We start from the raw sequence: 144,179 nt of genomic DNA, 5'->3' as shown, positions 1-144,179 counted from the left end.
CGCGCAGGCGCAGTGCTAATTTTTTCGTTGATCTCGTCCAGATGGCTTACCCGCGTCTGGTGCCACTAAAAAATTTCGTGAATATCGTGGGACGTACCAAGCACCTTGGTGTGTCAAATGAAACTTTATGGTAGTGGGACTATCGTGGGAATACATGTTGTACACTTTAATGGTTATAACAAGAAAAAATCGCAACATAAAAAATTGGTTGTCTGTAAAGTAAGCTTACGGACGATAGTTTAATGTGACGTCATAACAAAACATTGATGAAATGATTGCATACTTTTATGAATAAAATTGAATCATTTTTATTGAATTATCACTATTTTGTATGGATACAAAGAAGGAGTGAAATTAAATCTACAATTTAATTGATAAATTTACTTTTATTTGCTCTCATTAATTCAAATATGTTTATTACTTTAACGAACAGATTATTTTAACTATAACTTTTATACATGTTTGCTATTTAACTTCTTCCAGTCTGTGTTATTCTGTAAAGGATAGGACGATGATAGGAAAAGTAGGAAACGAATGGGAGTGTTTCAAGTTTAATGTTCCTCGAAAAAGTCAAAGCGATGGTTGTTCAAATCGAGTGGAAGAGAGATAGATGCGGCGCAAGCGTACAATGAGCGTAACGGGACAAAGCGTAACGGGACAAAGCGCAACGGGACAAAGCGCAACGGGACAATATGCGTAACGGGACAATGAGTCATCCTATTTCGTGCGTGCAGCCGGCGTTCATCGATTTACGTTGTCACGTCAAAAGTACTTGGCATAATTAAAATAACATCCATCATTTGATTCGTGCAACGGTGCTGATATCTCTAGAATATTTGCCGTAACAATTGTGTCGATGGTTGCCAACCGTCCACTAGAGTGCGTTGAAACCAGTTTCTAGCCTCAGGCAGGGCACCGTTAATTAAAACGGTTGCAGATTTGTTCCTTTACTGGAATACGGTTTGGACACGTTCTGGAATACGGCCCGCGAGTTAGGTTACGGCTGTATACCAACAAGGCAGCGCTTATTCACTACCTTACCCGAATGTCTTGGATGGCCGTCCATATGTGCTACTTCTTCTAGGCTCGCTTAGGAGGTAGGGTAAAAAAAAAGTGAGAAATTTGCTGTTGGACGGAAATCACCCATTTTAATACGAAACAGTTTTTTTTTTTTTAAATGCAGAATTTGGAATTACGTTATACGTAACAAAATACTGTGTTTCGAAAATAATTAGTTAAATATAATTTTGGGATAAATACACGTTCAGTAAATTTAAATGGTATATTAAAGCGTGCAAACAATGTTACTATACCAAGAAAATATTTAATTTTGATTGTCATGGATTTAAAAACAGATAAACATATTTTATATATTTTGACTGCCATTTTTCACATGCATTTCAAAACAGCTTATATTATGAAAATTATTATTTTATTATTTCTCATGCGTACGGGTGGTAATATTTGCATCTGTCGTGCATTCTACACCCACGACATTTTACCCCTACGACCTCTAACACCTCAAGGTGCAGAGAGTTGCAAAACGTACAGCCTATACACATGAAGCCAATCTTTTTGTTCTTATTTTTGACATGTAAACATCATTAAGGCATGGTCTTAAACGCAGTGTTGTTCATTTCATTATCTTGTCATTACTATATCCATTGAGGGTTTTCTGTTTACATATTCAGATATCTCTCTGGAACTCTTTATGGGGTCACAATTTTTTTAAACAGAATTTTTTTAACAGTAATTTTCGAGCTGCAAAAAGTCCGTGATTACGAACACTTGGATGACTTTTTTTTTTTATCGCTGTCAGATAATGTTCATAAAATATTTGAGAAGAATATTTGACAAGGAACCCTAAATGCAAGACAGCTATTTTGACAAACTCACACAGAAAGCTGTCAACTAATAGTAATGACAAGAAAATTAAATAACCAAAATGGCGTGTGAGACACCCTACAGGGCCACACACACACACACACACACACACGCGTTGTGCAGAGCTTCAGAAGAAATCACTCGGTTGGAATACTGCTCAAAGATATCCTAGTGGTGTCTGTTCACGAGAAGCATTCGATGAGTGGTTCTGCTTCCGTACATACTTCGTTATTAAACTGTGTTTTTTGAAGGGTGAAGATACTGAAAACGCGGTTTTTTTCTCTCTCTCAAGAGTAACACCCGGTTAGAGATTCTTGAAAGCACCCCAAAGGGACTTGCATTACACCTTTGACTCCACATCTCCGCTGTGTGCGGTGTCACGGTCACCGCTCGAACCACACAGTTACCGTACGTGCGACGAAAAGAACGCGCCCCAAGGCGACGCCGCGCTAGAAGCACCGGCGGGCGTTGCGCCCAGAGGCGTAACCGCGCTAGAAGCACCGGGGAGCTTCGCACCTCTTGTCCCGCCGGGGTTTGAACCCGGAACGCCCCCGGCCGGGCGCCGCTGGACGGGGCGTCAAAAGGCCGATGAACGGTACCTGGCGATCCACCGACCCTCCCCTAGCTCCCCCCAAGGCCAACAGTAGGGGGGGGGGGGGAGGGGGAGGGAGCACCTTCACACCTACTCAAGCTGACTAGACTGCCGTCTGCCGTCTTCAATTCATCGTTACGTCTACAAAAGATTAATTTGGAAACCAGTTGCCAAGAAATATTCCGTAATGCTTCAACAAGTATATTTTTTATCTGTGTACAACACATGGCTCTTATTTGCACACATGAAATGGATTTTATTTTTCGATATCACGAAAATTCGCACATTATTTTTATATTTAAATTGATGTTTCATTCAACCGTAATTTTTTTTTTTTTTTTTTACCACGGAAAAGATAAGCGAATGTTCAATAATTTGACTTCTTTTTGTTTCATTATGCCTATTATGTGCGCAGTTTAATACTGGGAAGCTATTCAGGAAACCCAACATTACTGCGAACACTTTTTTTTTTAGTCGTATAAATGTACAAATTTGCAAATATCGGTAATTTTACATGGTTATTTCTGTTCCATTTACAAAAAAAAAAATTACAGTGTTTAGTGTGTTTATGCATCTTTCTGCTGAAGTTGTCCCGGTGACAATGTTTGTAAACAGCTTCACTTGTTTGTCAGTTGTTCGTATCGTTGTCAAGGGGGTAATGTCCTAAATTATTTTCCTTCTAATTTTTTTTTTTTGTGTTTTAGCACATTATTTTTAATAAATTCATAATATAGCCATATTTTATTGTTTATAAAAATTTTTAACGAGAAAGAATATATTTAATGGTTTTTATGAAACGTTTATCTTGAAACTCCTTTTGTTTTTATTTTATCATTCTTAAATCAATAAAAATTATGTTTTTACCAAAACTCAACTATACGTTTATAAAAAAACATTAAATAAGTATTTAATCATTTAGAATAGCCTTTAATACACAATTATATGTGATTATATTATGAAATTAAAAAAATATATATGTAATAACACGAAATATTAGAAGAAAAGTAATTTAATATATGTTACCCCCTTAAAGGTTGGTCTCTCAACTCCACGTCGATTTCTTCACTTTCTCATAATTGCTATCATTTAAGAGATGATTCTGAAATTTTTAAGACTATACCTCTCTTGCATTTGTGGTTCTGTCACTGACATTTTCAACAGATATTCTCTAAGTGTAAAATAATGGGTTAAAAAAAATTGCACAAATGTTCGTGATTATTATCATTTGCGGGACTTTTTACACATTACACTCAGTGAATATCTGTTGAAAATATTTATGACATAGTAAAAAAATTAATGGGGGGCATCAGGTTAAAATTTCATAATTAGCTCTTAAATAATAGCAATGACGAAAAAAATAATGAAAAAAATTCAACATGGCGAGTGAGACTAGACTTTAAAGATTATAACTATAAATTTACGAATAACACTGATTTCAAACAACACTAGGATCTTCGTAAAAAAAACAGCTTATGTCAGCTTGTGAACTTCTCATTTGTAGAACAAGGATAGAGTTCTAGCACAAGCCAAAATTTTTTGTATATTTTATTTCTTAATTTTTTTTATTTCTAAATTTGTCTATGATTTTTTGATATCAAAGAAATATGTGTGACGGTTTTCTCCGTGTGCTCCCGATTATTCTTGTCTATATATTTTGATGCTTTTTCTCTGTGTACTCCTGATTATTCCTGTGGTTTTTCCAAGTGCTTCTGGTTGTTTCTGAGAAACCATTCTATGCATGAAGTTTTATTTACTTAATGAGTTATGTCATTTTATTTAGAGTTAAATTTAATTGATTGAATTTCTGCTATTAAATCATCACTTGTAATATTTTTATCAGGTGGATTTCAAACGACAAAACCATTACTCAGTCATATATAATAATAAGCTCTGAGACATCTGAGAACCTATACTAATATTATAAAGCTGAAGAGATTGTTTGTTTGTTTGTTTGAACGCGCTAATCTCAGGAACCACTGGTCCGATTTGAAAAATTATTTTAGTGTTGGATAGTACATTTATCGAGGAAGGCTAGGCTATATTATATTATCAATAACATTAGGGATCCTTACTAAAAGTCCAATTTAGAATCAAATGCGTTGGAGGGGGTTAGATACAACATGCAGTACACGTACGAAGTGTGTGTTGACAATGCCGCAGGCGCTAGAAGTTTATTTCCTATTGCCTATTAACATTGTTGCCATGCACTAGATGCCTTATCATTCTTAATTTTCCCATACAACTAAAAAACACCCGTGTGATATTAACAACGAAGCAATCAGTACCCTCATAAGAGTTCAATTAGTATTTAAATACTTGTTATCACTTTAAATCGCAAACATAAACTATTGTTTTTTTTCCTCTCTCTGTGTTTAATTTGTTCTTTTATTACCTTTTTTTTCAAGTATATATATTTTACAGACTTGAAACTTCACAGTACTGTTCCTTATGTTACGCAGGATGACATTTTCCGAAAATTAGATCCCATGGGTGGTTAAAACCAGGCAACAGTGGGTACTTTGTCTGCATGAGAACAGGATTTTTCATTGTTCATGCCTTCTGCGTCTCCATGGGAACGGGCATGGCGCGGCAGTGGCGTACCCACAAGGAGGGGCATGTATAATGAGCGGCGCAAGAGTGATCTGCCTGTAGACTGCCGTAGCGAAGTACGGGTACATCAGTTGTACGTTGCGTGCACGAGTCGGGAAACCATCGGTGCTATTCAGATTCTCTCCGGTACATTATACAGCATTGTAATAAATTTTCACTGAATTTTTTTTATTTACCATTACTGTAAATTGGAGAAGTGGCTTCATTTTTTTCCATTAGTATAGCCGTGCGAAGCCGGGTCGGGCAGCTAGTCACTAATAAGCAAGACGAACTTCCTTCTCCTTGGTGCTTAGCGAAGCCATCCTTCTGTTGCGATCGTAAGTGAGCATCCTGCATCCCACATAAAATAACTAAATAATATTTACCTGTAAGCATCATGTGGTGTCATCTGTTGACAAGAATCGACACTACTTTAAACAGGTTTTTTTTTGCATGAGATAAATTAACTCTCACCGCTGAATGGTGCTATTGTAGTCAGTTAGACAGGTAGTCTCGTAGCCACGTAGCCTCGTATCCTGTTAGCTTCGTAGTCCTGTAGCCTCGCAGTCTCGTAACCTTGTGTTCTGGAAGCTTCGTAGTCCTATAGCCTCACGATCACGTAACCTTGTAGACTCGCAATCGCATAGTCTCGTAACCACATCGCTCGTAGTCACGTAGTCATGATTACTTGAGCCTCGTAGACTTGTAGCTACGTAACCAAGTAGCCTTGTAATCTTATAACATAATGCAGTTGGAGCAGTTGGAGCAAAAGTGAAATTTCCGTCGAAGACAGATGGGGCAATTGGAGCCGTGTAGACGTGTAGCTTCGTAGTCAAGTACTCATGTATACATGCAGTTCTGTAGTATCGTAGCTTCGTAGTCTCCTAGTCCTGTAGTCAAATAGTGCTAGGCCTAAGACTATTTGAAGTCAAATACTTTTGATGTAATTGATTTTTGGAGCCAATGACTGATATAGCTAATGACTGATGGAGGTATTGTATCCTAACGTAAAATTAACGAACGCGACCTACTGAGTTGAATGTTCGTGAAAATGTGCGTCCTTTTCGTTAAGTGTGCTTCCTGTTTGTTGAATGTGCTTCCGATTATGCTTCCTTTTTGTTGATGGTGCTTCCAAAGTGTGCTGCCTTTTTGTTGATGGTGCTTCCAAAATGTGCTGCCGTTTTGATTGTGCTTCCAAAATGTGCTGCCGTTTTGATTGTGTTTCCAAATGTGCTATTTTTTTGTTGATGGTGCTTCCTTTTTGTTGATGGTGCTTCATAGGCGTGCCTACAGGGGGGGCCAGGTGGGCCATGGCCCCCCCTAATGTTATCACTCAGATCGGCATTTTCTCTAATGCGTTCATTAAATTTCGTATATTCCTGGCACTGTGACACTCAACTGTTTTTCAGTGTTGCAGCGTGCTAATTAACAATATTTTTAAACATTTTATCGTTCTGGAAATACAGCCGCCTTAGTTTATTTAAAACACGAGGTCCCTTAAAACGGCCAAGCAAAAAAAATTTTTAAGAGGTTTGTTAAAGTTCTGTTGTCTGAATTGCTGTGTTTGCATTCACTAAAAAGAAGTTAATTTCAAGGTAGATCTGGACCAAGCTATTGGAAAATTCGAGGGGGAAAAATGTGTAAGTACCCTTTAAACATTGTCTATGAAAAGAAAAACATATTTTCAAGAATTTTAAAATCATACGGATATAAATATTAACTAGTAAACATATCTCGTTGATACTGCACAAAAATGTAAACACGGCAATGAGTGAATGTATTCATTCCAAATTCAGCTTCTGATTTAAAAATTTAGCAGGGCCCCCCCTAATGGAAATGTCTGGGCACGCCTATGTGGTGCTTCCAATATGTGCTGCCTTTTTGGTTGTGCTTCCTTTTTGATGGGATTCTTGGTCCTCTTGTAAGAGTAAAAACATGTTATGTTGGTTTAATTGAATATAATTAGCTGTCGATGAAGAAGGTCGTGAGGTTCAGAAATGACTGGTCTATACGTCTGACATTGATTATGACCCGGTCTCGCGGTCCGAAGACGCTTGGTCTATATGTATGTATGGCTTTGTACATGAACGGTTTAGAGGTTATTCTAAGTAGGCCTATCGAAAAACTAGACTTTCATGTTAGGCTTATCGGCAACGTATTTAATTCGTCGAACATTGTCGTATATTGTCTTGAGTTGTTTTTCGTAGAGTGAATGATTGATAAACTCCGCGAAAGGTAATGGAAACCAAAATATAAAATTTATTTAATATTTAGTTATACTTGTCACTGGTCAAAGAGTCAAACCGAGGACAGGAATCCATCGATTCAATATGTAAATTAATGAGTTATTTTTTCGGTGAATTTTGGAATTTTTCCCGAATTTATTAGTCAATAAATACAAATATCCAAGATATCGGTCATAATGGCTTATAGGATGATGGGAGTAGATGATTTTAAACCTATTTTAGGATTTTGAGCATGATTTATTGAAGTTAATATTTTTTAAATAAAATTAATTTTTTTTGCATCGTCCAGGATTGAACCAAGGACAGGAATCGATCGAATCAATCAGTATATTGATTATAAATTTATTTAATGAATTTTGTAATTTTTCCCGAATTTCTAGCTAAATAATTACAAATTACCAAGATGGCACCCAACTGATAAGATGGCGGGTTTCACAGTAATAATAAATAATTACTGCACTCTAGCGGGTAAAACTTAATCAAGTATGATGGTAGCAGTAGCAACCGGTGATGTTAAATTATGGGTGTTCACACACTCATATACACACATGCGAACACATAGACACTCATAAAGAAAGAAAAAGACGTCCTACCTTACTGCGTTCTTGAAGCCTGTTTTGGTGTCAGATTATCTGTGTTGGTGCGGCACCGTAGCAGTTACTGCTTATCTTGGAGTCGTGAAAGATATACTTCGTTTATTACACAAACTCATGTCTGTATTTGTAGCCCGAATTAACACAACGAAGCTTATTGAGCAGACTAGTTGTTTTTTAAGAGATTTTAAATTGTAATTCAAAATGGTAGATCGCTGATCAAGCCTCACAAAATAATAAAAAATTATGTTTGATGTTCTTGATTTTTTTTTAAATTTGTGGCTGGGCTTAAGCTTATCAAAGTGTTGCGCCTGAAAGCAGACTCTCTGTAAGCACTGTCTAGCTGTGTAGGTACTGATGTTTATCCTACCTAACAATGTAAGTTCAATATTGGCATTTTTGTGAGCAAGAGAGTTTTCATGTTCATTAAATTTCTCGCCCAAATTTACGAGGTCCTTATAACCTGACTTTGTCCACGCACTAACTTCTGCACTAAAAATCAGGCACGGAAAACAAAACAGAGCATTTGATTTTACACAGCCGCATAGCCATTTGTGTTTTGTGTAAATGTTTTTGTTAAATTTACGTCTGAAAATTTGTTTTTGTGACTTTGTTTCCGCAGTTATTTCTAAATGAGGCTGATCAGGACCTAAATTTTTAATAGTTAACATTTCCTCGTACGTAAGTTTTCTGTTCGCTAAAATTGTTTGTACGGAATTCATTATGGCGATTTTTTTTAAATCGTTCGTTTGCTATACGCGCCAAATAACGCAGTCACATTTTCACAGTTCAAGTCTTACAACAAAGGGAAACTTTATTACATACCTCAGAAAAATTTTGTCCTGCGTAAGGCACAGAAAAATATTTTACAAACGCACACGCACACTAATTATTTAAAGATATTTACGCTCGCATTGAACCATACACAACTACTTGTTTCCACTGGAGACGACGTAAAAAACTGAAAACGAAAAGTTTGTTTGGTTAGGGGTGATAGTATTACAGTGGACAATACTGGCATCTACCGGGCTGATTCATAAGTTATGACTTACTTCTCTGATCAGTGCTGCTGTGCGTGCTGAAATTTGGAACTCCATCAATGAGCAACGAAACGCCAGGACAATCACGATCACACCAGAGTCGTGCACTCGTCCAGTGTTAAATGTCCCGTAGGTGGTGACGTAATTCCTTCGTGCGCATGCGCAAAAGGACCGAGGCAGGCATGCACGCAGCGCGTTTCGTGCACAGATCCATTGTGAACACTACAGCGTTGCCATATCGCCGCAATCGAAAAATAAAAAAAGTCGTCCGTGACAGATGCAAACAAAGCGACGAGTATAACTCTGGTAGCTGCCACTGGTAAAGTAGATAAAAAGGAACTTTTAACTCTACAAAATAAATAAATGTTCTGTAGAAAACTGGGTGTGCGCGTGCACCTGTGCTCTTTAATACCGGCCGCTACTGGATGGTAGTGCACTCTATCAAAAAGTACACACAAGATGGAGTCCTCCAGCAGATGAAAACAAGATAGTGGCAATGTCCTCTCGCAGGTAATATATGTTAACTATCGTTCCTGGTAGCGAGTACTGAACCCAAAATGGCGGATCTAAGATAGATGTCAAGGTCATGGTCAAATTTCAAGGTCAATGACAAAGTTCAAGGTCAAGTTCAAATTTATTAGGTCAACGTCGAAGTTCATGGCCGAAGTTCAAGGTCAAGGTCAAATTTCAAGGTCAAAGTCAATGTTCTAGGTCAATGTCAAAGTTCAATGTCAACAGTCGAGGTCAAAGGTATGGTGAACAGAAAATTATACTAACATGGTGCCAGCACACTCTAGCAGACGAAAACAAGATGACGGTCACCAGCGGACGAAGACCAGGTGGTGGACATGACGTCATACCTGTTGACGATATATACCTTGGTATTGGTGGTGAGAGGTCAGTCTAGGTGGTTTCCGTGGAGGAAGGATCTGTTGTTTTTAATTTTTTGCTCTTACCAGTTTCAAATAAGGACGGTAATCGATCTAATCAATCATTATTCTAATAAGTTAATTTTTTTTGATGAATTTTTAACTTTTTTTTTTATTAAAATCGGATAATAAATAAATATTTTCAAGATGGCGTCCGTAACGATAATTGATACAGTAGGTAGTGACATAATTCAAAATGTTCGGGTAAGGTGTAAAACATTTTTACTACTTTTTATTGAGAATTTTTTTTAAATACATTAATAAACTACTGGTTTACTCTCGCCGGAAATAGAACTGAGGACAGAAATCATTTTAATAACTAAACATTTGAAGTAGGTATGTTTTTAAATATTTTTTTGGAATTTTCTCGGAATTTCTTGCATTGAAATTACGGATTTACAAGATGGCGGCCGTAACGAAACATGCAACATTAATAGAATCCAATATGGCGGTCGTAACGTCATACTAGTTGACGATATATACTTTGGCGTAAGTAGTGGGAGATCAGTCTGCCGGCGGCTTCCATGGAGGAAGGATCGGTGCCATTTATATATATTTTTTTTTGCCCTCACAGGGTTATAACTGAGGACTCCAAGCTCCATGTCGTAAAAATATGTTTTTAAAATATTTTATTAAAATTTAATTAATTAATTTTTTTATGAATTTTAATTTTTTTTCCATTAAAATCGGATAATAAATAAAGATTTCCCAGATGGTGGCAGTAAGGGAAATTGCAACGGTGACGTAATAATTTAAAATGGCGGAAACAAAATGGTGGAATGTTAAAGAAAACTAAATGACGTCATCCAAGATGGCGGATCCAATATGGCGGATCCAATATGGCCTCCGGGGTCCAGGTCAAGGTCAAAGGTCAAGGTCACGGCCATCCAAGATGGCCACCGTGACGTCAGAAATATAATATGGCGGACGGCTCCACGCTCCACAGCCTGAAGCCTGTCTCAGTCGGAACCAAAATATAGGCCTACTACAATTATACTTTAGTGATTGATACTAAATACTGGTTCACATAATTTAAACATTTATTTATTGTGAATATAAGTGATAGAAATTGTGTTTATAAAATTTTTCAAATGTATTTATGTAAGTTATGTTCCTGTATGGATAATTTATTTGCATTATAAATTATTACATTATCTATTAATAATAATTAAATCAATAAATTATAATAAGAAATCATGGATGTATTGATTCTAATTACAAGTTAAAGTTTATCACTAATATGATGATGCTAAATTAAATAATTAATTTTATACACGTGTTTATATTAATATCAAATACTGAGTATTTATTTAAATTATTTAATTTGATTTAATTTATACTCTACCAAACGTATTTTTAATGTCACTTCTGTCATTTTATTATTTTATTTCTATTTATTATTGGCATGCCAAATTAGTTAGTTTTTTTTTTATTACGCCAAGTACAACTTGTAAGGCACGTACATAAGTACACGCACCCATTATTATTTTTTTCAGTGCACCGATATTCTCTTGCAGACGGCCCCCAATTACAAGGAAACAATCGCTAGCGATCAGAATATTTTGCGAAAAAATAATGCTCCTAGGCAAACTTGAGTATTTGAATTTAAGCATGTAAAGAACCGAATTGGCGATTTTTCCTTTCAGATATATATTTGTAGATGTTTCGCTGGTCGGGAGTTGAATTAAGTAAGGGTCGCCTAGTGGGGCGTGATGGTAAGTGCGACGTTCGCTGGTGCTTCTAGCGCGGTGTTGCCTCTAAGCTCAAGGAAACTGTGAGCAATGAGCTATAACCATAGCATTATGTGACGGGAAAATGAAGATAAGTGTGAAATGAAAGTTTCTCCCTCGAGTGCAGTGGCGTAGCCAGGATTTGTGTATGGGGGTGTTAAGAAACATGCCCCCCCCCCCCCCCCCCCCGTATTAAAGTGGGGGGTCCGGAGGTTTTCCCCCGGGAAAATTTGGATTTTAAGGTGTAAAATAGTGCTATTTTAGCAGTTTCCGGTAGGTACTTATATTTAAATATTGTAATGGTAAATTTTTTATTAATTTTAATATGAAATTTGTTTGCGTGATGAATAAGAAATTAATTAAAGATTTGGTGCTAGAGGGGGGGGGGGGGGATATGAACCCCTAACCCCCCCCCCCCTGTCTACGCCCCTGCTCGAGTGCTCTCGAGAATCTGTACCGGTTTTTCCATGTCAAAAGATTATTCTGAAAAAACTCGTAGAAACCACGTTCACTCTTCTCAGGGCCGGCTGGTCCATATAGGCGAACTAGGCAACCGCCTAGGGCGCCAAGTAGCTGGGGACGGCGCAGCACGACACACAACAGCTCATATAATATGTTTAACGATTATTGAAACTAGATGAAAATGGATTTTTGTAACAGTTTGGAATGTTTATATTGATATAAGTAATTATTTAAAGTCCACGGTGACCCGATTATGATTTGTAATAAGTAAAAAAGTAAAAAAATAAAAATAAAAAAAACACAAGCCTGCTTACATTTGATTGTTGACAAAATCTTATTCTTACGTGATGTATTTTGAGGCAAGAAATTTTTTTTTGGGGTGTTCGGCTTGGAAGGGGGGGGGGGGGGGGGGCAATTAAGGTTTTTCGCCTAGGGCGCCAATTTACCTTGCACCGGCTCTGACTCTTCTAAAAATTCAGCTCAGAAAACGAAATACGGACACGGAGCTACTCATCCGCCCAGTAAACAGACACCACTTAGCTTGAGCAGTTTTCAAATCGAGTGGTTTTTGAAGTGTAAACTTCTTAGCTCTCGGTATACGGTATTTCATAAGAGTAATTATTTCGTGGAAATGGAACGCAAGTCGATGGACGTAAATGTGTCACGTGTAGTAACATAAACTCGTGTATAGACACATTCGTTTAGAAGTATAGTTTTAGAGCACGAGCGTGTTAACTTTAAGAGACATGGTTCATATATCCTCACTGCAATTATTTTTTTTTACTTTTTTAATAATGTTCAAGCATTTAAATAAGGTTAAGGTTTGTTTGTAGAAAGTATTAACAGACTTATTTCCGTCGTTTAAGCAAAAAAAAAAAAAAAAAAAGAATGCACAAACATATACTTATTGTAATCATTGTGCATTTTAAAATGTTTTAAGATTTATATTTTAGTAATACAATAGAAGTAGAACTTCTAACGTGCTCAGGGAAACTTCAAATCATTAACTGTTGACAAGTGTTATTTGTGTGTGTGTGTGTGTGTGTGTGTTGTCCTGTTTGGCGGGATCCTTGAATTCAAAAGTTTTCCGTTGTCTCTCCGGTGGTCGCGCGTCCTTCGGGAAGCCTTCTTTTCACAAACGAGAGAGCCAAACGTCCGATCATGCATCTTCGGTTGTTTTTTTTTTTTGGGGGGGGGGGGGGGGGGGGGGTTCATCGTTAAAGGTTAGGTTAGCTACATTATAAATACTTTAAAACATTGTGGACGGTTGATTTGGTTAGGATAGCTACATTAAAGATACTGTGAAATCATGTAAACGGTTTCCTAGCCCTGGATAGGTACATATTTAAAAAGTTATTTGCTGAGCAACCATAAAATGATTTTACAGTATTTTTAATGTAGCTATACTTACCTAATATAACCAACCTTCCACAATGTTTTAAAGTATTTATAATGTAGCTAACCTATCCTAATCGACCGCCAAATTTAATGCCACACCGGTTTATACAATGAGATAGAACGGGGGAAAAAATGGGTGCGTGTACTTAGGTACGCGCGTGAGAAGTTATACTTCTTTGGCATCATTAAAAAATATTTTTTAATTGCATGCAAAAATAGTGCGTAGAGTCTCACCGCGCGGAAGAAGTGAAACTTCGTAATGTGGAAATGAAAATAGAAAGGGGTAGAAATTGATTTTTAGTGAAATCATATTGTATCAAATCAAACTAAAAAAATAAAGGAAATAAATTTGTAACGATTCATAGATTGATCTTCAGAGAGAGAGACACCTATTGAATGTCTATAAAACTAACTATTTTATGAGAGCAGATTTTCATGAAATAAATCACGAAATCATTCAACGATAAAAGCTGTTTATTTAACTAAGCGGACGGGTTCGCCCCAAGGAGAAAATTGACGCGGCGAGACCTCGTGGACATAGAGAAATGACACACACTCACTATTTATGTGTCTATGAAACATTATTTTTTTCTGCAATTTAAATTGTAATTTACAAAAAGGGTATTGAAAATTGAAACAAATATGGCGACACTACAAACTGTCAGGATCTTTATTTTTTTTTTCTTACTCTCTACTTAGTTCCTTACAATAGCGCGTTCGAGTGCCACGCATTCACTCTCGCTCTGTCTCTTTCTATTCCCCCTCCCCAGGAGCGTTAAACGTTTAACGCAACCTTGTTGGAAGTCGCATTAGAAGTATTACTTCAAAAAAAGAGAGCATGAACTTCGGGGAACTTCGGGTAACTTCGGATGTGGCTCTCTCGTCTGTGAAATGAAGGCTTCCCGCGTCCTGCTACACTTGGTCCTCGGAGGAGGCTCGACGGCGGTCGGGTCGGACGGTGATGTGGTGACGTGGTGACGTGGTGACGTGGTGACGTGGTGACGTGGTGAACTGGTGACGCAGTGATTTTTTTTTTTTTTTTTCTTTTTTTCCTAACCTAACTAAAACTAAGTGTATTTTGGAGGGGTCCGGGTTAGGGAGGGACCTAGGTGCGTCTCAGGCCGAAGCCTATACGCCTAGTCATGCTGGGATTAGCCATGCAGGGAGAGGGTCGCATGCATCATGTGCTAGGAGGGGATTGGCCAGCCATGGCAGCGATTGGCGCCATGACTAACTCCCCTCACTCTTAAATCTAGACTATAACTAGAGATAGGTTGGGCCCAGGTAAAACCTGCATAGACACAGGGAAAACCCTGGGCACATTCATGCGGGATGCAAATTGGCATGCATTACGTGTAGGAGTTTACAGGAGACAGAGGATGGTCTGGATGAAGTGTTGGACAGAGTAGAAAAGAGTCTACCATGCGGGGGTTGGGAACTTGGACTCGTAGTCCGCTTTGCTTTTTATCCAGGGCTGGATTTAGTGACCAGGGACGCAAGCGCCCCTGGTGGTGAGTGGTTGCACTGACCACTCACTCCGCCGCCAGTCAGCACCTAAAAAACTAAGAAACTAAAACAGAAAAAGATAAATGACTTACAAACTAGGCATTTCGTTACGAAATATGCAAACACCCAACTCAGGGATGGACGTGCAGTGCTTAAGATAAAACTAAAATAAGAACTAAAAATATATATAAATTTTTTTTTAATTTTTTTTTATTTTTTATTTTTTTTTTTAGATTTTTTATTATTATTTTAGAAATATATATTTTTGATGACTATTACTTAGTATCTAGGGCTTATTACTAATTTACAAATCTCTAATATCAACTACTATACTACTAGTTATATATAGAGGAACTGTCGGTGTATAAAGTTACAGGTGAATTAAGTCAAGACCTATTCGCATTCTGGCATGGTTGCAAGCTTGTAATTCAAAATCCCATGTCTTTCAGAAACACAACCGGCACTGGAGGTGAAGCCTGCCAGGCGGGCCATGCCCATCGTACATAGGGAGTCAGCCCTAACACAACAGGCAGTGAACTCCCGGGAGCCGAACCTACACCTGCGTGCTTCGGACCATTTTGAATAAGCAAATTATTCGTTAATGTGAAAAAAAAGGCTTCCCTTTCTCCTCACCCTTTGGGCGGCCACGGTCTCCCGTGACGTGACGTGACGTGCTCGTCTGCAGAATGGTGACAGTTCTCGAAGGTAGTATCTACCCAGTGATTGACCCACGGGCAGGGACGTCGACAAGGGGGGGGGGGGGCAGCAGGGGCGAGTCGCCCCCGTGCTGTTATGCATGGGGGGGGGGGGGGGGGGGCGAGAGTAGCATTTCGCCCCCCTCCTTTTCCCAGAATAAATGTTTGGTCCTAGTAGTATTTTTCTCAACCAGTATTGCATTGGTGATCACATTGATTAGAAAATCAAATTTATGATTGCCAATATACTGTAAAATGATTGCAAATTCCTATATGGTATTTTATTTAAATTGTACTACATCTACTGTCAGAGTAGTATTTAATACATACTACGTCATCAAATTCTTGGAATGGTATATTTAATATTTTGGTTCGGAAACTCATTAAATAGCACAATTTTGCATCTAAAATTCCAAATTTTTCCGGGGGAGGGCCCCCCGCTCTAGGACTGAGGTAAGTGTGATACATCTTTTCGCCCCCCCCCCCCCCCCAACTCATGAAAACGTTCCGACGTCCCTGCCCACGGGGGAGGGGGGATATAGGGGGGTTATATCCCACCTCCCCAGGCACGAAGTCATGAAAAAATTTTTTTTTTTAAAAATATTAGAGAGGACAGTGTAATGAAATTGTACCGAATTTTTATAATAGAAAATTTAAGTAGTGTAAATTTTTTTTGATAATACCAGTTATATTCTTTTTATTATAAATTACGGTATTACTGTATGCTTGTGCATATAATCTCTGTGGAAACTTGTATGTTAATTACTCTTTGTAATTAAATGTGTTAGTTTTAAAACAAGCGCAAGGGGAAAAAATGAAAGTGATTATGAACATTGAGTTTTGGAACTAATGTTGAATGTAGAAGGCTGAAAAAAGACTGTGATTTTGATGTGATAATATATTTATTAATTTAAGTCCTACACCGAATTTAAAGGGATGTTTGCGGAGCAAGATTGAAGAATGTGAATTTGACACTTGTAAAAACATTAATAGGCGATTAGCTAGATGAAGATTCGCTGCTTTAAAAATAATTCTAACGTACCTATACTACTACAGGACTGAATCATCATTCTTCAAGTACATCAGCTTCGGTTAACTGCAATGAAAGACTACATAAATTAATGTTTTGAAGATATTGTATTGACTGGATATTTCTCCAAGTGTATGTATGGTGATGATGTGTTGTTGCTTCAGGTATGTGTGTGTTTAGTTAGTAATAGACTAATACTGCAAAATAGTTAGTTGTATCCAAAATTCTAGATATTTTCATTGATTTCTGTTAAAGTTTGTATAATTCATAATTTAAATTTAACTTTGATTAACTTCGTATATGTCACAACTATTCCTGATAAACTTAGTATTTTCCCTCAGAAGACCCAACAATTTTGTTTAATTAGCCTTAGTGTTATTTTTAATGAACTAGTTTTGTTTACTGAGGCTAATTACTGACGGAAAATTCAATTTTTTTTTAATTTTCAAATTATTTAAGTATCAATCATTAACTAATTTCGGATACAATTAATTAATTAGTTGTAAATTACTTAACATTTAAGTATTCTTCTTGATTTATTTTCCTTTTAATATTGTGTTACTTAATTGGAAGATTTCGGTAAATACCACTAAATTAATTTGGCGCTCATTTCAGTGAAGTGATTATATTGCCTGAACAGTAATTTTAGATCAGTAATATTTTACCTTACCAGGCATTTTGGTTATTGAGACAATTACAGAAAAACATATCATAGGTATTAAAGTGTAGTTTAAATTTCAATTATATATATATATATATATATATATATATATATATAAACTTCAACGGTATGTTATTGGGTGTTTGTTATTTCAGGTGATGCAAGTTGAGCTGTTACAACACCTGCAATTGAAACTGTTCGAGAAGACGCGTCACCTATGGCTATTACTGTAGGCCCGTGTGCCAGTGTGTTTGTGTCAATAGTAACGTATGTTTTTTTTTTAATACACGTTCTTAAACTTTAATGTTTTTAATTTCCATTCTTCTCCCCCACCCAAAAAAAAATTGTATCCACCCCTAGAGAAAGTGTGGCTAATCCATCCCTCCCTCCCTCTTTTTTCCCCCGGCAAACCGTCGAATTGCAAAGCGCAACATGACGTTTGTTTATTTATTTATTTAACTTTTTTTGTTTGGCGCAGTTATGACGTGTACTCCTTCTCTTACGTAATAAGTTATACTTAGGAATCAAACATGAAATTACATTCTAACAAATTACAGCAATCACTGATGAATCATCTACAATTTTAACATCCGAGTTTATTACTTAAATAAACCACATGAAGTATATTTTATTAAATATAAAAAAATATTTAAATATAATTAAATACGAACCGAAACATATTTTAATATTGTTTTAATTTAAAAAATACTAAAAAATGATTTTAATTTTTATTATGATACTGTTATTCTCTCACATTCATTCAGTATCCCCTTGGTTACGTGACTGAAATTACACAGCCAATTTTTTTGTTTTAAGAATTTTTTTTTAAATATCTTGATGGTAGACCGTTGGTGTCTAGCATCCAGGTAGCAGCTGTTCCAGAGGCGAGATGCAGTGGCTGTGAAGGATTCTAGTAGACGATCATGCGAATCTGTTAACAAAATACTGTCGGCATAACAACAGTGCCAGAATGATGCGTCGTCCATCGTTACTTTATTTGAGAACAGCCAAGTTCGAGGAGACAAGTTGCAAACAAACTACACAGGCACCACCTTGGTGTCATCTCCGCTCGAGTCCGGTAAAAAAACGTGGATTTAGTTTTGTTAAAAAAAAAATTGGTTGTCTCTAAAGTCGGTTTACGGACGATAGTTTAACGTGACAACGTCATAACAAAACATTGATGAAATGATTGCATACTTTATGAATAAAATTGAATTATTTTTATTTTAATAATAAAAGAATAAATACTTGAAATTATGCTAGTAATAAGATTTTTAAAATGCAAGAATAATTAACCTTTATTGCCGAAATTGTTGTCGTAATAAGCAATGAAAACCACACTACCTTTTCACTTCACTTTATAAACAGTCGAGTGGAAAAGAGATAGATGCGGCGCAAGAGTACAATGAGCGTAACGGGACACAGCTTAACAGAACAATGAGCGTAACGGGACAGCGTAACGGAACAATGTGCGTAACGGGACACTTTTTCGTGCGTGCAGCCGGCGTTCATCGATTTATTAGACGTTGTCACGTCAAAAAATATTTATGTCACTCTGAAAGAAAAAAAGAAACGCCATACGTGTGTTCTGAAGGTTTTGAAACCGTACGTTTAGGGTTCGGTTTTTTTTTCACACCATTTTGATCATTTTTTATTTTTCTAGACATTACTATTATTTCAGGAATAAATTTTTTTTTTTAAATTGTAACGTGATACCTCCTTTGCTGTTCCGTCAGACACATTATCATCAGACAAAAGAGTCGCGCGAATAATAATAATTACGAACACTGGTGCTACTTTCTGCACCCATTATTTTACACTTGTTGAATATCTGTTGAAAATGGTGAAACAGAGCGTCAAATGCAACATTTTCAGAAATGGCCTTAAAAATATGATCTAGTAAGGGATCGTCCATTAATAACGTGAGGCTCGAAAGGGGGGGGGGGGGGGTTCGGAAAAATCACGAAATATCACAAGGGGGGAGGAGGGGTGTAGAGAGATATCACGTGTATTTATTTTTTCACGCGATTTCTACTAAACCGAAAAGCGACGAGTGACCTTGACTCGCCGTAGTCAGGCAACAATATCCCCGCCCGCCGCAACATGAACCACCCGGCTCGGCTTGCCAGTCGCCAGTAAGACTGTGATTTTGGCGCCGAATATACATGCTGTGCTTAATTTTCCATAATTAAATTAGATTATACCTATATTTAAAGATAAAATTCTGATTTTTTTTTTTAAATATTTTGTACCGAAAAAATACACGTGATTTGTTGGGGGGGGGAGGGGGGGGGTTGTTTGTCTAAAACCTCACCACAAATCACTAGGGGGGAGGGGGGGGGTTAAAAATTTGCTAAAAAAAACATCACGTGATTAATGGACGACCCCTAATGACGAGAGGACGAAGAAATCACAATGATGGCGTGGGACCGCGCCTTAAGTGAAGAAGTGTTTTGGAAGATTGTGCCACATAAGCAATTTTGTAACGTTCTGCCCAGCTGCGGTGACCCCAGATAATGAACTTGTGTGTGAGTGACCACGAGGAAAATTAGTCACGCGAAAACCTTAGTTAGATAATGCAACGCAGGACTCCATCAACTCTTGGTAAATAAAATAAATATTTTAAAAACCGTGAAAAAAATAGATTGGTTATAATAATATTTCATTAAATTTAATACAGAAATTTTTTTTTTTCGAGAAATATTACAAATGTTTGACGGAGCCCTCGGTACAAGTTGTCGCTAACGCGTCACGCTCTATGCGGTAAGAGCATTGAATATATATAACTTATAGAAGTCGCGAGGGGATAGGATTTATTATTCCAATTTTCGGATCCAAAACTGTGGTAGTTGTTAGCTCCGCCGCTAGACAGCTCTTCTTTCCACAAGAGGGTACTCGTAGTTACCAGCTTCCACGCCAGAGCGCTGTAGCGTCGCTTTTTTCAAGGTCATGCGCGTAATTCTCTGTCTCACTCTATCGAGAGGCGGTGCCTTTTGTTGAAATCCGAGCGCTTAGATACGGACGGGCGCAACTGAATTGGAGGAGTACGGCCACCGAAAAAAAAGTGCGGTTAAAAGATGCCAACATCAAAATTTAAGTTTTAATTATAAGAAAACTACAGAAATTTCTTAAACGTAATAACGTAAAAAAAAAAAAAAAAAATACTGACATTCGTAGTTCAGAATTTATAAAATGTTGTGTTAACGGAGTGGCGCATTGAGTAAAATGGCTAAACATAATTTGGAATAATTCTTGACAACGTTGAATGATTTTGGTAGCTATGAAACAACTATGGCTGCGATGACTGTTCAAACGCGTGCACGTAATGTTATTAGTAACTGAAACTAATGGTATGATGTCATACTTTGTGGCTATGCAGTTTATAATTTTTTTAACATAAGATGAAGCATTTTTACATAATGTTTTGGTTGTTTCGTAATTCAAAATAAATAATCTTAAACGTTATAAGGTGAATATTCCCAGTAACGAATGACCACTAAAAAAATCAATTTTGCCAACATAGATCTGAAAAGTTAACGATTTACTATGTTAAGTTGCTTATAAATAACGCACATTTCCCGGATCTCCAAAGAAAATAAGAGTTTTTGTTATAGCATTTAGTTGCCACTCTTTATATTCCTTGTTTTGAGGTTAGATACACAAGTTATGCTCGTAAAAACGATGCGCAAGTATTTTGAATACAAATATATTTTCTTTTAATAACCGAAAGGTTAATATTATTTCCATGAAATATAATACAATTATTTAAACACAGACAACATATAAGAGCTATTTTTTGTTTATTATTCCATCTGGCGTGATAAATATTATATTTTAAAAACAGTTTGTGGATTTTTAATATAAAATAAATATTTATTTATGACATCAATTTAAGTTGTTCAAAAAATTCACTTTGGTATGAATTTAACCAAATTCATGTTATTCAGGGCAGAAAATTAGAAACTACCAAAAAAGATTATCTACATTGCTGTTTTGTGTAAATCTGTGCACGGACTTAGTAGGTGATATATTTATAATTCCTCATTTTAGCAACCCATTTTAACACAAGAGAAAAAGGATTTTATACTAACAATTATTATGTTAAACCATTAATTAGCAGGAAACATGTATGAATAATCTATTTAAATTTGCATTTGAACAGTGAATATTATTTTGCAATAATAAATATATTTTATCATCGTATATTACGGATGAAAAGTTTGTATTTCCATCTAATCAGAATAATTATGACACAGTTAATTAAATTGCTTTACAAGTTTTTATTCACATGAAAATCATTAAAAATTGGTTGGGAAGTTATATAAATATACAAAAACAAATCATTATACATACAATTTTATTATCTTAGTGGATTTAAATTAATGGTGTCCCAGTGACTACTGCGAAGAAAAAAATCTTGCGAAAGGTTTCCTCGTAATTGAAATTCGTCAAAAAAAAATCTCTCATTTTTGGTGACATTTCTGACAAGTGGTACGATGAAATTTCAGACTGGCAAATGAATGTTGTGAAGCAATAAACAAAATATCACATTCGTGAACTATAAATGTATAGTTGTTTTTATTTTATAGTAAAAGTATATCTAATAACCCGTGGCTTTGCTCACGTAATTTCCGGGTATTGCTGATATTCTACCATTTTAAGAAAAGTATGTATTAAATTCCAAAGATTTTTGAAGAATTATACACAAAGAACTGTCAAGTATAGAACATATTTAATAAATAAAAATATTTTTACGATTTATTTTTAGTTGGTTTAGCGCAAGCCTATTTTAACTTTTATTTAAAATTAAGTACCTACCTTATTTTCTATCTCCCGGTTTAGTGACTTTGAGAATATATTTTTCCTTGATGAAATCTTAACTCTTTTCCATCTGACGAAGAAGCCAATTAAAATATAAACTAAGAATCGCGCACTTATTGTATGTTAAGACTGCCATCGTTTTAAATTACTGTAATTTGTTTAGTTATAGTCATGCTTAGGATAATAACATAATATGCTTTATTACGCATACATTTCAGAATTCATGAAACCAATGCATTTTTATTTGAAATGTAGAGCAGTTACCAAATTTCTTATCTCGCATATTGATTTTTTGGTATGGCTAGTATTACTTAAACTAAATTTTTGAATTTTCACTGATGTACTCTTTTCCCTTTTCTATGTGATTTAGAAAATATAGCAATATACGTAAACCAATTAAACCAAAATCATCCTTAATTTTTATTTCCGAAAAAAGTTAAATACAAAAAAATTTAATATGCGTATTTTATTATTGAATTTATATATATCTTGCCACTGACTTAGTGGGTTCCATTTTTTTATTTTTAAAAATAATATCTACCCCTTTTACTACTTAATAGATAACGTTGAATAAGAGAAGGTTGTTTAAGGTATGTTGATTTTCCTTGCCAATATCTAAAAGTAAATTTGTACAAACGCGAAATATAGTTTAAATAAGTATTTTACTTTTAAAATAAAACCATATTTTGAACGGAACACTGACTATTGGCCCAATACAGTTTTAATAGCTAATTTTCACTTCACTCGGGTACAGAATCCCATCATTCAGTGATTTCCGTGGCTAGCTTCTTTTGGGATTTCATCATTCTCAAACGACGGTAAGGGAAGCTCCTCTTCAAGGTCGCCTAACGATACTGATAAGACCTGCCGGGTAATTTGAATCGTTGGTCTTGGATTTTCGAAGGGGGTTTGGGGGGGGGGGGGGGTGGGTGAAGGATGATGTCACGACTGGGCTGGTTAACCTAGTTCTGCCAAATACCACCAGGGGCGTATACGGCCGATACCCAGCGATGAAAGCGATCGCAGCGGCGGAGCTTGGAACTACAACAATTCTTCTGAGAAACCGGACAGAAAATTTAACCTGGGCTCGCGACTTCTATACATTATATATATTCAATGGTAAGAGTCGCCGGTTCGAGTCCCAGAACTCCGGCATGATTCAAATTTACGAACACCGACTAGTTTCAGGAGACAACTGCAACCCACCGTCTTTAGTTTCCGCGCATAAGCCTTGCAACACAGCGCCTTATGTTTGTTTATTATTGATGTGCAAAAATACCTCAGCTCTCGGAACAACGGCGTTTGGTGGGAGGTCAATTTCTCGTACGTGACGGAAGTCTAGGGGAGCGGAAATGTGTAAAAACCACGGTGCTGCCGTCTGTGGTTGATGACGCCAACCAAAGTCGACAAATACAAAGGTAAACTTTACAGTATTAACTTTTTAAATGAATTTTTGGCAATATATAAATAAAAAATTTGCTTTCGGAAATCAAGTCCAAATATAGAATGATTCATAATTTGACGTAGCTGCTGCGGCAGCGAATTCTAGCGGCGGGTGTGGAAACTACGTGTAATTTGCGTACAGACACGTAGTCGAAAAAAAAAATAGTGCGTGGAGTCCCTCCGCGCGGAAGAAGTGAAACTTCGTAATGTGGAAATGAAAATATAAAGGGGGTAGAAATTGATTTTTAGTGAAATCATATTGTATCAAATCAAAATAAAATAAATCATGAAATTATTCAACGATAAAAACTGTTTATTTAGCTAAGCGGACGGGTTCGCCCCAAGGAGAAAATTGACGCGGCGAGACCTCGTGGACATAGAGAAACGACACACACTCGCTCTGTCTCTTTCTATTCCCCCTCCCCAGGAGCGTTAAACGTTTAACGCAACCTTGTTGGAAGTCGCATTAGAAGTTTCACTTCAAAATTACGTATATTTATCACGCCCGGCATTATTTGATTTTTATTTTTTTTATATTTTAATTTCTGGATTAAATTCCGTGTCCGAGTTTCGAACTACAAGTAGTGTATTTGCAGCGTGAGAACACGTTTGATTCGCTCGTTAACCAGGGGGTTTAGATGTTCCTGCGCACGTCTCAGGGCTGCCTCGAACTCAGGGCTGCCAACCGCTCCAGCCTCGCTGTTCCCTGGGGCGCGCGGGGCCGCATCCGGCGCCCGCAGCCTCCGAAGAGACGCGAGGCGGTCACCCCTCTCCCCCCCTTCTCACACTCCTGCTCAACCCCCGCGGGGGGTTTGTAAGGGTGTATGATGAAGGAGGGGGGAGGAGGGAGACCAGAACCGGCTCTCCTCACGAACCGCCCGACCCCCCCTCCCCCCTCCTCATGTCGTGGCGCGCGCACGCAAGCAACTACAGGTGCGGCGCAACCTTCCAGCCCCGCCGTCTTCGTCGGTCGTCTCCGGAGGTCCAGTGACTACAAGAAAAAAAAAATAAATGGTTGTCTGTAAAGTCGGTTTAAGGACGATAGTTTAACGTGACAACGTCATAACAAAACATTTATGAAATGATTGCATACTTTTATGAATAAAATTGAATAATTTTTATTGAATTATCACTATTTTGTATGGATACAAAGAAGGAGTGAAATGAAATCTACACTTTAATTGATAAATTTACTTTTATTTGCACTCATTAATTCAAATATGTTTATTACTTTAACGAAGAGATTATTTTAACTATAACTTTTATACATGTTTGCTATTTAACTTCTTCCAATCTGTGTTATTCTGTTAAGGATAAGACGATGACAGGAAAAGTAGGAAAGTTTAATGTGCCTCGAAAAAGTCAAATCGATGGTGGTTCCAATCGAGTGGAAGAGAGACAGATGCGGCGCAAGCGTAAAATGAGCGTAACGGGACACAGCGTAACGGGACAATGTGCGTAACGGGACACTTTTTCGTTGCGTGCAGCCGGCGTTCATCGATTTATTAGACGTCACGTCAAAAAACTTTAGACCAAGTCTCTTCGTGTCCAATGATTTCAGATTTCAGGCCAAGTGACTTCAAGGAAGACATTTCCCCCCCACCCAACCCTTTTCTGCAAATTATTATTCTTTTTTGCCAAATAACTTTAGTCCAAATGATTTCAGGCTAATTATTCTTATGCAAAATATGTTAAGGTCAAATGGTTTTTGTACCAAGTTAGGCTAGTTAGTTTAATGCCGAATACGGTTATGTCTAATTTTTTTTTTATCAAGTGACTTGAAACAATTTTTTTTTTCGTGAGACAGTTTTACGCCAATTATTTAAGCTATGTGACGCGACACGAAAGTACTTGACCTTTCAACGTACTGAGACATTCATTTAGGGTTTACTCAGGAGAAAAATAGCATGGCAAACAAGCTACTAGGATAACATGAGTTTTTTTATATAAATTAACATTGAAAACTTTGTTTAAAATAAAATCAGAAAATGAGCTCTTTTTGTTTACGTATTGAAAGCACGGGATCAGCAAAAGTAAACATTGACCACGGAATCTTAAAAAAGAAAAAAACTCAAAACCCTTTTGCATCATGTTGTGAGCTGAGATTGCTAGCATGAAGCCTGATTGTCACAGATCCATATCAGAAGCTATCGCGTCAGAGCGAATGGTCTGCGCTCACCGGCGACAAAGGCGAAGATGCACCTGTGGAAGAGCGAAGGTCGACCTTGTGGCCACCTGTCTGGTTCGAAGTCACGCGGAACTCCCCCTTAAGTGACGCCAAGGACACCCGACATGTGCTAAGATACTTTTGCACGTTAAAAAAACATATCCTTTTTGGCTTCGCCTACATGCGCAGGTGGATTTCAAAGTACATATTTAAATCTGTGACTTTCTGGAAACTTCTGGAACACTACGCAAACTTCTAGAACGCCTGGGAAAATTTATTTTCAGAAAAAAAAAAATCCTTTATATTTTCCAATAGTCCAAACATGTGAACAATGTTCGCAGTATTCGAATGTAGAATATTCTCCAACCAGTCAGGTAAGTGGGTTTTGTGCTGTGTCGCTAGTGAGAACTCCCATGAAAATGCTCTTAAGTGCAATAAAGATAACTTTCACCGTATGGTGTTCAAAACCCCAGCTCTTCACTTTAAACAAAAGATCATTGCTACGCAAGGGGGGAAAATATGTACTGAAAAGTTATTCTGTATTTGAATCACTCCGAAAGGACTTATAAAAAAAGTGTTACCTAAGTATTAGTTTAAAACAAGTGAGTCGCAGTGGCTCAATGGGTCAGATAGTTCGCCTACCATCAAGTTGGTAAAAGGTTCGTTTAACCGCGAGGGCCGAACTCAAATTCGGCCGGTGGGTTTTATTGGGGTATTCCCGTTTCATCACAAACACACACAACCCCCCACCCCAAATACACAACTTGAATTCAGTAGCATCGAATTTGCACGGCTGTCTAGAATATCCCATACAGAAAAAATATATTTTTTGTACTTTTACAAAAGCTTTCTTTGGAAGCCAGTGGCCAAGAAATGCTTTTTAATACAAGAATATATATAGAACACACACGCTTACGAAGATTGTTGAAAATTGATTGACGTTTAATACGATCATAACTTTTTTTTAAAACAATGAGAAAGATAATCGAATATTCAACAATTGGTCTTTATTTTTTATTACGCCTATTAATGTGCTCAGTTAAGTACTAGAAAGCTAACCAGGGAACGGTTTACAAATAACCTTAACTTTTGGAGGTGCCGGGACAACACAAATCATAAATGCCCCGGGTAAGGATCCGAAACGATTAATTTTAGTGATACAGTTGGTTTAATATAATAGTACAAATTTACAGATATATGTAATTTTACATGATGATTTCAGTTCTATTTAAAATATATATTTCCGTGCACAGACGATTCCACTTTTCTGACACGTAACTTTATTAACGTTTTGACGTAGATACGTCTTATAACCCCGGATGACAGTTTGAAAAATGGAGCGCAACGAAATCAGACTAGATTTTGAAACGTTAAAAAATATAAATCCCGGCTTAGCATATTCGAATTGCACATACATATAGGTGGGGTAAGGTTTAACGCATGCGCCATTATTAACAGTTTTTTGTATGTTTACGGGTCATTACAAGACATAGGTACATTAGTTCATTTGAACGTTCGATCCCGGGTGACTAATCTACCTAGAGATCAGATTTTGGACACACGCGCTAACCAATTTGAATAATAAAAAAAATTGGTTGTCTGTAAAGTAGGTTTACGGACGATATATTAACGTGACGTCATAACAAAATATTGATGAAATGATTGCATACTTTTATGAATAAAATTGAATAATTTATATTGAATTATCACTATTTTGTATGAATACAAAGAAGGAGTGAAATGAAATCTACAATTTAATTGATAAATTTACTTTTATTTGCACTCATTAATTCAAATATTTTTACTACTTTAACGAACAGATTATTACTTTTATACATGTTTGCTATTTAACTTCTTCCAATCTGTGTTATTCTGTTAAGGATAGGACGATGATAGGAAACGTAGGAAACGAATGGGAGTGTTTCAAGGATGATGTGAAGGAAAATTGCTTACCCAACACCAGGATGCAGTCAAAAATAATATATTTGCGCCACAGACTCTGCAGCAATGCTAGGAGGAACGGGTTAGCAAAGAGCAATGAAAATGTTACATTGAAATGCATGAAAACAGAATTACGCCACGGATTCCGTCGCAATGCTAGGAGGTTCAGGTTAGCAAAGAGCAATATAAAATGAGCGTAACGGGACACATCGAAACGGGACAATGTGCGTAACGGGACACTATTTCGTGCATGCAGCCGGCGTTCATCGATTTATTAGACGTTGTCACGTCAATAAAATTCATTTTGTGCAAAAAATAGTGAAGATGTTTAAGATATAACAACTGTAAGGCGAGATAATGAAGAATAGTGCGAAGAAATTTACAATGTCGAGGCATGTGGCGAATTATACAATTATTGTTATTGGCAAGAAAAGACGATTCTAAGAAAGAAAGAAAAGCTTGCGAGATACCAACAAAGTGGCACTCGCCTAAGTCCAACGGTCCGGACTGCGTGTAGAGTGGGGACACTACTGAGAAGAATCACCGTCAGCGAGTTTGTTTCTTATCGTCACATGGGATTACAATATTTCTTGTAATTATCGTATTTAATAAAAAAAGAATTTTTTTTTGCCTACAGTAATAATGTTACAAGTGGGGAAAACAGGTCCGGGAAGGATAACCCGTTAATATAAACAAATTTTTGTTATTTATCAGCTAACGTTTACACTATTAATTGGATTATAATATTTTAACTGTCTCACCACAAAATAATCACACTTAAATTAAAAAGTCCTTAATTTAGGTATTCTTCAAACTGGGCTTGGCTCAACAGTGGCGCTCTCTGCTACTCGTCTCTTTACCTCGCACTGCTCACTCGTCCGCCGCGCATACAACACCCCGATGCACCAGTCTCCGCGCACGAAACACCGTCTCTCGCCGCCTGCTATCGCTCGCCAAGGGGTCACTCACCACTGCCCCTCACCAGCCTCACCGGGCCTCTGTCACTCACCAACGCCACTAGCCGCAGGCCGGACCCCGTCTTGAGTACCTGCCGATATCTCGCAGCCCTCCGAAGTGCTGAGTCATCAGAATTCCCGACAGGTCACCCGAAGTTCCAAGAACAAAGGTGTCCTAGTTACGCCGCTTCACGCAGACTTGGCTCTGGTGGGAACGTGCCCATCACTCGAGATGACAGGGAGTATGGCGTCGCTCCTAAATGGCTTACTACAGAGAGGCGGGCGCTTACTCCCCTGGAGCCCCCACTGACTGGCTGCCTCGTAACTTATTTATATTGTTATAAATATACACCGATGTTGTAACAGAAAAATAATAATTATATACAAAACCTAACACTAAATTGGATCGTTTGTATATTTTTGAACTTCCCATTTGACGTATTCACTTGTGGTCGTGTCCTGACATAGCCGACTCCAATTTACAGTTTGACAGAGGAATAATTATCCACCCTTTTCTGAATCTAATACTAGTAAACACTTGATTTCCCTAGCCCTTTGTAAAACATAGTTATTCGTATTCGTTTGGCGGGAGTAACTATGACTCTCTTACGGGAGTTATATTTACCAAGTAGTGACCTATCCGTAGTTCCCGCCACTAGTAGCCCGTAAGGGCAAAGCTAACAGCTACCTCTGCTCTTTGAGCCAGTGGGGTTACCAGCCCCAATGGTTCTTTCTTGCTGGTACAAAGAAATGTATGAGCATGTAGTGTTGGATGTGCATCTGCCATTAAACATGAACTCGTCTATTGCGAGGAAACGCTGTGACGCAACTTGCCGCGCACGGTAGAACTCGCAGCTGCATGCTCCAAGTGTTGCTGCGCCGGAACATTCAGGCCTGCCCGGGCACGGAACATTCAGGCCCGCGCGGTCACGGAACATTCAGGCCTGCGCAGGCACGGAACATTCAGGCCTGCGCGGGCACGGAACATTCAGGCCCGCGCGGGCACGGAACATTCAGGCGCCTGCGGGCACGGAACATTCAGGCCTGCCTGGGCACGGAACATTCAGGCCCGCGCGGGCACGAAACATTCAGGCCCCTGCGGGCACGGAACATTCAGGCGCCTGCGGGCACGGAACATTCAGGCCCGCGCGGGCACGAAACATTCAGGCCCCTGCGGGCACGGAACATTCAGGCCTGCGCGGGCACGGAACATTCAGGCCTGCCCGGGCACGGAACATTCAGGCCTGCGCGGGCACGGAACATTCAGGCCTGCGCGGGCACGGAACATTCAGGCCCCTGTGGGCACGGAACATTCAGGCCTGCCCGGGCACGGAACATTCAGGCCTGCCCGGGCACGGAACATTCAGGCCTGCCCGGGCACGGAACATTCAGGCCCGCCCGGGCACGGAACATTCAGGCCCGCGCGGGCACGGAACATTCAGGCCCCTGCGGGCACGGAACATTCAAGCCTGCCCGGGCACGGAACATTCAGGCCTGCCCGGGCACGGAACATTCAGGCCTGCCCGGGCACGGAACATTCAGGCCCGCGCGGGCACGGAACATTCAGGCCTGCCCGGGCACGGAACATTCAGGCCTGCCCGGGCACGGAACATTCAGGCCTGCGCGGGCACGGAACATTCAGGCCTGCCCGGGCACGGAACATTCAGGCCTGCCCGGGCACGGAACATTCAGGCCTGAGCGGGCACGGAACATTCAGGCCTGCCCGGGCACGGAACATTCAGGCCCGCGCGGGCACGGAACATTCAGGCCTGCCCGGGCACGGAACATTCAGGCCTGCGCGGGCACGGAACATTCAGGCCTGCGCGGGCACGGAACATTCAGGCCTGCTCGGGCACGGAACATTCAGGCCTGCCCGGGCACGGAACATTCAGGCCTGCCCGGGCATGGAACATTCAGGCCTGCCTGGACACGGAACATTCAGGCCTGCCCGGGCACGGAACATTCAGGTCTGCGCGGGCACGGAACATTCAGGCCTGCGCGGGCACGGAACATTCAGGCCTGCCCTGGCACGGAACATTCAGGCCTGCGCGGGCACGGAACATTCAGGCCTGCGCGGGCACGGAACATTCAGGCCTGCGCGGTCACGGAACATTCAGGCCTGCCCGGGCACGGAACATTCAGGCCTGCGCGGGCACGGAACATTCAGGCCTGCGCGGGCACGGAACATTCAGGCCCGCGCGGGCACGGAACATTCAGGCCTGCGGAACATTCGGGCTTGCGCGGTCACGGAACATCCAGGCCTGAGCGGGCACGGAACATTCTGGCCTGCGCGGGCACGGAACATTCAGGCCTGCGCGGGCACGGAGCATTCAGGCCTGCGCGGTCACGGAACATTCTTGCCTGCCCGGGCACGGAACATTCAGGCCTGCCCTGGCACGGAACATTCAGGCCTGCGCGGGCACGGAACATTCAGGCCTGCGCGGGCACGGAACATTCAGGCCTGCGCGGTCACGGAACATTCAGGCCTGCCCGGGCACGGAACATTCAGGCCTGCGCGGTCACGGAACATCCAGGCCTGAGCGGGCACGGAACATTCAGGCCTGCGCGGTCACGGAACATCCAGGCCTGCCCGGGCACGGAACATTCAGGCCTGCGCGGTCACGGAACATTCAGGCCTGCCCGGGCACGGAACATTCAGGCCTGCGCGGGCACGGAACATTCAGGCCTGCGCGGGCACGGAACATTCAGGCCCGCGCGGGCACGGAACATTCAGGCCTGCGGAACATTCGGGCTTGCGCGGTCACGGAACATCCAGGCCTGAGCGGGCACGGAACATTCAGGCCTGCGCGGTCACGGAACATTCAGGCCTGCCCGGGCACGGAACATTCAGGCCTGCGCGGGCACGGAACATTCAGGCCTGCGCGGGCACGGAACATTCAGGCCTGCCCGGGCACGGAACATTCAGGCCTGTGCGGGCACGGAACATTCAGGCCTGCGCGGGCACGGAACATTCAGGCCTGCCCGGGCACGGAACATTCAGGCCTGTGCGGGCACGGAACATTCAGGCCTGCGTGGGCACGGAACATTCAGGCCTGCGCGGGCACGGAACATTCAGGCCTGCGCGGGCACGGAGCATGCAGGCCTGCCCAGGCACGGAACATTCAGGCCTGCGCGGGCACGGAACATTCAGGCCTGCGCGGGCACGGAACATGCAGGCCTGCCCAGGCACGGAACATTCAGGCCTGCCCTGGCGCGGAACATTCAGGCCTGCCCGGGCACGGAACATTCAGGCCTGCCCTGGCACGGAACATTCAGGCCTGCCCGGGCACGGAACATTCAGGCCTGCGCGGGCACGGAACATTCAGGCCTGCGTGGGCACGGAACATTCAGGCCTGCCCGGGCACGGAACATTCAGGCCTGCGCGGGCACGGAACATTCAGGCCTGCGCGGGCACGGAACATGCAGGCCTGTCCAGGCACGGAACATTCAGGCCTGCCCTGGCGCGGAACATTCAGGCCTGCCCGGGCACGGAACATTCAGGCCTGCGCGGGCACGGAACATTCAGGCCTGCGCGGGCACGGAACATGCAGGCCTGCGCGGGCACGGAACATTCAGGCCTGCCCGGGCACGGAACATTCAGGCCTGCGCGGGCACGGAACATTCAGGCCTGCCCGGGCACGGAGCATTCAGGCCTGCCCGGGCACGGAACATTCAGGCCTGCGCGGGCACGGAACATTCAGGCCTGCGCGGGCACGGAACATTCAGGCCTGCCCGGGCACGGAACATTCAGGCCTGCGCGGGCACGGAGCATTCAGGCCTGCCCGGGCACGGAACATTCAGGCCTGCGCGGGCACGGAACATTCAGGCCTGCGCGGGCACGGAACATTCAGGCCTGCCCGGGCACGGAACATTCAGGCCTGCGCGGGCACGGAACATTCAGGCCTGCGCGGGCACGGAACATGCAGGCCTGCGCGGGCACGGAACATTCAGGCCTGCCCGGGCACGGAACATTCAGGCCTGCGCGGGCACGGAACATTCAGGCCTGCCCGGGCACGGAACATTCAGGCCTGCCCGGGCACGGAACATTCAGGCCTGCGCGGGCACGGAACATTCAGGCCTGCCCGGGCACGGAACATTCAGGCCTGCGCGGGCACGGAACATTCAGGCCTGCCCGGGCACGGAACATTCAGGCCTGCGCGGGCACGGAACATTCAGGCCTGAGCGGGCACGGAACATTCAGGCCTGCGCGGCACGGAACATTCAGGCCTGCGCGGGCACGGAACATTCAGGCCTGCGCGGGCACGGATCATTCAGGCCTGCACGGGCACGGAACATTCAGGCCTGAGCGGGCACGGAACATTCAGGCCTGCGCGGGCACGGAACATTCAGGCCTGCGCGGGCACGGAACATTCAGGCCCGCGCGGGCACGGAACATTCAGGCCTGCCCGGGCACGGAACATTCAGGCCCGCCCGGGCACGGAACATTCAGGCCTGCCCTGGCACGGAACATTCAGGCCTGCCCGGGCACGGAACATTCAGGCCCGCGCGGGCACGGAACATTCAGGCCTGCCCGGGCACGGAACATTCAGGCCCGCGCGGGCACGGAACATTCAGGCCCGCCCGGGCACGGAACATTCAGGCCTGCCCGGGCACGGAACATTCAGGCCCGCGCGGGCACGGAACATTCAGGCCTGCGCGGGCACGGAACATTCAGGCCCGCCCGGGCACGGAACATTCAGGCCTGAGCGGGCACGGAACATTCAGGCCTGCGCGGGCACGGAACATTCAGGCCCGCGCGGGCACGGAACATTCAGGCCTGCGCGGGCACGGAACATTCAGGCCTGCCCGGGCACGGAACATTCAGGATTGCCCGGGCACGGAACATTCAGGCCTGCCCGGGCACGGAACATTCAGGCCTGCGCGGGCACGGAACATTCAGGCCTGCGCGGGCACGGAACATTCAGGCCTGCCCGGGCACGGAACATTCAGGCCTGCGCGGGCACGGAACATTCAGGCCTGCCCGGGCACGGAACATTCAGGCCTGCCCGGGCACGTAACATTCAGGCCTGCCCGGGCACGGAACATTCAGGCCTGCGCGGGCACGGAACATTCAGGCCTGCCCGGGCACGGAACATTCAGGCCTGCCCGGGCACGGAACATTCAGGCCTGCGCGGGCACGGAACATTCAGGCCTGCCCGGGCACGGAACATTCAGGCCTGCGCGGGCACGGAACATTCAGGCCTGCCCGGGCACGGAACATTCAGGCCTGCGCGGGCACGGAACATTCAGGCCTGCCCGGGCACGGAACATTCAGGCCTGCCCGGGCACGGAACATTCAGGCCTGCCCGGGCACGGAACATTCAGGCCTGCCCTGGCGCGCATGGTGTGTGCAGAGCCTCAGAAGAAACCACGCCATTTGAAAACTGCTCGAGATATCCAAATGGTGTCCGATTACGAAAAGCATTTAAGAATGTGCTGAGCTCGAGTTAGTAGTTCTGTTCCCGCATTTCGTTTTTTAACATAATTTTTTTTAGAAAAGGCTGAAAAACGCGTGTTTTCAGAATAATTTTTAGAAATGAAACACCTGGTTAGATATTCTTGAAAGCACTTAGGGAACTTGTGTTACACCTTTATCTTCATTTCTTTATCATATTAGGTTGTTTACCTCTGAACTATCGTAGTTTCCCTATGCACGACGGGAAGACGGTGCGTCTGTTCAGAGTCCAGCGCTTATAAAGGCGACACCGCGCTAGAAGCACCAGCAAGCGTCGCACCTATCATCTCGCCTCAGATACACCTTTGAAAAGGCTGGCCCTTCAACTCCATTACTTTATTTTTTTCGACATTTGTTTTACTTGGGCTTATTATCTCGTCAGCAGCGAGGTAATTGGAAACAGCACAGGGATGTTGGCGAAGGAAGACACCACTCTAGCATTTCCTTGGAGTGGTTATTTTGGGGGGAAACCGCGGAAAGGCGAAATAAGATACTCTGGACTAGATTCCCCTGACATGCGAGGCAAGTGCCTTATCACTACGCCATCTTGCAATACAACTTCAATTCAACAGTACAATATTATTTTTGACGTGACAACGTCTAATAAATCGATAAACGCCGTCTGCACGCACGAAAAAGTGTCCCGTTGCGCACATTGTCCCGTTACGCTGTGTCCCGTTATGCACATTGTTCCGTTACGCTGTGTCCCGTTACGCTCATTGTACGCTTGCGCCGCATCTATCTCTCTTCCACTCGACTGTTTGTAAAGTGAAGTGAAAAGTTAATGTGGTTTTCATTGCTTATTACAACAACAATTTCGGCAATAAAGGTTAATTATTATTGCATTTTAAAAATCTGATTACTTGTATAATTTAAAGTATTTATTATTTTATTATTAAAATAAAAATGATTCAATTTTATTCATAAAAGTATGCAATCATTTCATCAATGTTTTGTTATGACGTTGTCACGTTAAACTATCGTCCGCAAACCGACTTTACAGACAACCAATTTTTTTTAAGTAATTTTTTTTTATATATAACATCTCAGCTCACGGTAAACAGCATTTGAGTGGAGTAATTTCTTGAATGCGACGGAAGTCGCGCAATGCTGCCATCTGTGTTAGACGGCGCGAACCAAAGTTAACAAACACAAAAAGGAAAAAAAAAAAAACTTTAATAACTGTTTAGTAAATTTTAACACGATGGGCATTAATTTTAATAAAATTACTGGTTCCAAAATCAGGCCCTAAGCCGGAGTTGAAGCTTTTTGTTCAAGTATTTTTTTTTTTGCTTTTATCGGAGCCGTTTCATTATATATCTTGTAAGTTCTGTCTGCAAAGGGAATGATTCGATAGTCAACTTAGCTGCTCCGGCAACGCATTTTAGTGGGGGAAGCCTTCTTTTCACAGACGAGAGAACCAAATGCCCGATCGTGCATCTTCAGTTTTTTTTTTTGTTCATTGTAAATAAATATGGCGGTGTTGATAAAAGGATACTAATGGTCAATTAGGTTAGGTTGCTACATTATAAATATTTTAAAAAATTGTGGACGGTTCATTTGGTTAGGATAGCTACATTAAAGATGCTGTGAAATCATGTAAACGGTTTCCTAGCTCTGGATAGCTACATATTAAAAAGTTATTTGCTAAGCAACCATAAAATAATTTTACAGTATTTTTAATGTAGCTATACTTACCTAATATAAACAACCATCCACAATGTTTAAAAAAAAATTATAATGTATTATAATGTAGCTAACCTATAATATACTTCTTTTGACTAAAAAAAACCAGATAGCGTTTTATCTTCATTTACTGAATAATTCTTTAAATTACTTCTTGCTAATTAAAGAATGACATCTTATAAGTTACAACCGCGCATTTGGATGATAAATTCCCGTGAATTTCCCAACCCCCTCCCCCCCCCCCCCCCCAAAATAAATACACCTGTTGTGGTACGGAAGAAAAAAAACGAGCATGAACTTCGGGGAACTTCGGGTGTGGCTCTCTTCGTCTGTGAAAAGAAGGTTTTCCTTCTAGTGGTAGGCGCGGAATTTACGCGTGATTCACGTCAAGAAATGTAGTTGAAAAGACAATTTGCGTAAAATTTATTTATTTTAAATAACCCTGCGTTTAATTTTGTGTCCGATTTTCGTATTTTAAGTGCGTTTTCAACATGAAAACACGTGAATTTTTCTCTCCACCGAGGTTAGACGTTGTACATCTCTGGCAAGCACTTAAAGACTCGCTCACGGTTTTTTTTTTTAACATCTGGCCCAGGGCGTGTCAAGCGAACTTGACACAATTTGAACCAGATTCACATTTGCTTGAAGTCTACTTTGCGAAATGAATCGTGGTTCCACAAATAATTTAAAACGATATTCAGCTTCGGTAATGGGAAAAATAAAAATAAAAAACATTCTATAGGCCCCTATCGATTGCGTTAGAACCGATTGTTGAAAGGTTAATATAAATCACGTTACCATAGGACATGGTTCAAAACACTTATCCGAGCCAAAAACAAGTGATAAAAAAAATATGCGGCGGAATTTATCGTAGAGCAAAAAAGCACGACACAAAAAGAGATGATCGTGGAAACACGGCGAGAAAGAGGGACACCAACAAAAAAAGAATGCTTTGGTCAAAAAAACAACGTCGACGAGAAATAAAACCCGAGGGACCTGAATGAAACACTAAATACATAAGCAGACACGAAAACGGAACAATAAATATAAATTATGAATGAAGCGCAGACGGGGGGGAAGAAAGGAAAGCGTTTAAAGTGGATAAGAGACGACTCAAAAAAGAAAAGAAAAAAAGAAGAACGAAAACAAACGCCGTGAAGAGGCGTTTAACTGATTGAGTGTGTAAAGAGCGAGCGATGGAGTATTTGGCACAAGGAAACCTCTCTCTTCGTGGACAACTTATGGAGAAACCTACTAGCATTCACAGACCGCGAGTCAGACACCGGAATAATCCACGTTCGTGTGTGTGTGTGTGTATAAATAAATAAATAAATAAATAAATATATATATATATTTGTACTTGTAAATATATATATATTTGTACTTGTAAAAATAAATACGGCACGCACGACACTTAAAAAGTAATAAATATATTTGAATTAATGAATGCAATTAAAAGTAAATTTATTAATTAAATTGTAGATTTCATTTCACTCCTTTGTATCCATACAGAATAGTGATAATACGATAAAAATGAATCAATTTTATTCATAAAAGTATGGAGAGGTAGATTTTATCATACAAATGATAGAAAAATTATAAAAACATTTTCTTCCTCAAAGAATATAATATTTTTAATGCCTAAATGGTTTAGTTGCAAAAACCTATTACGGCTCAGTCTCAGGCCAAATATGATATTTCATTTTCTTCTGGATCAATCATTTCATTAATGTTTTGTTATGACGTCACGTTAAACTATCTTCCGTAAACCGACTTTACAGACAACCAATTTTAATTAGCTTTATGTCATCGTTTGAACTAATACTTTAATGTTTTATGGTTAAAGATATACTTAGAATAAGTAAATTATTTTACCTTATTACAAATACCTACCATTTTTGAGATATTTGATACAATTGCATCTTTATTTGAAATGTAGAGTACTGGTGTAGAACCTATTGCCAGGCATAGGTGCAACTATTAATCAGTTCAAACAGGTTATTTAATGCTTATTGGCGTGCTGTGTTGGTTTATCAAAGACATTGCATACAAGTCAATAGAAAGAATGAATCCTTTAACCTTGTTCATTTAATTCCACAACTTATTTCAGCACAAAATAATTCAGGTGCAAATATTATCACAGGCAGTTCCTAAAAACCTGGTGGAAACATCTAATAATTTGATAAAACGTTAACGAATTACGGTATGCATATTTCACGGAATAAGAGATTACATAAAAACGTTTCTACGTTGATAAGTGGCTACATTGTTAATGCATTATGTTGAGTTAAAGAAGTACGCTATTGATGTTAGCTGTCATCAATAAATTAAAGCAGGACTTAAAATGCTGTATTCAAATGCACACATAACTAAGCAATGACCGTAATACTGAGCCACAACGCTATAAGCCCAACAGAAAATACGTCGCTTACGATTCAATTTCAATTAACAAAGCCTTAAATTCCAACAATTTAACTGAAGACATCGCTAATAAAGCGTACCAAATCACGCATGAAAACATATATTGATATCGCCAAATAATATGAGAGTACACGTTACTCGCAGTTTGAGAGCTCATAGAGACTCGCGGAACTCAGCTACGTCGCTTTTATACTCTACAGTTTTTGTCACGTACATCTAAAAAGGTCAGGTAACGAATAACTAGCCCTAGCAGCCGATCAGGTTCTTAATATAATAACATATAGGTATCCTTTATGAAAACACACAACTATCATCCATACATTATGCCACTGCATTAAAAAAAGGCAAGAGGTTATAATCACGACATAGTAAGACAAATTGCCTGGTGTACCATCTACACACCTCAACAGACTTGTGCGCGGAAACGCCACAAGATAGAACAGTGGTATCCAAATCAATCGTAACACTAGTCAACTAAAAATACAAACGTGAGTCCTTGTAGCATTGTCAAAGATTAAGCCATGACAATTAATGCTTCTGAAGCAAACATCCCTATCAGCGCACGCTTTTAACAAGCTACGTATTACACCCATATCTTAGAGAACAAACTTCGTTAACATCCCAAATCCCGACGTGTTAAAATAACAAGTGAAATCCTAACCACATTCCCTAAAATGGTAAGCAGCCTTAACTAGCATTATGTCCACTTAGCAAATCATCAAAAACGATAAGCAGCTAATTCCAAACTTACTTTAACTTGCAAGTAAATTTCCCAAAGTTGATCTAAACAACGTTGAAACCCGCTACAGTTAAATTAACGCAATAACATGCACTTGTAATGCGCCGCCAAGAAAAGAAGGAACCAGAGTGGTTTAAACCTAAATCTCTGGTCCTAATACATGTTCCTTCGACGAAAGCTACTAGCAGAAAGGCTACACCAGGTAACGGTCCAAAAATGTCACCTTTCCTCCATGTGTGCATGAGTGGAGGGGTAAGGATTCTCTACGGGGTAAGGAGGGGAGGCTGTCAAACCAGGAGAAGGCGAAAAGCACAGTCTCCATAGCGGCGGCCGATTGATTCAAATGTATCTTGATCTCCCCTAACTGCCAGCTCCGTATCAAATTTGTTATCTAACTAAAGAATACAATCAATTATTTTTTATTGTTAGAACCATTTTGACAATTCCCCCCCCCCCCTTCCCTTAAGAAGTATAACGTCAGCACAGGCTGTTCCAAAATAATATTTCCAACTTTGATCGCGTATTAGTAAGAAATGGGGATGGACAGAAAGTTGCAGTTTGGGGCATAATGTTCACACACACACACCTTAAGTTTTAGTAGCCGTCTAACAGAGTTCAATGTGCATGCCATTTTTTTTATCACGCAGGATATCTAAGCGATATTCCAGTTCTGCCCACGTCCTGCCCAGTATGTCCGTGACGTGTTCAAGTGATGCGCCGATGCGAGCTCGTAGTTCCTGCAGCTCTCGCACCTGGGTGATGGTCCAGTGGGGATATGTCCGGACAAGTGGTCTAGTGGGGATATGTCCGGACAAGTGGTCCAGTGGTGATATGTCCGGACATGTGGTCCAGTGGGGATATGTCCGGACATGTGGTCCAGTGGGGATATGTCCGGAGAATTCGGGGGCCAGGCAATGGATCCTCCTCGACCAATCCAGCGACCTGGAGACGTGTCGTCCAAAGCCCTCCTAACGATCACAGCCCAGTGAGGGTCAGGACGTCAGGTTGCAGGTGTTCGACGGGTCGTTACCACAACGCCGAAATACCACAACGCCGAACGTACAATAACGCCGAATACCATAACGCAAATGCCAAACTGACCGCAACGCCGACAGCTAGAAAACTGATGTGTACCACAACGCCGAAATACAGTAACGCCGAAAAATGTTGCTGTGGGGAGGGGGGGGGTACAGGAGCAAAATGAAAAACAACTGAATGAATTTGTGTGCTAACCTTACCTAACCTAACCTTTGTGGCAATCCTGCAATGACATTTTTCGGCGTTAATGTATTTCGGCGTTGTGGTACACAGCAGTTTTCTAGCTGTCGGCGTTGTAGTCAATTTGGCATTCGGCGTTATGGTTTTCGGCGTTATTGTACGTTCGGCGTTGTGGTATTTCGGCGTTGTGGTACGTCCCCGTGTTCGACCCGTGGAAACGCACAAACAGTTCCAACATGTCCAGATAAACAGTCGCGGTGATTGCAGCTTCTGCAGAGAAAAACGGCCCTCACACACGCGGTCATAAAGTAGACCACACCGCACGTTTTACCTTTGGACTGTCGCGCACAATATCCCGGCTTATGCTGGGGTTCTCCGGGCGCCACATCAGCACATTGTGTCGGTTTTTGCCATCCCGGACACGTGAAAGTACGCTTCGTCCGAAAACAATCACTTTTGTCTGGAAGCCTGGGTCCTCGTCGGTGCGATTCGGAATGTAAATTTTCAAAATATTTGTTCTTCGGCCTGTCATAAGGTTTAAGCGCATGCAAAAGCTGCAACTTATGGGCATGAAGCTTTAGCTGCTTGTGTAACACACTGTGCACCTCGGTCGTTGGTAGCTGCAACTGTCGAAACGCTTGACGGATTTTGATTCGGTTGGGGACCGGATGAACGCCTGTCGCACCCGTTCCACGTGTGCTTCACTCGTGCCCGGAGCGTCCAGAACTCTGTCTTTTCGTGACACCTCCGGTTTCCTTGAACCTCGTGTAGCACTGCCGGATGGTCGGACGTGATGTGCGTCTGTAGTGCGTCCGGAAATTTCGCTGGAGCTGGATGGCAGATTTGGTCTCCATCCACCATTCCTAGAGACCGGAAAAATTCGCGGTTTCGATGGCCTTCAGGATAGACAGCACATTCCCCTGTGTACTCGGGCAAATAACGCAAGTTCATTGGCTGCCGACTTGTAAGTCGTCTCAGTTGGTTTTTTCTGTAATTCGATCCTTCTTTTGTTGAGGGTTTATAATTGGTTGAGATGCGTCCAGTTGAACAGTAAGCCAATAGCAAAATCATCTAAGAGGTATATGTATTTGAATTCTAGCCTATCGCCTAACGAATCTGCGAATTTTTCCGGTCTCTAACCATTCCAAACATTAGGCCATCTCCTGTAGTCCTGTGGGGTGGCCATCTTCGTCTATGCTCACCTGCACAGAAAAAAAACACAAATATTTAGTAAAGAAAGATTTTATGTGACTGTTGGTATAGAACAAAACTTTATGTGTGTGTGTGAACATTACGCCGCAAACTTTTGGAACATCCTGTAGAGTTGGTAGGTTTTTGCATGTTTATAAATCATACGGAATAACGCGTATCCGGCTTAATGTTTCTTCATATATGCGACTTTTATAATAATAAAAAAAATTGTCCGCCTTTTCACCTCTTTTGCGCTCGAAGATCGAAAAATTAAAAATGTTTAAACAAAACATACCATTAAATCATAATAATCTACGTTATTCTGACTCCCTCTAATTTGTTTGTATATGTGATTCATTACTATAAAAACTAACATACCCCCGTTTCACTGACTTTGGGGTCGAGTATCGAAAATTGGTAAAAGCACACTACATAATTACCTAGTTGTTTGAGTTATTCCTTCGCTGTTTCTTATAACCAGCTTCATTTGATATGGATATATACATTTTATGATAAAAACGGACACCTTTTTCTCACCGTTAAAAGTAAAAAACTGAAGAAAAAAAATACAATTTGCAATTCTGTATGTTTGTTGTTCATTCTTAATTTCTTACTCTTAGATCTAGTATATTAGTAAATATTCGTCTTTTTCTTTAAACCAAATTAAAAGTTTTACAACCCTTAGGCGCAGAATCTTGCAAAGTAGTAAAATAATAATTTGTAGTTATTATTTAATTTTTTATAAAAATTTTACGTGTTACTTAATTAGTTTTGGAGGTATGAATTTTCAAAATAAATAAAAACTTTTCATCCCCTTAAAAGACGAAGTGCAAAAAATCAAAGAAAAAAATAATTGCAATACGTAAATCTAGATGCAAGTATGGTTTTCTTAGTTTCTTACTTCTAGTTCTTATTGATTCGGAAGTGTTCATTTTTCGTTTTAAATAAATACCTATCCCCTTATGGTTTGAATTTCACAAAATGGCAATGTAGTGATGTTTAGTTTTCGTATGTTTATTATTGGTACCCAGTATATTTTACTATGCTTGATTAGATTCCAAAATATAATCATTTATTTTAAAACAATATTTACCCATTTTCCACGCCTTGGGGGTTGAATTTTTGTAAAACGGTACAATTGTTGTTGGTAGTTTTTGTATGCTTATTAGTTAACACTAATATATCCTATTATGCTTATTTAAATTCGGAGATATAATTATTTATCTTAAAACCTAATCTACTCCTTTTTAACCCCTTGAGGGTTGAATTTCACAAAGTAGTAAAATTTTAGTGGGCAGTATTCGTATGTTCATTATTGGCACCCAGTATATTTCCTTGTGCTTGATTAGTTTCCGAGATATAATTAATTATATGAAAACGTGGATTTACCCCCCTTTTCAGCCACTAAGGGATTTAATTCTGTAATTATATAAAACCTAAATTTTAAGTTAGCCAGAAACCTTTCTAATACAAAAAATAATAATTCATCAAAATCCGTCGAATAGTTTTCGTTTGATGATGTGACAAACCGATAAACAGACAAAAAATAAAAACTATATTTTTGAGTTCACAAATACGTAAATTGTCATTTACAATATGTTTGTTTGTTTTCACCATTTCATCCAATGTACAGACTATTTAAATCGAAAAGTTTTATTAATAGTATAGATTAACTTAATTAAACTTGAATTAAAACAATCACCATTTCTTTCCACAAATTAATCACACTTTCATAAGTCCTCAATTTGTTCTCCCCATTGGAGCTTGGCTCGACAGTGGCTCTATCTGCCGTTCGACTCTTACCTCGCACCTCTGTCCCGACACACACTGCCTCTCACTTCCCGCTCGTCCGCCGCGCACACAACACCGTTCCGGCTGCTTTCGGTTCCCGGTGGTCCGATCTTCGCTCACGGAACCCTGACAGGCCTCCCGCTATCACTCGCCGAGGGGTCTCTCACCCTCCTTCACTTCACTGTCCCTCACCGGTATCGTCACCATCCCCTGTCACTCTCCAATCAAAGGTCAGCGTCGTATCACACACACCTGCGGAAGCTCCGCCCTGAAAAAGTCTCGACGCCACCAGAAGCGTCGCGTCTTCATAATCCCCCGACTCGACGCTCAAAGCTGCGAGAAACAATGGCGTCCTAGTTACGCCAGTTCACGCGACGGTGCTCTCGGGACGCTCGGAATGTGCCAGACGAGACAGAGAGAGAGAGAGACAGAGAGGCGTTTAGGAAGCTTCGGGAAGGCCGCTAATCGGATTTAAGCGTCGGTAGTGGAAGGACGGGAGATACCTGCATCGCGTCCCTCCCGCAGGCTGGCCTGCCTCGTCGCCAGCAGCCTCGTAACAAAACATTCTTACAGCAGAAGTAACTTTCATTTCTTCCGCTTGTGTGTTTACTCTTTTTCACCTGGGGGTGCAAATCAGTTGGATTCGCGGGTGAAGAGGTATTTATTTTCGGGTGACGAGGGGGGGAGGGAGAGTCAACACATAATCTTACCAGTCACCAGGCCATATAGGCCTGTACGCATGCAATAACCGGGAAACTTTACAGTATTAAAAATAAAGATTTCATTGAAAATAGTTCTGACATTATTATTTCATTTATCGTCTCCGTTTCACAGATATGTTTTCCACCATAGATAAGTTTCTATTTTTGAATTCCAAAGGGCCAGGCCTTATTGCTCTACCCCACACGGGATCTATGACCGTATAGTTCACAAACGTGAAGGAGGGGGGAGGAAACTATAATCGGAAGTCAGAAAACAGTGTAGTTTCTACTACGATCAAGTTACCTGTAATTATGAAGAAACCTTCGTTTATCTGAGGCAAATTCTTCGTTAGGAAGTCCGTGGACATACTGTAATTTTTTTGTTGTAAATGGAACAGAAATATTCATGTAAAATTATAGACATTTGTAAATTTGTACATTTACATAGAAACAACTCTATCACTTAAAAAAAATTGTCCTCGCAGTAATAATGTGGATTCAGTTCTTATCTGGGAATTTATGCTTCGTGTCGTCCCAGTACCTCCAATAGTAAAAGTTATGTGTAAACCGTTCCCTGAATATCTCTCCAGTAAGTATTAACTGCGCACATAAAAAAGCACGATACAACAAAATAAAGTCATTTTGTTGAATATTCTATCATCTTTCCAATGGTTTGAAAACATTATGCTTGAATGAAACATCAACTAAAATACAAAATTAAGCGTCAATTTTTGTAAGAATAACTCAGTAATTATCTCGAAAAACGTATTTCATAAATGCAAAAATAACCATCGCCATGTGTTGCACGTAGTTATACAATATATTTCTTGGCAAAACAGTTTCCAAAAGGAATATTTCGTTTTACAAGTAGCCTACAGCTGGTCCAAGAAAATCCACAGAGGTTAGGCCGACTGCCGGGGTAAAGGGGGTGAGTGGGTGCGGTCCTTGTGAGCACAACAGTGGGTGTCCCGGCCGGAGGTGAGCGTACCTATAACTCGAATCCGATTGGTCCACCGGTCCCCCCCTCCCTCTCTCCCTTCCCCCCACCCTTTCCCAAATCACGCCGCGGTGCTCCCTTCGGCAATCAGCCGGCGACCGGCCACTTCTTTCTCTCCCGTCTTCCCCGCCGCCGACAACGTTTCGTCTTCGTCACTGCCCGAGCACACCCGCCGGCGATATATATATATATATATATATATATATATATATATATATATATATATATCCCCCCTTAGCGGCCACACTGAGGCGAGTGCAGGTCCGCCAATTGCGGCGGGCCGCGGAGATAAATTACTGACGCGGCGTTGCCACATCTATAGGCAGGAGAAAAATTAAAAAAAAAAAAAAAACGCGCGTAACTCAGTACCGTTTTATTATATTTATTATAAATTTTATTAAAATTTAAATTAAATGAATTAACATAATTTAGCAAAAATTTTACTCACTTCAAAATAACTGCTCACGATATCGATAAATTATTGATCAATTAATAATGATTAATTAACAATAAATATTACTCAATGTGGAAGTACACCGCAAAGAAAAAAACTGGTTGTATATTACTTTTTCCTTCAAAAAAATTTTTCCGTTCGGAACACGCCAAATCTCTGAACGAAGCATGAAATCCATAACAGGTGGCATTATCTATGCGGGAAACGCAGGGACTGTCTCAATAGCGCTCTCTGCGCTGCTGGTTGAACAAGGAGAAAGGTGAGCGCGCTGGTAGCAAATATAAAATTCAAGACATTCACAATTGACTGTATAAAATACCTTTATCTATTTTCTGGAACAAGCGAATACAACTCTCTTTGTCATATTATTTCGTTCATCTATCTTTTTCGGTTTTTTTTTTTTTTTTTGGCGGGGATATATCATTGCACAAAGAAAACGAAAACGAGCCCAGCAACGTATGTAGCATAGTTCTCTATCTATACTAATATTATAAAGCTGAAGAGTTTGTTTGTTTCTTTGTTTGAACGCGCTAATCTCAAGAACCACTGGTCCGATTTGAAAAATTCTTTCAGTGTTGGATAGTACATTTATCGAGGAAGGCTATAGGCTATATTATATTATCAATAACATTAGGGATCCTGACTAAAAGTCCAATTTGGAATCAAATGCGTTGGAGGCGATTAGATACAACATGCAGTACACGTACGAAGTGTGTGTTGATAATGCCGAAGGCGCTAGAAGTTTATATCCTATTGCCTATTAACATTGTTGCCACGCACTAGATGCCTCATCATTCTTAATTTTCCCACACAAGTAAAAAAACACCCGTGTGATATTAACAACGAAGCAATCAGTACCCTCATAAGAGTTCAATTAGTATTTAAATACTTTTTATCACTTTAAATCGCAAACCTAAACTATTGTCTTGTTTCCTCTCTCTGTGTTTAATTTGTTTTTGTTTTTACTAGAATTATTTTTATTATTTTTAATTAATTTTCATTTTTCGGACCATCAATAATTTTCCTCTCCCGTTACAATTCTGACAAGGACTTATATATATATATATATATATATATATATATATATATATATATATGTGTGTGTGTGTGTGTGTATATATATATATAAAGCGAAATAACACTCAATGACTCACTCATCACGAGATCTCTAAAACTATACACCCGATTGACTTGAAATTTAGCATAGGTACTCATTTTGTGATGTAGACGCTCACTAAGAACGGATTCTGCGGAAATCCGATCCCAAGGGGAGTTTCGGGGGCGTAATATATCAAACTTTCCAGTTTTTGGTAGGAAATCACCATGGCAACGGATGTTGCTTTGTTGATGCTTTATTCGTCTCTATGGCAACGACTATTTCATTGTTAGTGCAGTCCTCATCACCGTTGAAATTTTGTGGGTACTTTAAATATCAAATATTGCCCTTTTTTTTCAAGTGTATATATATATATATTATAGACTTGAAACTTCACAGTAATGTTCCTTATGTTAGGCAGGATGACATTTTCCGAAAATTAGATCCCATGGGTGGTTAAAACCAGGCAACAGTGGGTACTTTGTCTGCATAAGAACAGGATTTTGCATTGTTCGTGCCTTTTGCGTCTCCATGGCAACGGGCATCGCGCGGCAGTGGCGTACCCACAAGGAGGGGCATGTATAATGAGCGGCGCAAGAGTGATCTGCCTGTAGACTGCCGTAGCGAAGTACGGGTACATCAGTTGTACGTTGCGTGCACGAGTCGGGAAACCATCGGTGCTATTCATTTTCTCTCCGGTACATTAAACAGCATTGTAATAAATTTTTCACTGAATTTTTTTTTTATTTACCATTACTGTAAATGGGAGATGTGGCTTAATTTTTTTTCCCATTAGTATAGCCGCGCGAAGCCGGGTCGGGCAGCTAGTTTATATATATATATATATATATATATATATATATATATATATATCTTATATATAAAATTCTCGTGTCACAGTTTTCGTTGCCATACTCCTCTGAAACGGCTTGACCGATTTTGATGAAATTTTTTGTGCTTATCCGGTATCTATGAGAATCGGCCAACATCTATTTTTCATCCCCCTAAATGTTAGGGGTAGTCCACCCCTAATTTTTTTTTATTTCCAGTTTTTGGTAGGAAATCACCATGGCAACGGCTGTTGCTTTGTTGATGCTTCATTCGTCTCTATGGCAACGGCTATTTCATTGTTAGTGCAGTCCTCATCACCGTTGAAATTTTGCAAGTACTTTAAATATCAAAAATTGCCCTTTTTTTTCAAGTATATATATTTTACAGACTTGAAACTTCACAGTAATGTTCCTTATGTTACGCAGGATGACATTTTCCGAAAATTAGATCGCATGGGTGGTTAAAACCAGGCAACAGTGGGTACTTTGTCTGCATGAGAACAGGATTTTTCATTGTTAATGCCTTCTGCATCTCCATGGGAACGGGCATCGCGCGGCAGTGGCGTACCCACAAGGAGGGGCATGTATAATGAGCGGCGCAAGAGTGATCTGCCTGTAGACTGCCGTAGCGAAGTACGGGTACATCAGTTGTACGTTGCGTGCACGAGTCGGGAAACCATCGGTGCTATTCATTTTCTCTCCGGTACATTATACAGCATTGTAATAAATTTTCACTGAATTTTTTTATTTACCATTACTGTAAATGGGAGATGTGGCTTAATTTTTTTCCCATTAGTATAGCCGCGCGAAGCCGGGTCGGGCAGCTAGTATATATATATTTGGCCAGGTACCTATTCTCTGTCCATTTCGAATCATAAACGTTTCACTACAATGTTTCACGAAACCTTTTCATTAAAATTTGGCCTTGAGATTTTATTCTCATCGCGCCCAAAGAAATTTCACTTAAAAAAAAACAACGGTTGAAGCATGGAGGTAAGAAGTTAGGGAGTTGGTTAGTATGTCTAGTCTTTGTCGTGATAATAATCGAGAGACACCTGAAAAATTCGCGGATTCATCTCGCGATAGGCTGGAATCTAAAAAGGTTTGCGTTTTTGCTACTTCAGTGATTGGGCCACAGTTTACCTTATGTTTGTTACGGCCGCCATCTTGAAAATCCGTAATTTTTATGCTACGAAATTGGAGAATATTATCAGAAGTCTCGCCAGAAATAACCAGGAGCACACAAGGAAATCCAACATCCTGTCGATCCGTTGCTACGTCGCTGTGTGAAAGAAGTACAAAGAGACATACACACTTTCGCATTTATAATATTAGTAGTGTTGGATTATAACCTGTCGGAAAATGAATCTGCGAATTTTTTTCGGACTGTAGCAATAAAAAAAAAATACATCTTTCAATTACAAGAAGGGATTGCAGACTATCTCGTCGCCAAAACAGTGTCGTTACGAATGGTGATATACCGTGGCAAAAAAGGGGGAGGAAGCAGAATCAGTGGATCAGTGAGCAGAAATATATATATATTTTTTTCTGTTAAAAATAATACTTTAGAAACTAGTTGCCAAAACATAGTTTGTGATACTACAATAAAGATGTAAATTTGTACAGCACATGACAACTGTTATTTTTGCATATATAAAATACTTTTTTCGAGATAATACTGAATATTTCTTACGAAAATTGGTGCATAATTTTATACTTATTATATTTATATTTATTTTAATATAATAAATATTTTAATATATTATTATATACATATATTTTATTATATTTATTTAAAAATCAAATAGATGTTTCAATAAAAAAAATTAACAACGGAAAACATAATAGATTATTCATTAATGGAATTTATTTGGTTTCATTAAGCTTATTCATGTTCGCAGTTGATACTAGGAAGCTACTCAGGAAACGGTTTACAAATAACTTTTACTATTGGAGGTACTTGGAAAACATAAAACGTAAATGTCCGGGCAAGAATCCGAACCCAGTATTACTGCCAACACTATTTTGTAATGATACCGTTGTTTTCATAAAAATGTACAAATTTCAGTAATTGTACATGAATATTTCTGGTTCATTTTCAAAAAAAAAAAAAGTATGGGGAGTTATTCATGCAATAAGTGGAACAGTTTATATAATATTTAAAAAGTTTAACTTGAACATAGTTTTGCCGTTATTACTACTTTTTATCATCCCTGTTACACAGTTAGTTACCTTTGCGTTCAACATGATTTGCGTCCACAGTGAGAGAATTTTATTTTTAATTCTAAGGGATAGCGGGCGCTAGGCTCATGGTACAACAGACTATCTATTGTTGATATGCACGATAAACTCAGTCAGAAATAAAAGTGAGTATCCCTTATACATATATACACGCTCGGAAATTTCTCAGATTTGTCTGGCCTCAGGGTATAATTAAAAGTCATTGATGTGCTCAACCCGTGTTTGCTTTTCCATTGGGTGATTTATTAAGAGAGAACCATTTTATCTTCGTTAATTGGCACTACCTGATTCGCTTACTTCTCTCCTGGCTAGGCGTCGTTGGCTCACGGTCGTTAGAGGGCGTGTCCAAATAACTGCGGTCCAATCATGAACACAGTGCGAGAGTGTGAAGGTTTGCATTATAACTTGCGACAAAATGAATGTGCGAAATTTAAGTGTGTATTTATATGTATTTTAGTATATATTAATAATGAAAGTTAAAAAAAAAAGATTCCTTTGTAAACAAGACACGAACATGCGTGCTAATTATTTACTGTATTTTGTCTTTTTATTATTATTATTATTATTACCTGCCAAACCGCTTGACCCTCACTTTGAAGACAAATAAATATGGAATGTTATGAAATAATTGAGAAACGAGACCATCATTAATATTCAAGGATTTTTTAAGAAAAACTACTTCGAGAGGAAACCATAAGTTGCAGATGGTCTGGATAGAGCCCATGAACTGTGGGCAGCATCATATGTAAAACTAACTGTTGACAAAAAATATTGATGTCTACGTAAGGTTTTAAGTTAGCTTTTATGTTTGCCTCTTATGTCGTTAGTTTCTGGGACATAATGACGTCTTACCCAGGCAGAAATTGTGTTTTGTCGCCCCTCCCCATCTCCCAAATAAAAGCAACAATTGTACCAGGCATAATTTGTTTTTCATCTGCAGGGGCATGTATTTTTAGCGAAACAAGAGGTGTGAGCTTGTGTGTGCTATGGACGCATCCTTATGTATTCAGATACAGCTATTGGTTTGTAATTTTAAAAGTCCGAAAATGTTTATTTATTATTCTTAATATTGGTTTACGTATTTAAAGGACAGTATACAGTTTATTCAGTATTGAGATACGTTTACTCTCATTTTTGGCCCAGTGGAGCTCTAATCCTTACCACTTTTCCCCTTCTAGTTTCAAGTTCATGCGCTGGCTGACAGTCAGGAGGGAACCGATGAAAATCGCCCCTAAAAACCAGTACCTCCCAAAGCTAATACGGACAGAAATGTCCAAGTGCCCGCCCTTTTGCTTTGTAGCTGCTTTCCTAATCTGTCCAACTCTTCTTCCTGAACCATCCATTTGTTTCCTGCAACCAACCTGCTTGTAATTAATGCATGAAATTAAGCATCCCACATAAGAGTGTCCAGTGATTTCCCTGTGTTTATGCAGGGTTCACCTGGGTCCAACTTATCTAATTTTAGTCTAGAATAGTCAGTGAGTGGAGGAAGTCGTGGCGCCAATCGCAGCCATGACTGGCCAATTCCTCCCCCCCCCCCTAGCACATTATGCAAGTTACCCCTCCTGTGTGGGTGGCATCCTGCATGATTAAGGCGTATAGGCTTCGGCCTGAGACACACTTAGACCCATTCCAAACCCAGACCCCTCCCAAAAAATACATTTAGAATTATTAAGGTTAGGGAAAATAAAAATAAAAATTCAGTATTGACATCTGGCATGATGTGGTTGGTTGCTGCCACAGCGGATGAGTGTTCGAAAGTTCAGAAATGTTTGAAACTTGAACATCAGACAACTTGAATCAAGGGAATTTGGATGTTGGAAAAGGTTGAGTCAGGTGCGCCTTTACTTGGCCTGATTGACAGTTTAAAGTTATAAGTGGCCACTAAGTTAGTGTGTGAGAGACAAGGAATGCTGTCACCTCAATATATTTGAGCGACGATTGTGGCCTTTACTGCTGAAATATGTGAGTTTTTCTGTGGTCCATACTTGCACCATCCAAGGTAGGCCATTTGTAAAAATCGTTGAACTCAGGTGTGGCACAAAAACAATTTACAACACTGAGATTTTGTACAGTAATCGCATATTCAGTGAATAAAAAATGTCATCCACATGTTATAAAAACGTTAGTGTATTTGTTTGATGTGGTTAATTTTGCACAACTAAATAAAACTGCCCTTGAGTATTTCACAACCAAGAATTGTAAGTCCAGTAGACAGAGACATACCTAGGTTTTTTTGTGCAATACCTTTCTGAACTTATTCAGAGTAATAAACCAAAATTTTTAATAACCTTTACATAATTTTTACAAAAATTGTAATTTCAAATTTTTTTGAATTCAGAACATTTTTTAGGGATTGAGGAATGTTAATTATTTTGTGTCCAACAAAGTAGGTAGGCTAGTTAGATATTGTTTATTTCAGCTGTTCAATTTCACAGTAACCAATTAAAATAGTTTTAACAGTTTTAATATTGTCTATGCATTTAAATAAAATTGAATATATTTACGAGTATGAATGAAATACGGTTTTTTATGTGTTTGCAGTGTTATGTTATTGCATATGTTTAACTTTCACTATATCATTAATGCCATTCAGTCTCAATTTATTTTATCAATAAATCTAAATTATAAATATTGTGATGAAACTCGTCGAAGCTCCCTCTGGTCATTCAATCCGTTATTGCCCATTACAGTCCTTTCACACTGTGTGCGACGTGAACGGAATGCAGCGCAGTGCAGTGCATCAAAACGAACAGCCCCCGCCGCGACGAGTCGATAGTCGTCCGCGCGACTATCGATTAGAGTTGTTTGTGTGTCCGCCATTAATAACCCATTGTAAATTAACAACTAACTTATTATAAGACAAGGTTTAATTAACATTAATTGCTTTTAAATAAGTAACAATTGTTTAATGTGCGACGATGTTTCCAAGTTTAGCTTGACTAGTCTACTGCTCTCTACACACTTAATATGCGAAACATGACCACTGGTGGCACGGCGCCTTCTGGGGCCACTACAGTTGAATATCGTTCAGTGTCAGGGCCGGACGCATGCGCGCACTGCAGAGCCACCATCATCATTTCCAATACTATCGTAGCATTTCAACTTTTATAAATCTCTTACAATCAGTTTTGTGGCGAGTCCATGTGGCCCAGCTTAATCCACAAACCGTTTCACTTATTAATTAAACTTCCACTGGAAAATGTTTTGTGTTCTACGTATTTCTTACTTTGTACTTTATGCGCCTGAACACAAGGTGTGGTACAGGCTACTAGTAACACCGATTTAACAACACGACTTTCAATCTTCGCCTCCACAGGGCTGCCTACAGGATAAATGTGTACCAGAACCTTCGGCCGAGTAACTTAACTTGGGACTTTGAAGTAGGCTGTGTGTCACTCACATGGTAGATGGACTACAGGGAAGTTCTGGCCAGGCAACATGTCAGAAATGGTATTTCAGTGGGTGTAATCAGGTGACGTTCAGTTATCTTGTGGCTTATATGTAACATTTTGTCTATACTTGTGTTATACATGAATTTACGTTACATCCAAACTCACGCTTGCGATACCTAACTGTCAGAACTGTAACTGTATTTGTGTAATCAACAACCAGCATCCTTGTAAACTCTTCAATGTCCGCTCGTCATTCTGTGTGGCATACAGAAATGGACAGAGAACCTTCAGCATCGGTGTTCTCTTTACAAATATGGACTGCTTCACATAATATGGTATCATACGTACGCAACGATACATTAAAGCCTGTATTAACCTCTTCCTTCAGATGGGTTATGGTGAGTCGGTACGAGCTCCCAGCTTCCGTACGAGACAGGCTTTGTAAAGAAACAGCACCATGTAATGGACTGTGACTGTGTTAAACACAATTCACATAAATTCCTCTTTTATTCCAATACTAAATAGCAACTTGAGAGGCTTATATTTTGGGGGCTCCTGGCTGTACAATTCGTTCACTGCCTCCAGTCACGTGGCCAGGAATAATACCCGGAGACCTCTCGTGCAAAAGCACATGGTAATTCGCTAATTGGGGCTCTGGGAACAACACATCGACAGCACATCAAAAGAGACAGACATAATAATGACATGTTTGTTAATGCAAGATGACTAACTTATGTAAAAGTAAAGGAATCACCAAGTGATGATAATATTAGTTAAGAAGTTAATAACATAAAAATTCATATTACAGAATACATTAAGTGTCATAATTACAGTTTAAAACACAGTACTGTAATGCATTCATTAACTTCAAAATTGTATTACAATTTAATATTTAAAGGAGCTCAGACAAAAACAAATATTTCATAGTGTGACTTTGACATCGTACCTCCTGTGATCGCTAAGCCCGGTACTCAACCCGCTAACACCCGTCCCCACTGGCATCAGGTACCCTCGCATTGTGCCTGCGTAGGGCCCGTGGACGACAGTAGGGATGGCCCAGTGGATAAAACCCTCCCCCTTCATAAGAATGTGAAAAACTCCTAAAAGGAAAGTGCACTGTTAGGATGTGTGTGGCCTCTTCAGAGCATAATAGTAAATCAACACTCATTATAGTGGATACTGCCTTCAAAACTATTTTATGGAGATTTTAAGTATATATTATTAAGTGAAATAGTCCGAGCAGGTGACGAACAATCTTCGATTTGCCTCTAACAGTCAATAATTATTCATAACATAAATAATCAAATAAATCATAAAACATGTTAAATTAATGTTCAATGCCACTTAATTATAAAAGGTATTCTGTAAGGCTCTTAGTATGTAAGTCTTTGTTAGAATAGTTAAGTTTTGTCTGCATGGAATTCGGCGCGAGAGGATGCTTCCGACCCTCTCACACCCCTTTCCCATCTCCGGCAGTCTGCATCCAGCTGCGGTATGGCGTGCACACAGTTCGTGTCGCGGGAGAACCTTTGGTGGTGCAACTTTGAAGGAGTTTTTCTTTTCTGTGAGTAATTAAGCGGGAGCCTTGATCTACATTAAACATCGTGGCTCCGAACCATTTCACAGTAAGAGATCAACCACCAGGTGACCCTCCCACATGTGGTTTTCTTATGTACAGCACTGGCCGACTTCCGTTCGTGATCTGCGGGTAATTGTGTCTCGAACAATCACTATCATTCTATACAGCTATTGATGTGCAGAACTCATTCCACGGGACGACCAGTTAATGGTATCTCGCGCACTATCCCCGGGACGCGTGGTTAAAGAGACTACCGCAGATTCAGGTCACAAGTGTTTACAGTACATTCACGATTGTGTAAACAGTGTATCCGTTTCTTTACCATTGGTTAAGAGCACTGGGGTAAAAAAAAAATAAAGTGGGAGAAATCTCTAATGACATGTATTTATGACATGGTGTGAGAAAAAATGGCCTGGAGTAGAAACTGGAACTGCACAAAACTGATGTGACTTAACGAACAAGCATGACAAGTGATGTGGACCTGGTGGAGAGTAAATGTGATGTTTGTGTGAATTGCTCGAGCCACAACGTCTACTGGACGGAAAACCAATGTTACTGGCCCTCGTTTACTGGGAAACTCTTCCCAAACAACTGGTATGCAGGCAGTATGTGCGGTAAAAGTTGATGCCAGAAAAGACTACCTGGTGCTGCCAGAGTTCCATGGACTGGCACGTGAGGACCCACGGAAATTTTGCCTTAGTGTGCAGCACGTATGATGCAGCATGACATCACACATTTCCAGCAGATACAGATAAGAAATACTGCTACCGAAAAATTACAATTAGCACAGCAGCAGTCTGTTCCAGAATGGCGATGCATGCAAACTAAATGTGTTTCAGGAGTCTCCAGCAGTGCCAGCAGTGTACACTAGACAATTTAGATTGGCACAAGGACTGCTCCAGACAACCATCACAGCTGGCAGGAAATGTGGGGCAGGGGGCGTAGGACACGAAATTCTGCTCCAGTGTCTCCTTTTCCCCTCACAAAACAGATATGATCCAGGAAGGAGCAGCGATGATGTTATCACCTCATACAACCACCTCAAGCGAATACCAATATGTTTAAATGACCTGCCAACTGCCACCCTTGTTGATACAGGGGGAAGTGCTGGAAGCACTGAACCGCATTGGTCCACTGCCACCCTCTGTCGCACATCGATCCTGAGCAGATGCTCTAAATGTAGATGGATGTGAGCACTTAGGGGTTGGGGTAGTGCTCTACCAAATTACGCCAGTGCGATGTTCGGAAAGGCCAAAAAGATATGTCATGTTAAAAAGCAAAAATGCCTGGTGGTAGTCTGAGCATTAAGGAAATATGATCCACACCTGGAAGGCCAACTCTAGTTATCCAAAACACAAAAAATAGGCCCATGGGAAAAGTGTATAATGAGAATATATTGCTTCTTGACACTCATGGCAAATATCTGCCTCCGCATGGCACCAGTGGTGCATACCAAAGAGGACCATGTTGCCATCACCTGTGGTTTCGAAGCTGAAGCCCGAAGAAGACCTAATGGGGGTTGAGGTGAATTTATGGTTTGTCTGGGGAATGAAGGGGTGGTACCAGGTTAATCTGCACAAAAACCACTGTTGCTGGGTGGTTCGTTGCCCCAGCATGTCTCAATAGGCACTAGGCTGTCTGATGCTACTACATGACTAACTGTTAAAGCAGGTACACACTCCCTAGAGAGCATAAGTCGCTGTTTCCTGCTTAGGCTAGGCAGTGAACTACTAAATAAGGGTAGAAGTTTTGGCAACATTTATTTTAATTGTGCGTAGTGTGGTTTGGTTACTTGGCTCGCGCCAACAAATTACATTACACTTGAGACATTCAACAAACACATTGCACTCTATGTTACATTGCACACAATCTTAACATCAGTCTTGTTCGGGTAAGTTTTTGGTTGGAGGCGGCCAACCCCCAAATATTTGTTAACTCGTAACTCTACCCGGCATCATGCACCATGAATCTATGTTAGTTCAAGAAGTTACTTGTTGTGGCCGGCAGGCGTATACGCGAGACTGAGTAACATAAAATGTTATGCTAGAGTCGGCCAGTCCTGTAAATGGTTGATCGCGTGGTGTGGTCACACTACAGGGTTAAGCTAAAGGCTCTCAGGATAGGCCTGGTTCTACAGAAATGGCCTAGGTATGAGTGGGGAGTTAAAAGAAAGATCTTAGGTAAGACTGGATTGAAGAATCAGTGGATTACAAAAATTCAGGCTTCCCATGGGACAGTGTGTTTTCCCTGGGCCATGGCCTGAAGAAGACTGCTGGAAGTTGGGGTGGCAGGTTTTGAGGTTAAGGGGAAGCATCACCTCATGTTAGACCACGCTAAGAAGGATAAAATTAATTTTGTGTTAAACTTACAGGTTACATGCCTTACAAATCTCTTGAATAAAAACTAAAGTGGAACACACTTTTCTGAGGGCGTAACATGTTGTAGCTGCTCTAAACCTAAATAATAAGTTTGTAGTTATGACTCAAACTGGAAACTGTCAGTTTCTGGTTGCCACTACTCGGTTTGTTGTTAAGGGACTGTCTTAAATTTAATTTGACCTGCTCAAGCTACAGTACTTACTGATTAATTCTTAGAGCTGTAATGGAGTTTAAGGGCTCTCAATACACATGGTGGCTTCATGGGGCACAAACTCAAGTCCTAAGACTCATTTCCTTTATGGGTCTAACTGGACTGAACCTTAATTAATCTTTGAATGCATTAAATTATTTTTTCGCCCTTTGATCCAAACATAAGTAGTTAGCACTTTTCACACTTTATTAGTCAATTAGCTGCCCAACCCGGCTTCGCACGGCTATACTAATGGAAAAAATTAAGCCACATCTCCCATTTACAGTAATGGTAAATAAAAAAAATTCAGTGAAAATTTATTACAATGCTGTATAATGTACCGGAGAGAAAATGAATAGCACCGATGGTTTCCCGACTCGTGCACACAACGTACAACTGATGTACCCGTATTTCGCTACGGCAGTCTACAGGCAGATCACTCTTGCGCCGCTCATTATACATGCCCCTCCTTGTGGGTACTCCACTGCCGCGCGATGCCCGTTGCCATGGAGACGCAGAAGGCACGAACAATGCAAAATCCTGTTCTCATGCAGACAAAGTACCCACTGTTGCCTGGTTTTAACCACCCATGGGATCTAATTTTCGGAAAATGTCATCCTGCATAACATAAGGAACATTACTGTGAAGTTTCAAGTCTGTAAAATATATATACTTGAAAAAAAAAAGGGCAATAAAACAAATTAAACACAGAGAGAGAGGGAAAAAAATAATAGTTTAGGTTTGCGATTTAAAGTGATAAAAAGTATTTAAATACTAATTTAACTCTTATGAGGGTACTGATTGCTTCGTTGTTAATATCACACGGGTGTTTTTTACTTGTATGGGAAAATTAAGAATGATAAGGCATCTAGTGCGTGGCAACAATGTTAATAGGCAATAGGAAATAAACTTCTAGCACCTGCAGCATTGTCAACACACACTTCGTACGTGTACTGCATGTTGTATCTAACCCCCCCCCCCCCAACGCATTTGATTCCAAATTGGACTTTTAGTCAGGATCCCTAATGTTATTGATAATATAAAATAGCCTATAGCCTTCCTCGATAAAGTACTACCCAACACTGAAAGAATTTTTCAAATCGGACCAGTGGTTCCTGAGATTAGCGCGTTCAAACAAACAAACAAACTCTTTAGCTTTATAATATTAGTATATATTGGCGAAGTAGCGCTCTTGACATGTGTAGAATGGGCGAGGAGTGCATCCCACCAGCGGGAATTGGTACTGGCGAGGTGGGGACCGGGCTTTTTACTACTATACGAGGTATGACATCCATGTCCTTTCAACAGCAATTGGTTAGATTCAGAGCTAGCCTGGCATTCTTTCAACAATCCAGCACCAATAGCATCACTAGGCCCACCACGGGTTTTGAAACCAAAACTGTAGATGATAGTACTGTAAAAGCATAGTTAGCAGTTGTGTAGTCCACTTTTAACATATCATATTTAATGTGAGCATAAAGGGTACTCTTGTAATAAAATGTACTTTTGTATTAAAACGAGTCTTTCCATACTAACATTATCTCTGATTTCGGAGTGCAACAGTGTAACAGCTAAATTATTGTATAAAAATGAGCCACGGACCTAGTGGACCAAGCTGGGTTTGATGACCCATAATTACAACATGGTTAGACACCTAGAGCTAGTCTAGCAATCCCTCCCTCCAGACATTTTTCCTGCCGAATGCGAACCAGTATTTTCATTTTAAACACAATCCATGGGGGATGACACGTATTATATGGTAGGTTTAGGTCATTGTGCGCTTAATTGCACCCTAGAAAAGCATAAAATGGAGTAATCTAGTTCGTTGCTGACCTGTATTTATGTTCCAACTACTTTTAAATTCAGGTATTTGGGGAGAGGTGTACTGATAGAGCATTACACCCCTCTACATACTTATGTTTGCATCTCCGTCCTTTCTAACATGGAAAATCCTGGAACTGTGAAATTGTTGGATATGTGTTTCGTTCACTTCAGCAATTTAATGTTATTTGTTTGTAAATAAATTTTAGTTTGACTCTTTTATTACTTAGTTTGCACACATTCCAGAATAACAATGTGTGTGTTACACAGTCCTCTGACATGACCAGTTAAGGACAAAGCCGACAGTCATGTATATTTTTCTTCCAGTTTTATGTTCGTATTTCATATAATTATGTTTCACAGTGATTCCAGTATTGTAAGAATGTCCAGGATATTTGCAGCAATTGATTTGGCATTGATTGCCAGCCTGAGGCAGCTAAGAGTTAGTGTTTGTGTTGCCTTGAGGACGAATGTGCCCTCGGCAGTGGTGTGGGTATGTTGGGCTCTCTGGCAAACCGGAGGTTTCGTGTCCTGGTTGGTCAAGCAGGTAGTGAGCTTTGGGTTGTCACAGCTGCGAGGTGCAGTTTTTTTTTTTATTTTGGAAGGGGGTAGTTGGGGAAGGTGATAGCCAGCCGGGTTCTGGATATGGTTGTCGGAGCCACAGAGTTTGATTAGCCTGTGGCCTGCTTATTTTAACTGTTTCGCGCATTTTTTGTATTCTTCTGGGTGTTCTGGCATGGCATCTGCCCCCACATTTCAAGGAAGTGCCTGGAGGTCAGACCATTTGCCATGCTTGTCCACATACAGGCAGTTTAACCTGCTGTATTTATGAGCCTAGGTCTGTGCATGGTGGTGTGTCCACGGAAGCACAAAGGTGTTCCTCAGTGGTGGTGTTGGCTGTGGGAAGTGCCCTGCCAAGTGTGTGGGCCCTGGATTTGTTAAGACTGAATGTTCGCTTTCAAGTGCTGGCATGATTGTCTCTCTTTTTTTTATTGTCAGCAGAAAAGCGTGACCATTATGATTTCTTATATTTGCAACAACCACGATAGCTCGTGCAGTGATGGGATATAGGTGGCTATGGTAGGATATGGTGCGATATGGTGAGATATAGTGGGATATGGTGGGATATGGTGGGATATGGTGAAATATGGTGGGATATGATGGGATATTACCTGGATGTGATTGTCCCTGGTTGTGCATATTGAATAAGTCAGGTGAGGCCGGCTACAGTAGCGACAGCACAGTAAAGCATTGCACCTGACTGCTGCAAGTGTAAATCGCTGGCAACTAGAGAAATAATTTTTAGGGGGGGGGGGGGGGCTTTCGACAGTCTCTAGAATCCTGAAAAACTCTCATTCCCACAAATTACTGCTGCGCATAGTACGGTATTAGGTCAGTGCCATGAGGTAGCAAAAGCACCAGCTTGTTCACCAAATTTTATTGTCTGCTTGCTGCAGATGAAGAAAAATTTTGACACTGACATCCACAGTAAGACTGTATTTTCCTCCTAGAGGAAATTTGGGTCGGTTTTGGCGAGAAATCCTCGAAGTATTTGTTTCTCAGGGATTTTGTTGGGCTGGAGGAGCAGGCTGTGATCATAGCTTAGCATTTTGATGACCTGAATATTAGTGTGATTCTCTGTGACTGGTCTGCATTCAAATTGTATTATTACCATTGTCATATGTGCTTCAAGCGAGCATCATGTGGTGATCCAGCTCTCTTTTGAGTCTTGGGTAAGCCTTTGCATCAATTAGGTAGAGCTTGATCAGCTTTCTTGACTACCTATAGTTGCCCTCAGGGGGGTGGGTTGAGGGAGAAACTATGATGCACTCTGATGGGGGTGTGGAGTGCCCTGTGTGAGTTGGTTTGTGTCATGTGCGACTGGAGAAGGCCCTCACAGAGTGTTGAAGTCACGAGTTCATCATCAACAATTTGTTTGTTTTTTATGACACATTGTTTTGCTTGCCACTTGGGCCTTGTGGGCTTGATCATTTTCATGTTTATTAAATAAACAGGAGAATGATACATACATACCAGCGAGGTTTGGGGTAGTATTATCATATTTGTTATTTGTACATTTAAGGATGGTATTCCAGACATTCGGGTTGCCATCACCCGCGGTCTCGTGATCGAGACCCGGGGCGGTCCTAGTGGTTCTCAGTGGCTCTATAGGAAATCTCCTGCGGGCGCCAGGTTAATTCGAGGATTAACCGAGGTGGTCGTGGGTTTTTGCCCCTGTGTGTTCCACTAGGATCGGCGGCTGTTGATGGTGGAAGGGAGTTCCTGCTTTTAATACTCACTGGCCCTAAACAGTGTAGAGGACTGTTTCCTAACTGTTCAGGGGTCGTCTACGAAATAAAGAAAACGTTATTTAGGTGCTGGTTTTTAATCCCGCATCTCACAAAGTGTGGATGGGCACGAGTTACACAATTACACTTGACAAATACACTGACACTACACACACTCGCACTGAATAATTAATTACGTGTTACGTTGCGGCACTTGCAAATAAGATCCCTACATGGGTTTGAGGGTCGTCGAAGAGTTTGAGTGGGTTAACGGCCACTCCCGTGATGAACTGGAACTAGCTTCGTGCCCGGGCTCACCTGTGTGAGTCGCGGGCCCACGAAGGTAATATTAAGAGACAAGTCTTTAAGTTTGTAGTCGGCAGGCATCTGCTCGACGAATTATATTAAGTTCTGATCGCGGGAGTCGGCCCGGACCGTAAAGTGACTGCGTCGTGAACCGTTGTTGCGCGACGAGCAAAAATTAACGCGGCCGGGTTAAGCCCTGCACCGGAAAAGGGCACGGGGGCACGTGGGGTGAGGAGAAAGAGGGTTTAATGAATTATGAAATTTACCAGTATGAAGAATCAGGAGCACAAAAGTTGAAGTCTCCCCGTGGGATCACACGTCCGCCTCGGCCCGTGAGTAAAACTCTACTGCCGCTTTGTCCCGGCTTGGGAGGGGAGGAAGCGTCATGACGTGCCGAACTTTCTAATCTGCCGTTATTCCAAATTTATAATTATAATTAGACATTATTATTTCTAGAATCCTCGTAACTTAATGACATCTGTCTGAATTAGTTGGCGGAAGGCCTATAATAATAATACATAATAAAACTGAAATTAATAATATTTGAAAATAGAAAGTCAAGCTGGAGACTGTCTGTCACTTGTTGACTACTCCAGTGGCTATTTGCAGGTGAAAACAGGGAGGTTAATTAGGTTTATTTATGCTGTGGTTAATTATTGGCGGAAGGCCGCAAGGGATGTTCCGAACGTTTATTAATTGCGGTTTCCCACGGGGAAAACCGCTGCACCCCTACGACACACTTTCACTCTTAAGGGTTGTTTTGATAATTAAAAATCACTTAATTACTCACAGTAATTAATGAAACATAAGAACTGTTTGGTGGTGTTGGCATATGGGCGTAATCTGTTTAAACACTCACCGACATCGACGGCTCGCTTGACTCACGTGACCTGGGCTAGGGTTGTGTTCCGTTAGCGGGGTTTAATACTGGCGGGTGGAGGCCAGGCTTTATGGCCTTCGGAGGGACGACGACAGGGTAAGGTATCAAATACCTAGGCCAGTATTCCAAGACACAAAAATTAGTATTTAGGTGTGTGCCGCCAATTTAGATTTTCGGCCCTATTTTCAAAAATTTTCAATTTTTTTTAATCTGATTTTTACGTATTAAATTTGCGACTCAATTTAATTTTTCCCCCCTCAGTGTACACCCTCACCTAAAGTTTGTTATAGCAGTGGCCCTGCCAAGTTCCCAAGCCTAAGCCCCCCCCCCCCCCCCCCCAGCATTCTCGCCGACGCCTGCTAAACTCAGCAGGGCGATTCAAATTTTCCTCGCCTAGCCACACGCCTCCCGTCTGTCATTTCGATCCCCTCTCGTGACAGGAACTGCTGCCATCGACAATCTCTCACGACGAGCTCAGATCCGAGTAGCAGCATGACATGAGCACCTTTTGTCATGCGCGACTCATGTCCCACCCGACGTTAGCACAACGTCTCGTCGCGAACGGCCGTCGTTTCTCACAGACAGTGCAGTTTCCCCATCCCCCCCCACCCCTTCATGTTTTCTCAGAAGCAGCCCGAGGACTCTGAACGGGCATTCTCCTGGACACGCCCCCACCCCCGCCCCGGGGCCATTTGCTAGCGCCAAACGACTCACCCGTGCCATCTAGTGGCACTGTTTTGAACTAAATTACCCCCGAACGCCTGTAAGTAGGCTTCCCGCTCGTCCCGGAGCTGTCGGCTAACCCTTAGTTTCTCGTGTCACCTACCTAGAGAGCAGCACCGCCCGACCAACAGAACTTACCCCCCCCCCTTTTTTTATAATTTCTTTTAGCCCCTTCGAGCGACCCCCACCAAGGCGTCTTCGGCCAATCAGCTAATTTTCCCTTCCCCTCGAGTCCCAGCTTCCCTGGGCTAGCCGATGTTACCTCGTGCCACTTAGGGAATTGAGGAGGGTTTTTCTTGAGCTCTCGTCGCGAACGGTCGTCTTAGAGACTTGGCTCCCGCCATTTCGTCGGTTTTTCTTCTTTTGCTGTCGGAGAGCTCCAACAAAGTCTAGGCATGTGATTACCAGAGTTTCGGGAGTAGTCCCGTCTCCTTTTTCTAGTTAGCTAGTTGGTTTTTTTATTATTGTTTACATCACCGTAGTAATCTAGTTATGTTCGCTTACGCGACCCGCGTCCGCGAGTGCCATCCCGTGGACCGTTTTCTTCGGAATTCACCCTCAGCAGAATGGTGAGTGTAAACAAAAGCTCCAAACTCTATAATCCTCGGACCATCCCCTTTTGTATCCTCCCTTGTAATTTTTTACATTTTCTAAACTCTGTGACCTATTTCTTGGTTGCAGAGGGTGCAAAGTCCCAAGTTCCAAAGTTCCGGGTTCCAAATCTCCGGAGTACCACCCTCCCAACCTCTTGGAGTTCGGCTCTAACTTCGCGGAGCCCCTGAAAATCGCCAGCCTTCTCCGGTGACCGGGAAGCTATTGCATCTCAACGACATTTTCGGCAATAAGTCCTGATCATGCTTGTGGTACAGTACATTCTTATTTCTCCCGACCCCCTCGTCATGGCCAGTCTTCGGTGAACTTTTAATATTGTTAAAATAACAGAACTGATTTTACGAAGGTATTATTATAAGACAAAAGACTACGCAAAAATTATTATTAACCTCTGTCTATGTTTTTTTTCTAGAGGGGCCCCTGAATTAGTAAATTGAATCTGTCTAATATTATTATGTATTGACATTGTAAAGTTATAATATGTTCGAAATTCAGAAAATACCAACTACAGAAATAGTTCTTTTAAAATTCTAACTTTAACAAATAAACAAGGGAATATGGCACAATCACCCATGTTGTATTTTTTATCTAGTTGTTAATTTTTTTTTATTAATATTAACGATCCACAGTGTTCTCTAAGGTTTAGGTACTTGAGGAACACCATTTGGACATTCCGTTTCTCCCTTGTGCCCTCTGGATTTTGCAACGAACATTTGTGTGGCTATAAGCGGCTTCCAGGACTATAAATAAAGGTAATACCCAATGGCACAAGCACAAAGGGGGGTTCAGGTGTTGAATATGCTACACTTGTACCCTAACCATATTCATGGTGCATGATAGGTCATTGCCAGTCCCTTATTTTTAGGCAACGAATTTTGGTGTGGTTGCTGTTATGTTGCCCAAATTATGCACATGCACAGAGCTCACTATTTCATTGATTTTGTCCAGCTGGCTAAACTGCATCAGGTGCCATTAACTCATATATGTACCTATACTATTTTTTTTTATCATTGGGGATGTACCAAGTGTGTTGGTAAGCTAAATTAAACTATATTATAGCGAAACTATCATGGAATACATTTTGTACACTTTAATGGTTATGAGAAAATTAAAACTACACATTTTAATTCGGGGATAGTGTTGGAATCTGAAAGATATATGGCGTAGAAATGAATCGATTGTTGCCCAACCTCTACTAGAATGCATTGAAATCAGTATGTAGACTATTGTAGGGCATAGTTGGTTAAAACGGTCGTTTTTTCGTTACCTAACAGGGATTGAGTTTGGACATGTTCTGAAATACGGCTCGTGAGTTAGGTTGCAGTTATTTCCCATTAAGGTATTGGATATTCACTACCTTATCCAAATGTCTTGGATTACCGCCCCTAAACCCTTATTTTTGTGATTTGGAATACCAGTCTAAGGTCTAGTATTGACATAGCTGTACACATTTGTGGTAGTATAACTGTAACCTAACTCGCAGACCATATTCCAAACATGTCCAAACCCAATCTCTGTTAGGTAACGAAAATCAGGGGTATAGGAACCGCGCGGGGGGGGGGGGTGGACAGGGGGGACGTGTCCCCCTGAACTTTTTGGGTGGAGGGGACTGTCCCCCCCAACTTTCTAGACCGTGATATTTTTATTTTATAATATTATTCTGCCCAACTTTATTTGTAATTTCTTCACTCTCAAATTTTATCTTAAGGAAACAATAATAATTTTAACATCGATGTATCCAATGGTTAGATACATAAACTGCTTAAAAAGTGCTATTTTGCACTTTTAAAATCAAAATTTTCCGGTGGAGGACCCCCCGTCTTAGTAAGAGGGGAATGGGTTTACATGACATCAAAATCATTATTTGTCCCCCCCAACTTTATGAACACAGCTACGCCAATGACGAAAATGCAACCATTTTAATAAACTGTGCCCTGCACGAGGCTAGAAACTGATCTAAAATGCATTCCAGCAAACATTTGGCAACCATTGAAACATTTGCTATGCCTAATGCCTACAGATAGGAGGACTATCGCACGAATTAAATTTGTTAATTTTAATTTTCTCAAGGACTTTTAAAATTGCTATTATTTGTTTTTATGATCATCACCATGTACAAAATATGGTAAGGGAACAGGTGTAGTAAATTCAACATCTAACACTTTTTTTTTGTCTTGGAATACCGACCTGGGTTATGAAGTGACAAGTAAAATACATTTTTCTCTAAATGTCTTGAGCGAATTTAATCTTATATGCGAATCAATTATTGAGATTCAAATCTTCCATCTTTTAAAATAGCATGAATATATATTTTTTAAAATATTTAAATATAGTATAACAATGTGTTTTCAAATATTGTATAATGTAATAATTTTTAATACTTTGTCATGGCTTTTACTGACATTTTTCAATGACGCTTTATATTTTCAACGCGATCAATTTACAGTTCAATGCACACGAACCCAACAAACATGTTTGCACACGAACCGAATAGACTTTTTGCACACATTCCTTATGATGATGCAACACTATTGAGAAGAAAATAGTTCCAGAAATTTTATAGTAATCTATTGTAAAAAATATTAAAATTAATACTTTAGTTTTTAATTAACCTTTTATTATACATTTTATAGTTTCTTATAGCATAATTTATCCTGTTTATGTTGAAATTGTTTGAACCCGTAGAATGAATATAAGCTCGTCTCTATGACTGATTCATTCCGCTTCCATGATTGAAAGAAGAAAGTTACGCACCAAGTTATTTTGCTTTAAACCGCATTAAAATGGGGCATTAGTCGTTGTAACGACTCTCGCACACACGAAAGTGTGTACAGAACAACTATTAAACATGGGGTAAGTGCATTTTTATTTAAATATTATAGATTTGTAGGAACACGTGATCATACGAATTTATGATGTGCTCGAAACACCTGCGTCAAAGTGTTGTAGGTGTAGCGCAATTTTATTCTTTGCATGTGTCTGTAATAAAAGTCCCTTAGAGGGTTATTTTTCAAAAATAAATCTGAATTACGCAATAAATTCTTTGTAGTTTTTCAACCTGTCTTCACTTATCTTTTTGCGTGTTCTACTTTTGAGATTTTCTTACTATGTGTCAAGAAATAGTGAATGTTTGATATTTTGTCAAATGCGACGTCCACTTTTATTTTTAAAGTAAAAGAACGTGTTGGAATTCGTAGTGGGAACGTGTGACCTACTTTAGACGTGTCTAGTTTTAAAGTTCCTTGAGACACAACATAGAATTCGATTTAACTCTTCTGCTATTGGGCACAAACTCGTGGCCAGCAACTCCCCCCCCCCCCCCCCCCCCCCTCCCCTTCCTCTTTCAACTTCCTTTTGCGAATTGTGGGAATATTCTAGTTGTCTTACTTAACATAAATGATGGAACCTAAATGGCGTTACGTACGTCATTACCACCCCTTGTTTCTTTCAGGACAAGCGCGGGAAAATGGGGTTTATGGGCAGGGAACAATAAACGCTATTTTTCGAGTATTTCATTTTTTTTTTTCACTATTATGCATTTTCGGTATCGTAAACTAGACTTAATACCCGTCGCTCTAGTCTATTTGCTATGCCACAATATTGCAAAATAGAATAGACTGTGTGAGACGATATTCCATTTCATGATACTGATAAATTATTATTTCCAATCTTCTCACTTTAAAATAATTGAATATAGTTATCACAAAATAAAATAGACCAGGTGGAACTGTATTCCACTTTATGACACTGAGAAAATATTTCAAAACATCTCACTTAAAAAAAATTATTTTCCTGTATCGCAAAATAGAATAGACCAGGTGGGAGTATTCCTCTTCACGATACTGAGAAAATATTATTTTGAAACTTCTGACTTTAAGTTAAATATTGGTAGGCTGTCCGAAATAGAATGGACCGGGTTGACATGTTTTGTACTTGAATATTGTCTCACTTTAAAATAATTAAATATATTGTATTGCAAAAAAAAAAAAAAATTGACTGGGTAGGACTGTATTCCGCTTTACGAGAAAATATAATTTTGAAATTTATCACTTTCAGAAAATTAAATACTGGTATTGCAAAATTGAATAGACAGAGTGGGACTGTTTTCTATTTTACGATACCAATCAATTTATTATCTAGAATTTTTGTTATGGTAATTATTTAAATCCTATTATCAAATAATTGTGTATTTTCTATTTCATATCATCACAAAATTTTAATCGCAAAAATTCTTATTTTACACAAATGAAATATCGCTATTGCTAAACAAACTAGATGTGGTAGAATTTCAATCTCCTTTGCGATATCCTCCACTTGTAATTTACTAAAATGAAATATGCGAAAAAAATTTACTAGCTGACCTACACTCACCAAACCTTTCGCTTTGTGATTATCACTTAAACAATTGCATTAAATGAGCCATTTTTACATTGCCTAATAACTTTAATGATTCACCTAACCAAAACGCATGAAACACACACAAAACACATCTCACTTAAAATATCAAATGAAATTCACATAAAACTACACATCACAAACATTTAAAATTCGTAGAAAACTACTTACCTTTCTGAGCAGTATGGCAATAATCATTTTCTGTCACTATTTATCTTGTAAATGATAAATTATCACCAATTTGCCATCCCTCTTTTTATTTGATTCGTTATTGTGAAACTCGAACTATCACTTCCCTGGTCACGCTACTAAAATCACAACTGGATATTCTCTCTGTACACTGTACTGTTATACTATTTTAATTTAAATAAACACAACTTTCCTCTTCTCTCGTGACTACTACACTCATCCGACATATCCAATAAATTTCTTATTACCTACTTAATGCTTATTGTGTACTTATTTAGGTAAATATGTTACATCACGGCTTTTCCGTAAAGTATAAATAAAATGACAAAAATACAATTTTGCAACACTAAGAGATGTTCCTGTATTTTTACCTTGACAACAGCCTTAATAAATTCCTACTAGTTTCTGAGAAGTTGCAGTTTTTATCTCACATTTCAATACCTGTGCATTGCCACTGCCGCTGCCATTAATTGTTTACCCATGTTGGTTTGTATGTTTGTTTTAATAAACGTTATTAAAATATTGAGAATGGTTGATTATGTAAGGTTAGCTACATTAAAAGTAATGTAAAATATTTCTTATGGTTGCTTAGGAATCACCAATTTAAGATATGGCTATCCTGACCTAACCAATCGTTCAGCATATTTAAAGTATTTTTTACGTTGCTTACTTAAACTATGAATCTTTCATTACTATGTGATACAAAACACTACTTTAAAAGAAATGTCAAAAAAAAACTTAATTCAATGACTTTTTGACAAGCAATCAACAAACAGAAAATGTAAACATTAATATTTCTCTACAACTGCAATACGCCATTACATTTACAACTTTTATTATAAAACAATACTTCCGTTGACTAAAGTTCTTCACAATAAACATAGAAACCTGTATGGGTAAGCAATAAATGGCTCCAGCACCGTTCATGCACAGGTATTGTAATGTAAGTTGAAAGGTGTGATTTCTCATGAATTATTAATTGTATTTTCAGGGTAAATACAGGAATGTCTCTAGTGTTGGAAATGGGTATTTTCGTAATTTTATTTTAACTTTGCAGAAAAGCAGCATATCGTACTGTATATTAATTTTCTTTTATGTTCCCAAAGCTAAGTTGATGTTCAATAATGTTCGAGTTAGTCTGTTCTTGTCTTTAAATGTATTTTACCTTGTGTTTGTTGTGTGTGTTATACTATCTTCAGGTATGGAGTGCCTGCTAGTGTCAGTTGGGTATCTAGACTGGCCTTTGTACCGTTTTGAATATCGTGCCCACCTACAAAGTTTCCAAACTGTTGGTGGGCATGTTACAAATTTAAATAAATAAAGTAATCCGGAATGGGCAAGAACCCAAAAATGCCCGATAACTGTATTACAAGAAAGTAAAAAATTGAAAATAATATAAACAATTTTGTATAAATTTTTAAATACATAATTAAGATTGTAATACTTTTTGATCTAAGATAATTAAGTTATTTTTTTGTTGTGGTATATCAGCAGGTTGTCACAGTTAGTACTTCAAACTAGGCCTATCAACACTTTTTTTTTTCTACAGAGAAGCACTAAGCACTCTCCAGAGAAGTTTATGGTACCTGGTTCATGAATGTCGTGATATATTTTCACGACGTAAGCATGCAAAACTTTTCCTTCGGTCGCGATCACAGCACATCTCCGGAGCCTGGGAACAGACTCGTCTGCCCGCCGAGCACTGCTGCTCACAACTGAGCTGCGAGCCATGTTCGATGAGTGGAACTGCGTCGGTATTGCATCAGGCGTGGCTGACAATGTTGCAATGTTTGCACTTATCTCAGCAGCAGTATGGGGAGCACATCCATGAGAGAGAAATAATTGTAATAAATTTGTGCCAGTGTCATTAATGAAATTCATATATCTACGTTATAAAATTAATCCCATAATTATAATCATATATACCTATTTAAAAATTTTATCTGGTCTTCAGTGTGTCTACAGTTCAAGAAAAAGTAACGAAACTGTTGAAGACTGTTAACGTGATCACGAAAAAAAAAATCCTAAATAAAACTGTGACAGTGTAAAAGTCGTGGTACTTAAATTACAATGTCATTTTCTAATCTGAATTTTGATTTTGATTCCGAAATTCAGTATTTAGTTGCAAATTAAAATATAAAGTTGGAGACAGTCCACTTAAATCTTGTTGAAATTTTCTCTAAAAATTGAATCTCTATGTCTATACTAGTGACCCGCCCTGGCTTCGCATGGATGAGATTTGCGTGGTTGCTACAGTCAAGGAAAACCTGGAAATGTCAGGAAATTCCATGTACTCTGGAGTAGTCGAGGAAATCAAAAATATTTTTGGAATTATGTACTATAGATATCATATGTATGAAACAACACACTTTCTCTCATTACTGTATAAAAATATAAACGTTTCAATTTGTTTAAGAAAATGTGTTAGGTTTCTCCTGTAATTTGTAACTCTGTCATGTTGCAAACACAAAAGACAAGATGGCATTTAACAAACCACATTTGACCTTATTGCATGTCCCGTGATTTTGACTAATCGCTGCAGGCATTAGATGGAAAAATTCTTGTACAGTAACTTCCATGTCACACTGTGATTGTAGTCTTAGTTATAATCAGAAATGGTTCAAGCATTGCAATTAAAAAAAAATAGAAGATGCTCAGAAGGAAGCCCAACTATTAGAAGATGAAATATCTTCAATTACCAAGCAACAGTCTTAAAATGTTGTGAATGATGATACTGTTTACCTATTAATTTTTATTGTTACATGGGGTCGTGTGTGTAGACTTGTTACCAGCATTTCTAAATGTCAGCAGTATTGTACGTTCTAAGAACATTATATATCTTTGATATTTTAAACTTGCAAAATAGCACTTTACCATTACTTCTTTGAAATGTGTAAGTACATATTAAATTTAATCATTTTGTAATTGTATTTGTTCAGTTGTGGGCCTACACATATGAATATTAAAAATTCATGTTTTGGTACATTTTGGGCAGTTGGTTAATTTATTTATTTTACTTGACGTATAAATGCATATAGTTAACCCACTCATTAATAAGAGTACCACTTAATCTAACTAATGCTAAGAGATTTCTGAAAGGACATCTTTTATACAAATTATCAGATAGTCGTGCTGCAGATATGCTGGAACAAAATTGCAGTTAACGTGATACGGGGCCGTGGCCTCCGACCTTTAATTAAGTGGGGGTTTTCGTTAAAGGACGAGCTCGGAATGTTTTATGGGCGCCACCGTGCAATTGACATGGACCTATGAGAGACTCTTCGCCTGGGGTCGTGACGTGATTTTTACCCCCCTGAAACCAGCCTAGTATTAATACTTGCCCGCTCTCAGCGTCGAGCACGCTATTTTCCTACGCCGTGGGCTCTTGGCGTCCCACATGCCGTCACACTCGCGATGGTCACACATGGTTAGAAAATAAAATAATGCATTTAAATTAATACGTTCTGGTTTAATACGCCGGATTTGATTACACACACAATTGGAACTATGATAAATGCCCGCAGCACGAATCAATTTAGGTGAAGTGGCCAACCACGTGGTCACGCATCAAATTACTTATAACATTTATGAAAAGACATGTAATGGTCGCAACATATTTAATTAAGCAGTCTCCCGACCGAGAGGAGCTCCGAGGACTAATAGAAAAGGATTTAAATATAATTATAGACGAACAGAATTACAAGTCGATGCAGTACAAGCGGTGAGGTCCTCGGAGTGCTGGCGCGTCTACTCTCGATCGGTGATGGCGGAAGACTGGGCTGAGCTCTCGGCTACACAGATCTACAATGGCGTCCTTCTGCCGAAACAATTGCCGTTAATGGTATTTGCGATTCCGTGCCACTGGGAACTAAAGTAAAACAGGATAAACACTCTTATAAATTACTTGACACTTACTGAATATTAAAAAGGATAGTAAAAATTACATTTATTAATGGATATATTTAAATAGTGTCTGGCTTCTGTGTGCTTCGCGAATGTCCTGAAGCGTCCTTATAATTAAACACACAACTCTAAATAAAAGTACATAAAAACCCTCCCGGCCTATCTGCCATCACGTCGCACTCAGGACACAATTAAAACAATTTACAATATTATATTTAATTACATTTAGGGGTGTGGCGCACTGGCTCTACAGCGCCCTCTTGCCGGGCGACCAACTCGCACACACACGCACGCACTCGTTAGCGGGAGGTTTGAATAGAGGGTGGTGGTGTTTGGGCGGTGGCATATCGGACTCAAAGGGGCCGCAGGCCCGGACGATGTCAAATGTTTTCAAAATAAATTACCAAGTACAATTACATTCTTATGTAATTGTCTGGAAAATTTTCCGTATAGACTAAAACCCCTGGAAAAAACAGGGAATTTCATATTCAAAAATGTGTAGCAACCCTGGATCTACTATGTGGTGTCATTTGGATTTAATAAGAACTAAATAGCTTATGATATGGTGTAGTCAGTTTTGAACTAAATTAAATGCCTAAAGTAACTAACATATTTAATTGGATAAGGATTTATTCTATGTTTATCAAAATAACTTTTAAGTCATCCTTAGAAGAGAGACATATGCAATCACAGACTTCCTGTAGGCATTTTTAATTTGATATACAAGTCATTTATCAGTTAGCGTAAGACATATAAGAGCACTAAAATTATCTTTTTAAGACTTGATCACAAAACAGCAAGATTCCTCTGTTATCTCCAACTTTAATATGAAAATATTATGCACATAAACTTTCCAGAAGAAATCCTTTAAATGGTTGCATTAAAATTCATGTGTAGTTTAGAAGTAGTAGCCAAACAGACAGATTCAGATAGTAGTGACTTGTTTTTATATATATAATATCTCATGAAAATCTGCATGTTCCTTCAAATAGTATGTGTTTTGTAATACACTGGCCAACAAGAATAAAAAAATAATTGGTGCCTAGGATTTCTACTTTTTGAGATAAGTATGAAAAAAAGAAGTAAAACCGCCTGCTTGACTCAAGACACTTCGTCACAGAGATACCCCAGGATGGGAATCCTATCCTTCATTTCAATACTTCAGCTAAATTTGAGGTCAACCAGCTTCCAGAGCTTTCTGACGGGTGTTTGTTCCTATAACCTCCCTTCTGATACTAATGAAGGGGACAGTGATTATGAGAGGATGTCAACAATTCCTCAACATTTCAACCAGGATGAGTTAAATGACCTCATCAGAGATCTTAACTTGTCAGAAGCTTCTGAATTACTGGCTTCCAGGTTGCAAGAAAAAAAATTACTGGAACAAGGAACAGAAATTACTTTTTACAGTACAAGCGAAAAGGGACTGCTACCATTCTTCTCCCAAGAAGAAAATCTTGTATTTTGTCACGATATTAGAGGACTCCGGGAAAAAATGAGTCTTCCTGAATATTTTCCAGATAATTGGCGTCTATTTATTGATAGCTCAAAGTGGAGCTTGAAATGTGTACTTCTACGCAATGGGAACAAATATGGTTAAATACCAATTGCTCATTCAACGACAATGAAAGAAACATATAGCACCAAAGCTTTGGTCTTTTGGAAAGATAAGGTATTGTGAACATCAATGGGTGATATGTGTGGACTTAAAAATTGTAAACTTTCTCCTCGGACAGCAAAGTGGCCACACCAAATATCCTTATTTCTTGTGCCTCTAGGATAGTAGAGCCAAAAAACACCACTGGGTTAGACAAGAGTGGCCTAAAAGAGAAGACATGGTCGTTGGAGGAAAAAAAACCTTATTAACGAACCCTAAGTTGAAAGAGAGAAAATCATCTTTCCTCCACTGCATATCAAGCTGGGCCTTATGAAGCAGTTTGTAAACGCTCTTGATAAGGACGTATCATGCTTTGCATTTATAGGGGGGAAATTGCCTCACTTGAGCAAGGAAAAAATTAAAGCAGGAATATATAACAGCCTTGAAATAAGAAAATTCATTAAGGAACAAGCCTTCATAAATTCCATGAATGAGGCTGAGCGAAAATCCGGGATTTAGTTTGTTGCAGTTGTCGGAAAATTTCTGGGCCAACGAAAAGCAGAAAACCGTGTTGAACTGGTAAACGATATGCTTAAAAATTTCAAATTCCTTAGGTGCAACATGAGTATTAAGGTGCAATATTTACACAGCCACCTGCACCATTTTCCTGAAAAGTTAGGAGACGACAGTGAGGAGCAAGATGAAAGATTTCATCAAGATAATGGAGGACCGCTATCAAGGAAAATGGGATACGCAGATGATGGCAGATTATTACTGGAGTTTAAAAAGAGACTGTTCCATGATATATTCAAGAAGTTCACGAAAAAGAAGCTTCCGAAGTGTTGAGTGACTAGTTGGTTCCATAAATGACTTGGTACTATCTTTGTATATATAATAAATAATAGTTGTGTAATTAAATAAGAATTTAATTTTGAAGTTTTAGATTTGATTCTTAGATTTAACCTAAAATAACGTAAAATGTACATTTCACTAAAACGTTATATCTTAAAAAATTTGACCTCCTAGGCAGAAGCTAATTTGAATTCAGGGCACCAAATTCATATGAAATCGGCTCCAAATACCCCAGCACCAAAACTATTGTTGGCCTGTGTTATGTTTAATTAGGGTGACCACATTCTGGAAAGTCAGGGAATTTACTTGTAGTCTTGGAAAAGTCGTCAAAATTTCCACAGTGATGGTAATTTGAGGGGGAAATTTGTTGCTCATCTGCCAATACCCAGACTGTGATAGTTTGTTTCTTTGTCATGCACATTATAATAGCATATTCAATGTTCAGTTTTAAATTTAAAGTTCAGAAATTAAATCTCGCACAACTACCGACACATAACCAAACTTGCGTATATTTACATAGCATTAACCCTCTAAATAATAAACAAATGAAAGCAGAAAAAACAACATCGCTATGGTGGAGGTTAAATTTTCTTTATTTATGTATTTTATAAATTTGCAAAATAGGGAAATTATTTTTCGACATGTAGTCTGGGATTATCAAAACATTAGGTCACATATTTGTGCGGACACCCTGAATTATATTTATTATAAAAAAGTTATGAATTAATTGTATTAAATGGTCCTGGAAAAAAAGGGGATCCAGATTTTTCTAGTCATTTTGATGTTGAACTCTTTTGTCAACAGGGAGGTCAGTAGACACAGACGTGGAATATTAGGGGAGGAACCAGCGGTGGCCTTTATTAAGAAATGGTCCCAGAATATGTGTGCAGGGTTTTTTACAGGCATAGAAAACAGGAAAAAGTCAGGGAATATTGGAAAAGTCAGGGAAATCACTAAATATTTCTGGATTTGGTTTTTGTGATAGCTTTGGCCAACTTTTAGGCTCCTCTAATACTGCTTAGTAACATAATTTCCGTGACAACCTGGGCTTTTTATTGTAAACACAAGGGGGGAAAACTTATTTATTAATTTTTCCATACAGATAGATAGCCTACATTCGATAGTTTTAGATTAATTGGTAGTAATTGTCCACCATAATCTAAACTTGGTCTCGTGACGTATTTAGCGGCCTGAAATATTTTTTTCAAGGCTACATTATTAATTGATTTGCCCTAGAGCAGTTGTCTGATTAATACTTTGTTTTTTGGACCTTCACCTCAAATTGTGGCCATGGCTGTGGATAGGCAGAAACCTTGTTTTATTCCTCGTTGACTGGTTCTTGATGATGTATTATCATGACAGACATGATATAGCTATCTCAAACAAGTATTTCCCTGCCAAATTTTGATTGTTTGTAATATCTTTTTCTCTCTCTGTGAACCGGGGGAAACACAAATTAATGGAATATTTAAATGGGAAAAATTCAGGGAATTAGAAAGGGATCTTCAAAACCTGAAAAAAATAAAAACTAGTAAATTGACCAAAGTTAGTTACTAAACTGGATTATTAATATTTAATACTATTGTGATCCTTTAATTTCGTAAAATCATTCTGTATTTTAATCAAAAATTCATGTGTGTTTATATGTATTTGTTGTTTAATATATGTATGTTGTTTTGCAAGATTGGTTGTAGAGGCAGGGAAAAAATTTACTGTTAGACTGGGAAAACTCGGGGAAATGATCTAGAGTAAGAGCGTGGCAACCCTGATCAATTCATTGTGATTGTAATTACTCACCTTAAATTATCTTCCAGCAACTCTGACCCCTTTTCAAAGTTGTGAGAAGAGTTTAGTGTCACAACGTAATTTAGTTCTTACACTATCAGGACAGATTTTTGAATCAATATCCATTGATCATTAACAAGCTCCTTAAAAAGTATGTATGTTTCAGCGAGGACAGATTGATTCTTCAAGTAGAAAATTACTCTAAACATTTGTTTAATTTTTTCGTCATATTCAGCTTGTAGATAAAAGATTGATTTTTAAAAAATTGAAAATTCTTTAGTATCTTAATTAAATTTGATGCTGATATCTTGTGAAGAATCATAGCATGTGTACAAATAGTTTATAAAATATAAAGAAATGTATTAGAAAAGTTGGATTCAGAATTTAAGCCATTTATTTGGTTTTTCCAAACCAATTTGGTTTAGCAATGGGCTCTTCGAGTTTGATATTATATTGGAAAAGTGGTTATTTTGAAACGTCTATTTTCAAAATCTTCTTTTTGCTATAACCATAAACTTATTTTTCTATACTGTGAAATTGATTTTTTAATCTATGATCGTAGAGAAAAAATTTCAAGCATTCTTAAAAAAAATAGCGTACCAAAATGCAATATTGAGAATAATTTTTACTTAAAAATATTAGTTTGCTAGGTCATAAAATTGAGAAGCTTCGATTCTGACAGTATTGGTGGATTTATAGTTATCACCAGAGCCCTGCAGTAATCAGCATAACTGTAATTGATGTACGTTATTTTATTTCATAAACTTGTTCTATTCAGGCCCCGAAACTCGAATTTGTGTGTTTTTTGCCTCGCCAACTTGCGATACTCCTCAAGCTTGAGATGTTGCTATGGGCACGGACAAACCTTGAACAGGCGTGGATAGAGGGGTGCTCTGTTTATCAAGATGACTGTGCAGAAATCTTTTGGCCTCATCTGAGAGTGATGTCATACAGACCATTACAGTGCACTTTTCATCCTGTAGTAAAAAAAAAAAAAAAACCCGTGGAAATTTCCTACACCTTTGAACCACTTGAAATGTTTATTTCATCATCACTTTAAACTCTGTATTCTGTGATAGTTACGGCATTAAAATGTGAATAATACGTTTGTTCTGAGGTGGGGTTTGTTGGAAAAGTTATAGTCCTAACAATGTTTTGAGTTAAATTTTTGTGCACTAGAGGATGTAAATAGCTGCCCGAATTTGATTTTGCATATTTTGATTAGATGGCATGTACTGAAGCTGCTAATGTTCAAAATGTAAGGAAGAAATTTTCTTATCTTTGTGAGGTAGAAATCCTTTATCTTATCGGTTAACAGTATTTTTTCTGCCAGCAGGCACTTATCGTATCAGTAATTTTTTTCTGCCAGTAGACTTATTCTCCTTGTAATCACCAAGTTATTTTTAGATACTATGGTTACAGATAATATTGTTTTACGTCAGCTTTATCATGTCAGCTCACCTTAGAAGTAGCCACTCTGGGAGTGGATAGTAATTTCAGATACTATCCACAGTGATAACGGCATCTTATATCATCCTAGAGGATCAGCCCACCTTAGAAGATTGAACTTTTGGTTTTCATTCTACTGTTTTACTGTAGAAAATTTTGTTGAAGTTATTTCATTCATAGTTCCACATCAAATCATATCTCCCAAATCACGTTAAATATGTACCAAAAAAAAGTACTTTATAAGATGATTTCTAACTTAAATGGATACCAAAAATTTGTTATTGACAGTGGTTAGACTATACTTAGCTATTATTTGCTACACCAAGAGCTTTATGTACGCCAGGGATTACAGGACTCAATTTCAGGGATGCAAGGTCATAATTTGTTTAGGAGGGTCAGTTTTTGCTGTCCTTGATGTTTGTTTTTTGATGTAGTTTCAATAATGATGTGTCCACTTTTTTTGGTGTGGCAAGAAATAAATTAAAAATAAAGTTTAATGGTTGGTGAAGTATTACAACTTTATGAATTTAATTATACTCTCTATTGCCTAATATTATTTAACAAAAAATTTTTCACTATATGAAGAGAAAAAAATAATGATGAAGTCCTAGGAATCAACAGTGATCATGGTAGTCAGATAGACATGGTGAAAATGCTGTAAACTTAATAAATAAAATTAGAACACTGAATCCTTGTCAATTTAATAGCAATGAAAGAAGACAACATTCCAACAAATATAGTGGTCAAAAAAATCTGACACGAATATAACATTTTAAAAATAGGGTAGCAATCCATCAAAACGAACCTGAAATATAAATCAAGTCTCATGAAGTGTAGAGTTTGGTTGATAATAAAGATGGATTTATCTCAATAAAGATATTTGATTAGGTTGTTTCTATGGAAAATATATTAATCTTGCCAATTAAATTAAGTTTTGCAAATGCAGCTATACTTGTGCACAAAATTACATTCTAGTTGTTATATTTTCACGAACATAAAATAATTTTTTGTTAGGGATACCTCTAAAAAAACTGTTAACAGTGTGAATGCATAGCCAAAATTTGCAAGAAATAATGAAATTTGCATAACAGAAATTATAAGTGAAATTTGTTTCATTGTGAGTCTGGTCTGACTAGAATTTCAAAAACGATCTCAAATTTGTGTGAATTCTTCTTAAATGTTAGCCCATCAAACAGACTTTAAAATGTAACAAGTGGGGAAAACAGGTCTGGAAAGGATAGTCCGATTCAATTAACTCGTGTTTTATTTACTAGCTAATATCTACACTACTTGTTAAATTACAATTTAAATGTCGATCCACAAATTCGTCACACTTTCGTGAGTCCATTATCCACTCTCCCCACTGGAGCTTGGCTCGACAGTGGCTCTCTCTACTGTTGGTCTCTTGCCGCGCACCTCTGTCCCAACGTGCTGCTCACTTGTTCGTGGCGTCGTGACGCCGTCCCTGATGCTCCGATCTTCGCACACAAAGCCCGTCGCTAAACACCTGCCGTCGCTCATCAAGGGATCAGTCTTGCTCTTCACTTCACGCAGCTCACACCTGCCAGTTCTTGTAGCCCTCTGAAGTGTCGCGACTCGACACTTGAAGCTACGGAACAATAGCTCTGTAGGTGCGCTACTTCATGCAGCTGGGGTTCCGGGAACGTGCCGAACCCGAGAGACGGAGAGGTGCCACTTCCGATGAGATTTTTCACGTTAGTGGTAGGGGAGGGACAGGTACTATCGGTGTCCGGGAGAAGATGGGACCTCCCCATGCCGGTGCACCGGGCTGACTAGCCTGCTTGTCTGCAGCACCGTCGCAACACTGGCCTACTCGTCTCTAGCATCCTCGTATAAAACGAATTTAACTTGCAGAGTAATGTTTTGGTTTCAGCGTTTTACTGATTATGATCTCTGGTGTGTCCATTTATTGACCAGGCTCTCGATTCTTTCTAAATATATTTCAGAACAACTAAATTAAATTATTGTTTAGGTCACCTTACTTCGCTAAATTATTACACGTTATAGCAAATGGAAAATTTTTCTAAACGTATGAATCCACCCATTTGAAAAGTATTCTGTTAGTTAAAAAGTTTAAGAAAATTTAATGAATTCTTTATTTATGCTTTAAAAATAGTATATAATTTTTTGTTAAGTAATGCATACAACATTTATACATGAGAAACTGCAATAAATAGTATCTACAATAGAGGATAAGTTTATGTTATTTATGTGCTTCTGTTGAGCCTGGAATATTTTTTAATGAGTTTCTACATGCCCGTGTGAGAATTCACAGCATTCAATTGCCGTGTGAGGAATGCTCAACCACAGACTAGTGACTAATAGTTTTTATGTGCACTGTGAACAGCTCTGAAAGGATTTTGAGTGTAACAACAATGTAGATGTGTTTTCAATTTATTATATATTTTTTTTGTAGTGGAGGTCATTTTTATTCAGGTGTGAAGGTGCTGCTATCTAAAGTCTGAGTATAGTTATAGTTTCCTCAGCAGACTGCAATAATTTACACGTACACCTGTTTGTTCCCGCTTGAGTTTTGCATGTATTTACTTTATTTCCAGCACATTCAAAGATTAGTTTTATACTTGCTTGGAAATAAAGTAAGATTTGATACATAAAAAAGAAACATGAACAAGAGGTTAATGGAGCATGTGTGTTTCTTTTATGGAAAGATATATTACTGTGTGTGTATTTCCTACAGAGCAGTCAAAATTTAGTGAAGTTACATGACATAGTCTTAAATGAAATCTTTTATATAATTGATAACATTTAATTTATATTTATATATATATATATATATATATATATACACACACACACATACATACTTACATCCATACATACACACACAAAATGTCATTTGTGATTGAGGTGTTCATTGAAGGTTGTATTTGAATTTTTGAACCTTTCTTATATTGGGGGTGCTTATGCTCAAGACTGTGGCCCTGGCAGATTATCGAACGTCATTATAGTTTTAATGGGAATACTAAGGAAAGATAACTATACAGTACAGTGATATTTAAAACAAGTTGCAATTAGTTGCTCTGTAGAAAGAAAAAGTACAGATACCATTGGTCTTATCCAAAAAAAATAGTTGTGAACGGTGACTGTGAAATATATATTGTTTTAAAAAAAAAAATTGTGCCGAAATGACCAAAATGAAAACGGAGAGTAATGATAAACTCTGAGCGAACTAAAAAATGCCGGCAGCGGCCAAGATCAGCATCTGGAATGTTGGTGTCATTACAGAATGTGTCGAACCGTAGACAGGGTTTGTACACCTACTTAATATCCTTGAAAAGTCCTTAATTTGTTAAGTGGATAAGGGTCCTTAAAAGTCCATAAATTTCACTAAACTTAAAAAACTACTTAATAAAGACACCGTGAAAATAATGAATGCTGGTACGGAAACTTCCTATTATCCGTGCATGCTACGAAAAAATACAGCACATACATTAATCTGTATTTTATTACAAGTGAGCAAATTTGAACTCTACTGACGAGTGTATTGTGAGCAGTATGCAGTAAAACGCCACAGGCCTTCTTGGAACTCACGCAGTAGGCTGGCATGCGTTGCTATTTTTTTCTCTGTCGCACTTTGTTTCTAGTCGTATGGTTGAGCACTTTTATGTTTGCATTACTGAAATGTATTGTATGGTAATTATTCAGTAAAATACTAAAATTTTAGCATCATTTAAAATTTTTTACTGTTAATTGTAACTCTTACTATACATAAATGTTTAGATTTTTAAGTTGAAATTAATGTTTCCCATCTTTGGCTCTTTTGCGGATTATCCGCTATTTTCACTATCCGCGGTAGCCCTGCCACTTAATTTCGCGGATAATCGGGAGTGTATTGTATTTTAATGTTCTTTTGTTTCCCGACTGGCGGCAAACAACACTGTGCGCTTTCGTAGTCCAATTGGTGAATTTTGGGCCACATGATTAGATTTTATATGTAAGAAACATTATGAATTTGTTTTTTTTTAAACTAGCATCTCATCTTTAAACTAAAAAGGTGTGTTTTACTGTCTTACATTGAACTTATAAATTAAAGGTAATTAGTGATAAAATTAAATGGTAGGGCAATAAATTTCATATAGACACTAAGCTTGGGTAAGATAGTGGACAAGAGATAATTCTGCACAATATGGGCTTACTTGTAAGAATTGAACTAATCGACAAAATTATTTTTTGTACACTAACTCTTTAACATTGCTATTTTCTTGAGATATTTTGTGATAGTGGTGTAGGCGACGAAGTAAAGGGGTCCTTTGAAGCTCCTTGTTTTTTTGCACTAGAGGGTACGAACCATGATAAATGTTGATTAAAGATCTGTCGCTATTTGAGGTTGTCTTACATTGAGTCATTTGGTTAGGTGTGAATAAATAGAATTGATAGTTTTAAATTTTGAGTTTTCTGCTCTGACAAATGGAGCTAGCTATAACTAGTATAATCATTTATGTCAACTTAATGAACACTCATTTCTCAGTCCAATTTTCATTTAAGTAAAAAATTTATTTCATTATGACACATGTTAAATGATTATTTTTACCAAAATGATAAATGTAATAAATTTTTGTGTAAAACCTAGGTTCTAATATAAAACTATCTGATAAATTTTATGTGTTTAATATTTTGTCATGAAGTTGTTAAAGTTGCTTTTTGGATATGTTTGAAATACAGTGTTTAGTATTTAATGCTTTTGTCCTGTTTTGTTTCCAGGGCCATCATGGCGCAATTTATTCTTTTCTTCGTCGCCCTGACGACAGGAGACCAAGTAGAGTCGAGCAAACGTTACGCAGAGCTTCCAGTCTTGTCTCATGTCCGTGACGCTATCAGCAGCAGCGGTGGTGGGTATGGACGACTTGAGCTGGAAGGAGGAGCCCTTGTCCCCGGACTTGGGCGGCCTTGACGTCGGGGCAGGCATCTCCTGGCCCTTCGATGACGATGACGACGACGTGGCAGAGCAACTGTACCCGGCCAAGGAGGAGAAACCAGATGTCCCTGCGCCTTGCGGCAGGGCGGAAGCAGCCGCCAAGTTGCTTCAAGATCTCAACGACTGGATCAAAGAAGGTGCGGTTAGTTTTGTAAACGGGTGGAGCAGAGTGACGCTGTGGCGAGGTACGGGAATCTTCGTTCTGGCGGACCAGTATTCAGTCCCTATCCGGCCATCGTGGTTTAGGTTTTCCCTCTTCGGGGTAAAACTAGGTAGTTTCTTTACTAAATCCTTTTTAGTGAAAGAAGACAAATAATATTCCAACAAATATAGTGGTCAAAAAATTCTGACTTACAAATTTAACATTTAAAAAATAAGTGAGCAATCCGTCAAAACTGATCTAAAATATAAATCTAATCACTGTGAAGTGTAGAATTTTGTTTATAGTAAAAATGGATTTTGCTCACTAAATATATTTTATTAGTTAGTTTCCATGGAAAATACATTACTCTTGCCAGTTAAATTTAGTTGTGTAAATTCAGGTATACTTGTGCACAAAATTACACAATAGTTATTGAATTTTCATGGGGGGGGGGGGGGGAATGTTTTAGGGCTAGATCCAACAATAACTTTCACAGAGAGAGTGTGTGTGTGTGTGTTTGAAATCAAAATTTACAAAAAAAATTTGGCTTTTGCAAATCAGAAATAAAAACACCAATGTTTTTTTCATGTGTGCCTGGTCTGATTAAAATTTCAAGAACTTTTGTCAAATTCATACCAATTCTTTTTAAATGTTAGCGTATCATACAGACATATTGCACTATAATGAACATAAAGTTCTCACCTGCACGACAAACAAAAATAAACTATTAAATATAAAAGGTTTCTCACCATTACATACATAACAATCGTACAAAAGCCACCAATGTTTGCAAATTTTTTAGCATATTTGAGAGGAATGTGTTTAATTAAAATTTTACCTTCAACTGGGAAAATCCCAGTGTGAACACATTTCAAAGATTTAACAAATAAATTTAGCTAACAAAACCTTAAAAATATGTGGATGTTAATAGTATTGCCAACGCATCTTTTAAACCATCTTTCGAGAACAATATTTCAACAGTAATATCATGCCTGCATCTGTTGCATCTGGAATTTATGTCACACTAACATCAGTGAGGTGACGAACATTATTGGTCAGAAAAATATTCGCTTGCATAGTATTGCACCCTTTGTGCTGTTATGATTCCAGCATAATTCTTCAAGGGTGGTTGCACAAATAAAACAAACTCAGACTTGCTGGAAGAATATAATATAATGGATATCTATTGTGATAAATATTTATGCAAGGAATTCATGTGTGTGTGTTTAAAACTATTGTATAAACGGATGGAGTTAATGGATGTAATCACCTCGAAGGTTGGTTGGTTCGTAATAAGTACTGGAGTCAGTGTCTTGTCGGATCAAGCCCCTGGTAGCATTGTGGCTTTAGGAGTGAGGGGGCAGGAGTCAATGTGCTGGAAGTATTTTTTAGAAAACTAGTTGAATTTATGTAACAACTGTAGTATTTATTTAGTTGTGTTTAGAACAACGCCAGGAACGGAGATTCCACTGACAAGGTGCAAAGCCAGAAGTATTTTTGGGGAAAGATGGTTTGTTCTTGATACAAAACGGATTGTGTTAACAGGCATGGGCGTCGCAACGGGGGGGGGGGGGGGGGGGGGGACACTGTGAGCACTGTGTTTTTACAAATTTGTTCTCTGAAAATATTTTTTATAAAAAATAAATTATATATTGCAACCAACTATAATTAGAATATTTAGAAAATAAAAATGCCTAAAAACCACCTTTTTGCACCTTCAAACCCCAAATTTTCCCAGGGAAGGACCCCCCCACCCCCGCTTTTTTCACAGGGGATGGATATTCCTCAACAACTAAATCAATTGCAGTCTCCCCCCCCCCCCCCCCCCCCCCCCCCACCCCCCCAAATATATCCTTGTGATGCCCATGTAACAGGGGTTGATTACTGAACATGTCTACGTTTAGCATTGACAGAATGTAGTAGATCTAAGTGCGCTCGGCTTAGAGGCTCTGCGAAGATAAGCTAACCCGAGACCAGTGTGTCGTCCTTAATAGCACGCCCGTGCTGCCCTTGTTGAAGGACAGCTTCGTTTCCCGGGTCGCGAGTCCGTCGTGGAATACGAGTGGCTGCAGCAGCCTCGGACACTCAGAGCCGACAACTCGTGTTCCTGTAGTTAGACCACAGCACTACAAGCCGTTGCAGGAAACTCAGGAAATTGGAACATATTCGACAAAAATTAGGAATTTTTCTATTGATACGTGTTTGGTTTGGCGTTTAATTAAAAAATGTAGTTTTGGTTGGGAAAATTCAAGTCCTGGATATGTAAGGCTTGGTTTCATGTTGTTTATTTAATTTTCTGGAAATTACTGCTATTCAATGGCCATTTCTGAATATTTATCACAGTACCTCTCTCACATTTGTTGCTTGCTCTTAAATTTGGTCACCAGATATTTTCTAAACGTTATTCATTAGCTGTGTAGTGTCATGCAAGTTCTAAGTTAGCAACACTTGCTTGCCTTTTTTTTTTATCTCCAATAAATCAGACTAGTAAAAAACTGATGTAAAATTTTTTGACAAAAAACAAACTGCAAGAGGCCTGTCATGTAACGTTACAGAAAAAGTCCTTAAATAATAGTAATGAAAATAAAATAACCAACTAAGAGGAGAGACTGATCCTTCATTAATGTTTTTGTCCCATTCATACATCAATTAAAATTCTAATTAAATGTTGCATAATGTTACATTGTGCTATATAATCACTATGTAGCGAAATACTTTTATGTAAATTTGCATGTGTAGTCCGTGTATTCTTTACATATTGTTGGTTTATTATTATTTATAAAATTTTGTTGAGTCTGATCAAAAGTAGTCATTAATTTTACAACTTTTGTCTGGGAAAATTCAAATTTTTTGTGGGAACCCTGCATTAATTCTGTATATTCCAAAATTAATATTCGCTGCAAGATGACTGCAGCGAATCAAGAAGGCAAAGTGCATCTTTGCTCTTCATCTCAGGCTGACAGTTAGCAAGGTTAGTTGGAGTATAGTGCTGGCCAAATGTCAGGTGAGCTCTTGGCATGAAGGTGAGGAGTGTCAGAGGTAAATGGGCTGGGGATTGGTATTAGTGGGCATTTTTCTTTAAGTGGTATTATACAAGATATGTAAGTTTTCCATGAAAGTATTTTAAGAAAATTTTCTTCAAAAGTGTTACAGTAACACCTAAATAAATTTTGTCGCCTTTTTTCACACAAACAGAATCGGGTAAAGAAAACATTGATTAATGTCTTACGTTACCATCTAATGGCTCACTTATGTTAACAGTTTCTTTAATTCATCATTATTTTACACATGGGCATACTCTATAGAGTTCTAGACCTATGTTTTAACTTAAATTTTTTTTTAAAAGTAAAGGGCAGATTCTGAGGAAATGCATTTTAGGATTTTTAAAAATATATATATAACTGAAACATGGACCGTTTTTGTTTTAAGATTTATTCTCTGGCATCCTAAAACATTAATTTATTGACAAAAAAATCTGAATTCAATACACCTGTAGGTTAATTTGTTGTTATGTGATACATTTTGGAATATGTACTTCAAAACAGTTCCCTGTGTGAAAATTACATTTTTAATTTTTTTGTCCTGTTAAAATGCAGTTAAGTATCTAAAATATACATTACCTGATGTATAATTTAATTATTTACAATATGCAACACATCTTTGTCCAAAAAATACAATTTTAAATTTGTTTGCAAAAATGGCAACAGTGTGCGAAGTCGGCATTTGTTAGAAAGAGAAAGAAAGCACCCATTCACTTCCACACTGCAATTTCAGAGTGGGATGCTCTATAATATTCTTGTGTGTTGCCTACAGACTTTCATGTTGCCTTCCATTTATTTACCTTTTATGTATTATATTACATTTAAAAAAAGTAAGTAATCTCTGTTGGTAATGGAAAAAAGATAAATTATAGTTATATTTTCACCTGAAATTTTGGAAACAGAAAATTTTCTTTGGAAACTTTACCTGTCCACATCTCGAGCTATATTCATTCAAAATTTTGTTACAAATGATGTGGGGAGAAATCTTGAGTTCGTAAAGGATAGCTCAATTAATTTAATTCAAATTTATTCATCAACTCATATCTTCACCTTATATTTGGTAAGGTATCACAGTCCAATCTCTGTTCACAACAATTGGACTTAACACTAATCATTCAAACATAAACTCTGCCCACTGGAGCCTGGCCCGACAGCGGCTCGCTCTTCTGTCGGTTTGTCCACACACCGCAGTCCTCGACCACTACCTCCCACCACTCGCTCACGCGCTCCGCAACACCGTCCCGAACTGTGTCTCCCGGCGCACCCGACTCGTGACCACAGAGGCTCTCGCGGGTCACCCTCGCTGGTATCGCTACTCAAAGAGACCTTTCCTCGGTGGCCAGGCCTTCAGTCGCCGACAGTCGCTCCGGTGTCGCTGCGCAGGTGTGCTGGCATCACTCCTCGCCCTCTTCATCTCGCTCTCGCTGCTCACACTGGTATTGCCAGTATCCCTCCCCGCGGGGGAGAGCTCCGCACTCTACTATTCTCTCTTCCCTCGGAGGCTGGGCCCTTTCAAACCTGCGGAGGTGTCGGGCGCGGAAGCAAACGCCCAGATGCAGTGTTTGACCGCGCAAGTGTCCCTGACCCGATGCCGTAGGCCTCGTACGTCCCCCGGAGGCGACGTCTTGGTGGCGGTGTGTTGGTAAATATCCCGGGGGCCCGCGCTCCAGGGGTACTTAAAATGGGGCGGAGCCAAGTGGTTCAAGTAATGTTCGGTTGAAGCGCCACTGTCAATTTGTGGGACACAGAATGTAAACGAACAGCCACTGATAATGGAATAAGCTATGTTGAAAGAGTTGTCATGGACAAAATAATAATTATTAATTTGGAACTCATTCAAAGTTGGTTCAAGGATTTAGTTTTGTCAAGCACTTGGGAAGCAATAGACTTAAAAATAAAGTTTTCATGTTTATCCATATTATAATGATGCTTGGATAGCGACACGTGATAAGGATGTGTTTGTGAAAGCCTATGGCTATCCACTGCAAAGAAAACAAAAAGACCACATTTATTTATTTTCTCGGAGAGGAAAAACTTAATGGTTTTGAATCCTTCAAGCATACTATGCGTTAAAGCAGGAGAGACAGTTTTGATCTACGTTTTGTGTAGAAGTGTTGCAGTTTTTGTGTTGATTATATGGAAACTGTTAACTGAATACAAAAAAAAATTCTTACTTGCAAAATAAATTCCCTGTAAATATTTTAGAAAACCTGTATGCTTTCTACAATGAAGTTATCCTTAAAACTAAAATATATTGTATTTTATTCTTAAGGACATATTATTAAAGATGAAATTGATATTTAATGGCTTGAATAACTCTTATCCCACATAGATATTTGAATGTAATTTTAACTTGCCTGTCTTGGGTATATGTACTATTTACTTTTTCACTTACATAGTGGTAACTTCTGTTAACTCAAAAATGTTGCGTGCTCTTAATTTTATTTATTGAGAAGCGCATGTTTATACAAAATATACATTTTTTTACCCCCTTTCCATTGTGAATTTTCAGGCAATTTGTTAAGGCAATTCAAGAGTCATGGTCTTTCCATAAAAAAAAATTACAAAAGAAGGAATATTTGAGTTCTGAGTTCTTCTAAGGTTCTTTGATTTGCCCCAAAAAAAACTGCATTTTGAAATTCCTACTCGATTCCAAAATACTTAACAGTGTGAAGGGCAATCAAGTCCACGAAAATGGTGAGATAAAAACATTAAAAATGAGAAAAACAATGAAAGATAATTTAATAATTATAAATGTTGTAATATTGCATTCAGAAATACCATTTTCCCATTTTACGGAAAGCCTCTACCCTCCATAATTATGATCCTGATCTGTGCTGTAGGTGTCATTGTATACAATTTTCACTATTTAGCTGTCTTGTTATAGGGCTTATGCACTGTATAATTTTATGTTATAGAAAAATTAATATCTAAAAACCTTGCAAACTTATTTGCTAGGCTGGTTTTGTTTTTTACAGAGTTGTGTAATATCTAATTAGAAAGAAGGCACAGACGCGACTGCGAATGTGGCAGGCTCTTTATGCTGTCTGTATAAACACATGTTTTTAATCTTGCTTATAGTGTTTTCGTTGATCTAAATGTTAAAAACATAAAACTGTTTCTTTTTAGTAAATAGTTCTCGGGCATTATCGCTTTACTTTTCATGTTCGAGGCCTACTTACATTTGAACTAGAACACAGTTTTCTAGCTTCTGTAATCTGCAGCGATGTAGTGTTTAGAGCGCATGCGAACATGCGCTGAGACTTGTACTTGAGCAATCGCCCTTGCGAACTTAAATGTTCATTATTCAAATTTTTTTTTTGTAAGGTGTGAAATGTTATTTTAGGCTTAAAACACGAACTGTCACATGAGGTACGAAACAGAATTGTACCAATATTTAAACTCTTGAACGGAAAAATATTAGATCCTTCCTTGCAGCCATGAGCAGCGTTAGGCAGTGACTGCTTGCTTGTTTCCCTCAGTTCCTCCCCTCTCCTCGAGTGTCATGTGACACCGTGACGTCAGGACAGGTATCTCAAGTCGTCAATTCGAGTTGCTCAGCCCTGTGTGTGGTTCCAGCCAAAGGCAGACCCAAGGAGTATCTTCAGCTGAAGTCCGTCCTGCCCCAATCCCACCCCCACCCCCTCCTCCTACCTTATTGCAGTTCACAGTGGGGCACTGAGGAAGAAGTGAGTTTATGAACACAAGGTGCAGCCCAGTTAGCAACTTAACTCGAGTAATTTCCTACATTAAGTAGTTTAGGCAAATCGTTAGGAATCGTTTACAAGTGTACCAATCTAAAAATGTCATTAATCTCATGCACCCATTTATTTTGATGGGCATGGATCACCTGTTGACAACAAACTGAACATAGACTATCAACTCAACAAATGCTTGCTGACTAGGGCATTTTTTATTTTTCTTGCCTTGTTAGACTATAAAAATTTATTTAAACTATATCACATGCACTAAAATTTTTAACATTGCCGATCTTGTGAGAGATTGTCCAAAGTGTTTTCAATTAGAAAATATTTGATTTCTGCAATGTTAGTGTTGACTAATGCTTAGGAAAGGCCTATAAGTTTGATATTAAATAATTTATATAAATAAAATAAGATGCATGTTTTTATGCTAGCGAAAAAATATGTCCTAGGGAATTGTTTCAAAAATAAAAATTATAAAATTTAGACATAACATGGACTATGAAGTGTGGCATGACCGATTTCGGTGGAACAAAGTCATAAAACAAGCATTCAATATCAGGTAAACTCAACTTGATAAACTAGCAACCAAATGTTTAGATGAATTTTATGATTATAGTTTAATGATGTTTGTAATCTGAAACAAATCTGACTTACTTGTTAATGCACATTCAAAATTGTGTTACTCTCCACAGTGTTTTGTGTTTTGAAGTAACTAGTAAGATTTAGGTTTCACTGTGAATTTTTACGGATGGTTTAACAATGCTTTAGATGTAATATAAGCAGTACCTTGGAGGAGATAGTGTCACAGTTCATGTAGTCATGACTAGCGGCAAAGTAAAGTACATATTTCTCCATTTGATTTTGCTTAGGTTTTACTTACTTGGCTCTGCAAGCGACCCTTAGGATTAACAAAATTATCATTGATTTTGTTTTGCGGCAGGTTTGTTGAATTTCAGTGCTCCACATCAAGAGGAGCTTGGAACATATTATCAGTACTCACCACTTCGCCAGTGATGCGTAACATCTAACCTCGGTAACGAACAAATTCATGTGTTCTCATGTTGCAGATACACTTATAATATGAAACTCGGACTCGGAACTTAATGTAGAATTTTTTAAAGTAATGCCGAGCCTGATAAATAGTACTAAAATTAAAGTTTTCAGCTACATTTCTTGGCGCAAATCACATGTCGTTTTCGCACCTGCCACTAGGATTCGCTGCCGAAGCAGCTACATCGACTATTGAATCATTCGATTTGCAGTGCGAAAGGTTACACTGTATAATGAAATGGTCCTGATAAAAGCAATAAAGACTTGAAAAAATACTAAACCTCGACTTTGTGCCATAATTGACAGGGAATTTTATTTCAATACTGCCCTTCTTGTTAAAATTCATAAACAATTAATAATACTCTATATAACGACACTTAACGGACTGAGCATTTTTCGGGGTTAAAGAAAGTGGTCGTTAAATGGAGAGAAATAAAAGTTATAATTTTACTATTCTATAATAATATGTATTTACTAATATAGTACACATTTTACATGTCTGTAAAACCATGATAGCATTGTTTGATCCAGATATTCGTATTAAGGTTTCTTTGATTTCTTAGCAGATTTTCCATCCTCCTCTGCTTGCAGAATTTTTTCTTTGTTTTTCCATACTGTAGACACGGTAGAGCGGCTAAATCCAGAGCATCTTCCAACATCACTGATCTTTTCTCCAGCCTCTATTGAGCGTATTAATAAAACTTTTTCGTCAACACACAAAGATTTTTGTTTACTCGCCATGTTTACAGTTCAAAAGTCTGTAAGCAACTGTGATAATGATAACGTGTAACAACTTGACAAAAGTCTAGTGACCGAGGTAAACATGTGCAAATTCATCATACAAAAACAAAAGACAATATTTCTTAGAATCTCCGGTACGTCAGTCGAAGTAAACACGTGCTAGATAATACAACAGCAAAACAGCAAACAAAAGAATGTACACAACTGCAGTTCTTATCAACTTCGGCAACTTAGAAAGTACTGCTTAATGATTTATAATGCCGTATTGTTGTCGTTAAATAGAGTGAGCGTGATGCTATATAGAGTGTATTATTGTGTAGAAATCAAGGTAAACCAACCAAAGTCAAGTGATTTCGACATTTTAAGGAGTTTGTCGTTAAATCGAGTGACGTTATAGAGAGTTTACACTGTATAAAGTTTCCCTTTGGCTTTGAGAACTGTGGTTTGTGCCATCAGCCACAAATGGCAGCACCGTGGTTACGCATTCCCGTTCCGTGCAACCTCTGTTCCATTCACGAAATTACTTACGCTAAATTCTGTAAACAGAGAGCTAAGAAATTACACATAAAAAAAATTTGAACATGAGAGGTTTATTGGTGCTGGATTAAATATCTTTCACTTACAAAAGGAACAGCTTACTGAAGGTTAAAAAAAAAGTGGGCCTCTTGTGTTGTATTTGAAAATGGCTGGGCAATGAAACATTTTCTTTTCCATTCATCTTTTAAGGATTGGTAAACTACTGATTAACCTAACATAATAAGGGGAGATTGGCTACAGTTTATGACAATAATAATCAATTCTGTTACGACATAACCAAGAGTGTTAGATTGCATGCGTGGGTTAGGCACTGAGATGTAACGAAAAGATCTGAAGGCACGTATTGAGTTGCTGCAGAATGGTATGGAGTTCTGTTTCAGGTTAACAAAACTTTAAAGTTAACTATATCATTTTTTTACTAAAATTCTATGTATATTTAATGTTCATAAATGTTTAAATATTTTTAGATTAATAAAATGACTTTACATTTTTCTTTAAAAAAAAAGTCTGATTTATTTAATAATAGTACCATGTCTACAAACAGCAAAAGATAAGTCTTAATTAATAGGCAGAACATCAATACAATAAACAAGCACACAAAGACAAAACAAAACCATACAAAGTTACTTAAAACAAAAACCAAGAATGGACAGAATACAAAAACACCAAAAAAACAGTTCACAAAATAAGGCAAGAGTAGACCAGAAATAAATTTTATCTGAAATAGAGAAATAGTTTGATCTTTATATTCTTAATAGATGTTTTTTTTTTACTAAAGGAATTAAACTATTGTAATAACTAAATAAAATTTGGCTATCCTAAAAACTATTATATCATTTATTTAATTAACATAACAAAGGTTGATATTGACAGTAAAAAGGTATTTTAATACTTGTATTTTCAAGAAGATAATTACAGGTTAGATTTATTTACAAAAAAATCTTCTAGAAAACAAAGTGTCAAGAAGAGAGTAAATCTATATTATTATAATTATTATTAAAATTCTTATTTTTAGTTATAAATTTTATTTATCTTGAATTTTTTTTTATTTTGTTGCTATAAGTTTTGTCAATTGAATTCCATATAATTGATCCATATTTGAGTCAAAATCTAATTAATGTTATATATAGACTGGGACAGGAATCAACATTAGAAACATTGAATGTAATAAATTAGATGAGAGCAAGAGTTCTATTCACATCAGAAAAATTTGAAGATCTCTAATGAAATTAGCTTTCTTTATAGTTTGATTTAACAGTTTGTAATTGAAAATATTAGGATGGTATTTTCTAGTGTAAGTTATGGTAGTTGTCTTATTGTAGTTGAGTTCAAATAAATTAGTATTACAATATCTGACAATTGAATAGATGTCTCTGCAGTGACAGTCACTAATAGAGGAAAATGGATTTAGAAATTTTGAGATCACTTGCAAATAGAACCCCCGAAGAATGGTTGAGCTCAATAGTGATATCATTAATGAAAATACATATTAAAAAAGAGGACGAACAGAGTTCCACCTTGAGGAACACCTGAGCAAGCAAGAAATAAATTTTAATTAAAATTGTTAATCTAAACATAAAACTTTCTATCCTATAGTAACTAGAAAACCTGATTAGGTATTTATTTATCAGTTAACCCAAAGTTGGATAGTTTACAAAGTAATATGTTGTGGTTAACAGTATCAAACACTTATGCCAGATCAAAATGACAAGAATCCACCTGATCATGTTCAATAACTTAACTATAAATAGGATTTAGAAAAGTTAGTAAATTAGTAATCGTAGTTTGGCCACTTCGAAAGTCATGTTGATTATTAGAAAGTTTGTTTTTGACATTGAATGCAAGGTCTATTGATATTATTTATTTTTTATATAGACTATAATTTAAGTATTTTTAATATTGAGTTCTTGATACATCTAAGCTAAGTAAATAAAACTGAGTCATTAACTTTCAATATTTCAAATTTTTGTTATTCAGTATTCTATTCTTCACATGTTTTGGTGTTTTTTTTTTTGCAAACATATTTTTTTTTTATTTTTAAGTTATTTTTAAGTATTTTTAATTGTCCTAAACTGACTAGTTTGACATCCACGTGTTTATGTGTAGGTCATGGGTCGTCTTGTCAGTACAGTGGAGTGTTTAAATTTACCTACCTTGATTTCTTACTGTGAGCTCCAAAATTATCCCTTCCCCCCTTTTCCTTTTAAATATTAATTGGTTCTTTTCAAACCTTTAGTCTACCATTTTATTAATTTTTCTTCCAATTTTATTTACAGACAACTTTAATAAAATAATTTTTTACTTGAAAAATATGAATTTTAATTCAATTTCAATATTAGCGGAACAAGACATTGATATTTTGATCGTGAAATATTGATATTTCCTATATGTCGTTCACATCCTTACATCCCAGCAGCTTTGGAGGCTTTCAAGAAACCCTAAATTGTGGCATGCATGCTTTAGCGTAGCACTATAAACCAGTGAGCTGAATGCAGCGTGCGAGTTGATACATCCGCCGTGGGGTCTGTCGAGGATCGAATACACACTCTGGATTCAAAATAATTTGAAATGTTTCAGGCCAGATAAATTACATAGCAAGTAAGTTTATACTGCTCCATCTAAAACTGAGACTTATTCACAATGATTACTGATCTTGCAGTAATTTTCACAGACAGTGCACTGAACTGCACATTAGACATCTATTCTTTGTGAAGTCTACTTACTTGTCTCGTGTGAATGATCTTTTAACTAAAGTTATAAAGTGGAAAGCAATCTGCTGATAAAAATAACTTACTCGTACCTATAATGAGTTATGTAATGACTAGTACTGATCACTAGCTTTGACCTCCATTGTAAAAACATCCATCTACAGCCAAGGTCATATTTTATTATTATTTTTGGTTATCAACTGGGTTAGGTAGGTCGTGATCAAACAATCGTAATTGTTGTTTGCTCTTCCAAAATCTGCAATCTAATCTAACATTTTTTTTTAAGAGGCCGTGTCAGTAAATTTTTATTTCCAATATTCTGGTCTAGAAGTTCTCTCTTTTAACAGTGAGATTTAGTGGCTTATTCAACCGAAGTAACTGTAACCGCAGCGCGTGATAAAGCTACTATACCGCCAGATTACTCGACGAAAAATGTATCTGGTTCCTCGACAATCTGAGAGGATGACAATCTGACCGGCGGCTCACTAGGAAATTGCGGATGCAGGGATTCAGAATCAAGAAATCTCACATTTACAACTGTAGTATGAGTCGTATCTAAAAATTTTAATACTTTAAATGTATCGGAATACAATTAATCTTCAAACATGTGGTAATTATTCTTTATCTGGATGTAATATTCCGTGAAAAATAATGGTAGTTGACATTAAAAAGTATACGAAATTCATAGTGTAACGTTTTAAAAGGATAATAACATAAATTCTTATGCTTAGATATTGCATATGCATTACACACAATCTAAATACAATCTCACTTAAGTCAGACTACCTAATTTTTTTACAATGCACCATCATACAGTTTAACAGAGGTAGGAGAACCTCTTATCGATGTTGTTTCAAAGAATCTAAATTTACAAATATTACTATTTATCTTATTATGATATGTATCTTTATGAATAAGAATTTACAAAAAAAAATGAATTGATTACATTACACTTTAACATTACAAAAGACTAAAACACTAACAAAACTTAGTTTTATATATTGTTGTAGCATATTAGAAGACGAAATAACTCACTAGACTAACATTAAGAGGGCTGTATCACAAATTTACTTTACAGAGGAGAAAATATCTTTTAAAGATATTTCATTACCTCATTGATTACATAATACTGCCGTTGATGTGATCGTAGATATAAAGTATTGAAAAATTAGATTTCATTATGTTTATGTAAATATTTAGAAAACGTTATTGCTTATAGATGCTCATTATTTAAATAATAAAGAATCTTTTACTTTTATGTACTGGACAAACAAAATACTTATAAGTTAATAAGCTTAGTTGAATAACATCTTCAATTTGTATTGAATTCAATGTACAAATTGAAAATCATGTACAATGAATGCAACTGATTGAATTCAATAAATATTTGATCTTGTGAAACGGCCATAATGGTGATGCAGATAATTATAGATACTCACATGCATTTTGAGAGTCCTTATAAAGCCTATTACAATTATATAAGTATACATTAAAATGATTTTAAAATAGACATGTGTAATATAATTAAAACTTGTTTAAATAAGATCATAACAAAAAAAAATGAAAATCCTTCAACAGTAAGTTATGTTTTATAAGATTTTAACAAAACACACATACCATAAGAGAATATTAATCATGCCACATAATTCAACACAAAATATTCATTCCAATAGGCGCTACGTAAAAATAACTTCTATTTTTATGCTGATAACTTTGCATTGTTTTATATATATCATTATTTCTAACTTTTAATATTCTCCACACTTTAACTGAAATTAAGTATTTTCAGAGCCTTAGCAAATGTTGGTCTGTACCACATACAGTTCGTACGATATCTCTACGTGAAACACATACAGTTCATTATTTGTAATTTTAATTATATTTCCATGAACATAATGAAATTAGTATAGGGCCTAGGTTGTTCACTGTTGAGTACTTCTGAAGTATTTTCATTGTGAGTTAACATACATACCAAATGCCATTCTTCCAGTAAAGTTACAAAGAAGACAACAAGATAATATATGTATAATATATATAATATGTATAATATATATAATATGTATGTAGTACCATATTTTAAACCCCTATTAAATGAATAATAACTCAATCTCTTTTCTGGACTATTAAGTAATAGTTTTTGATTACTGTTATTTGTAACTTAAATAAAATGACAACTAACAAATTAGTAAAATATATAATTACGTGCGATATAGTGACAGTTTTACTTGGACGGCAAACGAATATAATAAAATGTCTATGACAATGTTAACTTTACTCATTATTATGGAAAGAAACAAAATGGGCAGATAAGCATATTCTACGCTGACATTTAAAAATGCTCAATTCAAAATGAACATTTCTTCCCGATGACAAACAAAAAAGTTGTATGGTCGCGAATAATACATTCGTATGGCGTCACATCAGCGGAATATTCCCTTGGCATAAATGTGTGAAGTCTGTGACACAAAAACAAATGAACGAACAGCTTTTTTTTTTATCGGATGTGCAATCGGAGACCCTTGTGGTGGTTGAAGAGTGTCAGGTCGGTCGCCAGACCAGATAGTGAAAGCTCAGGGGCTTAGGATAGAAAAGGCCTATCTCCAAATTATTAAGTATAAATGTTGTCATGAAATAGTTAAAGACTTGATTACAACCAGGTTTTTAAACCCATCATGATCATGAAGACACTGATCGGAAGGTGATGTACAATACATTTCAATGGCTTTTTCAGTTTTTGCTAAATAATTATAAATATAAGCAAAATTCCACTGTATCTGGACAAATCAAAATATTGATTATATTTTTTTCATCACAGAAATAATATATGATATGATAACTAAATTTGAAAAAAGCGGTTATGTTAAATGTATTGTATACTTTCAGTAGGCAAAATTTCTGGCCCCTACCTCTTATAGACTTTGAGAAAAACTGCCTTTTAAAATAACATTGATATAGATAGGAGCGCAAATTTGTGACACGGCCTCTTAAGGAGTGCCAGCGAAAATTTCCGCTCACCTTTCGTAGCAGTGAACTTCTTTTCCTGGGTTGGCCAAGGCAGAATCTTAATACATGTTTGTAAATTGCTAGACATGGGGTTTCTTGATGTAGATCATTAAAATCATAGTTGAAGGTCAACAACAATTATTAAAGTTAGTTACTTTTTCTCTACTAAAAGTAATGTGGCTATGTTTAAAAAAAATATTATAATTTTTGGCATTTTGATTTTGTATGCAATTAGACTAGGTTTCTACTATATATCAGGTAGCATCACTTAGCAGTGGAGACACAATTATTTCACATATTTTTGCTTCAGGCTAGACCAACCGTCCTATACATACTCAGAATGGGTGTAGCCAGATGGAAGGATATCAGTATATGTATGTCGCTCTCAGATATTCTGTGGAAGAGTCACTTTTCAAATAAATTTTCAGGGTGTGTACGCCTCCTTAATATCCTTAAGTCCTTAATTTGTCATCAATTGAATAAGGGCTGTTAAAAGTCCTTAAATTTCACTAAGAATGTATATAAACTCCTCAATAAAGATTTATACTGTTCAAGAATGCTGTATTTTAATGTTCTTTTGTTTCTGACTTGGAAGCAAAGAATGCTTTATACATGTGCAGGACAATTGGCAAATTTCGGGCCCCTCCCCCCCTCCCTTTCAGTACGTTCTCCTGGTTAACAGTCCTACACTAAGACTCCTAGCTTAAGGGGCAAGGAAATTAATATGTTTATAAATAAAAATTAAAATAGGCTACCTAAATTTTGTAATTCATATGTTTGGTTTTTGTAAAAAAAATCTGTTTTTTAAACTAAAATTAATACAAAATTATAAAATAAATACGTACTGTTTTAAATTTCCTGCAGACAAAGCAAATATATTTACAACCACCCCCCCCCCCCCCTTCTCCAAATGTCTGACTACATCTTTGCAGTGCGCCAACTGACCGCTGCCGCTGCCATTGTCTTGTGATCCTTGGGACTGGGTTTGTACGTTGTTGGGTCGCGATATTTTTTCCCCTGTTCCGCTGGTTCGAGGTCGTCTGTAGCACGTGACAACCGCGAACCAATCATCGCATGAGATCATTGGCATAGCTGTGTTCATAATGTTGGGGGGGACGGGACAAATAATGATTTTGATGTCATGTAAATCCGGGGGTCCTCCACCGGAAAATTTTGATTTTAAAAGTTCAAAGTAGCGCTTTTTAAGCAGTTTTTGTATCTAACCATTGGATACATCGATGTTAAAATTATTATTGTTTCCTTAAGATAAAATTTGATGAGTGAAGAAATTACAAATAAAGTTGGGCAGAATAATATTATAAAATAAAAATATCACGGTCTAGAAAGTTGGGGGGGACAGTCTCCTCCACCCAAAAAGTTCAGGGGGACACGTCCCCCCTGTCCCCCCCCCCCCCCCCCCGGTTCCTACGCCCTTGCATGAGATGCATGTGTGCGCTCCAGTGGATCCACGAAGTCTTGATATCTCTTCTTTCACCGACTGTCTCATTCGCCAAAATTGGTTGTTTCATTGTCTCTTCATTAGGTACTTTACTAAAGCATTTTCCTGTAGATTTGTTCCGTTAGCATTCTTGCTCTTTATGAATTTTAAAAGACACTATAATAAAATTGTGTAAATTTACACATTCGGTGGAAAACTGAGTACTTAATTTTATTTAATGGAATGCTTACTGTGGAATGACAGTTAATTCTAGATCTTGATGAAGAAATATATCGGAAACTGAACAGCTATTGAAACACAGGAAATCTAATTTGTTTGAGTGACTGTGGCGAAATTAGCTGGGCAAAAGTTTGGTCTTGAAAAATCCCAGATAAAGCGTGGAATATGTTTTAATTAAATTATTTCACAACCTTGGTTGCCATTTGTTACGTTTCCGTGCATTGTGGAAGCAGCAGACGCAATAATGAAATTTTCGTGCCATTGTATAACGGGCCTAAGTGCAAGACTGTGGACTGGCGCAGTCTTCTCATCTTGCACAGGGAAAATTTGATATTTGAGCGGCGACCGTAACATTAGATTACTTATCGTGAAGATAATGGTGGAATGAAGTTCCTTGTATGCTTTGTACCGGGTGATTTTCATGCTTTAAAAAAAAAATATCAGAAAATGCGCGTTTTAGACATTTTCACTTTTCAGAATATTCAATTTTAAACGAAATACGGAAACTACTCATCGACCTAAGGGTACTATTGAATGCTTTTTGTGAACTGACACCTCTAAAATTTGCTTCCACTTAGTATTAAAACCATGCTTGTTCAAACATTATGCCTCACTTTGATTACTGCGATGCCCTCTTTCCTGATCTAACTGATAAACTAGCTAAGCGACTACAGAAGCTCCAAAACTGCTGCGTAAGATATATTTTTAACCTGAAATTACGAGATTATCTAACCCAATACTATTATCAGCAGCTAAAATGGCTCACTCTCGCACAAAGACGCAAAATGCACATACTTATCCTTGCAGCAGATATCACCTCATTATATGTCAGCCAGTATTAATAACCTACATAGTTACCATAGCCATGACACGCGATCCACACGCAACCCAATGCTATCTATCCCAGTGCACTCATCCAAATGTCTGTCGGGATATTTTGCAACCGTGAGTAGCAGGCTCTGGAATAAATTAGACCAAGCGACAAGGCAAACCAAAAATTTAGCTTCCTTTAAGCACAGGCTGAAAAAACATCTTTGTAACAACTGCTTACCATGACCACTTCGCTGCTACCCTACTGCTTGATTCTGTGTGTGAATGTGCGAGTGATTAGTTTTAATGTAATAGCACCTTTTTTTCTCCCGGTTTTGATACTATTTGCTGTATGTTTAATTACTTTCCTTTTTTAGGTATGTCTATGCTTAGTTTTTAATTACTTTATATTAGTTATGGTTGAATCTTTTGTAATAGTTAATATTTGAACATTAAGTTAAAATTTTAATTTGTTCTCTTAATATTTAGTCAACATCTGCCTATATCATGCTTAATTTTTAATATTCAACTCTTTGATGTAATTGCAGAAAAGTGGTTAAGTGTAAGAAAAGGCGTACCGCCTTAACTTCGCCACCAATAAAGACAACAAATAAATAATAAAAAAAATATGATACCTTGAGGAGTTTTCGCTGAAGCTCTGCACACCGTGCATGTTTGTATGCCCGGTTAGGCAGAGCCCTTAGACTGGAGTCGCTATGTCACGACGAACACGACACGACCACCCCGACAAACCGTCTTAAGCTGGAATCACAATGCCCCGACGGGTCCGACACGACAGGCCCGACAAACTGTCGTGCAGCATCTCAGCACGACAGATTGAAAAGCGTAGGGTCACAATACCACGACAAAAATAACCCGACGATTTTCAATTTGGCCTTCGGCTAATCGTGCCAAGCTAAATACTTCAATTAAAATGCATTATAGAAAGCGTTAAAAACAAAGTAGGCTCTTATTCATTATTGACAGTTGAAGTGCAAAAAAAACATTTAGTCGTCTGCGATACGAAGTAAGGTTAATTTGATTTGTAAAACAAAGAGTAGTTTATTATAGGTACAAGGAAACAAGATAAAGATATGTCAGTGAGGGACAGAAAAATACTCCTGATGTTAGCTGTGCGAAGAATTAAAAAGAAACGAAAAATTAAAAGATGGATTCTAAAATAACGACTTTAACCATAAACACGATGATATCTGTTTATGTTTATATAAACAGACTAAGGCAAGCTACAAATTTTTCTATTCACCACACGTAAAACTAAATTTCACTTTTCAGCAAAAAGATTTACCAAGTAGGTAAATATTTTTGAAATTTAGTTCTGTGCTGTTTCCTTTCCGTTGCCGTTTTCTTTTCTGTCGGGCCCCGACACGACGAAATTAGAAATAGAATCTATTCCTTGCGGGCCGTCGGGGTGCGTATATTGTCGGGCTGACGTCACGGCGAGCTTGTATTTCATTGGCTATTGAACTTGTCGGGCCTGTCGTGTCGGGGCCGTCGGGGCATTGTGATTCCAGCATTACAGCGTTCCAGCACGACCATTGGTGGATTTAGAGGGGGAGGGGGCACGCAATTCCCCCCTCCCCCCATAAGGGTAGAATATGCACTGGATAATACTACTTACGATGTAATAAACAGGTATTATACTTGGTCCAGACTACCGGTGCCCCGCCCAGGAGTCAACCCTGGATACGCCTCTGAGCACGACAGATTTAATAGCATACAGTCACAATACCACGACAACATTAACCCGACACTTTCTGATTTGGCTGTCGGCAAATCTTTTCAAGCAAAATACTTCCATAAAATGCAGTATAGAATGCGCTAAAAACAATGTATGAGAGAAAAATAACATGCTATCTCAGCCCATGTTTTTATTATTATTATTATTCTGTAGTCCAACCCAATGTCATGCAGGATAACATGAGCCTGAACTTTTATTTATTAAAAGTTCTTCGCTGAACTCGTCCATTCTTAAATTAGATCTTCACAAATAACAACATTGACCATAAACACGATTATATCAGTTTATGTAAACAGATGAATGAAGGCTACAAATATTAAGTGTACCCTCACGTGAAACGAAATTTAATTTTTCAGCATTAAGATTTACCAAGTAGGGTAAATATTTTTTAAGTTTAGTTCTGTAAGGATTACATTTCCATTTCTGTTTTTATTTCTTTCTGTCGGGCAGCACCACACGACAAAATTAGAAATGGAATCTATTCTTTGCTGGCCGTCGGGGTGACGTCACGGTGAGCTTGTCTTTCATTGGCTGCTGTGGGTGTCTGGCCTGTCGTGGCATTGTGACTCGGCTTCATCTTTGAATATATATATACTGTATAGAAGTCGCCATCCCAGGTTAAAATTTCTAATACGGTTTTGAGGTTGTTGGTTAATTCACCACCGCAATCGCCACCATCTCTAGGGCATCGACTTGTGGTGGTCCCTAGCGGACATGTGTCGAACTCTTCAAACACCCCTTCCCCCTCCCGTTGAACGACCTTGAGCTGCAGTGAATGATAGGTGGGGGAGCGGGGAATGACAGCGGGCGACAGTGCTGCGCTCTAACGTGTAAATAACAACTAAGACGATACAGGGCGTTACGGCAGCGTACTGCAGCGGTGAAGTTCCCAAGCTGCTCCTCATACGCTTCTGAAAAACGTAGAGTAAATCCTATCCACTCGCGACTTCTATACAGTATATATATATTCAAAGGCTTCATACAGCGACGCGACGTGACGGGTGGAGCCGAGTTCTGTTGGAAGTTCGTTCAATCACCGTTCATGCGATAGAACATGAGGGAAGGGAAATTTAAGATTCATTGTACCACGATCAGTCCCCGAACATATCCGTCAGCTGCAACTTCGCGGTCGGAATTGGAAATAAAGAACACAGCTTCTTTCCGAGAATTCATTCACAACTTTATAGAGAATATTAAAATGTCGATCACTTAACCCAGCCAATTTTTTTTTTCTATTTCACGATCACCTAGACGTGCGAAAATTGAACTTCTCGGGAACAGAACGAGTTGTATTTATGTAACGCACCTAACCTACATTTTACTCTTTTTTTCCCCCCTAACCTAACTAAAACCAAATGTATTAATAGGAGACGTCCGGGTTAGGGAGGGACTGAAGTGCTTATCAGGCCTAGGCCTATCATACATAATAATTGTATATTTTATTTTTACAAAAAAAAAAAAAATTAAAATGCACGAACGGGGATAATTCGGGCATCTGACTCGAAGTCAGTGAATAGTTGGGTTCTGGCCGTCGGCGGTCCTTCGGGTGGAGCAATGTTCTATTGCGTACAGTTTTTTTTTTTTTAAATATAAATTTTCAACGCGTCAGAAATTAGTTAAAATAGCCTTTTTTTTTTTTTTTGCCATTTAACTGGGAGGTATTCCATTCTATAGTAGGCGTATTATATCTAGAAGCCTGAGTGACCGTTACGGCCAGGGCAAGCAGGCGCTTGGAGGGGGTTTATCACGTGGCCGCGCATGCGTTTCGAGATTTCCATTTACTATAACTTTCGACTCGGAGAAGCTACGACGTTCGTTTGGTTTTCAATCGTCAGCTCTCGTCAAAATATATCGATTGTATATATAAAACTATTATTTTTACATTGATTGAACGTAACCTAACTTTTTACTTCGGTAAACTTGGGAACTTTTCGGATTGTGGTTGTGGCTTTCTTTCCCTTTTTTTTCCGTCTCCGTAGCACGTAGCGCTACGGAGGGGTTCCGGGTTTGACTCCCGGGTAACGCGTGGGTATGAAAGTTGTTAAATGTAAACTCAGTTGATGATTATCGTGCTTAGAACCTATTTGGCCATCAGAGGTGTATGAATTAAATATATCTTTATGTGTCAGACCATTGCGGAAGACAGGGTTGTATACTGTAGCCCATGGCCGACTGCTGCCCAGATTTCCCAGGACTTGTGACGTATGCGCGAGTCTCGAAACTACCTCGCTGTACAAGAGACGTAAAGCCAAACTTAAATCAGCAGTTATTATTTTTAAACCATCGCATTAAGTTTTGTATATTATTTCCTATTTTTTTTCTTCTTCCTTGTTTGTCGTGTTAATGCCTCATTAACCGCAGGCCCGATAAAATACGACTTAGCGCAAGCGATCTAGGACAGATAGGGCAGTAATTGTATTATTGTCGTGAGACGCCTACCGATTAGGACAGGGGTGTTTAAGCTTTGTTTGGATGCCCTGATGACGTCATCACCTCGATTTGCCCCCACAGGCTGTGAAGAAACTCCACGTCCACAAAATAAAATGTAATTATTCCACGTTTGTCGTGCCAATAATTAAAAAAAGGGGGGGGGGTTGCTTGTTATGTCCGTTTACGGACGATAATTTTACGCGATAACGTCATATCAAATTTTAAAATTGCTGCTTTTAAAAAGCCCGCCTTAACCTGTTTGATATTTATTATAGAAGATTTTCTCTCAAGGTGGTTGACCGGTTCTTGCACGCTCGGCTCAGGCGGAACGTGACAATGAGTCATGCTTTTTCGTGCGTGCAGCCGGCGTTCATCGATTTATAAGACGTTATCACGTCAAAATAAATAAAAGGATAATTTAACATGCCGAGCATAGCATGAACTGAAGACGGCGGTGTGTGAACAGCGCACATTCGTACCAACTGTCGCCAGAGCTGGTGACTGCGTTGCGTGCAGTTGATGCGCGAGATTAGCTGGAATTGAACGACGTTTACGGTTCAAGGTCGCCGGTTTTTGCGCCTCGGCCGGGCAAGTCTTCGCTCGATACTCGGGGCCTCTAGGGAAGGGGTGAGGGCCGGGCACCAGAGGGGAAGCCTACGATTCACTCGTTCATCTGGACATACACGAATACTCACGTTCGTGCAACTTCGTGATGTGTGGGAAGCCTTCTTTTCACAGACGAGAGAGCCAAACGCCATGATAACTAATGGTCAATTAGGTTAGGTTAGCTACATTATAAATACTTTAAAACATTGTGGACGGTTGATTTGGTTAGGATAGCTACATTAAAGATACTGTGAAATCATGTAAACGGTTTCCTAGCGCTGGATAACTATACATATAAAAGTTATTTGCTAAGCAACCATAAAGTGATTTTACAGTATTTTTAATGTAGCTATACTTACCTAATATAACCAACAATCCACAATGTTTTAAAGTATTTATAATGTAGCTAACCTATCCTAATCGACCGCAAAATTTTGTGCCACATCGGTTTATACAATTAGATAGAACGGCGTATGACATGAGTAAGCTACATCTATACTAATATTATAAAGCTGAAGAGTCTGTTTGTTTTTTGTTTGTTTGAACGCGCTAATCTCAGTAACCACTGGTCCGATTTCAAAAATTCTTTCAGTGTTGGATAGTACATTTATCGAGGAAGGCTATAGGCTATATTATATTATCAATAACATTAGGGATCCTTACTAAAAGTCCAATTTAGAATCAAATGCGTTGGAGGGGGTTAGATACAACATGCAGTACACGTACGAAGTGTGTGTTGACAATGCCGCAGGCGCTAGAAGTTTATTTCCTATTACCTATTAACATTGTTGCCACGCACTAGATGCGTTATCATTCTTAATTTTCCCATACAAGTAAAAAAACACCCGTGTGATTAACAACGAAGCAATCAGTACCCTCATAAGAGTTCAATTAGTATTTAAATACTTTTTATCACTTTAAATCGCAAACCTAAACTATTGTTTTTTTCCTCTCTCTGTGTTTAATTTGTTTTTTTATTGCCCTTTTTTTCAAGTATATATATTTTACAGACTTGAAACTTCACTTCACAGTAATGTTCCTTATGTTACGCAAGATGACATTTTCCGAAAATTAGATCCCATGGGTGGTTAAAACCAGGCAACAGTGGGTACTTTGTCTGCATGAGAACAGGATTTTGCATTGTTAATGCCTTCTGCGTCTCCATGGCAACGGGCATCGCGCGGCAGTGGCGTACCCACAAGGAGGGGCATGTATAATGAGTGATCTGCCTGTAGACTGCCGTAGCGAAGTACGGGTACATCAGTTGTACGTGGCGTGCACGAGTCGGGAAACCATCGGTGCTATTCATTTTCTCTCCGGTACATTATACAGCATTGTAAAATTTTCACAGAATTTTTTTTTATATTTACCATTACTGTAAATGGGAGATGTGGCTTAGTTGTTTTTTTTTTTTTTTTTTCATTAGTATAGCCGTGCGAAGCCGGGTTGGGCAGCTAGTCCCAAATAAATGGACCTGTTGTGGTACGGAAAAAAAAAGCGAGCATGAACTTCGGGAACTTCGGGTGTGGCTCTCTCGTCTGTGAAATGAAGGCTTCCCTTTTGGGTATGTCGAGGACGAGTGACTCGTAGGCTTCCCGCATTAGAGACTTCTTACTTAGCTCTCGGTATACGGCTTTTGGTGGGAGTAATCAAGTGGATACGACCTAAGTCGCTTGGAACGGTAATGTGTAACCGCGGTGCTGCCATCTGTGGCGGATGGCACGAACCATCGTTCACAAGGACAAAGGAAAACTAAATAGTATTAACTGTTTAATGAATTCCAAACAAGAAGGGCAGTACTTTAAAAACATTCCTTTTCGAAAATCACTTCCAAATCCGGGGTTTAGTTGTTTTTTCTCCCAAGTCTTTTTCTCTTTAATCGGAGCCGTTTCATTATATAGTTTAAATTTCTGTCAGCAAATCAAATGATTCAAGATGTCGATGTACCTGCTGCGGCAGCGCATTCTAGCTGAAATTGCGTGTGATTCTCGCCAAGAAATGTAGTTGATAAACACGATTTTCATATATTTATCACGCTCGGCATTATTTTTAAGAATTATATTTCAAATTTCGTGTCCCGAGACCCGAGTTTCGTCTTATAAGTGAATTTGCAGCAAGAGAACACGTGAATATTCTCGTTTCTCATCTTCGGCTAGTACTGAAAGACTACCTCACAGTTTTTATAATGCATGATTTTGTCCTGAGAGTGGGACGAAAATACAATCATGTTGTTTATATGATTCGCGGGTAACCTTACAATGTGATACGCAAAGATCACGTTTACAGTTAGTTAAATCCACAGTAATGTTTACAGGCCTTAAGATTTTTATTTTCACGTTTTTGGTGTTTGAAAAGTTGTACGTTAAATAATGGAAAAAAAGGGGGGGGGGGGGGGGCGTAAAATTTTTTTCCCGTTGATTCCATGCCTTCTCTCTATGCCCTTGCGCCAGTGGTTTTCTTGAAACGGAACACGATTCAATACTGTGACAATACCAGTTTGTAACATGGTTTTATTTAGAAAGCTGTGTTGTAGTATTTTATAAAAGCGATTTTTCATTTTAACTGAAAAACGCGGACAAAGGTTACAATAATAGGTCCTTTTAAAATATTGAGCATCACTCCGATAGTACTCTTGCGAAAGATATTTATAAATAATGAATCCGTGAAAATGAACAGCTATTAAACAAAGGCTACGTACAAATGGTTAATTTAAAACTATATACCGTATGAATACTTGTTCTCAGTTCATGCTCAAATTGCAATTTAATTCGGCCTTTAAAGTTTCTGAAACAGGATTAAATAACTTATAAATATCCCCTTAATGTATGAAACCAATTCAAATAATCGGTAAAGGCACAAAATGACAGAAGAAAAATAATTATGGAAACTGCCCCTATATGGCTTTGTCCCACAAGCCATTTTAATTTCTTCTAATTTCAGTCAAACATGGTTGTTGGAGTAAATTCTCGTTCTTGGAAAATATAATGCAAACGACCTGTTCGGCTAGCTAATATCGTTTTGAAGAGGCCAAACATTGAACCTATCCCTATTCGTCAAGCTACCACGAGGGCAAGTGAACTTACGCTAGCTCGCAAGAAGTGCACAACTGCGTACTTTAATTCGCACACAGCCTGTTTAGTATTGTTATATTTTCCTGTGCGCACCCGAGCAATCACGAGTGTCAGCTATGTGGGTCCCATCTACCCTTGGCAGACACACGCCGTGCAGAGCTTCCGGGGGGGGGGGGGGGACGACGACACGTGATTTAAAAACTGCTCAGGATATCCTAATGTGGAGGTCTCTTTCCGGGGGGGGGGGGGGGGGGGGGAGAATTCAAGAATATGCTGAGGTCGCAGTAGTAGTCCTTAGTTTTGAAATGAACGTTTTCAAATTATTTTTTTAGGCGTGAAACTCCAGGTAGAGCGCACAAGGGATTTGTACTGCGTCTTTTTTCTTCATTTCTCCGCCATGTAATGTTACGGTTACCGCCAACATCTCGTAAGAGTTGTCCCATGCGCGTCGGGAACACTGCGCTCTTATTCCAGCGGCCTGGGCGCTGGAAGCACCAGCGAGCGTCCGCGCTTATCACCACACCCCGCCTCGCTGGTTGACGGTGCGTTTGGCTGGGACCAAGGTCACACAGGCAGGTCTGGCAACCTACCTTCAATCTCCGTCCGCGCTTGAAGTAGGTGTCCCCCTCTATTAACATTGGATCGAACAGGAGTTTCGTGTAAAAGTAGGAATATATTTAGAAAAAAACAAAAACTGTTTGGTTTTAAACGTCGGGTAATAGTTCAGGGTTTTCAATTTATTTGGAAGCTTTGTAGGGTTTGAATGCGTAGCATTAACTTGTAACTTTATCGCCAATTATCAGCTAAAGTTTCAATCTAACAAAGATATTATTTCAACGTTATTTTTTCTTCAATTTATTGTTAAGGGGCCTCCCTAGTAAAAATGTTTAGCGCGGTGGGCCACTGGCCACGTGCTACTGCCAGTGGTTGGGCGGGGCGATATACCTGAGCCTGTCGCCTGCGCCGCGGTGGAGGGGGGAGAGGGCGTTTCAGCGAGGGGGGCGGAAAAATGGGAGGGTTGTCATTGTGTGGAGTCCATTTGCTACTTATACCTGCGTTATCTGCGAACAAGATCGTGGCAAGAAAGGTGACTGTTTTTCCCTTTCGCTAAATTCTACCAAAAGGATAATGTTCTCGCATTGCCTTGCTTGCTTCCTGACAGTGTTTATTAACTTGAAACATTAAATTAGTGTTGCGATCCAGTCCATATCCATTAAATGCAAACAATCGTCAATTCTGTTTAAAACATTTATTTTTATTTTTTAATTATGTTCTACATAATTAATAGATTTACATACATTACAAAAAATTGTCACCAAAAATTGATGCGTTAGCTTGTGTTTTCAGAAAAAAAATTGTAAAAATTATTATAATTAAAAAAAATTTTACAACATTATACTTTAGAACTGACATTTGTGTGATGAATGGTTTTGCACGAACATTATGCTTTCATTCATAAAAGTCTTCCGCACCGCGACGAGAAATCACGTCCTACTAATAGATTGAGTAATAAAACTGGGAATAAAATGATGAAAATAATATTAAATATTTTTACTCTTGGACACAAATCAACTTTTGAAATCGCAATAACGACAAACAAATTTTTAACTTACTTCCTGAAGAAGTGCATGTCAAACTCACTTTAAAATTCTGTAGAGAAAAAAATGTCAGGAACAAACAAGTGTTCCCACCAACGACACATCGTCAACTTTGTATTCTAGGGTTCACGTCGTATTTAGTTACACTAAATATTACAGCATATTATTATTTTCTGGCACTTATTACATGTTTAGCATTTTATTTTTTTAAATATTTTTTAATGACTTTAACGTTGCATAATATGATGAATAAATATACACGAAAGAACTGGAATCCCGTTCCGAGTTACATACAGACTGTTTACGAGCAGTGTAAATTTCTTAGCTGTTGCAACAGCGGCCTACAGGTGGATTCAGACTGCAGGCTTAGTCAGTCATGCTGAATCCACCTGAGTTCAGATTTTATCGAAGACAAGTGCGGGTGGTATGTAAGAACTCAGTGTGCACTGACTGTTGTGCTCAAGGTGTCAGTGAAATGTATAGCTGGAATCACGGGCGAAAATCTGTAGGATTCCCATAAGGCCCGCGCGATAACGTGAAGATTTTGCAAATCCAAGCGGGCCCCCTCCGATCGGCTTTTTTTATTTCAGGGAGGTTCGGGCCATCCTGAGATTCTCCCCTCCTCCCGGAATGTACACATGCAGCTGGAATTAATTTTTAGCCAAGTACGTCATTTGGTGCTGTATTTAGGCTGTCAAAGAAGATACGAAATATGGCTGCTTTGATAATTGACGATAACTCCTTTTTATTGTGAAATAGTACCCATCTACAACGAAATCCCTAAATATATCACCACTACTGTTGGGGATTTTCTATACAAACTATCAAAATAATTTTGGTTTCGTCACTGTCACTAGCTGTTATTGTATCATACGAAAACATGTATGTTTTGTGTATTAATTAACGGTATTCATCTCTGTAAAAAAAATCCTTTTCGATAATAAAGTGTAAGCAAGGTAGAATATAAGGCTAATTTTAAAATAAAAATTGAATAAAGTATTTTTTGCTTGCAGTAGTTCAAATTTTTGAATTAATTTAGTCGTTTGTTAAAAAAAACCTTCTAAAATCAAAGAAACTACCTACTTCCTAAATAGATAAATAGCGCTTTAAGAGTTCACACGCTTTTATAAATATTTAAACGCCAACATTTCAAATGTAGGTTTCACATAATGATAAAATCTTATCTATTTTCATGGTTACGCCTAATGGAAATAATACACAACAATTCGTCATATATATTTTTTATGCTTTTAATAACTACTCTACACATGAGCAAATTTCAATATACATAAAACTAAGGAACTCTGCATTACATTTTAAATCTGTGTACGACACTAACAGAAATTGAAGCATAAAATAACATTTTTAATTTTTAATTAATAAGTATTTCATCAACGTGAGCTATGCTTTCATCTCAATGAAGCCACGCTACATAGAGGAAGTGCACATGTATTCAGTCATAACAACAGACCCTGCGGATCACCGAGTAAACTAATGAATGGAATTCATAGCATTACCAGGGTTTTAAGACATATTTTCGCTTCTACTCAATCGCAACATCTCACTTAGCATGTATAATGATATGGTTTCAGTAAACATAACATAAGACATATTCGCCCCATGAACAGTAGAGGAATCTAAAATGTTTGGAACACTGTAAACTAATTGTATTGTCATTTCTGTAGTTTCTCGAAGCGGCAAACTATGTATTATTGTTCAATAAAACGAAATATGAAAACAAACAAACAATAACATTACGTTCAGACAATTCTTTACGTGAAGTGAATGCAATAAAATACACAAGACAGTTTCTTAAAAATACACACACCATTACCAAAACACAATCCCATACAAATCATATAATATTCCATGTCGACTTAAAATTATTATCTATTATTCACCATGGTAATTTCTTGCGGGTAGCCAGCAGCAAAGGGACACAATTTTTATTCATTTAATTAACTTTGACCAAACTTGTAAAACCTGGCATGAGCTAAGTAAGCTAATTCACAATTTTATTTTGCGTCACAATATTAAACATCAACTAGTAATGAATTAAGAGTTTGCTTCGCTTGGTAGAACATCGAATATAGTCATCTCCAGGTATTAAACTGAATTTTGAAAGAGGGACTCAAGTTTCTGAACAAGTTGTTGACTTTCCTGATGATCCATCGACAGTTCGTAAACGGTCTCATCGTCGGGATGTCGAGCTTGGGACCTTTTTCCTCACCATAGACCCGTGTTCTGTTCTACCATTCGCACAGCTATCCCAACCTATACAAATAGCCGAGTGATACTACTCCCGTTGCTTCTATCATGGAGCTCGCCTGCAGTCGTACTTCCCTATCCAGCCTGCGTAATACACGCGTCCTACCTGCTAGCCGCCAAGAACGCGTCCATTTGTGAAAAAGCCTCACCCGCTAACAAATACTAACTTATTAATTATAATATGCAAAACATAAAAACATTACATATGCGATAAAACAAAATTTGCTGCTGTCATAAGCCGAAGAAGAATCAAGTTGAAATACCTATAACATAGACAGATAAATCTAAAATAGAGTTATCGATAGTAATGTTTTAATAAACAGAATAATGTATGTCATATTACACTAAATACGTGTTCTTACTAACAACCGAGTTTAAAAATAATATAAATTACTTTTTTTTCTTTTTCAACCATAACCGCATAGACGAAACAATAATTTTGATAAAAAATTTTGTATAACTATACGACAGGACTAAAAGTACATTGTACGTAATAAGTATTTGCTTATAGGAATTAATGCTGCAGAATATACGAATAGATTCAAATGCATAGAATTTAATATATTGTGGAATTTATTTGGCAATATGCATGTACAAAAGATTGAATTTGAAATGAATTATCTGTTTTTAACTACAAATATAATTTTATCATTTCTCACTTTCATTCAAACTTCAGAGTGTAATTTTCAACAAAAAAATAGCCACAACTTCACTTAAAAATATTTTAACTTGATACTTATATTGTATAACTTTTGATGAAATTAAATGTTAAGAGTTTCATTTAAGTTCGAAAGGAAACATAAATATAACGTTCAAAATAAATAACAAACGTTTTGTCTAGTTAGGAGTTCCGCGTCATGCAAATAAAGGAAAGTTAAACTTTTCAGTATACGGCTGCAATAATTGTAGAGGAAAATGCTATTTATTCATTACTTTTAATTCCCGTTTGAAGAAGAATAAATCGAAAAGTGCTATACCGAAAGTATAAAGTTGAAGTTCAATATTGCTTTTCAAGTAAGTTCAAGATCAAAATAAAAAAGAAGAAAATTTGTTTTCTTGAATATACTTTTTTCAGAAAAGTATACATACATACAATATTTTTTAAAACTAAAATAAACATTTTTAGTCCTTAAGTATAAATTTACTGAAATATTTTTTTAGTTAATTAATTTTTTCATGCGAAGAAATATTTAATTGTTAAAATCACGAGAACATAATTTATTACGTTTATGTATTCTAAAAGCTTATGTTAAAGATCGACTATATGCTATTCAATTTGCCCAAGAATTTTACTGCAATAGGAGATCATTGAAAAAACACAATTTAACTAATAGGTAGGCCTATTATCACAATAAGTTATGTTCATAAACTATATTAAAGGGAAACAAATATTTATCATTTAATGATATGCAACTTTTTCCTTTGAGGTAAAAATTGAGGTATATTTAATGTAATAAGTAAATCCTCTCATAAAATTTACTGAAACTAATATTCTTCATTGTCCTTCATATTATGATTCCAAACAGTTTAAATCAACTGAAACATGAAATAAAATAGTAAGGTTAACCATGAGGTGTGGAAGAAATTAGAGATTGCTTTGTAAAAAGTGTTAAAAATTCCTCATGAAATATTGTAATTATTATGTTCGTACATAATGTAATAAAAAATTCAATACATGAAATTCAACACATAGGTACTTTGTATTGCAAGTTATTAAACATACCTATATTTTAAAAACACATGTGCGTATCTAAGTCGAATTGTTATGTAATACATGATGAACAATAACATTACCAACACAACTTCCCTTCCAAATAACTTTCACCCAAAGATAAGGCCGCGGACAAATTATACACACTGGTCGCACGAGGAGCTGAAATAAGTCTTATAAGAAAGCCGGCCGGAGTAATTCTTTTCAAGCCAAAGCTGAAAGTAATGGATGTTGTTTGTCTAAAGCAGGCAGTGAAATTACATACAAGTTTACAGAATAGCCATATAAGATCTTTGACGCTTCTTATCCCGTCAGTGGACTGTACGCGAAGAACCAACTGCATCATGGCCCGCCGCCAGTTATATACTTACGTATGAATACACTTGTAAACGATGGTTTGTATACTTATGTATGTTGCCGACATCGATAGGTATTCTTTGGCAGCTCGATGTGGATTCATTCGAACACGTTTGCGCTAAACACGACATATTTTTACATAAGAGTGACATCAGGCACTGAAAAAAGTTGCAGGTCTGTAACGCAACAGTGATGCAAATATTATATAGTTCGAACATTTTCTGGAGCACGACATTCACTTTGGGTAATGCTAAGCTACTTGATAGGTACACTTTACCCGCTTTAAAAGTGATAACTTAAAAAAAAAGTGTACATGGAAGCAGACTCAGCCATATGTTTATTGCTGTTGTATTTGTCATAAACCTACTAAGTTCAATACGGCCTGTAAGTAGAACACATGTTTTTTTACGACTTGTGTACAAGCTGTGGTTGTAAAGCGAATTTATATTCTTAGTTAACTAACGTCTATCATAACAAATTTGGAATAAGGCTACCTTAATTTTTTTTTTAGAACGAAAATATCTGGAAATAAAAATCAAGGAAAAAAGCATGAAAGATTACGGATTTTTTTTCCAACAACAAATAATTTATGGTTTAACTGCTTTGTGTACTATATAAAAACATAACAAGCTTTCAAAATTTTACATTTTTTTTTGATTATCCGTTATAGTTATGTTTTGATTTAACTCATAAATATTTAAGTTGATTGCCAACGTCACGAGTGTACAATAATTTATGTCACACTGCTCCGGGTTGCAGGTAAAGTAACAGGCGTGAAATTTGATTAGAAACGCGTTCTATTTATTCAGGCCCTTTAATTGGGCGTGACGGACCATGTGCCAAATATGTAACAATTATAAGTAGGTGAAGTATTAAACAAAAAGAACTTGAATGCAAAATAATGCATCAAAAAAAATAATTTGCAAGGTTCTTTTGTGGATGTTGTAATGTATGGGCAATATTTACTTAATTTTGGTTTTTGGATAAATTAATTGTGGTTTGTAAAATTTTAATAATTTTGTATAATTGCTGTAAAAAATTTATTTCCTGTCCTTATTAATTAATCGAGCTGTAGAAATAAGTTTATCTGGAAATTTACGTCATCTTTATTAAACATTGCCACTATTTATACTTTTTAACTTCCAAATGGTTTTTGAATTTTGTAATTAATAACGTACCATCCATAATTACATATGTGAGCGATCGGTCACTGACCTCATCTTCAATACTCCTCGTGACTCCTGCGCCAGGAGGAACATATATATACTTCTGACTAGCTTATTTAATATAGATCTTCCCTTGTTTTTATTTTTTATTTATCATTCCATGAACATTTTTAAAACAGAGAAGACCATCAGATATCTATCTAACCAAAAAGCATAGAAAAATAACATTTAGTTTTCAAAATATTATTTTTCTTTTAGTTTAAGATACATTTTATATAAACCTACATTTTTAAGTATGAAAACTTTTGTAAATAGTTAACCATTTGGTTAATACCAGTATAAATTTTTCTTCAGCGTTGTAAGATGTGTAAAATCATTTTGGAAAACTAAAATAATTTAAAAAAATATTGGGCAGCATAATAATTGTTTTTTGAATATTTATTAAAAATAGAAGGAAAACACTGAAGTGTATGTTCATGTTAAAAGTTAAATAAAAATTTTGTCGAATTAGCTAGCGAGACTGTAAAGTCACCAATAAATAGTTTGTACGACAAATTTCAACGTGTTGATTGATCAGTTTCAATACTTTATTTCGTCATACATGATCTAGTATTGTAAACTTTAGGATATTAAGAGTTAAAAAAAAAGCGATGTTTCAGAGATACACGAATATACATACAGAGTAAGTCGAGCACATGGTACTGTGGCGAGGCACACTAAAAGCGATTCTGAGAATTTCTTTCGGTCACGGGATTATCTTTTACCGGTGCCGGTTGTGGGTTGTTTCCCTCTCACGCACGCACGCACACACAGGTAGCCTGCCTCCCCTCCGGGCCAGGGTCCACCACCACGCTACCTGAGCTGTCGGATGCGAGCTGGCTTCGCCGAGCGGCAGCACGAGACGGTGGAAAACTTTCAGGATTTGCAGAAATTGCGGAAAAGATATCTCGGAATTCAAAGCGATGACTATATGTTTTAAATACATGAATTTCTTCAGAAAAAAATTATATTTTTTTCTAGACTTGTACTTTTTTTCTGTCATTCTCTTAAGCAGTATAAAATGGCCCCAAAGTTGGACAAGTTGGTGATTTTTTATTTCATATTTTGATAGAAAAAACATAAATGTAAAAGTATACAGACAATTCGTGTAGTATCTTCTCGTGGGTGAAAAATTTTTATATTCGTAGTGTCGATCAATAAAGTCCCATCATTATTTAAAAAACATAGTGTTCCGCTAACTTCTGAAGCTACTAGGGAGGCCCCTTAAGTGAGCGGCGTGGTGTTGTGGTAACATGGATGGGCTGATAAATCTGCGGACTCGAATTCGATACCTGCTTTGGATCTTTTTTTCTTCACATTTTAATTTTAATATTTCTCGCAAAATTATACTATTAATTACAGATATTAAATATGTTTAAACAGTTGAATTACATAATCAGGCGAGTTTTAGAATAAAATAAACATTTATGAAAATTCTAGAAAGTAATTATCTACTCTGTTTTTTAATTATAAGAATAAACATTTTTTTTCAATCAAATAATAAGTTTTTAACTGTTGTAATAGATTTAATTTCTGTTAAAAACTTTTTTTTATTGGCGAATGGAAAAAAAATTAATGTATCTTGTGATTACTTATGATTAACGGTGATATACAGTAAGACCCGGGTGGTATCAGTCTGGCAACAGTGGACGCCATCTACTCTATTGCAGTCTAAGTGTGAAACGTCCTATAGGCGAGGCCAGGCGCGGCGCAGAAGCCGTGTTCACCCCTGCGTGTTATCTGGGTGATACGAGGACTTGGGAGGGGGGTGAGGAGGAGGGGGAAGGCCGGTCTGCGAGCGAGGCCGCGGGATCTCGGCGATAGTCCAGTCCAGTCGCGCGCTGTCTGCCGTGCGGGTTGTTCGTGTGTCGGGACTGGTAGGGACTCGTCGCCGCTGCGGCCCGTTTGATCTCCCCAATCGCGTGAGGATAGGCGAGCCCGCAGCCACCCGGGGCGTCGTTAGATGGTGGTGGTGCCGAGCGTGGTCTATGAGCCGGCGCAGCGTCTGTAGCATGAAGTGCAGCTACGTGTACACGTGGGCGCGGCAAATCATCGTCAACTCGCAGAAGCTGGTGAAGAGAAGGTGAAGTCGCCCCCCCAGGGGACTCGCCGGGGACTCTTTTTCCACGCGCGCGCCTGTCCTGCCCTCGCCGTAGAAGCAAGCCATGGCTGGGGCTTGTTTCGGTGAGCCTTGAACCTCCCACGTGCACTGCACATCCCGTCCAGAACGACAGTTCCCGACAGTGCCACCCAAACTTACCAACTTGCAACTCTCTCTCCTCACCCGCCCCCGCCCCCCCCCCCCCCAGAAAAACATTATTTAGTGCAGCCTTAAAGGGGCATTACTAGAGAGCGAAAAAATTTGTGTAGTAATTGCGAGGTATGTTAGAATCCGAAAACGTTTACCTTGGTGCTTCATCTGTGATTGGCCCACAGTTTACCTGGAGGACTCTTGATCCGGTGAGAAACTCCAAATAAAAAGAAGTATCGAATCTCAAGCATCCCAGTTAACAGGTGTCACGAGTCAGTAGCCAATGTGCAGGCGGGGTTTGCCAAAGTAGGGAACTGTTGAGTCCAGCCTAGTACTGCAAAGTTTTCCTGTCCCTTGTTACTGTGCTCTATGCACACATGAAAAAATTCAAAAAATAAATTGATAGGAGGAAAAGGGGGGGGGGGGGGGGCTGGTGGCTGGGCCCCCTCTGCCCTTTTTTCTTAATGGCCTTGGAAGTGGTTTGGGATCTCTCTTCGAGAACTATGTTATTTTTAATGGTAATTGGTAATGCTTGCACACAATCTGGGAATATGGGAACCAGGCCGGGGTGGTTTCTGGAAACCATGAAAAACTAGAACATCTGGATTCAAACCCGTTACCTCTCAAATCCTTGTACAGTGTACTGCAACTGCATCTACTAGCTTCGTTTTTTTTTTTAAGAGGGCACTGAGCAAATATTGTTTAGCATTTAAGTGACTTCCTCTTCTTTATGAACACACTTACTGCGCTGATAGAAACACATGACTGAGGCCAGTTTCAGTAAGGTTTCCAGATCTGTGAGTTTATTTTGGAGGGTGGAGGACTGTAGCTGCAGGGAAAAATGGCAAATAGAAGTCTGGATTTAAATCTGGGTCCTTTAAAATGTAAGCCCGGGCACTTAAAATTGCATCACTTGAATCCATAGTTAAAAATAAATAAGAATGGCTCCTGATGCAGGGACTTATCTCGGCTGAATCCAAAATGGCTTGAGTCTTAGTGATTGACAGAAAAATTCAAAGTTTATTTAATTAAAGTACAAGTCTTGATAGTTTTGTAAAATAGAAGTAATCAAAGTCATTTAATTGTGATACTGGGCTTATTTCTGCATAAACATTTTTTGTCAAGTAAAATTTGTAATGTTGGATATTTTAGTAGCAACTTGGGAAGCTCAATTTTCACAGAATACAAATTGCAATTTAAAACTATGTTATAATTTTTTTTTATTACATCACATGTGAAGAGCTGGTTAATTTTTTTTTATCCACTGTAATGAGATACTGTTAAAATAAACAATAACTTTGTTGTTGTAATAATAATAAATATGACATTTCAGGGTGGTAAAAATAGCAATTTTTCATGGCATTAACAACGGTACGTGGTTACATGTATGTTTATTTTCACACACAATAAAAAGGGATATAAAAAAATTGTGTATTTTAATGTGACAGTACACATTTTATTGGAATAGGTTTGTATCCTTTGAGATTCCTAGTAGAATGCATAAAGCTGATCACTATCTTAATTCAAAATAAAAATCAATCATATATGATCCTCCAGATTACAGTACAGAAGCTGTATGAAGATGTGTTTGAAGACACCTGATAAAATTTAAGATATGTTTGAAAAGTTTTAGAAATTTTTATAATTTTTTTGCTGCCTAGGCTTTTTATTTTTTACAAACACTAAATGAGCATGGTTCAATATTATTTATTGGCCTATATCAAAATTATCATGTCAATAATATATCTTTGTAATATTTATACAGAAACAAAATAATATCTACGTAGTAGTCTGTTGCTTTTTGACAGATCACCTAAAATCTATGTTTGTTTATGCCATCCTGCAGAGGTTAATGAAATTAAGGATAAATGGCACTAATATATATAGTTTTGAGCAGTTAAATTGTTGTTTTGGTGGTGGCCAGAGACACTTGTTTGTGGTGAAAAATATTGGCAATTTCATCAACTATTCAACTGATCTGATCATTTCATCATTTTGAATTTTATAAATATATGTATTAGTATTTTAAAGTATTTTAAATGCTTAAAGACAGCTATTAAGACAAAACCTATTTTCTAATTGATTTTTGGTGTAGTTTTCAAAATATTTTCCGTCTTCATCAAACACTTCATAAACTTGTACATGAGTAGGAATTTTGCAGATACCTGGTTTTAATAACAGTTTTGTAGTAATATAATTAATTTTGAATTCCTGGTTTACATCAATGCATAGATTTTAATTAGCTAAAAACACACACCCTATGACAAATGGTTAATCAAATATATTTTGCAATACCGTTAATAGCATGAAAAAATTTATTTACATTTACAATTTTTAGAAGAAAATTAGTTCTCTTTTGAATGTCACTGTTATTTTTCATTAATATACCTTTAAATATAAGTTTTTTATGTTTAATGTTCAATTTTCTTACCGAAGGGATGTGAAATAATTTTACCCAAACTGCACTAGTGTTTACAAGTATTGGTAAATCTGTATTGTACGGATTAGCGCCAAAAAAAATCGTACAAATATGAAATAACTTCCATTATATGCTCTTTTACGTCCTCTTTTCAAAACCGCCTGCGGAGATTAAAAATTCCAATTACTTTTGGAGATATCGCCGTTCTTATTTTGCAATACAAGCCCTATGTAATCATTCAACAGACGCCATTTTATATTTTGCCTTGTGTGCATGAATGCCTAAATAACAAAAATTTTCCATTAGGTAAGGTTAGTTACATGATAAATACTTCAAAATAAACGGAAATTAAAAATAATATTAATTAATTTTACTTGTATAGTTTTAAGTATTTATAATGTAACTGACCTGACCTAACAAAACGGGACAAAGGTAGATTAGGTCAGGTCAGCTACAGTAGGTATAAATACTTTGAAACTGAACGGACATTAAAAATAATAAAATTAATTTTAATGGTTGTTTACTTTTAAAGTATTTATAATGTAGCTGACCTGACCTAACAAACCGGGAAAAAGGATGAACAGTAGGAACTCACGTAATTTTCTTTTTACGTGATGTAGTCGTTCAACTACGTCGCGAAAAAAAAAAAATCATACTTGTAAACAAGCAACAATGGTGGAACGCGGGAAGCCAACGATTCACTCATCCTTCTGGACATACCCGAATACTCACGTTGGCAAGCCTTCTATCAACAGACGAGAGGCAAACGCCCGATCGTGCATCTTCGGTTTTTTTTTTTTTTTGTTTATTGTAAATAAATACATATGCAACTCATGAAAACTAATGGTCAATTAGGTTATGTTAGCTACATTATAAATACTTCAAAACATTGTGGATGGTTGATTTTGTTAGGATAGCTACATTAAAAATACTGTGAAATCATGTAAACGGTTTCCTAGCGCTGGGTAGCTACTTATTAAAAAGTTATTTGCTAAGCAACCATACAATGATTTTACAGTTTTTTTAATGTAGCTATACTTACCTAATATAACCAACCATCCACAGTGTTTTAAAGTATTTTTAATTACTTGCTAATTTTAAGAAAAGAAGGCTTGCCAACGTGAGTATTCGGGTATGTCCAGAAGGATGTGTGAATCGTAGGCTTCCCGCTTAACGCCGCATCAGTGCACATCACGAAAATTAAAAAATTCCATATCTCCTAAAGTATTTGGAATTTCTGATCTCCGCCGGGTTTAATGAAAAGAGGAAGTTAAAGAGCACAGAAAAAAGGTATTTTCGGATTTTTAAAAATTTGAAAATTGATTCACAGATATTGCTGTTGATTTCTCAAAAGGAAGAGGTTTTCCTACTTCCACATATTATCCTTGATTACATAATAAATTAGCCAAAGTAATATATATTACTTATTTAGTATTTAAAAATAATATATTTTTGGTAAAAATTTAGCAATTTCGTTTGTTGTATTGATAGTCTGTTTAAGTTGTCAGGAGTTTTATGTATATTTTTATTCGTCAGTTATTTTCAGGATTCTTGATTACAGCGGTATATTCCGGCAGGGTATTGCCTGTCCAAATTCTTCTGCTGTTTTCAAATTTCTTTACTTGGGACAATAAATTATGAAAATTGTTTTTGAGATGATGTTAAAAACAATTGTGTTCAATAGTAGCCAGAAGTCCTGGCAACTTGGTATTTATAAAATATTTCAACAAATAGTTTGGGTACTTTTTAGATATTTAGTGCCCATTACACACAGTTATAATTACATAGAAACTACAGAGCTTGTTATAATAGTAAATGGTTTAAAATGAGGTCAGTAATCTAGTACTTTCTGTAGATGTTTGAACCTACACAACGTTGTTGTTAATAGTTGTAGTAATAATAATAATTACTACTTAATCAGCTAGATGTAACAATTACAGAAATAATTAAATACTCTAGAACTTGGAAACTGTGGTTTATATATACATTCAACAAAATTATACTGTATTTAATATAACTGGTAGGTTTTTGTCTAAAGAACCAAATAACTAATGTTTTAAAAATTTTAAACGTGCCACACAGTCTTATAAAAATTATATATTTATAGCTCTACAAGTTTCGTGTGCTAGTGGAAATCTCTGCAATGTGGATGTGCTGGTGTGTTTCTATACATGACAAAAATACTTTAAGTTTGTTAGATCTGTGTTATGAGTTTTAAGGTGTTGATTACAAATTTTTCAAGGAACATTGCATTGTAGGAAGCTCCCAAATAGATATGCTTACCTCCAAGTTCGAACAGAAAACCATCAGTAGTATGTGTTTTGTATGGCAGCACTATCAGCAGGCAGAGGAGAGGAAGATTTACTATTACATGAACGATTACAGAAAAATGGGGCAGGAGATTTTTGCAAATTTGTAACTTTTGGAATAGGAAAGAGGTTCGTAGTATGAATATTCTAAAACAAAAAGTGAAGTTACTGATTTAGGAAGATAGCTCTAAATGATATTTCCACACAAATCAACAGAAAATTTGATAGTAAAATATGGTGCTGTGTACAAGTTGTTTGAAAAAAAAAAAATTCTTTTAAAATTTACCTAGATCACTTGAAAGTGGGCCAACCTTCTTTGAAACATAAAACTATAAATAACAACTATGTCGCAATGTGCCGGTTACTTGTTGGGAATGTTACGCTCCATTGAGCGACCTGTGGCTTGCTTCATGGAGAACCAGTTTAGGAAAATGGTTGGTGGCGAAAGTGGACTTTTTTTTTGTCATCGGTGTTGCTAACTGAAGGTATGGTCCATTTGATCCAGACTTATATGGCCAGCATGGCTAGTTAACATTGCATAACGCGTGGATTTGAATTTATGTTGCATGTTGGATTGATCTGCGTGTGGAAGCTGGTCGGAGTCTCCAGCTATCTCCATAATTTTTCATAAGTGAGCAATACCAAACCCCATCCAGGTACCTGGAGATTCTTCGCACACCAACCAATAATGTGTCTCAAATAGAATTGTAAAGCAAAGAATAAACATGTAATCGCAAATACATGTCTGACAATAGTACATACTGAGAAAAAAATTTCTAAAGAATTAAGAAACTTTTACATTATTATGACATAAAAAATTTACATAGCTCGCGCAAGAATTAATGTCATTAGGTGCAGTGAGCATTATTATCAGTCATCCAGGCTTCATTGAAATTAGTCTTGGATTGATATTTTTAACTTCATATTTAAAGTTTACAAAATGAAATGCTGCTATACATAATACAAATTGTGATTTGAATATAAAATTGCTACCATTTTGCAACATAAAAAAATTGCTGCATGTTTTACTACTTTCTGAGTCATGTGCTATGCTTGAATGAATATAAATAAACATTTATTTGTGTTTCACTTCCACATATCTATTTTTTGTTATTATTTAACTTCATGTTGCTTTCATCAAAAACAGTTGCCATAAAACTAAAACATGTTCCTTTTCTTATTATATTTCACTTTTCTTAGCCCTTTTTTTATGTTTGAAGGAATGTATATGCTATTAAATTTTTTAGTTACAGGAATGTTAAACAGCTTACATAAAAAAATTTCTACTCTATCTTTCTGTTTTTCTTCATTAGTTTCTTCCTTAAGTACCAACTTCAGAATCACAATTTTGTTCATTTTAATTGCCAAAGTTTTGTTGTTACTGTTTGCAGTGTAAAAACTAATATTAACTTTCTTAGAGCATTAAATTCCTACATAAAATTAACAGGTTTTCAAATATGATTTATGAATTATTTATAAACCAGTTCAATAGGATTTTGGGTTTTAAAAATAAAGTATGCTACATTCTACAGAAGTGCAGATAAAATTTATAAGAATCAGCAGTTGAATCTTTCTGAGAAAGAATAATGTTTTTGATTGCTGGGTGCTAATGAACTTTTAAAATATTAAATTCTGTAGGATTTTTTTTTTTAAAGACTGCTAATTTTTTGTAGCAGTGGTAGCAATGGTTAATAAACATTTCAAACCAAGCAAGCTGGGCCAGTTTTTACCTTTTGTTTGGTTCTGCTGGTGTATTTGTCACATTAACTGAGGTTCCATATTATCCTCGAGCTGACTTAAAGCGCCATTACTGGCAAAGACTATTGAAACATTTACTTCAGGACCTAGATAATGATCTAACTTTGTCGAAAACCTAAAGAAAGTTAACCTCAAAGAGACCATTTACTGGTTGGGCGATTTGTAAAATGACGTGAAAGAATCTACACAGAAGGAAAGCTGAGAAAACATTACCCAGAAAAATGATACTTCTGGACTAACTGAAAACCATCCACATTATCCAAGGTTGCTGCAGTGCATATTAACTCAGTTAAGAGGCCTATACAGACAGGGCGCAACTCCGCCAGCGGGTTCTGCGCTTACGGCATCGTGCAAGGTGGGCGGGACAAAGCTGGAAGGAGTAGACGTGGATTGGTTATCTTGGCGGCGCGTCACTTCGACTGGGAGGCGGAGTGGGGGAAACACTTTCCACCCCGCCGTCATTCCAGCTTACAGTGTCTTTTAGGAAAGATCGCGGTGTCGCGTTACCTTCGAGACACAGTTATTTACTATACGTCAGTGGATAAAGGCCGCACTTGGCGTTGTGTTGAGCGCATTGCCCACCAACCTCCCAATTCTCTCCCCTGGCCAGGTTATTTACACTAGAGAAGACTATTGGCTGGAGTATTTATTCTCAGAGATCTCTCATTTTCCAAGCTTTCGGAGCTGCGCCGAACTTTCATTGCAAGTTCTATGGAGCTGTCATAACTACGAAACTCATATCCATATAACGAATCAAATGCATTTTCCGTTATATTTAACCAAAAAATATTACATATTTTAATATCATAGTCGGAAATATGTAGGCCTACGTGTTACCTAGTCAAAAATAATGCATACATAGCATAGCAAGTGCGCATACCTAAGCATAAACAACACAGGTACGCATACGCGGACACATGCACACTTCCTTGCTGGGAAATTTTTCGTTTGTAGTTTTAAACCTTGCTGACTAAGAAATTAAAATTGATTTGTGCCAATTATTGGCAAGCAATGATTTACTTAAATAATTAAGTTGTGACTTGAGTTATATAATAATTAATAATTCAGTTATACACTTGGGTCTGGTTATCCTTCAAGTTGTGTGCTATTACGTGTCCACCAGCAAGAAAGTAATATGATTACAATCAAATAAAGAATAATATTTTCCAAATTTTCAATTTTATACTATGTACGAACGTAGTTATATTATTACTGGGTTTCAGAAATAACTAATCAACAGTTTACATGATTTTTCACCCTTCCGGTAATATATATATATATATATATATACAATTTCGTTCATCATAAAATACGTATTAGATTTAAATGTACGTACTAAACTACAATTTATCATACGACTACAAACGAATTGAAGCGTGCACTGATGAAACAATCAGTTAACAAACATTCCTACATAAAAATATGTTTGTTTCAACAACAGGTTGAAATGCATCTCTTTGCTCAACGAAGTCATATAACATAGTCACAGGTACTATTTGTTGCTGCAAATTGTATTTGCAGTTTAAAAAATTACGGAACAAGTCGTCTTAAGTCATCCGAAACATGGTGACGTTATGAGGCAAAAATCGTAATTTTGTTCACCCGGACTTTCCCCATTCTATAACATGAAGTGAGTATACAGGAAGATGTGTGGCTTTTACGGTGTGTGACTAGTGTTCACAGTTTTTATTCCAAACGTAAACAAACCAGTTGTTTGTGAATAGTTTTTTTTTGAAATAATGACGCGATAACTTAGCATGTCATATCATGTATTTTTAACTCTTTATTCCTTTAGAAATAGAATATTTGCAACATTGTCAATATCAATTATTATTGATTTTAAAAAGAAGTGTGGTAATGATAATTGTGCCAAAATGCATTTTCAATACGGCACAGAATCATGTTATTTTTTCTACCTTGTATTTTTTTCATGTTTAGATTGTTTACAATTTGCTGTTTAAAATATTTGTATGCATCTCCACCCAATAACTGTTCAGAAAATAACAATCATCGATTTATCTGTACAAATTATTTTTGGCTTTTCTGAAGAAAAAAAAAGTTAATGTATGAAGTTGTACAAATACATCTTATTTAATCAAATATAATTGAATTTGAACACATTTGCACACCACAAAGACAATAAACATATGAGTTTATGGATACAGTTGAGTAAATTTAGATGGTCTGCTTTTACAAGCATAATTTAACAGCGCACTGAGTTTAAATTTTCTTATATAATAATGTCATATCGCAATAAATACTTTAAGAAAAAATACATATTATATTTCCACATTTTTTAAGAAGATACGCTACAGAGGTAATTAATGAGCAGCTGAACAAGTCTTGACAGCAGCAAATTTTTTTCTTGCTCTTTTTTCAATAGCGTCAATAATGTATGGAGGGTCTCGAATTTCCATGCTCCTCGTATGCCTAGGGTCCACCAGTTCTGGCAAAATGCAGTTATAATAGAATTTTTTAAGATGTGGTTCCATCTCTTGTTTACAAAAATTGTCATCCCTTTCAATTCGAAATATTGCCATCTCTTTTTCCACTGATGTCCAAACACTAAAAATGCAATATTCCCTCTCTGAAATGTGCAGCTGTCCCTGAACTTGATAAAAATATGAATGTGTTTTTTCAGTTTCAGTTCATCTCCTTCGAACTCATATATCGGATGTTCCCTTGTTTAACTGCTGCAGTAACATCTTTTTCAATTGCAGATGATGGACACTTAACTTCTGCAAGACCCTTTTCTCCAATAACACCTTCCGGAGTGGCACCCAAGAAAGGCAATTCCTTGTCAATGAAGAGTCCACTTTTTCCAACCTTATATTCCTTCTTGTTTTTCTAGTTCTATAGCCATCACCTCAAACCTTTTACCATGATAAATTGCAGGCACGTTCAAAATATCGGAGGTATAAACAATTCTGCGAACTAAGTTAATGCAGCTTGTTAATGCACGTCTACGACAGACTTTCCCGAAATTCTAAGCTGTTAGAATTTTTCTATGTGTTTCAAGCCATTTTCCGCTTCCTGCCTGGAGAATTGTGTCTCTCTCTAAATGTTGACGGTCCTCTTGTGTTAGTTGTAACCTACTGAGGAAAGCTTGAATCTGTTCCTCAAATGTTTCTGGATCCATGTCAGGCTGTTGACATTGAGGACCATAGTGGATTTTTGCTGCTTTTCTAGTATCAAACCGTTGTCTTCCTTTACATGTTCAATATATTCATCCAAATGTTGATATTTTCTTGGAGTAATGAATAAACTGTTCGGCTGAAATCATTCATAAATATATTATTTTTGAATAACTTATATCTATTAATGTACCTAAAATCATGTTATATTTCTATGTGCATAAAATATGTATATATTATTTTTTCCCTAGTTTCGAATAAAACAGGAATATTGATAGCAGTAAAAGTACTTATAGTATCTGTAGTATCTTTAATAGTTTTTTGTCCAATGTATGATGCATACTTTGAAAAGTCTTGCTACAATATAAACATTTTCAGTGCTTAAATCAGTGTTCTTATGAATGCTGTTTATGTTTTAACTGGGGATGGTGTATCACTTTTAAGTAAGGTCAGTAAAATATGCTGTCTATTGTCACTAAATGGGGATAAGATTTTTTACTGTATTCATTTTTTTGCCCTGTTTTTAGTGAAATTTCTGATAAAAACATTTATGTAGTTTGAGTAGTTGTGTAATTTTTCAATTGAAGTATATTCGTAAAGTTAAATTATAACTTAACTGTAATTTTTTAACAGGTCAATATAATTAAAAGCAATATCATTGTTATTCAGCTAACCTGATTGCTTGTCTCTGAATTGTTGATACATCTACTGTCTACAGTTGGCTCATTCCTGTCCACCAGCTCATACTGAATGTCAATGGCTCCTTCGGTGGTTGACCAGAAAGAACATCCTGCTTCCATCTCAAATAGTTTCAGAGGCGGTTGCATTTCTGTGTAAGACATGGCTGTAGAGCTGAAAGAGCCACATTACAGTAGCAATAACATTTAACTATTTATATTGATTTATTTAGATAGAAATATAGTTTCGAAAGAATGTCTAGTTTCGTGTAATATTATAACTACCCGACCGTGTGCAAATGATACGAAGGAAAAAAAGTAAACAATTTTTCAGGAAATAGTTGAAGAAAGAAAAATAGCATGTATTAAAAACACTTTGTAATTAACTTATTTTTAAAGTGGGCTAAGGGACTTACATACACTGCCCATCTTCATTGTGCAGGACATTGGTTACAGAGTAGTTATTCTCTTCATCTGATGTGTCATTTTCTCTTGAAGAAATTTCTTGTGCCGTTTTTACTCCCTGGCTGCCAAGGTGTCATCGTGAGTCTCTACCTTCCGGAACTTGATAACTGCAGCTATCAAGTTTAAATTTTTTCCTGCAATGCATAAAATTTATCCTTTTTAATACCGACTTCTTTATTTTTGTGCAATAAATGACCTTACACTGAACAGACCAAAAATCTTATGTATATTTTGGCCAAAACATATTTGTTAAATTAATAGAACTGTTTGTGTTGCCAATCTTACTTTCTCTAAAATAATAACTTAGATTTGTTTTAAATAAAATGTAAACAGTTACTCACTTTGCCGGATAGCTTTCTTCATAGTACACTACTTCATGCACTCCGGAAGTTATTTCGTTTTCAATCAGTTCTTGATGGCTGCAGTGAATTCTTGATAGGCTCTGGTTTTCCAATTCTTCATTGACATGGTTTTGTTTAGGTATAGTTTTATTCCTGTGAATAAATTGATAATTCAGTGCCAAATAAACACATTACACATTACACATTTTAAAGGTTAATACTACAACGTTAATACAAACACATATTATATGCTTCGACTGTGAGGAGCCAGAGTTTGTTTCCGCCCCTCCCCCTTCCCAACAGGGAGCTCAGTCTGTCCAAACTAATAACTTATGGATGCTTTACATATTATAAACATACATATTTAACCTATATATTTTAAATAAACTTTTCAATATGCGACTGTTCATCTAAGATAACTCAATATTATGGTGGGGAAGGTGTTGGAGGTGAGAGATCACAAGGTAGACTAAGTTTCGACTACGCAGGCTAATGAACGCAATCTGTATTTTGTATGACATATTACAAAACAAACTGACCTTTGACTCCAGTATGCTTTGAGATGAGTAGCTTCATTTTTCTTTCTTGTTGCATAAATATAAAGATGATTCTTCTTTATTTTCTCCAGTTTCTTTTTAACTCCATCCTTGAAAAAGAAATCGTGCATATAATAGTACTTCTCGATGCTGTTACAAAGCCAAATATCGATCTAACAAGGGGTAAAAATAACAGTCGCTCAACTTTTTCCGCCTACAGGTAACCTCCACTTGGCTCCGAGTATGCCTTACTGAGTCTTCTCGCCGCGCGATATGGTGGGCGTAGAATGGTTGAGGTTTTCTCTGGGAATAACTGCCTGAATCCTAGAATTTATTACTTCCGGGTCATTCAATGCCATTTCACACACCTGCTGACATCACCATCACCGAATTCAATGAAACTTAGGGCTTTAACAGTACAGGTTCAGGAAAGTGAATTCTCAAAGTTACAGCCCCCTGTGAATAATACTTTTTATACAGCAGGGTTGCCAATTTGTGGAAAAAGTGGAATTGTGTTAATGCCTTACTAGAGTAGTTTTAGTGAACATGGCCTAATTCACAATGTTCTAGTGTTTGATCCCAGATCCATCCCAAAATGAAACTTATGTCACTTAGACCAATAACGCACTTCATAACATATAATTTTTTCACATTTTTCAAAAATATACTTTTCAAAATTTTCAAGGTCACATGTTACATGACCATGACCTTGAAACAAATTTCTTCTAAAATTCGTAAAACTTATTTTTATCTCAAAGGACACTTTTCTAGCTTTCTATTGAGCCCTACTTCAAGGTTCTCACTCAACTACAAAGGAAGTTACAAATATTTTTATTGGACCTCGCGCAGCAAAAATTCCACTTTTTCCACAAGTTGGCAACCCTGCTGTATAAAAAGTATTATTCACAGGGGGCTTTAACTTTGCTAATGCACTTTTCTGCACACCTACTGCTAATTTGCCGAGTTTTTTTTAATTCTGAGATGGTGATGCCAAAAATTATTATTTTCTGGTTGATTTGGCATGGAATGACCCTTCCCGACCAGGCGGCCTCAGTGGTAGACACTATTCCTGCGAACACATGTGCTTATCGCGATATCCGATACCCCGACGCGCTGATACGGCGACCGAGCAGCCGTCAGACGAACTTCCCCTCCGCTGCCTTCACAGCAGCCGCTAGCCCCACTCCTCGGCTCCAGTCGCCGGCTGAAGAATACGCCGCGCGAGGGAGACACTTCCCGGCAGAATAAATGTGCGGAAATGCTTTTCGTCGTAGAAGAATTCTGGGAGTTTTTCAGCGGTGACCTATGTATTTTTTTACACCATTTTAATCAACGATTAATACTCTATCGTTGTGTGTTTCTACTTTTTTTGTATGCATTACACACGATACATAAAACAGCTGCGTAAAACCACACATTCGGAAATATTTTTACCTATGTTACGAATTTTTAAAAGCATTATAAAAATCATAGATCGACCCTTTCATCCTTTCCTTATGCATGCAAAAAAAATGACAGTGTTATCTGTAATGGGAAGCTGCAAATTATTCTTAGCAAAAGGCCCTACAATCACGTCCTGAAGACTGTCTGTATAGGCCTCTTAATAGAGAATCTACTGTGTTTAAGACTTGAAGGAAGTGCAGAAATTTTGACTTTAACAAGGTCTATGAAAAAGAGAGAGAGAGCGAGAGAAAGCGTAATATGGCATGCAGTAAACAAAACACATACTTATGTGGTGTGTTATAGAAAAAAAATGGCTGTGTATGTATATATTTCCTCCATTTCTTAGGTCTATGACAATCTCTTTTCCCTCCCCCAACCCCTGTGGACAATTTCTGAATTTGCGCTTGTGTGCTGTATACTGAAAATTCAATGATTTTACATTACTTCATTGACGTAGTGAGAAGCATATTTCATCATACTTTTTTCCATCAGCTGTACTCAGATTGGTGTTGAAAGATAAGATATGAATGTTTCTTTACGTAACGTTCATATACTCCCGCAATCAAACTTATTAGTTTGTTAGCTCAACCCAGAATCTTAGTGGTTGAATGTTTTATTACTATAAGGTTCAGTGCATTATGTCTTAAATAAATTTCCTTGTCTCCATTTCACTATTTGAAATGTCTTGTGTTCATGCTAATGTAAACTACACATAGTTGTTAGCGTGATGTGGAAGATCATTTTTTTTTCCAACTAGCTTTACCATTTTAACTATGAAATTAAATAATAATAAGACATGTATACAAACACATAGAGGTTTTACCAAACAAATTATGTATTATTTTGATATTGTGGTCAAAAATCTAAAAATATTTAGGTTGGATCTGCAGTATAGCTCAACAATGTTTTTTTTTTCCTTTCTTTCTTTCTAGCACAGGTTAGTTCTGTGTGAAAGTTAAATATAATTATTTTATGTTGGTTATTTGTTTTTTTGAGTATTAATTCTTTTAAAAAAAAATTCTTATTTTCATTGTATAGATACATAATAATGTTTTTAATTGAAAAGTTACTTGATAAAGTTGAGTTAGTTAATGAATTTGGGCGTACATAACAAGTAATTTTAGGCCTGTTTGTAAAATGTGGCCGTTAGATGCATATATAAGTTCATGATGTCGTATTATGTTGTGGTTCTTCAGCAGTTGATTTTGCTGTTGTACATTAAAAATTGTTGTGATTTTAAAAAAGGTTTTTTTCACTAAATCCTTGGTTTTCCATTTGTTGCAGAGCCTTTTCCAGAATGGATGGAGGAAAAAGGCGATCTTGGAATTTTTGAAAGCCTGCCGTTGGAAACAAGCAACTTGGCCATCCCCGAGGCTGTGAAGAAACTGCCAGTTGCACATAAGGAGGGCGTATCCGACACTTCATTTCTGCTCCAAGAATTCCAGAGCATTTACGACCAGTTAGAGCTAAACAATGCATCCCTCACTCCTCCACAGAGTCCCACGTTACCTTCGTACACAAACATTTACAATGTCGCAGACAGCCTTGTTATCAGCCAACCACAGCAGTTGGCGCAAGTGCAGTTCATTCAAGTTACTCCCTTGGTCCCGGCTGCTTACCTGGGAAAGAAAGATCCGTTCGTGGTTCCTGTCGCCTTCGTGGAAAAAAAACCAGAGGAACCTCTGTTGACTTCTTTCGAGCAAATAGTCCCGGCCACTCCGTCGACAGATCTGGCACATGAGATGACGGTCGTGGATGAGTTGGTCCGCATGTGCGCCGACGAGATGGTCCCGGACGTCGAGACCAGCAGCACCTCGGGGAAGTCTTGGGTGGAGAATGGGGAGCGGGAGTCCCCTGTTTCGAGCGACGGAGGTTCCGACAGCGAAGTCTTGTTCAGCTATCCCCCGAGTCCTTACTTGAGTTCGAGCAGCAGGAGCAGTAGCGGTGACGAGGATCCCGACTACGCTCCGTGCGTCGTCCCGCACTCGGCCGGGACGGGCAAGGGCGGTCGCGGGAAGAAGCGGAGTGCCAAGGATCACGTCTCGCCCGCTCCGGACGAGAAGAAGATGCGCAAGAAGGAGCAGAACAAGAACGCCGCCACGAGGTACCGCAAGAAAAAGAAAGCGGAAATAGAGGAAATTCTAGGTGAAGAAAAGGGGCTGGAGGTGAAAAATGATGAACTGAACAAGCAGGTTGAAGATCTTTCTAGGGAAATTCGTTATCTTAAGGGATTCATGCGCGACATTTTCAAAGCTAAAGGATTCATAAAATAAGCTAAATGTAACGTGTAGGGCATACAAATATGTTTGCCAAATTAGTAATTTCTTGGAGTTCAAGTATCGCAGGTATAAAGTAGTACTTACTGGTGTAAATTAAATGGACACAAAGTTAATGTTAAGTCTTTAAGTTTTAAAATGTTTGTATTTTTGTTTTTTATGTTGCTCTGCCACTTCGTTGATCATACTTGTAACGTCACGTTTGTTTTAGAGTATACTGGACCGAAAACGGGCGTTGTGTAGTATAAGGCAGTTCACTATGAAGAGCTTCTTCAGCTTGAATGATAAGAATTGTGTTGCATTACACTAACAAATGTTTTCAGTTGCAGCATACTGAAAAAATTAGGCTAGGGTTGGTTCGTTCCATTGCATTAATGTTCTGATTAATGTTTCTAAATATACTGGTACAGGTTTTTTTTATTCCCGTGAACAGTGAACAGAAGTCATGTTCCACTGAACATACATGCTGTTCTTAAGAAGATACTTGCAATGTTTTGAGTATACAGGTACTAGAGTGAAACCAACAGTGAAAAAAATAATTACATAATTATCTTTTGATATTTTGTGTGCCTCTAAAATGTTCAGTTTTTAATTCAATTTATGCTTGATATTTGCTTAACTGCTGTTTGTGGTTGCATCCCACATAATTGATCTTTTGTGTCAGTGTAGAAAAAAAAAGCTTTTGAGAAACATGTTAAATTAATAATATTTGCTGTGCCCAACAGAAAATTATACATTACACTTTTGGGCCCAATTGAATTTTCATGGCTGAAATTAATTTCTGGAGCAATGTGAACCAACCTTTTCCTAATTGATAGGTTTATTTACCACAGCGCAAATATTCCATTTCTATAATAGTAGTTTTTTTGGATTTAAATATTTATTTTTATAATTAAATGTTTACATAGCAGTGTCACTAATTTTTGTGTACTTTATTTACTGAATAATGTGGGCAAAGGCCATATATATTTGTATTGAATTAAATAAAAAAATTTAGATTTCACTGTGTCAATATGTTTTAAAATTATTTTCATGATTTCATGCATGTTAAACGACATAAGTTTTTACATTTTTTTTAAATTATTAAGTTTCTGGTTTATTTTACTAATACATAAACCACATGTTTTTCTTATCTGGCAGGATAATTCTGAGCATATACAGAAATCTTGCTTGTGAGGCCATGGGTGGAATAGGCCCTTTTTTATTCATTAAGATGTTCGCCGGGTAAAGCATTTGGTAACCATAAAAAAATTCATTACTTGGATATAATTATGTGGCTTTAACATTCCAGTTTTGTGGTTTTATATAAAAGTTTCTGATCTGTGGTTTCAGTTAGGTTGTTCAGGTCAGGATGTCCAGCATCAGAGAAATCGTGTAATGATTAGGGAATTTTTAATTCTGAAATAATCTGGAAATTGTCAGGGAAATATATGTTAGGTCAGGGCATTTAGATGAATTTGTAAGACCTGTATCGCTAGCCGTTTAGCTGGATTTTGGATTCAGTTTTTTTTTTGTAATGTTTTGTGTGTCGAGAATTTTTGAGCAGTTGTATTTTTTTGGTGAGGTTTATCTCCACTTTGTGCATAGATTCCAAAAATTTAGTTACTGTGTAAACAAATTCGTCACCAAAAAATATTTATATATTTTTTTTGGTGACCAAGGCAGCACATAAATTCACATTCAAGCAGCACATAAATTGGTAGTGGTTGTTTTCTATGGGAATATTACATGTTTCGATTGGTGAAAACTTGTAAAAAAATCCTGGAGAAGTCAGAAAAAATTCAGGGTATTCTGTTAGTGTGTTTTGCTGGATATAGGTCTCCCTCAGGTGAGTGGTTTGAACCGACAAGTGCTGCTAAGAGACAGAGAAACTGGTTTCTCAAGCGGGCTGTTGCCAACCGAGCGGGAAGGTCGAACAGACGAAAGCCAACGACCACTTATCCTGGCATCAGGCCAGTCGCTGCAACACCACATTTTATCCTGTAAAGTTGAATTTATTTTTGAGAGTTTCATAAGCTCTCTCTCTCTCTCTTTCTCTTCTGGTTTTCATGGTGTGGTGTTGCTGTGCCGTGTAGTGGTGACACATCGGGATTAGTTTTTAGTATACTATGAAGAAACTTTGTTTTGTCATTTGTTTATGACACATGTGCATGGACTTGGGGCACAACTTTAATAGAAGAGCACAGATTTTACAGTTTCATGGCAAAAATTTGTTTTAATTGGGTTTCATGTTACACAGTTTTACTCGTAGGCTACAAAAACACTAAGGGTACCTACTAGAAGACTTTGTAAACTTGGGTCTGTCAGTGTTGGGATTGAGCCCACATAAGCACGACACTATTGGCAGTTATGGCCACTGATCCTGCACGACCATCCTGGAAACGACCGTACCATCTACACCACAGTACGAGTACTGGTAACCATAGAAGAAGCTTGATGAAGATTGCAGTTTAGGACTCTTGGGTTTTACAAATCTATAAGAGGCAATGTCTTGTGTGTTCTGGCTGTAATTTCCACACAGTTTAAGTTTAACTGCTCTGGTCTATGGCAAAATTATGTGGAGTTTGAAATTGAAATGTTTTCCTGCCAGTAAGCGAATAACCACAAAAGCACGACCGATGTGATGCGACAGTAAAGTACTGTCATGTTATTGGGAACTTTTTTTTTTACCATTGCCACAATCAAAATTGAATAAAATGTTTCTGGCAGTTTCGTATTCACAACACGTAATTTTTTTTATTCTACATGTTGAGAGAAACATTCTTAATCAAAATTCGATGTTAGTTTGGAAAATAATTACAGCACAGAAAGCACTTATATTTTTCATAAATTCATAAATTTAGTGTACAAAATGCACCATTTCAACCGTCATTCAAAAACATTACGATGTACATTTCAATAATGTCGCACCTAATTGGTCATCTTGTTGATTTTGCAGGTGTTTGAACATGATTTTAAAAATTATAGGATCAGGGTTCAAGTTTCATGGTTTCCCCAAAATCTGCAGGCAAATGCTGCGACTGTTCCTTACTGTAACTTAGTGCTGATTCTGGATGCGTCATTTCTGAATGCAATCACAGAAAATACTGCGCAAGTCATTCAGGGTTTGTATGCCTCCTTAATATCTCTAAAGAGTCCTTAATTTGTCATTAATTCAATAAGCCCTTAAAATTTCTTAAATTTCACTAAGAAAAAATCCTTAATAAAGATTTATAGCATGAAAGTAATACAAAAATGTGGGCGTTGATTTTCTTTTGTTTCTGACTTGGCAATAAACAACACTAAGCACTATTTCAAAAATTTATAAAAAAGTTTTGAATTCCTTTTTCATCATTTGTACGGTATCTCACCTTCAAACTTAAAGGGTGTATAAGAGTTATTTGTCGAGGCATTTTGTGATATTACAGATAGTTTTCTACCTAATGATGGTGAAAGCAAAGTAAAGAGGTCTTTAACTCTTTAATTATTGATTGTACAAGAGGATACGAACAATGTCATTTTGCATTATCTTGGTCACTTTTTTTTTGATGTGATAATGCCTTATAAATCGATGAACGCCGGCTGCACACACGAAAAAGGATGATTCATTGTCACGTTCCACTTAAGCCGAGCATGCAAGAACCGGCCAACCGCCGTGCGAGAAAATCTAGAATATCAAACAGGTTAATGCGGGCTTTTTAAAAGCAGCAATTTAATTTTTTTTATTTATTTGTCCAATTTCGTCATTTCAAATTAATTTATTGACATTGATTTAATTTCAGTTTATTTCTATAACTAATTGTTCGTGATTATATTTAAACAAATTATTTAAATTAAATTTGCAAAAACTGTAAATAATATTTGAAAATTAAAAAGTATGCTATTTTCATCAATGTTTTCTTATGACATCGCGTAAAATTATCGTCCGTAAACAGACTTTACAGACAACCCCCTTTTCTTTTTTCTTCAATAAAACAATACTCGACGGAGCAATTATGCGAGCATTTTTCCATGTGTGAATAATAAGTTAATTTAACCCTTTAGCCCAGTCCAGAATGTGCAGTCGGCAGTCGGCAGTCTGCAGTTCGCAGTCGTGCAGTCGGATATTAATATACGCATATCCCTTTCAAACTTCTCAATGAGCAGTCGAGCAGTCGGCAGTCGGCAACTCTGCAGTCGGCGATCGCCAAACTTAATCTTGGACTGCCGACTGCTCGACTGCAAGTTGTCTGCTAGCCAATCAGATCGCAGTATTTTGTCGACGTCATTTCGTGTGTGTGTATATATATGTGTATATATATACGGGATAAAGAAGAGTTTTGTAAACACAGCTATATGTACATGCGTTTTTAGTGTATTTTGGAATATTTTTGGCATGGAAGAAATCAATCACGAACTTTTAATTGACCTAGTGCATTAAAGGCCGTGGCTATACGATCTAAATAAATATAGTTTAAAAAACTAAAGAAACATGCTTTTAAAGATTATCAAACTAAAAAGTAAAAAATAATTTTAAAATTTAATTTATGAAATAGTATATAAGCAATACTAGTATAAACGAGAAAAAAGCTTGAGGCGCTTTGTGCCATATTTTTTGTATATTAAGCGCCCCATGCTTTTTCCTCATTTATACTAGTATTGCTTATATACTATTGTCATAAATTAAATTTTAAAATTATTTTTTACTTTTTAGTTTGATAATCTTTAAAAGCATGTTTCTTTAGTTTTTTAAACTATATTTATTTTTAACTTTTTAGTTTGATATTCTTTAAAAGCATGTTTTTTTTTAGTTTTTTAAACTATATTTATGTATAATTATCATAGGGAAATGAGTTACCGACACTACCTATTACCATCTGAGATAACTATTTGGAGTTGCAACGTCACAAAGAAATGGTAAAGTCTCTCCGAATCATTTACAGTTAGATGTATGGATATAATCTTAGAATTTACCGGGGGGGGGGGGGGGGGGGGAAACACTTTTTTTTTTCGGCGTGGCCGGGAGTAGAACCAACGATCGCCGATTCCGAAAGCAAACGTCACAGAAATCGCGCGCCTTAGACCGCTCGGCTAACGAACGTAATGAAATTGGTGGGACATTTTACAGTGATCAGTCACTCACTCTTAGTCGAAAGAGTTACAGACGGACAGACAAACAAACATACAGGTGAAGCTAATATAAAGCACATGTAAAAACAAAGTCTATAATTTGCTGTACCCATACCAAACGAATTTTAGACATTTGTAGTAGCGGCGACAATAGACTAGAAAGATCCCTACTTATTTACTTTTGATCAGCTACGTGTCATTTTCACTTGTTTTATTTACACTGACGAATCAAACAATACCTACCTCGGCTATTGATTTCGAATTGTGAAATATATGTATATTTGTATGCATACAACTTGGTAGTAATTCTTTGGTAGAAAGCTAGCCGAAATGCGTAGCCTCCCCGACCTCCCTCTGTTTTCTATGTCCCCGACTGCAAACTGCCGTCTATTGTGAACATGGCGTGGCTGTTATACGACTGCGGACTGCCGACTGCACGACTGCCAACTGCCGACTGCACATTCTGGACTGGGCTTTAGCCGGAGACGTGAAAATATTTGACATATCTGGTGACGTGGTGCTCCTCAGACCCCAAAATGTTTTGTAGAATTTAACTGATTAGAAATTATTTTTGTTCCATGTAAAATTATTTCATGCATTTTTTATACTTATTAATTAAATTTAAAAATAAATTAGTAAATGATTATTTACCAAATATAAAATACAATTTTTTCCAGTGGAGCTTGCTCAAATAAATCTAAAAATGCCTATTTGTAATACTTGCTTTTAAAAAAAAAATAAGCAGATGGTAGCCTAAAAGTTTTATTTGCTATTCAATATAGATATAGTGACAAAACAAAATCTAGAAAACTTCAACGAATAATAAGACATTTAATAAAATCTACGACAGATAAATTTTCCCAACAAAAATAAATTACTTTTTCCCCCCCAAATATTTTCCTTGCATAACAAATGCTTCAACCACAACAAAATATATAATCTAGATAACTAGAAAGCACATGCATACTTATATATTTTGAAAATGGCATTTTTACATAAAATATATTAGTCGAACATTGTTTGAAATTGAGATTATACAGTATTTGCACATGTTTGCTCTGTAATCATCACACATTGCTTTTCCACACACACTTTCATCACTTAAGTCACTAAAAATATATTTCAACCACTTAGAAATAGTTTCGTCATAATCTGGATCGCCCACACGCACACGTGTTCGTTTAGAAGCCATTTTATCACTTCTGAGATAGAAACATATCTGGTGACGTGGTGCCACTACGATCCCAAGTTATCTTTGCAACCTGATATCTAGCACCAGACAGCGTAAACAAATCTGACACTGCAGGAGGAGACTATGTGATATCCAAGCGAAAGGTAGATGGCACCACAAGCAAGAGCCTTGAACTGAACATAGATGGCAGCAAGTTAAAGTTTTGTTGGGGTCACGGAGACCCCACGTCTCCGGATAAGGGATAAGTATCCATAAACGAGTAATATTGGTCGTTGATGCAAAGCTGTCGAGAAAAACAGAATCATTGGTATGTGCTGAAACATGTTTGAAAAGCTTGGCGAGCGTTGGCAGCGCAGTGAATATACCACTGTTTAAGTGCGGCTAAATGACTGCGCATATAGAAGAAGGAAAAAAGTGATTTATTTTATTCCCCGGAGTCTATAAGTTAGACCTTGTGCCAAGGCAGTTTCCAGCAGCCGGTCGGCTAGCTTCCTGATATTCTGCGCGGAGTGTACTGCTACTGCATACTGCAGGGAAGCCTACGATTCACACATCCTTCTGGACATACCCGAATACTCACGTTGGCAAGCCTTCTTTTCTTAAAATTAGCAAGAAGTAATTAAAAATACTTTAAAACACTGTGGATGGTTGGTTATATTAGGTAAGTATAGCTACATTAAAAAAAACTGTAAAATCATTTTATGGTTGCTTAGCAAATAACTTTTTAATATGTAGCTATCCAGCGCTAGGAAACCGTTTACATGATTTCACAGTATTTTTAATGTAGCTATCCTAACCAAATCAACCATCCACAATGTTTTGAAGTATTTATAATGTAGCTAACATAACCTAATTGACCATTAGTTTTCATGAGTTGCATATTTATTTACAATAAACAAAAAAAAACCGAAGATGCACGATCGGGCGTTTACCTCTCGTCTGTTGAAAGAAGGCTTGCCAACGTGAGTATTCGGGTATGTCCAGAAGGATGAGTGAATCGTAGGCTTCCCCATACTGCATGCAGGATGCGCATGCATGCCACCACGCCAACGGCCGAATTGAAATTTGGAATGTTGGCTGCTACCAGTGTTGCCAGACCTACCCAAATTCGGGTACACGTACCTAAATTACTGTCTACCTGGTACCCGAGAAGATCCGAATTGAGAAAGAAAAAATATTAGTAAAAAATATTTAATACTCATTTGGCATGGAAAACCATTTTTTTTTGTCCTTCACATGGCACAAAAATTCCCTGCCTTTTTGAAAAACAGGCGCTCTGGAGAATCACAGGATCATGCAACTAGAATTAAGTAAACATTAAAAAACAACACAAATTACAGGTAATAATTTTACACCAACCTTTACCTGAAAATATTGTTTACATGTGGCTGGAATAGTATTTAACCCCCCCTACTCACTCGTGAAGATGCATTTTAAAAACCTACGCACGTACCTTAGCAGTGGAGCCAATATTGCAGTTAAGCTACAAAATTATGTACGATATTTGTATTAAAGAAAACAGAAATATTATGTTTTACAGTACTTTTTTTTTGTCTTGTAATTGAATGACACTCGAACTTCGAACTTACGGTATTGTTTTCGAATGTAGAGGTGTGCGTACTTTTTGTGTGTGCTATGGCTGGCAACACTGGCAGCAACTGTTCGCTGTCAAAATGTTTTTAAATAACGGCCCGGCCACGATCATCATAAGCTTAAAACAGTTTAACTTTGACTAGCTGCAATCGAACATTGTGATGAGCATTTACAAAAGTCCGATGTCATTACTATGCAGAGTTCGCTGTAGGTTTAACTCTTGCTTAGTTAGGTATTGCTAAAACCGTGATATGTTTCCGGCTAATCAGTGTAGACTAGACTGTCGAATATTATTTTATTTTGTTTATTATATTCTGACGAATAACTATCGAGGTTAAATTTCCGAAGAAGAAAATTATTTCTGCTTTTAAGTGTGTAATTCCTGTCTCGTCATGGATTTTATTCTGCAGCAACATTAATTTTTCGAACGCTAAAAGAACCAAAACAAACAAAGAAATTGAGTTCAGTTTATGTCCGTTGTAGCGAGGATGCTGTGCTGGTTTTGTGTTGTGAAAGTTCTAGTCGTTATAACCATGTTGATAGTGGCATGTGCGTTAAATGATTAGTATTCCTTGGCTTTAGCAAAGTGTTAACCTAATGCTTAAATAGTGATTTTTTACTTCATAAGTGCCAAGCTATACCTGTAAACACGGAAAGGTGAGTACATCGCACGTTGAAGTTAATTTAATTACTTTGTATGTGTATACAAAAACAAAGTTTACTTCACAGGAGTAGGATATTACTAGAAAATTTTAAGCTTAGTATTAGATGTTTTATGATTCGAGAGTTGAGTAAAACTAAAGATTTGTACATACTGTGTTTTTGTTGTGGGAGAGAGTTAGCATGTCATACTTACATTCACCAGTGTTGCCAACGCTAGTAAATCCTAGTCACCTAGCTCAATATCAAAAGTCGCTAAAACTGATTCTACCAGGGGTGGATCCAGGATTCCGTTCTGGGAGGGGCACCAAGAGGCCAGTGGGGGCCTGATAAAGGGGGTGGGGGAGATGAAATAATTGTTGGTAAGTAATTAAATAACGCATCGTGTGCAACAACATACATATAAAATACGCTAACGTTTAATTAAGTATATTACCATCATTGTAACAATCACATAAATTGTTTAAATCACAATTGCAAAAAAATACTAGAAATATGCAATTGTATTTGAAACAAAAGGCAACAAAAATTTTAATCAAATTAAAAAAAAATATATGTAAGTTATTCATTGTCAATAAATCGTTAATTCTTCGGTCTCATCCTCATCTGATACAGCCGCAGTTCGGAACTGGTATTTTCAACAAATTAACAATTGGGAAAATTATGTTTTTCCGAGTATTTGCATGAGAAACACTAGAGTATCTAGTAATTTTGTGGGGTCATTGTCTGCTTATAGTGCTATTTGTACGTCTTTTAAAGTATGTTTAAGTTTTTGTCTCGAAAGAATAACTTTTGTTCGTTCCAATGAGTTGCAGCAATTCCAACGGTATTCCAAAATATCTTTACAGTAGAATCCCGCTAATCCGAACTAATTGGGACCGAACCCTATTCGGATTAGCGAAAATTCGGATTAGGCGGAATTTAGTCATATAATGCCATATATTGTCTTTTTGAGGCGTATTTAGTGTCTGATATATCAAATATGTAAGGAAGGTCAGACGAAAAATACACATTTATTATTTAGCGTACATATTTAGTGTCATATAATATTTTTAATTACTCACATAGATAGATAAATTATAAGTTTCTTATGTACGTATTAATAAACGTACAACATTACTTGAAAAAACTTGTTTTTCTTTACTTTTCTTAGTTCTTAAATTATATGAAAGTTTTTTTTCCTAGCCCTGTTCGGATTAGCGGGGTTTGGATTAGCGGGAATCTACTGCATTTATATTTTTCCAACTGATTTCTCAACAGGATTAACGCGTTAATAGTTTTTAACGATAATCTATTGAATTGTTTTGTTTTTATAATGTTCATAGAACTGAATACTCTTTCTACTTAAGCATTTGAATGTGGCAACGATTGCCAGAAAAAGGATTCTCTCATGCGGCATTTTTATACTGCAAAACCTCGCTCCAAAATCTAACAGTGTTAGTAGTTTTATTCCACTTAATGTAGTTAATATTCGTTATATCTGTTTCCGTCTAGTTTTGTTTTCTCTTTAATAATAATAATAATTTTTACACCTGCAGTTGGGCATTCGCCCGGTGGCAAGGAGTTCCCCCTCCCCCAACTACCCTCACTCATCCCCCCTCTGGAGCCTCCGTAAGTCCTTCCCAGATCCAGTGTCCACCAATCCAATATAATGTTTATTCAATGTATACGTATTACATTCAAATGTTTAAATTGTTGAAAACTGTTTTTATGCAATTTTTTTAATAATAGGAGACTGCAAATTTACTAAAAACAACGTATGAACAATATGTCAAGATAGTGTCTACATGTTCAATTGATGGTTTGTGTCTAGCGTAAAATATTTAATTTCGTGGAATGCACCTGTCCACATGAATTCGAACACTAGAAATGCTGTAAGTAGTTCTCAATTCTTCAGCTGTTAATTTTCCATCATGCAACAATGACCCCTTTGTTGGAGATGCTTGTTTTATTTCCTGAATCTTTGACAGACATGACCTGATTGCCACATTCTAATATACAATAATCCACAATCATTTGTAATAATTGTCACTTGATTTTCCACTGAAGCATTTAGGGAAAAAAAACAATGGTTTTATTAACATCTGTTTGAATCAAAACTTAGTTTTTCGTAGAGAATCACCCATAGAACTTTTATAATCTACAATACTTACATGTTTACTGTTTTCAACAATTTTGCGGCCTCTTTCACACTTTTCGAAAGCGTGCGATGTGGCAGCCTTATTTTTATATTTGTTTGAAAATATTCTGGATACGTATTCAAGATTTTTGGGTTGTCCGACCTTTAGTTTCCAATGGAATGAACATTTTTGACGCGGTTGATTGTTATCTAAGTGCACCACCAAGACAAAAAAAAACTATAGGGATTTAATATAATACATCAACAATCAGTTTATAAATAATATATTTTATACTTAATATTAAAATAGAAGCACATTACACTGTTCGAATATATTTTTTCCTTGAAATGAATTAATCGTGATGACAAAACTTTTTCCGTAAGTTCACGGACCATATGTAAAAAGATGTATAAAGGGATGTGACATCCGTAAAAGTAAATAATTGTTGTACCTATTGTTTTGTATATTTTTGTTTATTTTTTTTATAAATATGTTTGTTACAGCACGGAAATGTATGAATTCTCTAGCTAATTTGCAGTTTGTTTTCACATGTAAACTTAACTATCTCAGCTACTATGCACGAATGTGAAATTTGTGATTTGTGATTTCCTTTCCAAACTATACGTATACATTGTACGTATAGTTTGTACGTAAATTAACGGGCTTCCTGATAGCGTATACATACTATTTTTAAAT

The 144,179-nt window shown here is 37.7% G+C and overlaps 1 protein-coding gene and 2 long non-coding RNA genes across 4 annotated transcripts; 1 reads left to right on the top strand and 2 right to left on the bottom strand.

Moving 5' to 3' along the window:
• Positions 1 to 37,897: 37,897 nt before the first annotated feature.
• On the bottom strand, positions 37,898 to 69,963 carry LOC134538372 (uncharacterized). Its single transcript, XR_010076129.1, has 2 exons — positions 69,846 to 69,963; positions 37,898 to 41,404 (listed from the first exon to the last, which is right to left on the bottom strand). It is a non-coding gene; the product is annotated as an uncharacterized LOC134538372 (long non-coding RNA).
• LOC134538370 (activating transcription factor of chaperone) lies at positions 66,118 to 133,842 on the top strand. Of its 2 annotated transcripts, XM_063379638.1 has the most exons (3): positions 66,118 to 66,528; positions 82,589 to 82,939; positions 131,839 to 133,842. In XM_063379638.1, exons 2-3 carry the CDS (start codon positions 82,687 to 82,689, stop codon positions 132,825 to 132,827), a joined length of 1,242 nt encoding a protein of 413 aa, XP_063235708.1. In that variant the 5' UTR covers positions 66,118 to 66,528; positions 82,589 to 82,686; the 3' UTR covers positions 132,828 to 133,842. The 2 variants fall into 2 exon arrangements, with proteins under 2 accessions (XP_063235708.1, XP_063235709.1); XM_063379639.1 differs by lacking the exons at positions 66,118 to 66,528; positions 82,589 to 82,939 and adding an exon at positions 117,026 to 117,405.
• Positions 127,757 to 130,590, bottom strand: LOC134538371 (uncharacterized). Its single transcript, XR_010076128.1, has 3 exons — positions 129,115 to 130,590; positions 128,576 to 128,728; positions 127,757 to 128,368 (listed from the first exon to the last, which is right to left on the bottom strand). It is a non-coding gene; the product is annotated as an uncharacterized LOC134538371 (long non-coding RNA).
• Positions 133,843 to 144,179: the final 10,337 nt, after the last annotated feature.

The sequence above is a fragment of the Bacillus rossius genome, chromosome 13 (assembly GCF_032445375.1).
Source record: "Bacillus rossius redtenbacheri isolate Brsri chromosome 13, Brsri_v3, whole genome shotgun sequence".
NCBI classification, from domain to species: Eukaryota; Metazoa; Arthropoda; class Insecta; order Phasmatodea; family Bacillidae; genus Bacillus; species Bacillus rossius.
This window is presented reverse-complemented; position numbering and strand designations above follow the sequence as displayed.

Bases quoted from the DNA above. Each gene is read 5' to 3' on its own strand.
- LOC134538370 (XM_063379638.1), top strand. From the start codon at position 82,687: ATGTCCGTGACGCTATCAGCAGCAGCGGTGGTGGGTATGGACGACTTG. The intron at 82,940-131,838 runs GTGCGGTTAGTT...CATTTGTTGCAG, and splicing joins CAACGACTGGATCAAAGAAG to AGCCTTTTCCAGAATGGATG.